Raw genomic sequence first — 144179 nt, forward strand, 5'->3', positions numbered from 1 at the left:
ACGCCTCTGACTCCACGCTCTAGTGGCGTAATCTGATTTGATTGATTGTGGGGTTAAACGCGCCGACGCAGCACAGGCAATGAGGCGGGCAGTAGTGGAGCGCTCCGGTTAATTTTGACCACCTGGGATCTTTAACGTCCGTCGAAATCTCAAGCACATGGTCGTTTATAAAGCACAGCTTTCTAGCTCTACCACCCAACGGTCCTTTCGTGGCGTGCGAGGCAACAAACTGCCAACGTGGCGTAGGTGGCGGCGGAGGGGAGGCGGGGGGGGGGGGGGGGGGGGTCGGCGGAGGGTTTTATTCCCGGAGATTACTGTAGAAGGCGCCGCGAATTTACCCAGCGTTGCCCGCGCGGAAGTGCCTGTTCGCCGGCGGTGGCGTCGGCGGTATGGCTTTGTCGTCTGCTTTAGCGACGGTTGTTTTGGGCCTGTGCGGCGAAGCTTCACGTCGTTTGCGCGCTTCCTTCGCACGGCTTGATTAACTTGTTTGACAGCTCCTCCTGGGTAACCCGGACCCGACGAAATTAAATGGTCGTACGTCAAACATACGTTAATGATTGGTTTGTAGGGCGGGAAAACAAAATCTACAAACCACATATCCGGCCGCTAGAGAAACGCTACCTTTTGCGCGCTGCATGCCACGAATGGACTCGGGTTTCTAAATTAGTGAATACTAATTCGGTTGTGTTTTAAGAGTTACTATTACAAAAGGCGAAAGTAGGAACTGGTTCTTATAAATAGCGATTATAAAAGTTACCTCAGCTTTCTCGCAATTCTCAAACTTACTAAACTAACTAGTTTCAATCGGTATAAAGGGGAATCAGTAAGCTCACATGCCGGATTGTTTCGGTGTCTGCGCTTTTGTCGCGTGGTGGTGTAACCCCAAGCTAGCACATCAGGATGGATAGGTTCCGCTGTCTCACCCTTAGAAAGACGCTCCTCTCTGTTTTATTTCTGCCGACTGACGGCCGGGCTACAGTGACGGCGTCCGCCGCTCTAGCCCGGCCGTGGCCGACGCTGCTGCTGCGTTTGGGACTACACCCCGCGAATTTCAGGTAACTCTGGTTTCACTCTTAGAGTCACGTGTGTGAATTCAAGTGACGTCACATGGGCAAAGGTTGGGGTTGTCGTTTAAAGCTTTGCTTTCCAATCCCCTTCACAGCGTGGATTGGCGCCAATTCTTTTCCTTATCGCCTCCATCAGAAAAGCGGCTGCCGCGGCCGGGAATCAAACCCGCGTCCTTGTGCTCGGTAGCGCAAGTGACGTAATCTGGTTGTTCGCTTTTGATGAATTCCAATTCTGCGACAGCCATTCTTTTTTGCGTAAACATCTGTGTTGAGGAATAACTGTCGGCTTTATTGGCATGAGCAGATATATTTTGGGGGTGGGAAGTGCCGTGCACTTCTCACTTCAACCAACTCAACTGTTCCGATAACCGAGGTGTATAGTATGTTTCCGAAACGATAGGTCAGAGCAGCCGTGGGAAAAAGTTTTTTGTTCCTGTTAGCCGTGTGATTTCCGTTAAAAATTGCGTTGAAACTTGAGGGAGAATCTCAGAGCACGAGCTACACATTCTACACCTGAAGCTGACAGAGGTGAAACGTTGCGTGCACGCAAGTATTTTCAGTTTGCGACTATTGACTTTTGACCGAATAGGAATTGTAAATAGATTATTGTTTAGTCTCCCGCGAGACCACTTAAGCCTTGCGTATGCATGCAACAGCTTGAATTGAGACACACTGGAGGGTGTGCATAGGTCCTGGATGAACTGCAGCCCTTGGAGAGATGACCTCAAAGTCCTTGGGAATGCTGATTGTCCCTCTTTCAATCTATCGGCGATATACAGACAGCAGCCCCGATGCACGGGGAGATTGATTTTCCCTGCTGAATGTTTTGGTGGAAAATTGAACGAACGAGTGTGTTTTCCATTTCGGAGCTTGTTTTCCTTTCCATATCACTAACAGACCTCTTATTGTTCACGTAGATGTAGCTTAACCAATTCAAGCACGCGTGTCATTTGAATTTTCAGGGGAGTCAAAAGGATGGTAAGTATAGGCGACGGGATCAGAGTAGAGATGCTCTGTTTGTTTCAACTTCAGCTCTGTAACGCACAAGGCGCCTGGCAACATTCGGTAACGTTTCAAGAGCCGTTGTTCTTCCGTCGATTAGGTAACTGTCTCCTACCATGCCTATACAAATTACACTATTGATTAATAAAAGAGTGACTAAGAATATCATAAAATAGCTGATGTCACTCAGCTTACTACCATAACAGAATATTTCGTTTCACACGGCAGAAAAATTAGCAGCTGCGTGTTATAGGCAACGTGCCTGACGTCTCCCCCAACGCGGAGCTGCCAAGGTTTGGTGGTAGTATGCACAATGTTGAAATGTTGATGCAAATGTATGTATTAAAAATATGCCAAGAATGCCATAGGTCAGTTGACAGATCATCGAAAAAATGTTACAGCCTTGTCACTGGAGCCGATTCTCTAATTTAAAGTGACACTTCAACGGAAAGAACGTAAATGGCACATATGTATGGTGACCTTGAAGCAGAAGGATCAATAGCGTATGATCACGCTGAAAAATTCTGAAGACCTCTCGTCTCCCTTTGCGCCAGATGATCGTCTCCCTCTGCGCAATAATCCACGGGACTCGAGTACACTTAAGGATCATGAGAAATCTTTCCTCAATTAGTTCTGGTAGTGCGCTTAGCACGCGTCAACACATTATATCCGGAAAATCTTGCCAGCTAAGGCCGGGGTGAGGGTGTCCCCTTCGCATGCCATCCAGAGGTGAGTCTTGGATGGTACACTAATATGCCGGTCGATAACTCAGTTGTGCTTCCCAAGCTATCAGCAGTACGAGGCATTGGGAAGCCAAGGACACATTTTTTGCCCGCCAGGAGCTGATGTCCCGGACGTTGTGCTCGTAGCAGGTTTTATTCGGGTATATTCGCAGATATATTCGCGTGCCTGGTTTATCTGACCTGACGAACACATGTTACTCGGTGACAGCTTGATAGGACTTCCTTGATTTCATTGAGTGGTGGGGTAGTACAAAGATCGATTATTTTGACGACGCCCACTCGACCGGGAACCCTACCAGGTTTCTCGGGCGGGTGTTAGAATCGCGAAGTGCTTGTGCGTTGTGGTCAGAAGCACTGATGTCGGAGATCGGAGGCCGAGGTGCCCCAGACATATTCGCTGTTTTTTAAGTCTTGTTCAATTGCTTGATTCACAACGAAGCAAATAATGAAAACTGTTCCCAACAATACTTCTGTGCTGCTCTTCTCTTTGGGGCGTAAATGAAAATTGGAAATTTCAAGCGGAATTTTATTTTTATCAGTAAGCCCGAGGTTCTGTACCTCCCACAGGTGGTATTGCGGAGCTCGTGGTACGTACGTGTATTAGATGCGAACCATCTCATGCTCGGGGCTGTGTCCCTCCCTCCCTCGTTGTCGTTGTCCGCCGTCCGCACTCTACTGCGCATGCGCGTCTCTTCAGCCCCGTCAGCGTTTGGGCTGACGTCAGCGCAGTCCACTATGAAAAGAAATAGTTATGCGGTGCCCGGTTTTGATCCCACGACTCTCTGGCTGCAATGGGAGTTACATGGCGCTCTTCCCACTGCGCTACAAACCGAGACGGGAGCATGTGCTACGAACGCGCCTTATGTCCTTCACTCATTCAAACTACGCCAAGAAGCTACTCATACAACGAAGGCATGCGAAGCTGAACGTCAACGGAAATGACGAACTGAAAACTAATGGGAACTTCAGTCGACCCCATGGCTGCTTCGCATACTACTCAGGGTTCCCCTACGGGAGGATGGTGTAATTTTTATTATGGCGAAAGCTTGATATTTCAATTTTTGTGGAATGTGTCAGGTACAAACAATACTTGTGAGGGACACAGAACTGAGAAAATGGGAGCGCGATACATGAGCCGGGGATCGCGAGCCAGGAAAAGGAAACACCAGCATCGAAAGAGGGTCGTAAGGGGCTCTAATAAAGGCGACCAAGCGCTCGCCCAGAAATGGAAGCAGCATGTACGGTAGGAGGGTGAGGTGAGCTGAGTGACTTATTGAAATAGAAACTGTAAAAGAAGTGGACTGGGGATAGTTTGAACTCATTTGGGACGTCACCAGCATACAACCAGTAGGGTAGATTGCCGCTGCAAGTAAAATACAAGCCGCCTGAAGAGGGTAAGGTACCGCTAGGGGCGAACAGGAGTCTTGCGGTGGTCGTGAGCGAGCGTAACGAGCCTCAACGGATGCTGCCCAAAAGCTGCTCAAGTCGCGACAAACGCATCGGCAAACTAAAAATTCTGGAGCATATCAACAGAATGTAAAACTAGGCTCTCGCCTTAACATTTTAGAGAGTTCTAAACATGCCGATCACTTTTTACTTATTTCTGCTCTGCAAAGACGTTGCAGATTCTCGCAGGAAATGCATATATACAGCGCACATGTCACAGTCCCGGGAGCCGTACAAAAATTGTGAAAAAGCGTATACGCCAGGATCGGAGTCATACACATAATCGATATGCGTTTACACGTTCGACAAACGAACGTACAAACACCAGAAATATTTAGAGTATGGTACAGGTATGAATACTGACGGGAGTTAATAATTAAGATAAGCGTACTAAATTTATGCACTTGACGTACCAGTACAGCGTACAGCGTACCCGTGCACTTGGCACCAGAGGTCGGCGGAGTCATGAGTCCGCGCACTCATACTCATTTAGACTCAAACTCACTCGTGAGTTTGAGTTTGAGTGAGCGCGAGGTTAGTGTAGCATGTTGAGTTTGAGCTTGAGTGAGTTTGAGCCCGACTGAGTTTGAGTACGCCTGAGACCGAGTGAGTTCTGAGTCCATTTTGAGTTTTGAGTACATTTTGAGTTTGAGCACATTTTGAGTTTTGAGTACATTTTAGTACTGAGTACATTTTGAGTTTTGAGTACATTTTGAGTACTGAGTACATTTGAGTTTGAGTACATTTTGAGTTTTGAGTACCTTTTGAGTTTGAGTACATTTTGAGTACTGAGTGCATTTTGAGTTTGAGTACATTTTGAATTTTGAGTACATTTCGAGTTTGAGTACATTTTGAATTTTGAGTACATTTCGAGTTTGAGTACAATTTGAGTACTGAGTACATTTTGAGTTTTAGTACATTTTGAGTTTTGAGTACATTTTGAGTACTGAGTACATTTTGAGTTTGAGTACATTTTGAGTTTTGAGTCCGAGTGAGTTCTGAGTTTTGAGTCCGAGTGAGTTCTGAGTTTTGCGGTAACTGTGAGTTTGAGTTTAAGTGAGCGCAGGTCTGCTGCTCAGCATTGAGTCTGAGTTTGAGTGAGTGGTCATCAAAAAAAAAAAATGCGAGTGAGTTAGAGTGAGCCCTGCCAAATTTGCCGAGGTATGCTTGGCACTATGAGGATCCTTGGTAAAAGACGCTTACGCTGTACACAAAAACTTCTTTGGTTATGCCTCACCGCTTTTCTTGATTAACAAAACTTTACATCTCTGTTATGCGCAGTTTGCATCCAGGAAGTTTTAAAAAGGTAGCAAACATTTGCAGTATATAGTAACGGTATTACCCAGACTGTTTGATGTTGATACTGGCAAAAATAATTAAAACATACTAGAAGCAGTCAAGGTCAAGTCGGTATTCGATTAGCTTTGAGGGGTCCTACAGTCTTGTTAGCCTTATTTTAACAACGAACGTGTATGTTAGTGCCTATAGGTTAAACTGGAGAATAATGAGTTAGAACATGAAGTTTAAACTTGGTATCTTCGGTTCTAACGCCACAATAGGCCTGCTAGTTTGAACATGTCATCCTTTACTAGCTCAGCGTATGGAAACAAGCATATCTGAGTGAGGCGAAGTGTGACGTATCAAGCTCTGTGACAAATCGGGAACGGCACCTGATTTCCTCCCCCTGCACCCTCGCAGGCAAATCCCCATGAGGTTCGTCTTGTCTTGCTTCACCGTGGTGACGTTGTTAATGGTGGTTGCTGTGGCTCTTTTCCTCCTCACACGTAAGTGGGGAAGACGTCCACGCATTGTGTTTGCGGGTATATTTTTGCGATCCGAGTCACAATGCTCTGCTAAGGCGTCGTTATGGTTCGCTCGCAGATCTACCAAGTACCATGCGAATTATTACGTTGCACTTCGACCCGGGTTTTTAAAAATATCTGCAATGGCAGTAACATTGCTTTAAGGAAATGATTCGACGGCTTTGCCGGTAATATTGGTGAAATGGGGCACCGCGACTGGCTGCAACAAAGTGCCTTTAACGCTCAGTCACTGAATCTTCTGGCTATAAACGGCATGGCGTGAAACCTTTACGCACTACTATTCGGAAACAGTTTATACACAGCCATAGTACTGTTTGGAAAAAGGTCAGTGATACTTTCTGCGATAGGACCCTGGAGCTCATAAAATGCAATATTGGGCCCCTTATGTGAGCTAGCAAGCAAGCAAGATGGAATTGCTAGCGTCTGGCGCAAAGCCTTAAGGCGTCCTTGGTTATGCACGCACGCTTATGTGGGCTATGTGTTGATGTACACGGAGCAGATACTTTCATTAAGCAGCCTATAGCTTCGAGTGTGACCAGAAACAATAGGAACGATTGCACCCATATCTCAAAATATATGCGCACCCAGTTTCCTTTCGTAGAGAATTGGGGGCTGGTGTGCGGTGAAGTATACAAACCTCTCGAATCATTTGGCTGTTCACAAGAAAATTACTAATTCCACGTTAGCGCACCTATTTCGAAGCGCGTTCAATCTTTACTTTTGCTGTTGAAGGAACAAAGGGCGGAGGGTACAAATTGCCTGGCAGTGTGGGGCACGTTATGGCTGACGTGAAAGCACAGTGTGAAGTGCGTGCTTCAATAACGGCTGTTGACAAAACATTCTAACGCACATATTCCATAACATCACATGTAATTTGTGTGAGCGTGCCCTGAGCGATTGATGAAACGGGAAATTTTCAAACTTGTAAAATGTTTGTTATTTGTCTTTACTTCCCTCTGAATTTCGGACACGTTATGGATGCTGTTCAGGAGAAGTTCACACGGCCTGCGTTAAATGTGGTCTTTGAAAAAATACTTACATGACTGCTTTGCTTTAAGGCATTACGCCGCATGTGTTACAAAAGAAGTTAATTTATTGCCTGTTGTCGAGAAAGAACTGCTGGTGCCAACAAGCTTCGACTTGCAGGGGCTGGTGGTCATGCTTATAGACTAAGTGTAATACATTTCGATAGACTTACTGAGTTGAGGAGTAACATTTCTCGCTCCTGAATACTTAGGTCCTCAATTAAGCCTCCAGCAGAGTCAGCTATGTGTTATTGGTGAAATTCGTTCTGAAGGTATTGATGCACGCACGCGCACGTGCAGAGAAATCAAGATATAATGCGGGCGCTGCTTCAGTCTTTCCCTTAGCAGCTGAAGTCTTCTACAAAGACCGGCGGGAGTTGTTGACAGCCCTAAACTCACTTTACGTTTTACCGCCTCTTTCGGCCAGTGACGTCTTACTACGTTCAATGTCACACGTTTTATACACAGTTGTGCGGGTCCTTTTCCTGAGTGAGACTAAAAACAAGAACCCCTGTGGATGGAAAATTGGTCGCACACTAAACATTCGCGGGAATTTTGAATCGATCCCTAGTGCTCCGTGGTTGCCCACTAAAAACTCAGTTGGGTCTTAAATGCCAACATATCCTATAGGCACGGGAGGTATGAGCTGTATCTTAGGGCGCGAGGGAAGAAAATAGACTACATATATTCTTGTTTTAATTGAGAATAAAATCTCTGGCCCAGGCAGTATAATTTCCGCGTTATCTTTAATAGAGCGAATATTTTTATGACGGGTTGCCAATGTCCAGAAAAGAACAAAAAAATTCCTTTTGTTGTTTTGCCGGTAGAATAAAAATTATGCTAACCCGTTGCACGTCATTCCTGCCGGTTCATTCACACGTCCATTGGTGAACAACTTCTAAATAGTATGCGAAAGGGGGTGATCAGTAATTTCAGGGGGCACTTAGAGACAACTACTTCGAGGTCCTTAGGCGTTCAGTATGGATGCCTGGTTGTTTGGGAGGAATGCAGGGATAATTTCTGCCTTCTTTCTTTACCTCACTGAAAATAGCCTCTGATTTACATTGCAGGTGTCGACAGAGATGTTGTAGCTGCAGGTGAGTAACATATGCCGTATTATAAGCCAGCAGTCGATTACTGCGGGTCAACAATTTATTAATCTTGCTGCTTTAGTGTACCTTTTGCCGTTCTTGTCATTTTCCCCGCCCTCTTTCTTAAGCACTGTTCCTCTTGTTGCCATTGTTGGTCCGAATCATTGGAAAAGCTATGATTACTCATGAAATATTACACTGTACTTTTGCTGCGACAGGAGAAGCGCATAAATTACTTTGTTGCGTCCTGCAATAGGCATCTTTCTGTAAGCCCCATTTAGCAGTCAAACTTTTAATATTCTTATGTTTTATTCATTTGTTTCTAGTAATCTTTTCTTACCTGTATTCCGACTTCAGACACTTCAATTTTAGATAGCCCACACCCGAGCAGTTTCAGCGCTACAGGCCCAATGGCCCCTCTTTGTTATTTTGAACCCGCCATGGTGGCTTAGTGGCTAAGGCGTTGTGCTGCTGAGTCCAAAGACGCTGGTTGGACTCCTTCCGTGAGGCGGCCGCTTTTCTGATGGACGCGAAAAGCAAGAAACGCCCGTGTGTGGAGATACTGGGCCACGTCAAATATCTCCAGGTGGTCAAAATTAATCCGTAGCCCTCCACTAGGGTGCGCCTCATATCCCGGGTGGAGCTTCAGCGCGTTAAACTCCACAATCAATCAATCTTTGTTATTTTGAGCCCGGATATCCGACATCTATAGTTTTAAATGTCCTTTCAGCCTATAGCGGAATTGTGCAGCTTCGGCGATGGCCGTGTTGCCGGCTCAAAGAACATAGCCTGGGCGAAGTTTTCTGCGTTCTTCTTGAAGGGTTTAGAACAGGGCCTTAGTTTTGGTTAACCAGCTTAACCCAGATACGTGACGGTGAATATCTTGCTCCTGGAGGAAATTTTTCGGACGTGCTCATGGCCCAAGGCTTTGGCTATAGCAACTATAGGATATAAAGTTATTGCTAATTTCTCTCGATCATCAGACTTGCCTGATAATGCACGCAAAAACAAGTATTCATGTTGACTGGACCTTTCATGTCGCTTCGTATGCAGTGCTGGTAGTATCAGTCCCACATCTAGGTAGCCAACGTAGTGTACTCACAGTATTACAGTAGAACCCCGCTGATACGTTTTTCACGGGACCGCGAAAAAAAAAACGTACCAACCAGGAAACCCAAGAGCCCAGAAACGGGAAAATGAAAGAAATAAGCGTGTGCAGAATTTTATTTCATTACCTGCGCTCGGAAAAATCGTGCAGCGTTGCTCGGCGTATTTTGTCACGTCCGAGCAGCACAAGGTGCTTCTCAAGCACCTGCAGTGCCATGTGGGTCTCGGCATCGTCACTTCGCGCGTGCCGGTATCCTCAATGCAGTATCTCAATCCAGTATCCTCAATAAATCCAGAAAGCGAAAGCGCTTTCCGCTTTCTTGATGCCATCCTGTGTTAAACGAGTAAAAGGAAGCACTTGGCAGACGCACGCTTCCACGGCCGGCGCGGCAGGTACACAAAGAAAAACACATGCGAGAAGTTCGCAAAAAGCACATGAGTTGCTCTGGTTGGCGATGGCGATGACGATTGACGATGACGATGCCAACAATGACGATGACAATGAGTCTAAGCCAAGAAAACAGGCAGGTGACAACCGAAAACAAGTCCCCGGCGACATTTGCGGCTAAGCCTATACTAAAGCCAAGCCAGGCCAAGCAGCGGAAAAAGCCAACATGGCCAGAGTTACTGGATATAGACAGTTGCGAAACTCCCCATAGGCCCCATGTATCGAAAGCCGGTCTTCGGTTGCCCCCCTGCGCCGGGTCAAGCACGGGGCAAGTTGACTAGCCTGTCGTCTGTCGGCAGGACGTTGAAGCAGTACTCAAGTGCTTGCGGCTGCTGCCGTAAGTCATAAAAAGAAAAGCCGCAAAAACACAAGTAAATTTTACATAATTATTGTGTTTTAATTTAAAAAGCAATCTTTATTTTACAGAAGAATTTTGAATAATAATAGTTTAGCGAAGTTCCGTTTTTATCTCCTAGGTGCCACGCGCGTCGGCTTGCCCCTCAGCTTCCACGGAGTGGGGGGGCTAGCGCCGCCCGGATTCTGAAGCGGAGTTTCGCAACTGTCTATATTGAGTAACTCTGCAACATGGCCGCTCTGCATGGCCAGCTCCGACCGCCAATTCGCAACGTAACACGCGGGAACGGTCCTACACTTGCGACGTAACGGCGGGGTTCTCAATACATTGGATTCAATGGGAGGTATTCCGGGACCGGCCAAAAACAACGTAACAGCCAGGAAAACGCAGCACCCGGGAACGTAACAGCGGGGTTCCACTGTATAATGACGAAATTTTTTCCCGTGTGTTGCGTTTTGTCTTTCGCGTTACGTAAGGACGAATATATTTCACGTATACACCCGAAACGACTGGATGGTGTTTGTTAAAAAAAAGTGACGTCATCATCGGAGTAGCACAAGTAACAAACCCGAAAATGATCCGTCGTTCTCCCAGTAACACACAGTGTTAGAGGAGTCATGCCGAAAAGAAAAGTTAAAAACCAGGAACACTTTCCGCTACGGATCTACTCCTCGTTGACCGCAATACAGTTTCTAGGTAGGGCGTTTTTTTTTATTTTGAATCTCTACTAAGAAATCGCCGCGGCTGGGCTTCATAAAAGCGCCCCGAAAAGACCAACGCGACTGAATATGCGAATTTTGGAAATGACGAGCTCCGGTATGAGATTAAAGTAAAAATATCACGCACACAATTCTTACGACGACGATAGTTGAACGCGAAGCTTTCTTGGGAGGTATTCTTTGATTGGCTGAGTTTATAGTTTCGCAGACGGTCCGAACTTTCACTCCTTGAGTTATTAGTTTTACTCGCACGCATTCGGACTTTTGCAAAGCATGGCGTTCAAGAATCATCACCGTACGCGGAGGATTGCATGATTTTTCTAATTTTGCCCGTCCATGCACCCCTCTGTGAACACAAACTCCTTCTGCCGTGATGGGAATGGCGCAATCGGATAGACGTCGGCTTCAGAACTTCAGGGACCCCGGTTTGATTCCGGCCACGGGTAGCGTTTTTTTTTTTCTTTCACTTCGGCCACAACCATCATCGTAAGAGAAATTTGGCTTTTCTACAATGCGTTTTCGACGCGAGATACGCAGTCAGTGTGCTACGAAAGCTGCGCTTTAAAAATAAACCTGCTCTGGGACTTTAGCGAAAGGCGTGTATTTGTGCTGTTGTCCCTAAGCAGGTTTGCTTTAACATCGTCATAACAAACTTGACACATTCGGTCATGCTGCTTGCTGGCTCTGGAGCATTAACGCCCAGCCCACCGGCGACAATTTCGTAGTGTGTATGCGTCAGTGTTAATTTAAAGCTGCCAATGTGTATTCAGCCGAGCATTTCGTGGTGCCCGATCATGCGAGCCTGACTGCCAAACTCTCACGCATGCTTTTAAGGCGTCGGCACCACCTTAAGGAGTACTGAGGTCCCCACTGAAGCCGAAAGCAGCACTCCGGATGTGACGTCGTCGACAATGGAAGAGTACTTCGATCCGGGCCCTACTCCCCCGCTGAAGCTCAGAGCGCCGCACAAGATGGCCGCCGGGAGTCACTCCCGTGGGCACTCGGAGTTGACAGAGGGAACAAACGTCACCCGGCCTGCGTGAACCTTTTTGGCTCGGGGAAAAAACAGCATCCGATTTTGTGTGAACCCGCTGAAAATTTTCCGCGTCCGGCTGAGATATTTATAAATTACTTTAAATTTAATAGCCCATGCACATCTGTCTGATAGCGGTGTTTCAAGCCTATTTATTTCTGTGACTCAAGGAGCCCTTCAAGGGACCCTGCACACCTTCGATAAACGCTTTCACTCTTTCCTTCGCACCTGAAAGCACTGCGAAAGCTATACTTATCGCCAGCACGAAGCGGCACTGCGTGATTTGCTCGTCGCACCAGATACGTTTTCTGTTTCTGCTTTGTTTTTTGCCCTTTTTTAATGTTGTCATCGATAAGCGTTCATTGCTGCAAGTGAAGGAAAACCAATCAATAGCCGCTTCGTCGTGGCCTTAGTGACGTAATTCGAGCCGTCTAGAAACGTCAAGACCGGGAAAGAGAGAGAAATCTTTTGAGCGAGTTTCGAAGTTATGTGTTGGGTATTGAGCAGTTATTTATGTCTGAGTTTATTTGCGACCCCTTAATCTAAGTACTGGGTTTGTTGGGTGACTGCGTTCTGCAAGCATTTAAGATTTCATAAAAACTGTTGCAGGGTCCCTTTAAGCAAAATATGCGTTTGTGATGGTGACTCCGAGATAACGTCTCCAGAGAATACCTGTTTTCTCACATGTGCTTGATGTTTACTCGTAATTTTTTGCTGTTTCGTCCCACTGGGACGTACAAATATAAATCGAAAAACAATCAAATATGACGACATGTGGTGCGGGCGTTCCTGACGCACAACTGCACTCTTCAAAGAGATTGGTCATTATCTCGCTTCTCGACTCAAATGAAAAGATGTCGTTACTGCCTTTATTAGGAGTAAAATTATCATACGAGTGTTCTCATTTTAGAAGCCTGGTGTTGTCGCTAGCTGCTACAGCCCTTTTAATCAACCGAAGGTTGTTGTCCAGTCTGGAAATGGATGGAACGCTCCCCATGGATTCAATGGAGAATTTTGTCTAGATTGTTTTTTACACTAGTACAAAATTTGGTGCATAGTAAAATTTTCGCTACATAATTGACGCAGGGGAGTACGGGGTCTGATGTGTTAAGTGCGATTTACTGGGTTAGGGTGTAGTATTCGTTCGCAACCGCATAACTAAGGACTCGTGAGCTTTTGGTAGACATGTGTTGCCCGAGGGGTAAACCCTGCCCTACAGTCTATTAATAGATTTTTTCTTCGTCGTTCAGCAGTGAGAACGCAAACTCCATCCCTTGTGGTTCTCAGCCAGGTCAGCCTTCGGGCGGCATTAAGGGCGGTGTTGTTGCCCTGTCTGTAGAGTAGACGTCGAAAGAGGCTGTTCAGTTGATGCATAGATATCTTTACGTGAAGGTGGTGCCGGCATTCCCGTTGCAAATACCTTATAATTTTATATAATTTTATCTTTTCTGTCAGAGGAGTATTCCGCTTCTGCTTGGGCAATGGTCGTCCTAGGCGAGGCAATGTCGGTTAAGTTGAAAGTTGCGGTTGTGACGACGGTCTCCATGGCTACCCTCCTGGTGGTCTACCGCCACAGCATAGACTACCGGTCCCCAATTGTCGTTGTCTTTTACGATGGCGCGCACCCTTGCATCTGTCCTTCATGCATGGTGGACTGGGTGCATATTGCATGGTATAGGTCCTACACAATCCATTTCTCAAACATCAAAAGGAGCACTCCTGTATTGTGTTGGTTACGGAGACATCATTTGTAGCCTGTCAAAAGCTCAGCGAAAGTCAACCCCAACATTTGGCGTTGATTCGAGAGATGAGCCTCGGCAACATCAGCCACTGTGGTGCGAATACCCAGTTTTGGGCGTTGTTCATTCCAGGGGCTTAGGGAAGCCCAGGGGCCTTCTTGTATGCCTTGCTGAATAAAGCGTCCTTTTGGGTGTTTTTACTCTTGCCAAAGGTAGTGTACGGGAGACTATAATAGAGCCGGGATTTAACAGGATATCTTCAAAAATAGCGCGGAAATTATATAAGAAAGAGGAGGAAAACGTGACCAGTATCACAAAAGCCTGGCCGAGCCAAAGTGTGGCTACCTCTTCATGCCCCAGCATTTTTCGGGACTTTGTTAGCATATGGGTAGCATTTTTCGGCACTTTGTTAGCATATGGGTGGCTTGATAAGCTGCAGCTGGGTCGGCTAAAATACACTGTGCTTCTCCAGCCCCCATATAAGAAGAACATGCTTAGAGCGTTGATGTGGTGGATGGCCTCGTGGTGACGCCGTCTATTAGAATCTCGATGTTTAAAGAATGTTTTCCTTCTGGTTTGTTTACCCAATATGGGATGCTTTGTTTTTTGCACCGACGGAGGCCACAGCTCTTGGTATACTCATTGCGTCTTCAGCCGCGAATTGGAAGCGCTCCTGCAATTCTCCCACAGAGCCCTTGCGGTCCACAACCCTTTGTCATCAACATACAGGACATGGCGCAGATCTGGTATGGGCCCAAGGTAACCAGGGGATCAACGACGACTATGGCGGGAGGGCAGTCAATACTTGTGGCGTACCACGTCCCCATATCGATGGGGTCAGAAACTATGTCACCCATGTTGGGAATGGCTTTCCGTCCTCTTAAGTAACCCCAGACGTGGTTATCTGCTCAGTATTCAAAGCCTGGACAGTTGAGATTGGCATGATGGTGAGATTTTCAAAGGATCTCTTGAAGTAGACAGCAAGTGTGACTTTTTCGTGTGGCTGTCAGCGCACGTCATAATTATATTTCTTTAGCTGCAACCTATTGTTTTGAAGATACGGCATAAAGCCAAGGATCTTAGATGACTGTTGTCTGGTGCTATTTAGGTACTGCAGCAACCTCGTTAAGGTGATATTCCTTGCGAGTTTTTCGACACCCATGAAGTCAGAGGTAGGGGGCGGATGTTCCGAGTGCCCGGTGCCTTGCCTGGCATTCGCATTAAACGCACTGCCGTTATACTTATTTCCCCTGGGCGAGTGCCGCACTTTCAGCAGATGCTCATGGACGCGGTGAAGTGAAGCCAAAGCCTTTTTGGTCATCTCGGCTCGTCCCGGTGTGGTGATGTGTATGACATTGCAGGATGATGATGGCAGATATTTGGCTTGCAATTTTTTTATTACGCGTGAGCGCGTCCTGAGAAATGGATGCAGGCCTGTCCCCTCGCCTCTGGTTTTGGACAAAGCTATCACGCATCTCAGCTGTCCTAGTGTCTTGGAGGTGTTGGAGGTCCTCTTTTGTCCACGTGGAGCGCGAGACACAAGTTTTCCGGACTAAGTTGTGCTGCGAATTTATCAATTCCCCAGCGTGTGCTGATATGTGGATTTTCATCTTGGTGTTATGGAGTTGCCTGCTCCATCTGCTTCTCAGCCATTTCCCTCTTTTGAGGAACAGCTAGCTCTAGCGCGGTACATCAAAAATGCACTACCGCAGAGTTCAGCATTCCATGGAGGCGACCTGTGGTCGGGAAGTCTGAACTGCTCATGGTTTTTGTTGTGATGTGTATTTAGTTCATGTTTGTGCCACAGGTTGCACACACTGTTAACGTTACCAGTTTCCACAGTCATTATTTGTAACAGCGTGGTGATAAATGATGTGTGGCAATAATAAGGGCTCCTTTTTGTGGGTACAAGGTGGCGTCTGCGTCCCTCTCTTAAGTTGGTGACTCGCCGTTGGTCGGATGTAACAGTTCCCAAAAAATTATTTTTCTCCCTGTATCCTTCCACTGGGGAAGCATCCTTGTGTCGACGCTAGGCACTTGGGTGGTGTTCTTTACTGCCGGACGCTCCAGGTCCTACCAGAAATGTTACCAAACTGCGAAATTCTGCATTGAGTTAGCCAAACGAAGTCGAATAAAAATTGAGTCCCCACCCTGCCCCTGAAAAAGTGCATCTCAGGTGAAGCTGTGGTGTGTGCACAGTTTTACTGCGTTAGAGTAGCAGTAGGAACAATACCTGTGGTCAGTGTGGCACATATAGAAATGTTCGGAGACGACTTTGGAGACATCCGTGCCCAGCCCTATATCCAAATACGATGTGTACTGCATTGAAGTAACTGTAGCGCGTGTGTCCAAAGTTGCCTCAGATGAAGCTTGTCGACAGCCAGACCAGCTTGACGCGTTCCCATTAGGAACAAAGGCACCGACGGAAACCGCTGGGGTTTCATCTCCTCCTCCAATCCATACAATGTGCTTTTCCACGGAGTTCGCAATAAATGATTTGTACTGCTATTTGTAGTGTGCTGGTGTTTGGACCGGAAGAAAACGAAACATAGCGGGAAAGGCTTCGGCCAATAAACGTTACCAAGAATGTGCTGCTGGTTGGGTACGTAACCCATTGTGCGTTTGGGTATTCGCACGAAATGTATAGGAAACTGAACGCAACCGTTGTCCATTCGCCACTGCGGGTAGGTGCTGCTAATAATGCTCATACCTAGGACGACAAATCCCGGGTGTAAGCGTAGGCCAATACACCTTCTGAGGTTGTGTCTATGGACCATGAGAGCATTAGTGGTAGGTAGCCCTTGCGTTGAGCTGAAGAACGTGCCAAGCAACATAAAATACATTGTACGTCAATACTGCGGACATGCCTGCTGATGTCTCACTCGTGAAAGCGTAACCTTAAGCTAAATCATGTGTATGCATGCGTATGCGCATTCCTACAACGGCGCGCATGCCTCTTGCGTCTTGCGCATGCGCTAGGAGTTATAAAAAAATAAAGGAAGCCCACAACTGGTGTCAGGGTATCTCTTCCTTCCTCTGTGTCTTCCGCCACCGACGTTGGCGACGAGATCGGCGGAAGAGACGTAGGAGAGGTGAGATCGTCCAACACCGAGTTAGAGCTTTCTTCAATTTTATTTAAAAAAAGTTTCCACTGATGTGCTTCACCAATACAACTCAACCAACCACTGTTCATGAATCATGCATTGATTTAACCTTAGCAAAGAATATCTCTTCGAAGTAATAAAGGGTGTGGTTGAGTGCTTTTAACTGTCCCTCGTTTCACTCTGTTGAGCCACCTGTGTGAATTCAAGCGACGTCGCAATTGCCGGCACCCTTCCTTTACTCTCTGAAGAAGTCACCCTTTTCCATGTTTTTTTGAACAAAATTCTACCGCTGGAGAATGGAGACCCAGCGCAGCCAGATGTTCGTGTAGCGCTCACTGTGCGGAAAACGGTGCATTGCGGAGGGTCGCACACACGGACAGTCCTTATGAGGTTACGGCCGGTGAGAATCCCATGGCTCTTCATTCCAGACCTTGATGTCCTGATCGCAGTCAGCACATCCGACTACGGTGCACGTTTTACCCCGTGGTTCCCACATTTTATAACTGCACACATCCCAGAGCACCATGACAGACAACGGCGGGAACCGGAACCGCCCCATGATAAAGGCCAGTCATGGCGAGTGCGGTTCCAGCATCACCTGTTGAAGGGCAGCCCAACTGGTTGCTGTAAACGGTATATAAAGACTCCCCCCGTATTATCATTTTGAGCTTGGCAACAGCGCCCCATTCGTACAACACCCACAGCAGCGACAGTTATAAATAATTTGAAGCAGTGGTAAGCAATGCTGCTCAGCTCCGGCGCGGAGTCCCAACAACGAGTCGTCCGACTTGCTGAGTATGCCACTAGGGCCGACGGGCTCGCGGCCGTTATCTGATGAGAAAAGACCCGCGGAACATCCATCTCCGCCCCCCTCCCCTCCTTACCAGTTTTCTGCACAATAAAGTTTGTTCACTCACGCACTCACTGTTGCAGGCCGCTGGGCTTGCAGCGCCACTTTAAAGACCACGGTGGGTTGGGCGTCATCTTATGCAGGAGATCGCGTACTCATCGTTGCCCCTGTTCAAAAAATTTCTTTTTTAACGTAGGGGTCCTTCTCGAGATTCCTACAGGCACAGTTACCCCGAATGAAGCCGCCTACGCCGACAAAAAGAAGGAACCTTCGCTCAGGTCCTAACTAGATCGGCTACGAAATATCTAGGTGCCCAATATTTGAAAGCGTTTCAAAATTTTCAAAACCAAAGCTGTGTGCCAGGCGCCAGGCTGTGCTGGCTCACCAGCAACAATTTAGAATTTGATAGGTTTTTTTTTTTAATTAACAAATTCGCTATACTATCACCATTGCAGGATTAGTGGGAAAACAGGGCACCCGCCCTATTATCATCATTATCACCGACATCATTATCATCACCATCATCCCTCCATTCCACGTCGACCTCGTTCTGCTGACACAGCATCCGCCCCCGTTACCACCATCCATCGTGGTTTCCAAAGACTCCAGGCAACGCCGCTTCTGCTGTATTTCCGCACTTAGACTAGCCCGACTGATGAAGCAGGCCTCCCTCTCAGCGAACGCCCCCGTACCGGAACAGGGACATGCCATTCCTGCAGCTACAGCAGCAGCATGGCCCACATTTTGCCCAGCCCACCGCGGTCCCCTGGGGAGCGATTCTGCTCTCAGGAGTGCTGCTCGCGCTGCAGACGACCATGGTCCCAGACCGGTGGAAGCAGGCCGTGAGCAGAGCCTGCGTGACCTCCGACCTCGTGATCGGCCAGCGCCAGTGGCACAACCTGTTACTCCCCGGCTTGCACAGTTCGGACCCGCTGCACACGGCCTACACCGTGGTCTCGCTCCTCGGACTGGGTTACCACCTGGAGGGGAAGATGGGCAGCGGACGCTTCGTCGGTGCCACCGTGGGACTCACGGCCGCCACTAACCTGGCATTTTCCGTTCTAACGTACTACGTTCTACCCAACCTAAAGGAGGTCGCCGGTGTGCGCGCTTATGAGATGCGCTACAAGTGCTTCCTGGGATTGACGGCTACGCTGATTGCCATGAAGGGACTCTACTGCGCCTACTACCCGGGCCACGGGTACCTGTTCCTGGTCTTTCTGGTACCGGTTCCCATGTTCATCGGAGTCGCATGCGAGGTGACGGTCCTCTACTTCGCGCTGCCGCACTTGTGGATAGTGGGCAACGTCTCGGGTGCTGTTGTCGGGATGCTCATATACTGGTACCTTAGGGGACAACATATTCCTTGACAAAACTTCACACTTGCCAGTTCAGTGGTTTATGATATTAAAGACTGCTCACAGTATGCCAGACGTGCCACCATTATGTGCCTTGTGTCTTCCATTTACCTATTTCGTTCCATAAAAACGAGGAAATGAAAAGCTTGATGTTGTCACCCGGAGTTTTGGTATATTAGATGTATTAGCTGTGACTGGGTAAAAGCGCTTTCACCCTAGAATGGGACCACCTGTGTTGAAAGCAAATTGTTCAAGTGATCTACATGCGAGTAATTTGGTGGTTCAGAGCATGCATTGTCTCGTGCTTGTGTGGATTACGTACTCGTAAAAAACACTTTGTAAACGAGTAAAGGCACCTTTAAAGGGTCAATTAGCATAGTATGACGTCTTAAATATTATCAAAATTAAGACTGCGGCCACGAAACTAGATTGCAGTTATACGTGACAGCCCGGACTGCATCGCCATTCTTGCCGTTCCCTTGCCAGTGAGCCCAACACGGCGACCAGATTGCATTGCGGAGCAGTAGAAATAGGCGACAATGACAAGCATATACTCGGAGTGGACCTTCCTCGCGGGCGTTCAAAATTTCTCCAGTGGTCTGATCACGCCACTGGGACTCAAAATTGTCACGCAAAGTCCCCCCTTCTCCCGTAAAATTGGTATTACTCCTACGCATTTGCGGATCGGGTGGAGGTGGGGGGGGGGGGGGGGGTTAAAACAGCGTGGCCCATGACGCGGCTCGACGACTCACATTCTTAGCGGGCGCTGGCCTAGTTTCGTACCACTGCGCCCAATCAGCCAAGGATGAATACATAATGACATAACCATCAAACCGTGGATCACCGTGGTGCCTCGCAGCCGCAAACGTCCACAGTGCATACCCAGCTCGCCCATGAGCAAGTGCGTATATTTGGGGCCTTTTCAGGTTTTTCCCCTTCCTTGCATGATGGTGCTCCATGACATCCCCCCCCCCCCCTGAGCCCTCACGTCATTGCAGCGAGCTTTGCGAGCGCGCCACACTTCCCCACTCCATGTGGGGCTGCCGTTTATTTAAGCCGCCTTGGTAAAACGAACTGTCACTGTCGCCACCGACGTCACACCGGCGGCCATCCCGCTTCCCTAACTCTTCTCGCTGAGTAACAGCGGGAGAGAGATAAACCTGAGGGGAAGAAATAACGCGCCGTACACGTGGTTGGTCGCAGTCAGGGATGGATTATTCATGGTTCAATGGGCTCAAATGAACCGGTCTCTCCTCGCCTGGGGGGCCCTCCCGAGGGCTGGAAAGGATGGCAGTCGACTTTGTTTGATTGAAAAAAGTTTAAGCCCTCTGCTAATTTCCCCTCAATGAAACAGAGATTATCTATTGCAATATTCGATGTTCTGGAAAAACGTTTTATCGCATAATGTGCATAATCCTAAAGTGAGCTCACAGGTTTTCAGTCTGAGGTAAAAACTTTACACTTCCCAAAAACCATGCCTCGCGTAGAGCGACAGAGCTGATCCAGCTGATGGACATAGAGACCAGCCGGACTGGGATTTGAGCAGCTATGGTCCAACAGTTTCGGAACGCGCGATGCAAAGGCGCATAGAGAGCTGTTCCTATCTGAAATGTCCTTTAAAGTGCTGAAAAAAACGGATGTAAGCTCACGCAGCGGTTTCTATGCTTGTTGAAAGTGCTTGCATGTCTACTAATCCCGCTGAATTATTTCTCCTGTGCGCAGCTGCTGTAAACATTGGGTGGCACGAACCCAGCATGTATGTGGAAATGCTAGAAACATGCAAGGTGATAACCTCGCTCGAAGAGTGCTTTCAGCCAACTGGTGCCACTGCTACTTCAAGCAAGAAATGTTTTATGCTCACTGCACCAACGGCGAAGTCACCTTGCGCGAATGGCTGCTGTACAGACCATTTAAAGCATACATATATTGATTTTCTGGTACTCCGAAATCTGCAAGAGACGACCAAATTTCGGAGCCGGATGGGTCTGGGACACGGCATATGCAGAATGAGACACACAAGGAAAGTGAGTGTTCCAGACCTTGCGCGCTTGATCTGGGCAAGCGACGTTCACTTAGAACCGTTAAGGGCACTTCTCGGAACGGCCAACTTACTGTAGAAATGCCCTTCAGTGCGTGGTTGCTGTTGCAATGTCTGCGGCAGAACGACGGCTCTCTCTCAGGGGAGCTAACGATTTTTTGGCGTCTCAAAAAATGGGAACTTCCTTGATTGTCTAGAACTGATTTCCAAGCGTGACCCTTTCCTTGCTCCTCATATAAATACTTTCTGAAAGTTGGACGTGGCAAAAAATCCTACCACTGCTCAAGAATTAGTGCAGTTTGTAGAAGCTATTGGAACTGGTCCCCAAGAAAATCCCTTGTCACACACTAAGCTTTTTCACACCCTTATTGCATAAAACAGGTGTATGAGTAGAATAAGGGTATCGGGAAGTCATTACATCCTTTTCATTAGGTTCTTACCCTCTCATTTTTAGCTTTACACTCTTTTTGCGTGCCAAAAAGGTGTGTACAGACGGAAACACCCTGGTTTTCTGTGGGGTGATGAAATGTGTAAAATAATTCAGTTGCAAAAAACGGTGAATTGGAGGCCGACCTTGTTTCTTCCGGCGTTGCTGAGTTCTATCGGCTTTTCTAGACTTTGCCGAGTTTTGTTTGGTTTGGTGATGTTCTTGCTAGGCAAGGTCAAGTGCTGAGCGGTGAGACCAAATGTTGCCGGATTTTACAAGGCTGTTCCAATGTCCCCACACCCACTGACAGCGTCTCTAAGGCAGAAACCCGCTAGGTCTACCACAGCTCCGCTTTTTTTCCAGCCTTGCATCACTATTGGAAGATACGCTATTTTTGCGTTTTAGTATCCGAAAAAGACTATCACTTTTAAAACGGTAGATTAAGAGGTGCGTACAATCATGCGCCCCTTGCGCTCCCACTCGAGGAGGCGCGAAAGCCGGCTTAACTGAAATAATAATCAATTATGCGGTGGTGCACACTTTACAGGCAGCCCAGTTTTTTTATTGTATATTTTGCTAACGCCACCGAACCAATCAAAATCTTAAACAGCTCCGCTCGTAATCACTCGAATTCATATTTTTTAAACACCTCGGTTTACAAAACATCCCCTCGCTTGTAAAAATGTCCAATTCCAGCCCTGTACACTAGTAGAAAATATCTACAAAGTTGGAGGCCTTTTACGTCCTCCTGCTTAGTTGGCGGTATTTTACTAAAAAACTTTTTAGTTTCCAACACCCTAATTTGTAGCTTTACACCCATGTGGCAAAAACAGTGTCCATTTATTGAATACCCTTCTTCGTGGGTGCTGAAAGTGCGTAGAGTAGGTGATTGAAATTTTTATTATCCACTAAACAACCAACTCACGATTAAAATGCTTTAGCAAATCCCCATGCCGCTTTTTATGTGCTCACATTAAAATGCGTAATTCAAACATTAGCACTATGATATCTGATTTTTGCAACAAAAAAGCCCGCCGATTCTAACCGAGAGCTCTCTCCTTTTGGCTATAAAAGAAAGAAGAGCAGGTGTATTATAACATAAATATGTTCTCGCTCTCACCATGCAACCCACTGGTTTTCTCGCTCAATTCATTTCTTGTACAAGTGTGACTTGCGCGTGTTGAAAATGTCTGCCTGTCATTCTTCCCGCTGAGATGATCCACATGGTCACGCGTAGCTCCGCAGGTCACACCCTTATTTTAGGGTGTTAAGCAAATTTGCACCCTTTTAAAGTGTTCAAAAGCGCACGCTTTTTTTAGTCAAATCCCTATATAAAGGTGTGCGCATATTGCAAGATTTCTGCACCCTTGTCGGCCAGAAAAGGTGTACATAGTCTACATATTGCAGGGTCAAGTACTCTCTTTCAGTTGATTCTACACCTGATTCTAGTCACAGATATTAACTAGCAGTGGTAATTCGCTACGTCGCTAACGATGACCCTGAAAAACATCTCGTGTTTTTGCCGGGAAGCTATCGCAAAGCCAACGCTTGATTTGTTAAAAATCTTGGATTTAACTTTCAAGACTGACGAGAAGGTGAGCAGTGAGCGTCTGGCGAATACTCCGGCATGCAGGCTCATTTACAATATTCAATCCACAAGCAAGTTTTATTTATTGCAATGCTCACTGTCTTAGCCTGGTCGAGGCCCTTGCTGCAGATTGTTGTGGGCAAGCCTTTGATCGTTTTGAACTATACTTCAGCGTATTGCAGTCTCCTTTGCTGCGCCTACTCATTGCTGGGCTGTACTCCGAGCTCACTTAAAACAAAACGCGAAAGCCGTAATCACAGAGCAAGTCTCAAACACGCAGTGCTCAGCGCGAGTGGATGCAACAAAGGCACTCGTGGCAGGTTCTATAGAATAATACGCTGCCTTGATGGAACTAACTATCCAAAGACTATGATGAACTAGCAGAAACGAAGCACGAAAGAAATTCTTTGCCGAAGGCAATGACAATGTGGGAAACTGCGCTGATGTGCCCAGTTTTGTGATTGAGTTTTCCTGCGGTTCAACGCCACAAGTAAGACACTTCAGGGTTCAACACGCTCACTAATACTGAAGTGAGCGTGCTTAAATCACAGTGTGATAATGAATCTGGCTTCAGTGAGAAGCTGGACGAAATAAAGAAGTTCGCGAAGGAAGCATAGTGAAATAATTCGTACGAAGTGAGCACCCCGAGAAAGCGAAAATAATCGACACGATGTTAGTCCATTGAAGGAACCGGCACGTCGGAGCCACAAGATCGTTCAGGTAAGTGCCGCTGTGAAACCTTGTTATCATGATTGAGAATCTCGTGCACGCTTTGTGCTCGCTTGAGCGCATACACCGAAGTCTGCTCGCAATTTCCTGTTATTACATTCTGGAACTACCTTTCCCCAGCGTAGACACGCCAGCAGGCAATGTGCCTCATAAAAAACTGTATTCTGATATCGCTGGCACATTTCCCGATGAGCGTAAACAGTTTGTTTCATTTACGAGCAACCAAGGCTGTTTTTGTGTGGCATACACGCTGAAACCTAATTCGTAAACAGCTGAAGCTTGGTTCCCAAAAGTTCATGGTGCTGTTTTAATTTTTGTGCTTAATGGTCGCCAACTGCACTGACCGACGATCATTGCGGAAGCTGACATTGTTCAAGAACAGCTTCGATCAGCGATGACTGACAGCCGCCACACCGATTTGTCGCTGCTGAGCATGGAGACGGAGATTCTTAGTAGGGTCAATTTTGAAGATCGCATCAACAAACTGTGCAAACAAAACGCACAACAACGCTTTTCGAAACCTAGATACCTTTCTTTCTTTTCCTAAAAGATTAAACAAACGAGAAAACATGCTCACGCATACATGCGCACAATTTCAAGGCCGAATTTCTGCGATACGCTTAACCAAATTTCTACACTGTGACGAACTAGAAAATTTTGGTTAAAATAGAAATATATTCCCCGATTTCACAGAAAAAAAGTATCTGAGATAAAAATTGTGTTTCCTCCGCTTGAAAAACTGGACATGCCTGCAAAAATGTAAATGTATTACCGGTTTACATGTGAAAGAACAGTGCATAAATAAAAACGTGTGCAAGTGCTTATTCAAGAGTGCAATTAATATTTGTGGGAAAGATCGGTACCAAGTTTATGTTTTATAGGTGCGACTTTTTCTGAAAGATTTAGCACCTTTAGCAAAGATATTTTAATAATAAACCATTGAATTTATTTTGTGTGCTCAGTCGTTATATACAATATACATAGTACCACTGCTTGTATGGAAACGGTGCCATAAGTAAGCTGAAAATTGCGTTGCCGGGTGGAATAAAAATATAGCCACACGATTGGTAGCCTCATTACTTTAAGGATGTGGGAACAGTTTCTTGGCGAGACCTCTCTGGCGTAAGCATCGGTATCAATAAATGTCCTTGGGTCCCAATTCGTGCAGCGACCTGGGTCGGTGACGCCTAAATGAAAGGAACGGCCGAAGCCGTGTTCGAGTTTGGTTTCGTCTGGTTCCAGGCTCCCCTCGGCTACGCCATCAGCCTGGTGCTCGGCAAGGGCTGCACCCTCAAGTCATAATACGTGCTTAATAAGTACCATTCTTGGTACATAGGTAATCCGTAACTTCCGCACTACTGTGCGATAAGAAATGGGGACGTGAGGTATTCGACTAAGCAGAGAAACAAGAGTGTCGGTATGTTTCATGTCCTTGTTTCTTTTATCGCGCAGTCGCAGTCCAATGAAATAGGCTGGGGTGGCTTACTGATATCATAGACAGCATGATCCTTATACAGTAAAAGCTCGTTAATATGGACCGCAAGGGGAAGTCCTCTTAGTTCGAAATAATAAAACCTTTGAACTAAGTGAAGAATAACAACGTGCTACTCTGCGACGAGGAAGCAGTAGGCATGTAGACAAATTGATGTTTAAAAATTTTAAGCTCATTGATTGCAGCTTGCCTTTTGTCGTTAACGACGACAACCAGCACATTTTGCTCAAGCGAATGTAGCGGAAGCCCTCCTCTTCACAATCTTGAAAACTTAACAAGGCTTCTTATCTGGGCATTCCTTCCGTGTGGACGGCCGCACTGGAGCTTCGTTGTCTTTCTCCTCGTTGCCACTGGCGTCGACAGGCTCTGCGCTTCTGACTTGAGACATGGTGTCCTCATTTGTAACTGCAACCTGCGCCACTGCACTCTTGTCCACATTGCATTGTCCGCAAAGAATGCGCCTTCCATAACGGGCACCAAAGAGGTTTCAGATTATTTTTACCAGGTTTTACCTTCTTTTTCTGTGCTTTTCCTAATTTCGCAGGTGGTGATGCCTCGTGTGTAGCCAGGAGGTGCGTTTCTTTGGCGGTTTGTCAGGCCACAAGCCGGTGGTGTGGTGCCGCGTAGTTCGATTTATCCGTTGCGGAACAACCTGCTCGCGTTAGATTTAACGGGATTTGTTATAGCTAGATTTCTATAGACGCTTGGCCCGACTGAATCGTACTTTTAGAATGAACTCGAAATTCCAATTAATAATGGTTCAAATGACGAGCTTTCACTTTACTTTGACAACACATTTTATGTTTTCCCGCAACAGCAGAATATGTGATACCGTTCACGCATGAGCTAGGTTTTGCAAAATATCAAGACACCATGCCAGTTTTCGATTCAGCATCACTCGATGTTTATTCTTAGCAACGAAAGGTTGACATATATATTTGGTGACCGCATCTGCATTCGTATCCCCCTCTACGTTTGTCGGATAACTAAATGGGTTAAAATGACGTGGTTGAACAGCTACTTCCGGGTCATATGTCTGCGTCATCTACACGTCTCTGATACCTTATTTGACCTGCCAATCTCAAGAAATCCGCCCATTTGAGCTCTTCTCATGGCGATTTCTGCGATGTTCCGAGAAGGTTGCGAGGACTTTTCCGCATTTTGTGCGAAAGAGCTTTTAATACTTCAGTAATTTCCGTCACGTGATACATCTTTTTTTACGTGCTGCTCACACTGCGTATGCCGTTGGTGTGCACTTCTGATGAAAGCTGCATGTTTCCTCCCGTTCCTATTTTTGTGCAAAAAAGAATTTCAAGAATAGCCAGGCACTTCGTATGAGTTGTGAAAGCGAACACTCCTAGTTTGACTAATGCGGGTAATCATGTTGTCACGCCGCTGTGCGCGCATCGCTAAGCTCGCATCGACACTTCAATGCAGTTCATCACAAACGCTTCGCAACCTCAACCGCGTAGTCTTGCTGAAAGATCTTACTAAGTGCGGTATCATTCTGACGGCAGAACCTGCACAAGGCTGCGTTGCAAAAACTGTCCGTGAGGAAATCCGCAAAGCCATTTCTATGCCATTGGCGCAGGTAGGCTCGCCGTGCAACGTCTCATACGCCAAAGGATTCCTTCGCCAGCCGGCCGCCCCACCAACAAGACCTGTTGCGCTTACTCTTCCGCACCCTCTACCGCGCCCAGCGGACTGGCGGCTCCAGCAAGCAGCTCACACCATACGATCCGTCCTCGCTCTTATTTCAGTCTCCAAGCGCAGTTCCTTCCACCAGAAGTTCGCAAGAGAGACCTCTCGCGTACTGCCGATAACCGGCCTCTCTGCCACCACTGCGTGGAGCCAGGCAACGTTTATTGCAGTGCGCCTATCGAGAAATTGGGCTGCCTGGGTTTCCACCTACCACCGTTTGTCCCCAAGGTGCAGAGCGCCCCGCCGATATTTCGGAATACCTTCGCGAGCGTCGAGTCAGCACGCCGTTTCGCCTATCGCGGTCGCCGTCCCCCCGCTTTCTATGCTTCTCCGAGCCGCCGCTCTACTGGAGACGGACCTACTAGGCAGTCTCCCACTCCGCCCCGAGAAAACTATAGGGGGTAACACTGGGAGACAAGTTCGCTAACAGTCGATGCACCTAAGGCCTCCCTGCTTCGTCGGAACTGGAGGATACGACCACCCAGAATTTCGATCTCGGGGCAAATGCAACTTTTTCCTCGAACGGTTAATTTTCCTCGATGGGCTCGAGATGACCGCATTAGTGGACATCGGGGCCGACTACTCTATAGTCATTCAGAAACTTTCTGACAGACCCAGAAAGGTTAAAGGGACCCTGCATAACTTGCCATCGACTACTAGTAATGTATTTTGGGATAAAGTCTATTGTCCCAGAAATCTCCTCCCGCAAGAATTATGAAAATCCGTTCACAATTAACGAAACTACCCGCGGTGAGAAATCGCGCATAATCGTTCCCTCTCAACTCGACCGCGGACAACCCGACGAAAGCTGCGCGCTCTCTCCCGGAAAGGGGCGCGGCTCGCGGCGTTCTCTTCGGCGGCCTTCGATATATCACATGCCGGGTAGTTTTCTCCTTTTCTCCGCAACGTGGAGGGGCCAATTTCCGGTCTGGTGCCACAAAAAAGCAGGCATGGGTGCCTGCTCGCAAGTGCGCGCTCGGGCTGGTAGGGCGTTTTTGAAGCAATAAACGTTTGTAGTCGAGTGGTCCCGTTGAAAGGGAAGTATCCAGCTCATCACTGAAGTTCCACGCGCACTCAAAACACACAAAAAAACGGCAAAACTGTGCCTACAGGTTCAGGCATAGAAGAGGTTCGTACACAGCGATGACGACGACGGAAATTGGAGAATCTAGCAGCGAAGTTGACCAGTGACAGCCGATCGGGCAGCCATGGGCTATGTGACGTCCCTTAGGCCATGCCAGGGGTTGCATAATGAGGACAACTGAAGAGAGAGCGGTTGGTTTTTCCGCGTCTTTCACACCGATTTGCGCGCTCACCGCTTCCCGTGCACGTGTAATATTTGGCTCAGGTATTCCTGGCAGTGTAATCTAAACGTCGCGCAGGTTTACTTGCACTGCTCAAAGAGTGTTGCAGGGTCCATTTAAGACTCCGTGGGACGGACCTACAATTCGTACTGCCGGTCATCACCTGATGACGCCTGTAGGGGAATGTACCGCGAGGGTACGCATTGCCGATTCATATTCCACCGATGCATTCGTCGTCCTCCCGCAGTGTGGCAGAGACCTCATATGCATGGACTTCCTGCGCGAACATGATGGAGTCATCAACATACGGGACGGCTTTGTCAGTTTCTCTATGAACGATACTGCAGCAGAAAGTACTCCAATGGACAAACACACCAACGGATTGTCGACGAGGATATTGTCCTGCAACCATGGGCCTTCGTGCTTGTGTCCGTTATGTGTGACGACCACTTTAGTGGTCGACCATCCTAACGGACACAGCACGGAAGTCTGACGACCACATATCTTGGACTGCGGGGCTGCCATCACTAGGGGCCTCGTGACACTAGCATGCGAAGAAGCAGAGGTACTCCTAATAAACTTCACGAATGAACGCCGACGAATCGCCAAAGGAGCTGCGGTTGCAATCTTCGAAGAAGTTACCAACGGTTCGGATTGCTTCATCCTGCACAGTGAAGCTTCAACTGCGCTGGAAAACCAGCTTACAATCGGGGTTAACAGCACCTTACCGCCGATGGAGCGACAGAAGCCTTCAGATCTTTAGCACACACTTTCCGACACTGCTTTTTGTCGGTGTCAGTTGTCCGCCAAACCAAGTTGGTCAAACACCGTATAATTACTGCAGAAAATGAGAGACCTGGTTATCAGAACCCTTAGCGAGTGTCTGAGAAAGAGCGGGATGCAATAACGCAGCAGACCAGACCAGATGCTGAAGGATGACGTCATCCAACCGTCTAAAAGTTCCCAGGCTTCGCCCGTCGTCATGCATGGCAAGAAAGATGGCAGCCCAAGATTCTGCGTCGATGAAAGCAAACTCAACCTATAACCGAGATAACCATGAAGGACGTGTATCCTCTGATTCTGTCAAATTAAACTCAATGAGCGAGATCATCAAAAGACCGCCTTCGTTACTCCAGGCGTGCTTTACGAATTTAAACTTCACTTTAGTTTGCGTTCGGCCCCGCAACTTTTCAGAGAATGATGGACACTGTTTTTCGGCCTTTGGAGTGGTAAACATGCTTGGTATTCTTAGGCGAAGTCGTCGTGTTTTCTAGGACCTTTCAAGAACAGTTGGACCCGATTTTTATCCGCCCTGCGCACTCCAAAACCGGAAAAATGTCGCTTCGCGTACGGAGAACTGCTGTACCTCGGTCACGTAAGGAGCAAAGCCGCGGCGTCCGCCCAGATTTCGACAAACATGATGCCGTTTACAAGTTACGCACCCCTACCAACAAAAAGAGTAATTGGCGCTTTTTAGGGCTTCGCTCTTATTATCGGAGATTTATTGCAAACTTTTCCGGCTTTGCGGCACTCCACACTGCCCTCAGGAATAATAACGGGAATTTCACCTGCGGTAACGCCCAGCAAGTGGCTTTGGACAACCTCCATCATTGCTCGCAGACACCACCTGTATTGGCCCACTTTAATGAAGACGCTGTTGCCCACATGGCTGCCACTAATGTGAGGCTCGGCGGTGTTCTCGTCCAGTGGCAAGACAGTGCCGAGTCATCGCTTAACCTGTCAGAACCCTGCCACAGGCGGAGAGTAACTACTCGGCCACGGAAAAGGAATGCCTTGTTGTTGTAGGCGCTATCGCCAAATTCCGAGCCTACCTTTATGGACGTGCTTTCACGGTCGTCCGTGACCTCCATTCCCTCTGCTTGCTGGCGAACCCTACTGGCCGTCTAGAACGATTGAGTTTAAGGCTTCGGGAATTAGACATGACCATCGTGTACAATTCCGGACAGTGCCATTCGGGTGCAGACCGCCTGCGAAGAGTTCCGGTTGGCCCTCCACCTGCTGATGACGACGACAGAAAGAACGCTGCGCTATCCGAGTTTTGGACGCGGCTACCGTGCGTACCTATGGAGGAACGCGCCGTGACTTCAATCGACGAAAGGTGCCGCCTGTCCGGCCAGCGGGACTGGCAGCCCGTGCAGGTACCCCGCACCTTACCAGTGTTGCGTCCTTCCAAATGGAGGCGCAAGTCGGCTACACCCAGGGTGGGGTACTTTATTAGGAGACACATTTTGTGCTGTTTGTGTTACCCTCTGTACTCTTTATCCTTTGACATTCCATGCCCTCCTCTCCAAAAATAAAGGAAGAATAAAAAACCCGCCCGCATCTTACCACGGGGGGAACTCTAGTAAATGCGTCGCAGAGTGGTGGGGGTATCGCGTGAATGTTTCGTAATTGGGTATGGTTTGGGAATGGTTAATTGTTATTTCGTCTTTATTATTCTTATTTATTGAATGAAGGAGAAGTGAAGGCAAGCAGTGTAAAGTTAAAGTCTGTCTTTATTGCTTGGTGCCGTCAAGTAAAGCGTCAAGTCAAGCAAAAGCCAAGCAAAGACGCCCTTGACTGAATTCCGAACGCGCGCTCCGCCGCTTATATACACACCGCCCGCGTTCGAGGGAGAGGAGTACGGGGGAGAGACGCGCATGCGCACACTTCCGTACACAAGCGCGCGAACTTTCCACGCACCCACCACGCCGTTATCACGTGTACACGCCCTGCCGCCGTTACTGTTGAGCGCGACGCAGCGCACGCGTAGCTACGACGCATGCGCGCACAGACGCGCTCCCCCCGCACCGCCGCAGCTGTTGTTGAGAGCGACGGAGCGCACACACGCGCTCCTCCCGCACCGCCACACCTGTTGTTGAGAGCGAGGAGGGTACGGGGGAGAGACGCGCACCTGCGCCTCGACACGACGGGCATGCGCAGTGAGTGTGTGGACGGCGCCGACAACATCGACGAGTGACATCGCGAGCCTAAGAAATGCTCCGCATTTAAAAAATGTGGATAACTAACTTGCTCCATCGAAGCTGTCGCTCGGCTAAAAGCCAAAAATCTTTGAAGAATAAGCACTTTGAAGATAAGTAAAGACCTTATGTACTGGAGATCTGCAGAGCGAAATATACTATTATGAAGAGACGCAGCAAAAATGAGCCAAAACGCAACAAAACTAGCAATTCCACGAGTCAGGCACAAAAGTTGCCACAAAGGAGCAGCTCCACTTCAGAAAAACTTTAAAAATAAAATAGGAACCTGTCGAGGCGTGTGGCGTACCAGTCCTCTCAGGCGTCCGGCGTACCGAACCTGGCGAGGCATGCGGCGTACCGGTCCTCGTGAGGCGTGTGGCGTACCAGTCCTGACGAGGCGTGCGGCGTACCGGACCTGACGAGGTGTGCAGCGTACCGGTCCTCTCAGGCATGTGGCGTACCGGACCTGATGAGGCGTGTGGCGTACCAGACACGTAGAATCAGGCACAGTGCTGCTGATTAGCGTACAGACATGCACAGTTATACAAGTGCTTTAGATCTACTTATGGTAGGTAGAAAAGTTGTGGTGACGAGTCTCTCACTGACGTGTTAGCAAGGGCAGTGGGAACATTGCCCGCACTGCTGTGACATACTGTTTGTCCTTGATGAACAAAGTCACCATTGAATTGAAAAAACAAAATTGGTTTCTTTACGTCTTTATTTCTGCATTTAACAGGTTACAAGCCTTGCGACAGAAATGGCTGGATTTCTGGTGGAGAGGGATGGGGGGCCGCTGTCCCGTCTTCGAGGTGGGGTGGTCCCGAGGTCGGTTCTGCAAAGCAACGGCCGCGTCCTCTCTCGCCATAAAAATATTGAAGATAAGCCCGCCAGAGCCGGCGTGCGTCCGATGGTTGGTATTGTAGCAGCACGACCGCCATCATCAACATCAGCGCCACCCGCCGCGGTGGCTCAGTGGCTAAGGCGTTGCGCTGCTGAGCACGAGGTCGCGGGTTCGATTCCCGGCCGCGGCGGCCGCTTTTCTGATGGAGGCGAAAAGCAAAAACGCCCGTGTGTACGAGATTTCGGCGCACGATAAAGATCCCCAGGTGGTCAAAATTAATCCGGAGCCCTCCACTACGGCGCGCCTCATCGCCTGCGTTGCGTCGGCGCGTTAAACCCTACAATCAATCAATCAACATCAGCGCCACAAACATAATCAGCGGTGCAGGACCCTGCAGCGCCAGTTTTGGTCACGCGCCTGAGGGAGATCGAACGTGACCAAGCAGCTGGGCAGTCGCTTATGGACGTGCCAACGCTTAAATTAATGTAGGAAGCCGAATCCACTCAACGTCTGCTTCTTACAAATTGGTGACCGGCACGTTATGCTCTTCTCACCCAGCCAGTGTCACACTGACACGGGTACGTGGGGGGATCCACCAATACCAGAGTTCAAGCCTCGCCACGTTGACTGCAGCGGCGGGAAAAATGGCTCATGCGTCAAGCATCTACCGGGCTCCTAAGTAAACCCGAGTGCGACCGCAAATCAGACCAGCATTACGAAGAGCCTGACCCGCTTTCAGCAAAGTTGTGAGTGGAGGCGTCGCCGAGCGGCAGCTACCCAGCGACGAGTCACGCTTATCACATGGCCGGTCAACGCAACCTGGTGGTTCCCCGGCGATTTTTTCGAGCCGATCGTGCTCAATTCGGGCCATCCGACTTTAGACAAACGGCCCGAATGCGTGGTAGGGTCATTGAATTTTGTTCGTGGGCATTGGTCAATGGCGTGGACGCGACGGTGCGCGAATACCGACCCTCGAACTGTAGAATTAGCAGTGTCGTCGACAACGGGGCGCCGAAAAACTCTTGTTTTGCAAACTGTACGGATGCACACCTCAGGGAAAAATTGCCCAGTGAACATGCAAAGCCAATACTGCAAAACCGGTCAGTTTTCATGATTGTGCTGTGTACCGACAATGAGCGGTTACTAATTTTTTGAGCTCAACAAACACAACCTCAGGCTCGAGCCCAGGTATTTCCGGGGCTTTTCAACAAGAAACTCTCGTCGCGTTCAGTGACGCCCGCACTCCCCCATAAAAGTGGCGTTCTCCTCCTTATTTTCTCTCCAGTCTGCGAGCTCTCGCTCACCTTCATGTAAAGTCCTCGGCGCTTTGCAGCCAGATTCGACGATGCTGCTTCTCCACAATGCTCCTCCTGCGTCGCTCGCTCAGCTAAGTGAGGGGCACCCGAAGACATCGAGGTTTTACCGGTGAGCGCGTTTTTGGCACTATTAGGACACTTTTTCCAAGAGGCCGGCTAGGCCTATCGCTCGCGTGGCAGGATAGCTGCTAGTATGGAAATGGAACAACAGCTCGTACCTGCCGCCAATGGTGATGCGGCCGTAGTGGAAGCCCGCGACTCGGACGAGGAAGAACATAAACTCTCATCGTCTTGATGCATGCATCAAGACGATGAGAGTTTGGTAGAGAGCCAGAATTTGTCCGGAAAGGGGAAGGAAGGGTCGGTGAAGAGTTGGAGGGACGTGATATCTAGAGCGCAACGACGCCGGCACCAAAGAAAGCTACGTCTAACCGATGTCCAAACCAAGCAAGCAGCCTCGCCATCGCCACCGGGGCAACAGTCGAGACCTACACTTGGCCAAGCCAGCCATCGGTTCAATCCCCTGTCAAGGGACCTTTGCATGCTAGTCCTGAGACCCCGCAGTGGGCTCAACTTGAAGCACATCTTACCCACACAGTTCACCCTGGCCCTCCTTCACGCCACCAGCACAATCTGGCGTGAAGCGAACATACACCTGCAGAACGACCAAGCTTAGAATACTGCAACGATAAGCACGCCATCTGTTCAGATTGGCGAGATATTAATCGGTGTAACTGACATCAAAATCAAGGATGAAAAACATTCTGTGGAGATTTACAGGCTCGCTCCCGAGGACTCAGTCAAGGGGGTCATTCAAAGAGTTCCGGAAGAATTCCCAATTCAAGAAATCATAGAAAACATCGAGCAGGACGGCTTGTAGTTGTACGCAGCAAGACGGATGCGGAAAAGGTCGACTACTGTGATCCTGACGTTCGCAGGGTCAGAAGTTCCCCTCTGCGTCTACCTCTATGGAACGGCGCACCGGTGCACGCTCCAGAAGAAAACAGTACCAGTGTGTGCAGTGTGTGCTACGAGGTGGGCCACCGTCACACGGCCTGCCCACGCCCAGGAACACGCGCCTGCCACGCGCGACCCAGGTTCCGACCACACCTCTGTGGAAAAGCGCCCAATGTGCGAAAGCGCTCACGTAACGGGCGCCAAAGGATGTTCGCTGCGGTTTGTCCCTCGGTACGTTATTCGCCGGAGAGAGCAGCAGCAGCGACGACAGGCGCATGGTAAACATCAGGTGAAGTCGCAACAAGGCCTGCAACAGAAAGCATCGGTGGAGCAGCAGCGACTGTCGAGGCGGGAGCGGACTTCGAGCCAAAGTCGCAGGGATCGATCGACGACTCCAAGACTAAGGGGAGGAGTAGCTCCAGCGCTGGTTCAACTCGTGGCGGTGACGACAGCAGACAGCAGTCGAGGTCCAGCTCAAGATCCAAAAGACACCAGCGAGCAGCAACCTCAAACAGGTGAGCTGGTCACACAGATCCTCCATCATACATGAGAGCCAATTTCCCCCAATATTGGAAGAGCCTCAGAAGCAATGTAAAGAGTGCTAGCAATTGAAGTCTTTGGTAGCAAAGCAAAATGAGCAGATAGCTAAACTGCACAAATCGAAAAGCTAAGTCAAATGTATAGATCCATATTAAATAAAAGCGAGACTGAGGACTGTAGCCAAAGGGCGGACACAAACGCAAGGCGAAAGGTACCGAAGTGGGACATACAGCCAGAGCAGCCGGAACACCAAAATCCACCGATGTCAGCCGCAAAGGACGAACCAGAGTGGGTGCATCCCATGCAAGAAATGAACAACACCATTGCGCAGCTGGCGAACAAGGTATCACAACTGCTGACTCAAATTACCTCAAAGGTATCTCGGATAAACAAGCTCAAGGCCACCGTTAGTCAGCTTCTACTGGCGCAAAAGATACGGAAGGGGGTACCGTGTGCCAAGAGGGGATTAGAGGGTGGTCACACAACCAGTAGCTTCATCCCAAATCAAGATGGGGCGTCGAACTAAAAAGCCAACTGAGACCACGACAATTCTTCAGTGGAATTGCCGCGGCTTTAGAGACAAGGCAGGCGAGCTACAAAACTCACTCGACAGCGCAAGCCAGACATGTTAGTCATGCAGGAGACAAACAAAAAACCCAAACTCCCGGGCTTCGTAACGTACGTCGATCAGACGGAAAGAGGGACGGCAGTGCTGGTGAGGAACACAATAGCAGCAACTCGACATCTAACAACACAGAGGGTGCGAGCATACCTTGATTGAAATCCACATCCGAGGTATACGAAGTGTACAGAACGTTTTTTACTCAATATGTACTGCAGACCTTCGAAGAAGGACCTTGACCTGGCAGGGACATTCAGGATGCCATGGACAATGCCGGCTATAGACCTTTGCTCGTACTTGGTGATTTCAATGCGGCGCATAGGACGTTGGGGTATAAATTCTGCTCAAAAACAGGGAGGCAACTAGCTAACCACATGGATCAGCACAATTTGGCTTTGCTCAATGAACCAGGTGCTCCAACACGAGTGGGTACTACCACTGCCAGAGATACCACGCCTGACCAGTCAGGATACCTGGCAGGTATCCTGGACGCTACGTGGCAAAACACAGGAGTGAACTTGGGGTCCGACCATGACGTCCTGAAGATCATAGTCAGGGGGGGCTCGCTCCCGAGGACTCAGTCAAGGGGGTCATTCAAAGAGTTCCGGAAGAATTCACAATCCAAGAAATCAAGAACTTCACCCTTCAGGGCGAAGTTCTGAAAAGCACGGATTGCGAACTGGGACAAACTTCGGACAGAACAGGAGGAGGGGGTAGAAGAGGCAACGACGGAGAGCACGCCCATATGGACTCACCGTTTTAAATTGTTTATGGATGTGACGCCAAGGCATTTGTAATCTTTGACCTCCGAAATAATACAATCTTGAATTTTATAAAAACGGCTGCTGGGTTCCTTTTTTTTCTTGTTATGCGCTAAAAAGCGGTCTTTTCCTTGTTAAATTGTATACCTCATTACTTAAACCATCCGCATATACCAGAAACAGCACCTTGTAGTCAACAATAATCATCGAAGGATAAAACCTCTTTAAAACCAACCCAATCGTCCGCGAACAACCTCAATGAAACGACAGCTGAAATAACAAGACAAATCGCTCACGTAAATTAAAAATAACAATGGTCAAAGCACGCTTCCTTGCAGAACTTCAGAGGAAACACTTCATACATGTGAAAAACAGTTAACACCAACGTACTGTTTTCTGTTCATAAGATGAACCTAACCATCGTAACACAGAGAAGGGAAGTCCTATAGATTCAAGTTTGCGGAGCAGTTTTTTATGAAATACCTTGCTAAAATCCACAAAAGTAATCTCCGCCTGACAAGCTGCATCAAGAATGCGCAATAAAGCATTTACAGTCAACAATAACTATGTATTGTCGTCGACCAGCTATTATTATGGACCACCAGCTCTTCCTCACCGGCTCGAGGCAGCGGTGGCGGGTTCTGCAAGTCGTCTCGGGAAAGATTGACACTCTAGCTGTGTCTCTAAATATCTAGAATAGCTCCGAGGGAATGCGGCGGCCGTGGTGACCTCTCCTATGGAAATTGTCTTTTCATCTTTAGTATTATCGTTGCAGTTTATTTTACATGCGCGGTAGCGCTTGACGACGCCGCTAGAGTTTTCTTTTTTTGCTAAAGCCACTGCGCGAGCCGCGAACTCGGCGGTCTCCGCGAGACACGCACTCACGAGCGCTCGGCATTTTCTTGGTATTTTTTCTGCAACGGCGAACTTTCGCCAAGTAACGACAGCTATCCGCTGTTAAAATTGCTGCTGTTCGGCCGTCAGCTCGCGTATTAACTTGCCCAAAAGATTTTTCTCTGTCGGTCTGAGAATTCTTTGCCCCCTTGAGTGACCTCACTCGGGCTATATATGGCAGCTGTTGGCCAGCTTTCTACCAGTTGCAGCAATAACCACACTCGATAGCCACCTAAAAAGGACACAGCGCGGTAAATCATCAGAAAACATCGCAGCCAGAGAACCTAGAGGGAAGAAGGAGTCAGCAGGCAAAGGAACGGGGACTATGTTTGGGAAGTTGACCCAACAGGATTCATAAAGAAAATCCCGGGCCATCTCCGCTAACGTGAAATCTGGGAAGGGCGAAGCATGCAGTGTACAAAAGTATTCTTGGTACCTTGACGTTTTTGCCAACGGAGATGAAACCGTTGGAGTAGAGGCGTACAACTTTGCTGTAAAAGTTTCTTGTCTTTGAAGCACGAAGCTATCCAGCGCGAGGCGTAAACGAGTGTGTCGGTGTTTTAGATGCGAAGCATCTCATGCTCGGGGCTGTGTCCCTCCCTCCCTTGTTGTCGTTGTCCGCCGTCCGCAATCTACTGCGCATGCGCGTCTCTTCAGCCCCGTCAGCGTTTGGGCTGACGTCAGCACAGTCCACTATAACAAGAAGTAGTTAGGCGGCGCCCGATTTCGATCACACGACTCTCGGGTCGCAACAGGAGGTACGTGGCCCTCTTCCCACTGCGCAACAAACCGAGACGGGAGCATGTGCTACGAACGCGCCTCATGTCCTTCACTCATTCAAACTACATCAAGAAGCTACTGATACAACGAAGGCACGCGAAGCTGAACGTCAACAGAAACGACGAACGGAAAACTAATGGGAACTTAAGTCGACCCCATGGCTGCTTCGCATACTACTCAGGGTTCCCTACGAAAAGATGGTGTAATTTTTGGCCTGAATTTTCCTTCCTGCACGTGTCGGCGTTGCACTGCCACTTTTGTTTCGCTTACTATCGTAGAAATCAACCCAACGAGCGTTCCTAACTAAATGAAGGCGGTCGCTGCTGGTTAATTACGTATATTTTGCCTCAAATGTACCTGCAGTTTTTTTTTTTGCGCTGAAAAACGAGGAGATGTATGATGAACGCCAGCAGTTTGCGAGTTTCGAACGCTTATACCGCGACTGCAGCCGCTACGACGGAACGCCGTGGGGCTCTACTTGGGTCCAGCGAGCGTGCTCCGGCGACAAGGCGAGCCTCTAAAGTGCTCTTACGGACTTACGGGCCGTAGAGGTGACGAAGGGGCTGCTGGAGTAGTGGTGGAGGAAAAGTAGGGAAGGGATGAATACGCAGGCGGAGTAATCATACGAATGAGAATTTAAAACAGTGGGAGGGAATGAAAAAAGGAGATGGAGCGATGGGAGTTTAAAGCAGGGGTGACCGGGAGATCGGGGCAGCAAATGTATTAGGTTAGCTAGAAATAGGGCAAGTAACTGGAATAAAACAAGCAGGTCTGTTGCCGGCAAACGACGCCCGATTCAAAGGGAGATCCAGTATTCATGATCATCAGCATGTCAAACTAGGCTCATAATACACACGGCGGGCTGCTTCTAGTTTTTCGCTGTATTTCAGAGTCCTTCGCCGTGATACCGCCTGTTGCTCACCCGCCGATCTTGCAGACACGACCCACTTTCCTATTAATGCAAGTTATATAGCCAGTTTGCCTTTATTTGACCTACTAAAAGCTAGCGTACATGACATCTGGCCAACACAAACCATGGCAGTTGGTTGGGGACCGCGTCTCGCTTGCGGCTTGAGCTATCAGAATCGCGCGGACTTCACTTGTTGCAACCTCATTTTCTTCAAACTATCTCAGATTTACGATCAGTTTTTTCAGCTCGAGTAGGCCCAAGCAAGCGTACGTATGTCAACTCTTCCACAGCGGCCGTGCGCCAACGGTGTGTACACGCCATGCAGGGGAAATCGGAAGACCTGATTGGTTTCTTCTGTTTGCCGCTCGCCGCCGATTCGCCGACGACGAACTTTTCTGATCCAGCTAGATCGTCAGCGGACGATGTTTTTTTCCGCCGCCAGACGTTGTTCGTCGTCTTTTCGTCGCATATTCGCTCTATGTATTCTTCCCTTACAGAGGTCATGAAGACAAAATACAAGTTTGTTTTATTCGAAAGATTTCGTGTTTTATATTGCCCCCACCAGTTCTCCGGATGCAAACGATGTTTTATTCACTGAGAAATTGATCATTTTAAGTTAAAATTTTGATTTTTCCGCTGCAATGACATCACAGGAACCGACCGCTCTGCAGCCGATTATGAAACCTTCTTTGCCTCTAGTGAACCTAGATGGCGCCACCATACCGCGGCAAGCCGTTTTCTGCTTTTGGTTTGCGTTTGACCGTATTTAAACATGGCTTCTTTTTTTTTTATGAAGAAAATAATCGTTTCGTGAAACATAGTGCCCTCTCGGCAAATATGGTCACGTAAGACACCGTTGCTTGCGTCAATCGGCCGGTGTCGTCTGAGGCAACCCCAAAGCCCGCAGTCCTGTGCAGCTAAACCAAGCATAGTGCGCGCAGTACCAACAGAAGTACGCATCGGTACTTCTGTGTTTACGTGTGCTTTCGTAACTTCTACTGTTTGTCCCACCATTCTTGCTGATTTAAAAAGAATGTGCGCTAAATTTAAACGCAAATAGCTCGTTCTGCAAGCTTATTGCCTAATTTGCGCTTGCTTTTTCCAGCCTCCGCCAATCGCAGAGCCGGCTGGTATGACATCATAGGTTCTTTTGCGGGAAACGAGCTTGGGTCGCATGGCCATTCCCTTTTTTCCTAATTATGTAGCTTATTTGAGCGAAGTTCGCGTTAAAAGTGGTGTCAGTATGATTCTAACGAGTCAATCTTTTGAAAGAACCAAACTTGTGTTTTGTCTTCATGGCCTCTTTAAGGTATGTGTCGCTTTCTCTACCGTCCGGCATCACATCTGTTGCGCCGGCGAAAGCTGGCAAGCCTTTCCGGTTGCCGGCCCGTGCCGTAGGTTGCTCCTTTGTCCCTACGCTTACAACAGCCCGTGTTACCACTGCCGGTCACGCGGTGCGGTACGCGTCGGTGAGCGGACCGACCACGTCTCCCTCGCTGCTGCGTGCCAATCTGGCCAGCGCGGCGCAGCGCGCGGACAACGGTGCGCCGCGCATCGGATTTTGCACTGACCGAAGAGCCCACTGGTTCTGCGCGGCGACCACGTGTACACTTGTGCGTGGTGCCTTATCTCCCCTTTCACCTGAAGGGAAGTACGTACATGTCACCCATGTGACTGGGAGGTTGGCGTAAAATAAAAGTCTTCTCTCCGTACCCTGGGCATATTCCTTTGCCGCCCCCTACTCCACCTGCCCATTAGAGGACGTGTTGAGTTGGCACGGCAGGATTTCAGTCTCGTGAGCGCAACTAGCTCGAACGCACGCTGGTTCTTCGCACCGAGTACGATTTCATGCCTCGCATAAAGCCTAGGTTATGCATTTTGAGGTAGAGAAAACAGGTGGTTAGGTATGTAGCCAGACCTTAACATGAAGGAATGGTATCTCATACCATGATCGAGCCCAAATTTATGAGAAGATATGACGGGATTGGGAATAGAAGAGGATACGCTTGTAGAAAAGCTTGTGCAAAAAATGATGCTCTTTTCTTTGGGGTATTAATACGCATAGAAGCAGTAACTGAGACTAATGTAGGTTAGTTGGGTTAAGACACTGTGCGCAAAAACGCATGGGTGAAGAAGCCACTGGTCTGCTATCTAATGTTCGAATTGGCCATCACGACAACAGAAAAGACTTCTGTTGAATATTTTTTCAGAAGTTATAACCGCTTTTCGTGTCATTCAAGCTCTTTTGTCCCACCAGCCAGAGACACCCACCCAGTCGGAGCAGGAGGAGCCTGATCCTTCAGCGGAAACGGCCGAAAGGAAAAGCTCCATGGACGAGGAACCCGGCATGGACGTGGTGGGCGCTGCTTCCCAGCAGCCGCTTTATACGGGGCCTGTTATGCGGCCTGTGTACCCCTTTCCTATACGGCCAGTCATACAGGATACGCCTTGCGCCTTGAAATATGCCTGTTATGTCTTTGACGGAGCAATATCAACATAAATGTAATTGCAGAATCAATCACAGATGAATACACACTGGGAAACTTAATTATGTTGTTATTTCAATCATTGTTTGATTCAAAATTACGCAGACCGAAGCTGCGCGATGTGTGACAGCGCTGACAATGAGCTATGTGCCACAAGTTCTTCGAGCGCGCCATAGAAGTTTTATCTGGAACGCGCGTCTTCGGTAAACGGCATCTTCCGTTGCGACAGCTGTTGCCATGTTTGTAACAGCTTGGTATTACCAGTCTGCCAGGATCAGTAAACTACCAACCATCAAATAAAAAGGGTGGTTTTCTAGTGTCTTCCTAATGTTAGTACTCTGCGCCCTGTCGCAAGCTCCGTGCTTACATCGGCTTTATTGTTTAAAGCTACGCTTTTTATATGGCAACTTGTCGCGCTTTCAGCAGCACCTTGCCTACGTACGTGGCTTGTGTAAAAAGAACACAAATTGGAAAAGAGAACGAGTCGAGGAAGTGCTACACGTATGTAGATTGAGGTGCGGTTGCGTGCGTGCGCCCGTGCGTTTGTGTGCGTGCGTGCGTGCGTGCGTGTGTGTGTGTGTGTGTGTACACGCATACACACACACACGCACGCACACGTGCACAACACACACGCACGTACACGCACACGCACACACACACACACACACACACACACACACACACACACACACACACACACACACACACACACGCACGCACGCACGCACGCACACGCAAACGCACGCGTCTGTGTGGGTAGAGGCAATGGTGTGGGTCACAATAAATGATGACAAAACATTCCCCGGGGCATTCAATTCTGCTCACGAGCATTGAAGGCGAAAGCCAGGCAATAGTTATAACAATTTAAGTGATATATGGCATTTGAATCTCTATCTCTGCTTTGATTTTGTTGTCTATTGGCGCGAATTACTTCAACCGCCTTCCTTTCTCCTTTCTCTTTATGTGACTCTCTTCACATTCGTCTCATTGTCTTACGGCGCGAATTACATCAGCCAGCCTGCTGGCATACGTCACAGCTTCCCTAGAAAATACGGATTCGGCGTGCCTGGCGTACACCTTCTCTACTCCCATGCCATCGCGTTCATGTGTGACACGTCACGCACTCTTCCACAACTTTTAGACTTCCGAATCGTAGTTTTGTTAATTTTAAGATGCGTGCACATTAGCCGCTCAATGCTCCCGATTTCTGGCTAATCCCCCACGTGGGTATGTGCCACGGAGAAAGGAACAGCAACGACGACAATGACTTTCGTTTTGCCGCTGCCAACGTGCGGAGATATACAGCATCAGCTGGTTGAGTGTTGGGCTGCTACTGTGCAGTATCGGCTTATAATCCCACCGGATCAAACGTGTTTTCTTCGTTTACTTTTTACAGCGCCGCCCATATTATTCAGCGACTTTTTCTGAGATTTGGGCACTTGGGCTATGGTCAAACTACCGACGTAACAGCCATATCGTGAGCTATGGACGTTGAAAAACAGCGTTTTACACATTTTGGTTGGCTGAGACGCGAAATGACGTTATTATTTCACGATATTACGACTATTGCGACAGCAGTCTGAACCTGGCCTTAATGCTTCCGCCTTGGTATTTTTACGTAGCCCAGGCCCCCGGGCCCCAAGCTACAGTATAAGTGGCATATGGCAGATCAGCACCATAGGCTGTAGTGGCTCCTCCAAACCTAACCACCTGGCTGCCAAGAAGCAGCGGCATTGGAGAAGAAAATACACAACTTATTCAGCCACCTGGCATCATGCCTTTTTCTTTTCGTTTTTTTTTTGTGTATTTTGACCATCATTACAACCGCATAATAAAATACAAAAATACAAAACATAGTAAAATTTTCACGTTTCCTTCCAAATATCTTCGCATTTTCTTCAGAAATCTTGATTCGTAATTCTTCAAGCGGTTATGTGCCGGCATGCATTTTACCGTTTATTCTTTGAGCATGAATATCTGAATGCGAATACGAAGTAACCATTTACGCGAGATTCCGTCATCGGCGTAACCGAGTGATGGCTCCAACAATGGCCCACGGCGCAAGAAAAATTATACTGAACGAAGAACATTTGATAGCATTGGGTGTGCGATTCTAAAACCAGGCCTGCAGAACACGAATCCTACCAAAACCAGTTGCGTCATGGTCGATCATTGGCTGCAGCTAGGTGCGTTGCGGCCTTAGACTTAACAACTTGTTAGACGCGTACGGAGGCCTACAAGTGTAATTTGAGCGTGTTAAATCGTAGAAGTACCGGAGAATGTTCGCGCTAGCAGGGTACATGTAGGGCTATCAAGAGTGAAACAGAAACAACAGAGAAGTAAAAGAAGCCGCGTTGAAAAAAAGACAATGACAGCGGTTACGTGATGACAGAACCGCACCACCGGATCCTGGTCTCCTAAAAAAGTAAACTGAGCGCGCTTATTACAAAAGTAACGTAGTACTCTTACGCTACTAGCGTATATGTCGGGCTAACGAAGATGATTGACGGTCGTAGATAGCCTGTCGGTCGTAGATAGAGAGAGAAGCCGGAAACGATACAATAGGGAAACTATCACGACGATGATGATGAGACAGAGAGAGAGAGAGAGAGAGAGAGAGAGAGAGAGAGAGAGAGAGAGAGAGAGAGAGAGAGAGAGAGAGAGAGAGAGAGAATAAATTTAATAGAACGGTGATGCTAACGGCAATAGAGGACACAGCCATACCAATTGAGCCGTTGCTGCTCCCGGTGCTGTCCCTAATGCGATAGACTTTGGATCGTCTATTTAAGCGGCATATTTAAAACTTGGTCGCCCACGGAAGCATGCTGAGAAGGCGATGCAAGGAAACCCAAGAATGAAGCAAGCCGAGGAAACAGGCAGGCGCTCGCCTGCAGGGCGAAGATTTTATGCCAAACCACGGCCTTCGCGATCGACTGCCGGCGGCGCGCCGTTAACGGCGCGCCGCCGGCAGCCGATCGCGGAGGCCGTGGCCAAACATATATCGGTCTAATGATGAAAACATTGTCGCTCCAGAAGATGACATAACCAGGGTATGGCTTGAAATACAATGTGCTGCTTTCTCGTTTCTGCATGCAAGAAGTCTCTTGCAATACGATTCTATCAGAATCCGACTTTATGGTCAATCCACATTTGGTCACAAGCGATCGGTGAACGCTAAACAAACAAGCACAATTAGTATATATTTCGCAACTTCTGATACATGGTGGTTCTTTGGATTGGGTATGCGACATTCATCAAGGAACATCAACAGCGCGCCATTTGTACGAATATGAAGGAAGCGCCGATTTTCGATGTGATACTGCCCCAAGAGAGCACGCCTGACACGGACTAGACGTCCCCTAAGGGAGCTACACACAGGAACTCTAGGGCGGCTCGACTGCAAAAACGTTTGTTGTTCTATTTTGAGTTGTTTGGAGGTCCCGACGGGGTCAGCAGGGGTGGTTCCCTTGGTCCAGGGCTCCAACGGCCTCTGCTTATTTGCGTGCCCGCTGAATAAGACTGATCGGGTCGTCACAGCAGTCGCTGGCCCGCAGTGCCTCCCATTGCTCCGCATTCCGTGTTTCTGATAAACGGATGGCCCGCGGATACGAGTGCAGCGTTTGAGGGACGGCCGGCACTCAGCCCAGTTGACATTTTTCTATTGCGAAAGTTTGCCATACTGCATAAGTAATTATATACAAATACTATCCCGCATGCCGAAAGAATGCGAACGAGGGCCATGGTGTGGACCCCGTATCCATGAGAGAAAATACCGACCGCCGTCTGAAGTAACGGCCAATCCGCGGTCTTTAGATAGGAAAAGGATACTGTCGCAGCTTGCCCTATTGGTGCAAGGCTTGAAGAACAGCAGAGCTGCCCGTCGACCTCGCTTCTCCCCACAGTGACAGCTGATCCCAAGAGAGAGGGAGCAGCCAGACCCCAGCAGTGCAAAGCCGTTCTGGAAAGAGAGAGAGAGAGAGAAACGACTTTTACTGATCCCGTTTCAGGTGACGCTCGCAGGCGTCAGACGGGGTGGAACCCTATTCACGAGTCCCATACGAGTCCATTAGCTCCTCGCCCCTGGACGCGAGCTCTTGCTGCGTCGACAGGTCGGGGCTGGACATCAAGATTTCCCATCGCTCGGGGGGGGGGAGGGGGAAGCATAGGGAAGGTAGAGGATTCTTGAGTTGAGTGCACTCCGCCAGTATGCGTGGCAGAGTGCCTTCAATCGTTTCGCAGAACGGGCAGATGAACGGCAATGTAAAGCAAATACCATTGGTGTTTTATTCAGCAGCAATCGTCATCATCCCTGTCACCGTCGTCGTCCGACAGCAAAGCCGCGTAGGGCCGATTCTCTTGTAGCGCGTCATCGCCTTAGTAGAGCTGCTGCACTTCGTCAGCTGATTCGGTGGCTGTCTCCACCTGTGGATTGTGGAGGCATGGCTTGACAGATTTGTAGTCGCATTAGGCGCTTCCGGACCCGTGGCGCGCCCGTCGCTACACGATAACCACGACGAAGGCGGGAGCTCCTCTTGTGGGTGCGCTGCTAGCCTACGCGCAAGCCTGGAAGACGGCGGGGGTTCCTCACGAGGCGGATGCTCGCGAGGGCTCGGTATTCTTTTTCTTGCTAAAGCCGCTGTGTAAAGGCCGTGCAGGGGACTCGCGCCGGTTTTCCTTTGGTATTATTTTTCTGTGAACGCCAACCGACCAAGCTCCAGGTTAGCTTTGCTGTTAGAAGGCGACGGCTAGCAAAACTCTTGAGTGTGAGACGCCCGGCCGGTCTTGTACGCCCACGAAGGTCACCCAGCTACAGAGCGGCAGTCTCCGCGCCGTCATCATGATCATCATAATCGGTGTGGGTATAACCATCAGTATCATCATCAGCATATTTTCAGCGTCATCTTCAGCATTCATCACCATCGTCATCGTATACATACCCAAGAAAACTGCCACGAGGTGTACTTATATCTGCCGCAGTAGGGCCAACTGCGGTTCCACGAGCTCCCAAGCGCGAGATTATCGCCGGCACGAATCGAACCCGCACGGCCAACACAGCACCTCTGCCTTCTCCTCACTGCGAGGCATGACGACGTCGGCGCAGTAACAGACTGCCAGGAAAAGTAGCGCAGCCCTCCTCCAGGGACAGTGTCGGTCGTGGCAGCTTTCGCCAGCACCGATTCTAAAGCTCACAGATCGAGCGATATCAGTGAATTAGAGCAGCGTGGGACACGACCACGCTGTCCGTCATCGGTGTAAGTTCCAGTGCATTCCCTAAGGACAGTAACTGATTCTCTGCCGTGGAACGGTCTTGGTAGAAGAGCATGGCGTCGACACGTCCTATATCCCCTCGTAGATGCTTTACGGTCGGCGGCTGCAGCGTCCACGTTGCCATGGTGTTCCTCTCGCTTGTAGCACTTTCCAAGGTGAGATAGCTTCGCTTTCACTATTGTGCGAGTTTTTTTGGACGCTATGATGCAGCCAGCAATGTTGCGAAGTGCTTTGAAGGGGCCATGAAGACAAAACACAAGTTTGGTTCATTCAAAAGATGTCCTCGTTAGAATCATACTGACACCACTTTTAACGTAAACTTCACTCACATGAGCTACATAATTAGGAAAGAAAGGAATGGCCATGCGACCCACTAGCTCATTTCTCCAACAGAACCCAAGATATCATACCAGACAGCTCTGCGATTGGCGGAGGGCGGCAAAAGCAAAGCCGAACGAGCTATTTGCGCTTACATTTAGGGCACATTCTTTTTAAAGCCCTAAGAATGGTGGGACAAACAGTGGAAGTTACGAAGGCACACGCAAACATAGAAGTACCGATGCGTAGCGCTGTTGGTACTGCGCGCACTATGCTTTGTTTAGCTGCACAGGACTGGGGGGTTTGGGATTGTTTCAGACGACACTGGCCGATTGACGCAAGCGACGATGTCTTACGGGACCGTATTTGTCGAGCAAGCACTATGTTTCCCGAAACTATTGTTTCAGGAAACGACGGCAGGCCTGACTTCTGTACAGTTTCTCTTTTTGCTGAATATATAGTATTATTATTAATAGGGTGCCTATCGGTGTGATGAGCGCGACCACGGACGGCGCTGTGAAGCGCGTCTCCGTAACGTTGGCTTAGGGATTCGTGCAATTGTCTTCTGCTTTACTCGGGCTATCATCCCATGCTGTTTCCTTGCGCTCGGTTGACTTTTCAGTATACAGAGCCCTTTAGATGAGCGCCTTGTCGTCGTAGCTCGCTCGCTGTACCCAAGTAGAGCAACAGGGTGTTCCGTCGAGGCGCTGTCATCGCAGCATACCCCAGAGGCTTCGAAAGCCAACCGGTTTATATAGTCATAAGCGTTCAAAACTCGTGAACCGCGAGCGCTTGTCATACGTCTCCCCGTTTTTTAGCGCAAAGAAAACTGTAGGTACATTTCAGGCAAAATATACGTAATTAACCCGCAGCGCCCTCGTTCATTTAGTTATAAACGCTCGTTGGGCTGGCTTTTACGATAGTAAGCGAAAAAAGCGGCAGCGCAAAAAAAAAAAAGGGCCCATCTCCCCGCGAGGGGGACTCGAGTAAATGCGTCGCATAGGGGGTGGGTGTATTGCGTTAACGTTTAGTGTTTGGGGAGTTGGTGGTAGTGAATGCGTTGTATCAGCAGCTTCTTGACGTAGTTTGAATGAGTCAAGGATATAAGGCGCGTTCGTAGCCTTTCATTCTGTGTCGGTTTTGTGGCGCAGTGGGAAGAGCACCATGTACCTCGCGTTCCACCCACAGGTAGTGAATGCGTTGTATCAGCAGCTTCTTGACGTAGTTTGAATGAGTCAAGGATATAAGGCGCGTTCGTAGCCTTTCATTCTGTGTCGGTTTTGTGGCGCAGTGGGAAGAGCACCATGTACCTCGCGTTCCTCCCACAGGTAGTGAATGCGTTGTATCAGCAGCGTCTTTACGTAGTTTGAATGAGTCAAGGATATAAGGCGCGTTCGTAGCCTTCCATTCTGTGTCGGCTTTGTGGCGCAGTGGTAGAGCACCATGTACCTTGCGTTCCGCCCGCAGGGTCGTGGGATCGAAACCAGGCGCCGGTAAGTATTATTTTTTTATATACTGTAGGGGGAGGGGTGCGGATCTGTTGTTGAGAGCGAGGAGGGTAGCGTGATGCGGGAGAGGAGGAGTGGGGGAGAGGGCGCGCCTGCGCGCTGAGCTGTTGAGGACGCACGGCGGACGCTACATGTGAGTTAAAGAAATGCTCTGCATTTAAAATGGCGCGTCCGTAATGGCGCAGAAAGGCCCCACGCGCAAGAAGAAAATGGCGCGTCAGAAATGCCGCAGAAAGGCTCCAGCCGCGCCAGACAAAAAACGGCGCGTTCGAAATGACGCAAAACAGCTCCAGCATACGAAATTAAAGCAATCACATAAAGAACAGAACTCCCGCTGGCACAGTTTCAGGCAGGGGGCGCGCTAGCACTGTGAAGGCGGGACATTCCAATTGGATGGTCTGGTAGGAGTCAGCGGATAACGGCGGTACAGCCCATTATGGCAAATCACTGCTCTGCACTTCCGACAGCTTTCCACTAGCTGAAGGCATAATTTAAATTACAGATTTTGATACCACTCAGGAAGAAACAGTAAAGTGTTGGGCACAGAAAAAACATTAATCTAGAAGTCAACAACAATAACAAAAAACTAACACAGCTGTTTTATTTCCTGCTGTGCGATGTGCGTGTGGGGGCCCGCTGCTTGGTTCGTAGCATTAGAGATTATTGAGTCTTCATAAGAGCACATCAAAGATACTTTACGGAATCCTACGTATTTTGAAGACTTATCGAGGACTGAACGTCACATTATGACCTAGAAAGGATGACGTACACTCAATCTTCTGACCGATGATCAAACGAAAGTTGTTCTCACTCTCCTCATGTGTAGCAAACTTGCGCGGAATACAGTTTGAAGTTAATCAGAGGTGTCAGAAGCTGGCAAAATAACTGAATTACTGGAAATACGCTTTTAATGCACGAAATCATCAAAGCTGGTGATTTCTAGCACAGGAACCGGTGCCCCTCACAAGCACTGTGTAGAAGACGACAGCGGCGCGAGTCGCAACGCTCACGTCAGGACTCAGAGGGCGCCACTCAAGCATATCACCGCCAATAGTGCTGCCGGAAGACAGTCTAGACGTAGCGTGTGTGTTTCTAGTTCACGATTCTGCTCGCTTTCGCAGAAAGACTTAAAGTAATGGTGAAAAAGCATATACGGTTCTGTATTGCTTTTTTTGCAGGAAGCTAGCGGTGTTATGCCCTGTACTGGCCCCGTGAGCCCGCAGCCACCATACATGCGACAGTGTGACACTCTGAAATTCACTAATGAGATTTGAAATGTTGAACGACGGAAAGAAAAGCCGAAAACCTTTGGGAGTGTTGCCGGTTAAGTCTGATTTCCCCACGTGCAATCCAAGGTTCGCCATTCACATTGGGACATATATATTGCGTTCAATTTAAGCGCTTACGTTCGACTGAAACAAACTGCCGTCTGTGTGTTTGAACTGAACGCACTGCACTTGAATTGTGTACATGCTTCAGGGAGACGACAGCAAGCTCGCGATCGTGAGCTTATTCACGGGGGCTTCGAATGGAGCGTTGTGCGTAAAGTACTTCCCAGCTTTCAAGGTGCTGCCGGGCGAAAAGTCGGAAGCGGTAAGCACTTCATCCGCTCGCATGAATGAACCATGTGCATTTATTCACCGCTTTGTCTTCTGAATTAGCCTTGTTGTTTTAGCCTGCCGGTATTGTTATAACATTCCCTACGGTGAGCGCTTTGTCGCTAGGCGACACCACCAGCCCCGCCCTGGCAACATCGGCAGCTGAGCACAATCGATGTCCTAGATTTGATAAACGGTTACTGCTTAAAATATTTTCGACTGCGGCAAAATGCGACTGCTACATTAAAACATATAAATTACTGCTACTAAGGTGTGACTTGACTTTAATAAACGGGCTCATGCGCAGAAACCCTTCCCTTTCCACAGAAGTGTAAGGGGTACAAAGGTGTGACTAGGCCATTTTCATTCGGTGGTGAGACAACGGACGTGCTAGGAATTTGCTGCTTTAGGCATTCAGTTCAGCGGCTTCGCAAACCGTGCGAGCTACACCGTACGCGTTTTACACCTTAATAACAACACGAACAACAAAAACGTCTCAATAACTCGCAATTTAGGGATGTAAGGCACGATAAAGGATTTAGCGTGGAAGTGCCCTTGGCGCACAATGTTTGAACTATTGCAGTATCAAAGTGCCGCCACCCACGATTCTGTCGGGCTGGTGTGGTCGATTTGTATGGCTTTGAAGAAAAGTAGATATTTATTTGTTTATAAATTTGTTTGGTTTTGTATTTATTTGTTAGTCGATTTGTTCGCTTATTTATTTATTGTTTATTTGACTGTTTGTTCATTAGCAGCACATGAGCGAGAATCCCTCCGTTGTGTAAAATAGCTCTATGAATAATCGGAAATGCACTAATAACGAAGTTGAACTGCCACAAACTGCTTTAAAAACGGGACATGCATGCACGAAAATCTTTTTCTTTGTTGTTGTTTCGCTGTGCAGACGGCCCGGCCCCTGACGAACATGGTGGCGCAGGACGGGTGCCAGCCACTGCGAGGCATCAACCTCACCGACGCCGTCGTTCTCATCAACGACAGCGGCCGCTGCTCGCTGGAGAATGTGTCGCGCAACTATTACAACGTCGGCGCTTACGGCCTACTCGTCGGTCTCAGCGACAATGTACTGGTGAGCCCACCTTAACATCAGCTATTAACATGGGAGCCGTTGTAGGCCGACCCTTTTTGTCCGTCTGCTGAAGGTCGTGCGTCACGCAGGGGGGGAAGGGAACAGGTTCCCAGAGCCGCCGGTGGCCTCGTAGAATCTGGTTCCCAGACCCACCGATAGATGGCGCAGTGGTCTCGCCGGGCGAATTCCTCTCCCTCTAGTTAGGGGAGGGAGAAGGAAGGGAGCCTTCCACCGCTGACGTCTAGATGTTGACCCCTTTGCGCGAACCGTAGTATTTTCGCGGTGATGGCGCTGCCATACATTCGAGTCGAGTACCACAGCTCCCCTCTGTTTCAGCAGAATTCACACTTGTTGGAGTTGGAGTTAGGTTTTCTATTGTGGACTGCTTTCCCGTTGCTGTTGAGACGAACCGGAGACCGAATGTTCACAATAATACAATGTTCATTGGTTCGAACTATCGGTACTCAGACAGGTATTTTTCGTAAGAATTTTGTATTTTTGTAATCATTGGTTCGCAAAGTATTTACAATATGCAGTCCTATATGTAAAAACAGGAAGAACAGCTTTTTGCGAGTTAGTGATCCCGGGGGTATTGACTGGACGAAAAGACTGTGTATACTCAGCATGATTAAGCAAGAAGTTTCTACGCTTGCTAATTTTGTATTCTGGGGTAATTTCTCGGGTAATATCAAACGACGCGGAATTGGGGAACCAGTAGTTGAGCAGCACTAGCCTCGGAGTAGTACACGTTGTTGTTTCTCGCAGGATGACGCTACCTACCGTCGAGAGTCGTCCGATCCAATTGACATTGTGGTTATGTTCTCAAGCAGAACGAGGGCCGTTGGTCTCGTGGTGAGTGAGCAAATTCACCCTGCTTGTATTTGTGCACCGCTATTTTGTTGGGAACACACCACAAGAGGTAAAGCGACTGCAGAGGAACAGGTAGAAAAAAATCAGCAGACGCCCATATAATACAGCGGAGCAGTGTATGGTTACGTTTCCCTATATTTTTTCTATCGCGGTTCGAACACTGTAGAGCGCCTTCTATGAGGAGGCGGAGAACTGTAAGGCATGTGCCGACACCTTGCGTGGCGAGAGGAAAGCTGAGAAACCATCCATATTACATAACGCTCCGTGCTAGGCGCGATTATGGATTCGTCTTCCCCAGAGAATGAGGAAGGCGTTGACGAAGTCGAACTCCGCGAACGTAAACGCAAGTGGTATCGACAGATGCGGTAAGGAAGTAACGAAGACTGATTGCCTCTCTCTTGTGTAGGCTGCACTTTAAAAAAAGGGTTGTGGCATTCACTAGCGGAACAATAAGTTACTTGTCCCAGTGTACACTAGGTACTCAGTAGCTGGAGGTGGTAAATGCTCCACTACTCAGGTTTACTAACTGAGCAGGCAGTAAGCCCCACTTCCTTTACTAGTAAATTCCTAGCGATGGCACCCGTGTGAGCTACATGCGTTTGAGCTACTAAGTGGTCATGCATAACTTAGTCATAAGCACGACCTTAATCTCTGTAGCCCCGGGTCCCCAGCAGAGCCACGGGGTGGGACGGGGTGTTCTGTAGACTACGGAACAGCAATACTCCTGCAAGGGGAGCGCTTAACAGCTACGGTTTAATACGATTTTTCAAGGATGCAAGCGAGAATAGCGCGGGATTATCCGTAACCACGGATACCAGTCGGCCATACAGACATAGATGAAATTTGCCCACGCACTCTTAATAAAGGAGGCAATAAAAGGGCAGTAAAGGCCGTATTTACTAACTCCTTACGAACCTTACTACCCCGAGGTACGGCACACACTGCAGGCTCTGCCGCTAGCAACTGCATGGTCTGGAAATCAACTGGGTGTGGGAAGTAGTATACACTGAAAACCGACACAGGTACATGACGAACTATCTTTCACCACATGAACCCTATTCTCTAACCTTCGCCTCTTACCTCAACGTCTCCCAGTGGATACCCGCTATCATTCTCTCTGCAAGTGTCCCCACAACCCTTTCCCCCTTTTCCTCCCCCTTACACTGGGAGCAAGCCCTGGACAGCTCCGACATAGAAGTGCAGTTGGCACTAACCAACGGGGCCGCCCAGGTCGCCTATATTTCGCCTTTCGTTTGGTGATCCTTGTGATTGTGCAAACCACGTATTTCACCTTCCGCAGAAGTTGCTTGCGCACCTCGAGCCAACAACTGCTCTGACGTTCACGAAAGAGTACGAGCTGGACGCGGCGATAGCGCTCATCTGGTTCATCGCTGTCTTCTGCGTCGGCGCGGGGGGATTCTGGGCAGGATCTGAGAGTCACCATCTGTAAGTTGTACTGCTCTTCTTGGCCAATTTTTAACCCATCAGAAGGACCTTGGTCGACTCACCTAGACCTTTGGTCTTCTAAGTCAGAAAGTTGAAATCAATGTAAACTGCTTTCTGGCACCTTCTTGTCCCATTGGTTCGACAAAGGCCGTTGATGCTATTGAAAACGAGTTCACCAGCCTCCGAAGTCGCACGATTGTCTAACAACTGGTTCTGGATCATCAGATGTTTCGATTCGACACAACCAAAAAAATCCCATAACTTCTGCAAGGAATAGATGACCGCAGGCAGAACTACGGTAGAGAAACTAGCTTAGCGACACCCTGAGTATGACGTACAATGAGGGGGAGGAGGAGGAGTACAGAGCATTTGAGGTGCATGTTATAATCGCTCTGCTTGTAATATGAGTGAATAGTAAAAGCAACATAACGAAATAATCGCATCATTGTGTGGAAAGGTAATACAAGGGCACCGTAAATCCCTGGATATAACCTTAGCATTCAATGTGCCGAATTTCAGACAGAGAAACACATGAACACTTTAAAGTCGTTGCTGCAAACGTGCAATGAAAATAATTATATATATTGTGTTTTCGAGCGTATATACCCCCACCAAAAATGCGAAAATTTTATTTGCAAAGTAGGCGTTCGGATAATACACGAGGTTTTCATTTAGTGCAGCTTCACGGCAATACGCGTTGCGCAGTGGAGCTCCTGCGCAGTAACACTGACCAAGCCTTCCATGGCAGCGATTGAATAAAACATACCAGGACAAGGACTGCAGCTAAAGTGACAGCTCTAGAGAGAGCACTGCCGCTGAGTGGATTGGGACTTTCGCCTTGCAGATGTATTCTACTTGCTAAATATACTCTTTTTCTGTCTGCATAGCTTGTGATGTGTTGCTCGAGCAGTACCTTTGGGGCAGTTTTTCTTATATCAAATTTGCGGACAATACGCGACGTTTTTTTTTTGTTTTTTTTCCCGGTGGGCTGAAAGTAGAGGTGCGGATTATATGCAAGGCGGGTTATACGTGCGAAAATACGGTATATTCGGGTCTTCCAAAACTTTAACTTTCAGTGTGGCGAAAGCTGCTTATGAATTTCACACAGTTATTTCCAGGCATTGTAAAACAATGGCAATGGCAGATGAAGAAATGCCGATCTAGAAATGCCGATCAGATCGGGTTCTGTAATATTTCAGAATTGTGTTTATTGTGTCTATGCATTTTTTTCTATTGTTACCTAATGTATGTCATGAGTAATATTATCTAAGAGTGTGTACACTGATTCATTGTTGTTCATATACAGGTGTGTTTTTACATCTGCATATATCTGTTAATTTCACGTCTATATTAGCATGTGTATGCTTTTTACCGTTTCCAAACAGCTGCTGTGTTTACGGGCTGCCAGGCACCCGTCAAGTGGTCACTGACCGCTTTTTCGCCTGGTGGACCCCCAACACTGTAATTTTGGAAGTAAACTTGAAACTTTAAGCTTGAAACTTGAAAGTAACCCCTGTAGAACGGACGTACATTTGGTTGTCACTGTATATAACATTCCTGGATATTTTAGGTGCATCTTTAAACTCTAGGAGGTGGGACAGCTTATCAGTGAAGGCAATGAAGCTTGCAAGTTCAGAGAAAACTATATATCAGATGCACCTCGTAACCTGGCGTGGCGTATTTTGTCGTGAAAGCACATAACTACATATGACCAACGTAGCGCCAGCGCTAGAGCAATGCAATGAGATTTTTCTGGAAGTTTATTTTATTGCGCCCCTATTTCGCAGAATTTCGTTGCATCTAAAACGTCAGATTTCCAGAAATACTACGCTCACTAAAAACATCGGCAGAAAGTCAGAGAATTGTCTACTAATGTGTTGCAGTCTCATGCGGCTTGTCTAGGGTATAAGTTCTTTGCAGCCAAACATGGCTATGAGTAGAGAAAGATGTCGGACCATTTTGCTCTTTTATTTCTTTTCGCGAATGATGCAAATATATACAATTATCGCAGTGAAGTGCCTTTACTTCGCTAATTATGTATTTTTCTGAAGAATCAAGGCGTACTGCAGAGTTAATTTATTTACGCTATTTTTGTTGATATTTTTTACGTTCTTTTGCGGACCTTTTTTTTTTTGTTCATTTTTTCGGTTTTGCGAGTAGATCTATAAGATGCATATTTTTGATTTTCTCGCATCATTTTTGTGGAAATATGATTTTCTCTATTTCTTCTGTTTTTTGTTTTTCAATATAATGTTCGGACAGTTCTCTCCATTTACGCTATTGTAACGATTATCGGTGTTGTTTTCTCCAAATCTGCGTTTTCGTGAAAATGCAGGGCGTTACGCGGCCATGGATGGGCGGTTACTCGGTAAAGAATGCTACGCAGTGAAAAGTTAAACCTAGTTCTGAAATCTGAATCTTCTGAAACAGCGGAGTTGTGGGGCTCCTGTGTCGGTTCGAACATCGAGGGGTGCTCAACCGAAAGCGGCAGCGCTGCCACCACGCAAATTTTGCGGTGCGCGGAAATGAATCGGCAGCTAGGAGAGGAACGGGCCCCTGAGAGACCACTGTGCCCTGTACCGGTGGGTGTGGGAGCCGCTGACGAGCCGGTTCCCACTCTTACCGCTGCGTGACGCACGACCGTCAGCAGACGGACAAAAAGACTGGACATACAACAGCTGCGCTGTTAAAAGACGTGTCTACAATATCCAATATTGTGTGCTTGATGCACTCGTTTTGATGTCTCGGAATACAATCACCACACTTCGTAATACTTTGTGAAATTCTCCAATAAATTCATAAACTCATAGAATAGAAGGTGGCTAATCTCATATGTCCTCCCCCCAGCTACTACTACCACGCACAGAAGAGAGAAGAGCGCCAGGCGCGTAGGCATGCACCTCCGACGAAGCTGCCAGCGAGCCCGACCGGTGCCGGTGACACCGCGCAAAAGAAGGGAGAGCAGAGCGAGCAGAGTGAAGGACCTTTCGAGCTGGAGCTTACACCTCGATCTATCATCTGTTTCGTGATCTTCATGTCCAGCATGCTCCTCGTCCTCTACGTATTCATTCGATACCTCGGTAAGTGCATGCGCATACGTGTGCTGCTTAAGGTTTAAGTTGGCAATGTACTGTCGAAGCAGGTTTGCCAGGCCCAGCGCTATCCTGTAAGGCGTCGTCAGTAAATGTGTAACTTGCTGCACAAAGCACACTCACCGAATATAGCGCAACACACGCTACCGAATTTTTACCCCCTTATATACTCCTGTAATTTTCTCGCAGTTATTCTAGGCGATATTGCCACTTGATTTTAGTGGAAGACAAAGCGCGAGATATTAGATGTGTGCTCCATATAGCTAAAACTGGTCGGTTCATGCGTTCTACATTTCCAGTGCCACAAGTTAAGCAACGTATGCTTCTCTTTTGCCTTCGCAGTGTACGTGATTATCGGCATGTTTGTGTTGGCATCGGCAATCGCCCTCATCGGTGTGCTTGAACCGGTCCTTCGCCGTCTTCCCATAGGCACGACGACGTATGTACGAGCCCATTGCCACCCCAAATGGCAAGGGGGGGGGGGGGAGGGGCTCATCGATAGCAACTGTTTTTATGCTGACCCCAACCACAAATTTGTGCCGAGTTTCTAGGAATACCCTTGATGCAGCCTTTGTAAAAAAAGCGTCAGAAAGACCACTGCGGATAAAGGCGCCTCGGGGACAACCCTATATTTGTGCGCTGCTTAAAGGAACCCTGCAATGTTTCTTTTTCAATTGTTTTTAAATAATAATTGTTTTCACAATGCAGACTACAAGCACAGTCTGCACTTAGTTTAGGGGGTCAAGAAACAACTCAGAAAAAATATTGCTCCGCGCCCGTCACCTAACGTGTAAACTTGCCCAAAAGATGTTTCTCTGTTTGCCCGTCTCAGCACTGTTTGCCGCCTTTTAGTGACGTCACTCGGGGCATACGTGGCGGCTATTGGCCTCCTTTCTAAGAGTGGCAGCAATAACTGCATTCGATAGCCACTTAAAAAACCGTCCCAGATGAAAGCTGTAACTGGTAGGCGTATCTGCTCCACGACAAAATTCCCCGGTGCGCTTTGTGCTGGCGATAACTACAGCTTTTGCAATGCTTTCAGGCACGAAGGAAAGAGCGAATAGGTTTATCGGCAGTGTTTCAGGGTTTCTTTAAAAATCCAAGATTTTTTCCTCCAGAGAAACTAAAAAGCACATTGGCTGCGTCAAATTCCAGTGCGCAAAAGTGCAATTACAATTTATGTTGCCACATTCCCTTCGTATCGAAACCTCATGAGGTTGCCAACCATTGTTCGATGACAAGTTCACAAAAGGCCTGGCCCGTTCGTCCCCAGTGGAGGGCGCGTACACTACAAACACAAGACGATGTACGAGACGCGGCAATGTACTATGGACGTGCCACGTCTTACCGCGGTTTGAGGCTCCCTGACACACCAATAGATGCACGTCGAGACGCCACGAAGACGAAACTCCCTTCTTCACTCCCCTTTTCAATGATAAAACAGTAGTTTCATGAATAAGACTGCACGCGCGACGTTTTGCGGTGTGATTAAACACCAAATCCCCTTGTTTTGATTGCATTATGCGTCGCGTTAAGTGTTAGCTCCGACAGCGCCCATTTGACGTAAGGCTGTCGCGTATCGAAACGCAAAGTTATCTTATCGTGCTTCTGGGATTCCACATCGTCTAAGGTTCCTGTCTTTTATAGACGATAGTTTTTCTTGGGCTACTTAAACCCAGAAATTTTGGTCTGTCTGTATGTCTGTCTGTCTGTCTGTCTGTCCGTCTGTCTGTCTGTGACTCGATTCAGCCACCCGGCCAAAGCAAAACAATGCCTGCGTAATAGTCTTATATAGTCACAGCTAAATCTACCCGTCTATGTCCGGTGTAATGTTCATACTTGCCAATATTGTTGAAGAAGAACAAGACATTACGCAAATATGAGACAACAAATCAATGCAGAAGTGATATTTGCAGGGTTCCTTTATAAAAATTCAAACATGCTTGACTTTTGCGAAATTAAATACTTCATCAACTGTAGAAAAAGAATTCACTCTGCCGTCGCCTGCTGTCGCCCGCGCCACTATAGCTTCTGGCGCCATTTTAAGAAAGCAACCGGCAACAGTTACGCAAGGTTCTACTAGATAGGTTCCACTAGATAGGTTCCACGTTCTGCTTGCAACGCACGTGGAGTAGGGAAACGCGGTTCTATAAACGTTGAAGTAGGGCGCCTCGATTAACGCGCGTCTTCGCCGTACGGCAGCGTTCGCATCAAGACACCCGGTTTGGAGCAGTGTAACGCGGGAAATTTAAAATGATTTAAGCAAACAATTGGCGTCTTTACCTTGGGAGGAGCGCGACGCAAGAGGAACAATATGAGAGGTGAGCGGTAAAGCGAAGGGAGGCATTTACTTCGCAAAAGTCGATAAAGACTATCGTCTTTTGACGGCATTTGCAACGAAAGGATCAGATATGCGGCCAATTTTTTTTCCTCTGCACTCTGAAGGGTTTCCCCGCAGGCGCTTCCCTGCTTCTTCGTGCCCGTGGAGGTTCGCCAGCTGCTGCTTATTGTCTTCTCCGTCGCCGTGTCCTTCTCATTCGTGGTCTTTCGCAATGAATCCTGGTCCTGGATTCTTCAGGGCGTTCTGGGCACCATCTTTTCCGTCTACATGATCAAGACTATTCGCATGCCAAGCCTCCAGGTGAACTGCGCGCTTTTTTTTTTTTTGGCCGCAAGCTATAGACCTCTGTATATAAGCCTATCAGAGGCCAGCAAACTAATGTGGCATAATGAGCCCAGTTCACAAAACTATGTACACGCGGGATATTGTAAGAACAGTTGTTACTGGCTGCCACCCGCGCAAGTGTTCCGAGAAAGAGAAATGGTGTGTCTCGCCACTCTTGTCGTGGCAGATAACCCAGCGAAGCTTTTATGGGTTCACAAGGTTGGACATATTCACGGCACAAAACGAGACTGTATTGACCGCTGCGTAGTGCAAAGAGTGCGCAGTGCATATTGTTTGCGTGCTGCCAGCCGGTGGTGTCGATGGGATTCGCGGCGGGAGCGAATGTGTCACGTTTGATGCCCCCTTCAACCCCCCTCCCCCACGTTTCCACTGCCGCTGCGCCACCCCCTCTCCCCTATCTGCGGCTCTAATGCAGCGCGGAGTGCCGACACCACACTCTCTCCATACTCTCCGGCTCCTTGGCTGTTGCTGATTCGCGCCCTCTGTGAGTGTGAGGGATTTGAATAGAAAGTGGAAAAGAAGTGGACTGGGGATATTTTGAACTCGTGTGGAAGTCCACCACCATACAACCCAGACTGGGGGAGGGGGAGAGGGGGACTGAAAGGGTATAGCTGAGAACAAAGGAGGACAAAGAAGGAAGGAAGGAAGGAAGAAAGAAAGAAAGAAAGAAAGAAAGAAAGGAAGAAAGAAAGAAAGAAAGAAAGGAAGGAAGAAAGAAAGAAAGAAAGAAAGAAAGAAAGAAAGTAGTGCAGTGCCTCCCCGGTTTTGTGTTTGCGGACGCGTTCTGTTAGCGGAAAATTCCCGGCTCGGTTATTCCCTCGGTTATACGGGGATGCTTATGTGGGCTAAAGGTAAGCAGGGGTGATTCTGAGGTTCAGGCCAGTCAGAAACTGCTGTCACCATATCTTCCGCACGAACAGCAGAGATAATCTTGGCAGTGAAACTCCGCATCTGCCGCACACTTGAAATCACGCTGCGAACTTTCTGGCTTGAATTCCTACTACCCGAGAATGGAGCCAGTTAAATCACTTATAATTGCGCTTTTTCCGTTACAGGTTATCAGCCTTCTACTGGTCCTGCTCTTCTTCTATGACATCTTTTTCGTTTTCTTAACACCCTTGATTCTACCCGTAAGTGACGTGGGACGCTGGCGCACTTAGTGTTTCAGTATTTAGACGCCACTGTACCATACGGTTTAATAGGGGCAGATGGAGACACGGTGCCCGTGCATGTGTATACATTGCCACGTTGAAAAACTGTTAAGGGGAAATTTTCCCTGCAGTTTTTATTCAGGTGATCTTCTATATTGCCGTCGAGACTCTGACTCGACAGATTCGCTGCAAAAAAAAAAAAACGTGCGCCCACGAAGATTACCCACCATCCTCGTTTCGGATAGGAACGTACGATGATGCACAAGCCAGAAAGGTGTTGTTTAGTTAGCCCCCCCCCCCCCATCAAAAAAAAGAAACAAAGGATGGCATGTAACCCACTGAGAATGACCATATTCCCCTCAGACGACGTCGTGCACTTGCCTTCCGATTGGGAACCGTGCATGTGCGCCTACAACCGTGCGTGCGGGCGTTGGTTCGTATGCGTGGCCCATCATGAGTGTATGAGGGGGGTGTCGCCTTCAGGCGTTTCCTTAGGTTAGAGTGTCTTGCACACCCTTATATCCCATTTAGGTTAGCATTGAGAGAAAATGCTTTCAAGTAACTAAACACGGCGTCTTTTTTTCTGCCTATGGGGGACGAAAACGTTACTCACCGCGTGGGGACCAGTGGCTAGCAGCTGGAGCCTAACATCTGCTTCTCTGTTCTTACATCCCTTCAGAGAATACACCCGCACAACACGACGAACAGTTTCGCCCAGTCGGCCGGGGTAAGTTACCGTTCTCGTGCTAAAATTAGCGATATCCTTGATAGGGAGTTTAATAAATCTGCCCGTGTTGGAGCACCCGCTTATTATTATAAGTCTGGTTTCCTCGCAGCCAGCGGAGGTGAAAACGAACGAGTTATTGAGATACATAGGTGTAGGTTCTAAGGATGAAAAGTATTTCATTAGAGGTGGAAACAGTGGCACGAGTGGAAGCGTCACGCTTTTATTTTTTCTTCTCTCCGCAAATTTGCGTACAGGATGGGTTCGTCATGTTGAATATAAGTGTCGCGATAACGATAACGTTCCTGGTGCTGATGGTGATAACAATGAATGCTGTACCACGCATGTACCGCGCACGCTACTTCCAAGCTTGGTGTGATATCACGCTGCTGCGCATGTTTTCTAAAGTTTTCTAGATGCAACTGAATATGGGTGCACATAAAGCCAAGCTCCTAATAATACAAAAGTTAACCGATCCAAACACAAACTAGGCTTACTGCTCACTATTCCTAAAGCAAACGTCATAATAGGAAAAGCTGTGAGAACCACAATTTTGCTACACCAATTCACTGCTTAGGGGATTTGTGTTGGGGAAGTGACTTACTTCTGGGCAATGTTTTTAATTGCCGCAGAAATTCAAATAGAAAATGTTTGAAAGACGTTCCTTCTACTCTGGTCGTTGTAAAGATGGTCTTGTTGTCGAAGGCTTCTTCAACTTCGGCTATACAATTTCGGAATTTTGTTTAAGCCATCACTCTGTTTTTTTTATTATACGAATCGAACCTACGTAATCCAATTCCAACTAAAAAAATTTAGAGGACGTTGTTTAATTTGTCTTCATTAAAGCATTGACGGTCATTCCGGTAGCTATGCTTTTCTGTGAGCGGGTATGATGTCCAATGGCGCTTTCAAATTCGCGAAAGGAGGTTCTCCCTAACTTTTGGCCACGCGCGACTCCGACCAGTGGCTCGGCCACTTTGCTGTAATGACTGGTTTAGGACGCCATGTTCAGGCGCTCAAAAGTACCATTTAATAGCGTTGTCCTTGTAGTACGTCTGCGAAAATAAGAAATTGGGTCCCAATAATTAACATCATTACCAACTTCCAAGCAACGAAAAACCGGCGAATAACGGATTTCCGATGCTTTGCTATGGCCTCGTGGTCGTCGGCCTCGTAGAAACAATTGTAGCCTACTTCGTTGCAGCGAAAAACCGGTGAAGTGGCGAAGGACGCTGTAGGCGTGGAAATAACGGTTGTTCGCCGCGTACTCTTCTGTTCGTCTGCTGGGAGGCTACGCCCACCGCACAGAGAGAAAGCAGAAAGCCATGGTTGATTTCAGCGTCAGGGTACTCTTGGTCGCTCCCGGCAACGGTTTTTGGCCGTGCGCCCGCCACCGCTGTCGTTCCCAACTCTTCGCCGTTTTTTCGCTGCATGTCGGTTGGCCCTGAGTATTCCAACCCGCATCAGATCAACGCGCAAGCTTGGGTAATACCAACAATAAGGCCTCTTGGGTTGCTTTCAGAGAGGAGACAGCGTCATTGTGGAAGTGGCCACAGGCGGTGGAACCGGCGAGAGCGTTCCCATGGTGATGCGCGTTCCCCGCTTCACCACCGCGGACATGGCCGCTTGCATGGGCGGGTACTCGCTTCTAGGCCTCGGGGATATCCTCATACCCGGTCAGTCGCGGTCGCCATCGGAATGATGACGTACTAAGCATGCTAACGCACTCCTGTAGCGGGAGGCTTGCTGACAACTGGAGTTCTCGCTTTTTTAGTAGTTCGCTGCGACAAACGTGGACGCTTTATACAGCGCTCTAGGCCGTTCCAGTGGATGTGTGAAAGAGGTACAAAGAGAGACAAAAAAAAACATGTATTTTAAAACAGTGGTTGAGATTTGGCTGCTGGCCGGTCTCTATGAAACTCGGAAAAATTAAAGGCCTCTTAACGTCGGTATCCGAGCTTGTCAGGGCCGCCTGGCCAGCTCCGAGTGCAGTGTTGCTAAAGCTCAACCGCACGGCCCGCTGCGTTGCAGGAGTCAATTGAAAATAAGAGATTCTCCCTAATCGAAAGCACAGTTCTATCGCACCACCTTTAGTGACACAATGCGCAATTATGCTTCTTATACGATCGTGTCCGTCGCTGTTGTTCAGTAGCCCCAATAAAACGTGTAGAGGAGCTAAGTAAAGCAAACTACTCTACAGCATTCACGCAGTATACCTTGGGGGTCACACGAGAAGTCATCCCCTGAGAATACACACCAGTTGTTGGAATAGAACAACCTACCGTGTTGTCTGGATGCACAACACAGTTACAAAAGCAGATACACGTTCAATTATCCCCGGCATCGACCGACACCTATGTTAGTTTTTGTGAAGTGTGCTGCTTATCCACAATGCGATGAGCGCCGATTGCAACAGCTTCGCGAGGAACCGAAAGAAATGAAGAGCGACCATCAAACTGCTATGTTTATTATTGAGAGGTAATACGGGCTTGCTCACGGAGTCTTTTGAGCAGGCATTGGGCATAATCGCTGCAGCACACTTTGAGCCATACGGCAGCCATTTATTCATCAACTAATCTCTTTACGTCGGCGGAAAGTTCTGACTCCTTTTATCAAGCGGCCGTGGTTCTGGTAACGAGCGGGTCGCACACCCAGAGTTTCGGGAATTGGCAGCGGCACGCAGGGAAACCGTTATTTGAGTCCTGAGGTACGATGGCCATTCCGTAAAAATAAGCCGCAGCCCCCTCGCAACGCGAACCGCTCTCTACCACGAAATGCGATGGGTTGTTGGCTGGTCCCCTCTGCACTTATTTATTTATTTATTTTATTTATTTATTATACCCTCAGGGCCATGGGCATTGAAGAAGGGAGTGGGTATAACAAGATGTACAAACATAAAAACAATGCATGTGCTCAACTACAAAAACAGATTATCCTGATTAGACAATGTTAGCTAATGCTCGATGAAACAGGTGATTATCGCGTATGGAAACAATATAGGCGGGAAGGTTGTTCCACTTTTGGGATGTTTTGGGAATGAAAGACTCAGCAAAATATTTTGTGCTGGATGAATCACCTCCAACTTAATCATTATGGTCAATTCGACGTGATATGTACTGAGGCTGTGAAAGCAGTTCAACATGGAGGGAAGCATGGTAATAAACTTTATGAAACAAAGTTAGGCGAAAAATGCGATGTCGTGATGCCAAATATAGGAGGTCAATACTACTTTTCATTTTCGTTACACTTGCAGTCCTGTTATAATTTGATAGAATGAAACGGGCTGAATTATACAGAACAAGTTCGGGCGCGGTAAGTAAACTGTCATGACACGGATCCCATACTGGCGTGGCGTACTCTAGTTTTGATCTGATTAGTGTTTTGGGTAGAACAAGTTTTAAAGAAGATGGGGCTGAGGAAAAGTTTCCACGCAAATAGCCTAGCATGCGGTTTGCCTTGTTAATAATGTGAACACCTAAATACGTATAAGAGGAAACGATTTAAGTGGTATGTTGTTCAGGTAATATACGGGCATACAACTAGTAGTTCTTTATACACGCATTACTTTACATTTAGTGACATTAAGTTCCATTAACCATTCTTTGCACCAGTTACTTACACTAGTTAGATCTGATTGGAGAGAGTAGGAGTCGTTGTCAGTAGTTATTTCCCGAAAAATTACGCAGTCGTTGGCAAACAAATGAACATTAGAGGATATAAGAGAAGACAGATCGTTAATGTAAATAAGAAACAAAAGAGGTCCCAGAACAGATCCCTGGAGGACCCCCAGAGGAAACCTGGCTGAGTGAAGAGTTATGATCATTGGCTGAAACAAATTGCGAGCTATTATTAAGGAAAAATTCAATCCACTTCATGATGGTGTCACGAAGTTGCAATTTGCTTAGTTTGTGCAGTAGCAGTTTGTGGCACACCTTGTCAAAGGCTTTAGAAAAGTCTAAATAAACACAGTCAGCTTTTGATGATTGGTCTAAAATGCGATGTAACGTGTTAGTAAAAGATATTAACTGTGTTTCGCATGACACTCATTTGCGGAGACCGTGCTGTGCTGATGTAAAAAACGAATATGATTCAAGGAAACTGACTAAATTTGTAAATATGATATGTTCCAGTAATTTACAGCAGGTACTAGTTAAAGAAATAGGGCGGTAATTGGCGGGTTATGTTTGAACCACCTTCCCTATTTTCTATTGTATAGGTAGCGTAGATGTGTCAAGTGATTGCTGGAATATTTTTGTTAAAATTATAGAACTAAATAAAATTGTATTCTTCAAAAACTTTGAGTCTATTAAATCGTAACCTGGAGAAGAGTGGTATTTAAATCCAGCAATTAACTTAGCCACACCTGGCGCTTCAATAAAGTTGGAGGACATTACAGGAAAATTATATGTTTGCGCACCTGAGTAGCATTAATTGTGGAAGCAACAGAAAAGTTTTTCGTGAATGCATCACTTAGCACAGCCGCACAATAACTCGAAGGAATGGAATTACCCGATGCGTCTTCTGAGTAGATACTGTTATCATGTGACGGATTTATGACTTCCCAAAATTTTCTAACGTTAGTATTAAGCATGGATGGCAAGGTTTGCGATACAAATGAAGATTTGGCAGCTTTTAGTGCAGATATGTAAGCGTTCGATGCTAATCTGTAAGCCTCGTTTTCTGGCAGAACGATAAAGGCGCTTCTTACGGTTAGACAGCCTTTTCATGTGGGCGTTGTACCACGGGGCGCGAGGATTACACGTTATAGTGCGTTTCGGTATGAATTTCGGAATGAATAACCGCACCGGAGGCGGAATATTACTACATGTGGAAAGGCGATCGTTTTATGCCCCGTATCTAACCAGGAAAGTACGCCTGAGAAGCATGAACTGTATAGTATATCATACAGTACCAAATGCTTTAGATTTTAAAGGCGCCAACGAGACAAAATACTATAGTTTGTATTATTCCAAAGATTTCATGTTATATAGTTCCCCCAGCGCTTGTCCGGCAGCAAACTGCGCTTTCTTCGCGGAGAAACTAATCAATTTCAGTTAACATTTCCATTCTCCCGCCAAATCGTGTGTTTCGTAACGTTTGCGATGACGTTTCAAGGACAGGTCTTTTAGCCTACAGCGGACGGGGAACGTCATGTTTACTGTCGGGCCTCCTATATGGCGCCACCACAATGCGCAGGACCGCTGTCTGCCCTCGCTTTGTTTTACCGGATTTGCACCTGGCTTGATTTTGTTACGGTTGAAAGTAATCGTTTCGTGAAACATTGGGTATGCTCCACAAACAGGGTCACACAACACATTGTCGCTTATGCTGATCGGCCAGTGTCGTGTGAGACAACTCCAAAGCGCCGGACAGCTGTAAAAGGGCAGCTCTAACAAACATGGTGCGCCCAGTACCAACAGCAGTACGCACTCATACTTCTATGTTTACGCGTACTTTCGTAACTTCCATTGTTTCACCCTACCATTCACACTGTTATAAAATGAATAAGCATTACGGTTAAGCGAATATAGGTCGTCCTGCAAGCTTATCAGCCATGCCTAACTTGCGTTTGCTTTTGCCGCCCTTAGCCAATCGCACGGCTGTGCATACGACGTCATATGTTCTAGTGCGGAAAATAAGCCAATGAGTCTCATGACCATTTCCTTCTTTCTTAAATATGTAGCTTATTTTAGCGAAATTAACGTTAAAATGGGTAGCAGTTTGATTCTAACGAGGTACTCTTTCGAATGAACCAAACGTGTTTTGTCTGCGCGGCGCCTTTAAGCATCACCCCCCCCCCCCCCCCCATTTTCCTGTGCCAAGCATGCTGGACGTAGTTAGAATAGATGAGACGAAGTCAGATTAAGATACCTGGAATCTAAGTGCCCTCTGGCTATAGACAATAAGCTAAGCGGGATATTTTCGTGTACGTTTCTCTGCATTCGAGGCTGCTTTGCGTTATCAATTTAATGTTTATTATGGCCATTCTATTTCGGTTCGTCTCTCCATGCTTTGTTTTTTTCCTTCCCTCTTCTGGTTTTAATTCTTTCTTGGCACTGGCCGTTGCTGCTTACTTATCTTTCTTTTTATTGTAGTTTTTTTTTCTTTCATAACACCTTTTCATCTGCCAGGCCTGTTTTTTTTTTAATAGCGGTGCTCGAAAGTCACTGACGCGAACTCAAACGTATACACTGCGAATTTCCATACGATACAGCTATTGCTAGCAGCAAACACAAACTTAGTGGTGTTCGATGATCGAAAGTGCGTTTCTGTTTGACCGTGTACAGGCTTCCTGGTCGCGTACGTGCACGGCTTCGACCTCATCTCCTCTCCGCGCCGGCTCTACTACATCACCACCATGGTCGGTAGGTGCACACCTGCTTCCAATTTCACCGTTTCTTTGCATTTACGATTGATTTTTAAAGTAATATATGTTGAATAGACTCAAATATAAAAGAGGTAGCACTACTCACAACACTGACGAGAAAATAAAAGTACCGCGAAGACTTTCTGACCAGCTCTGCGTTAGCAATGTAATGCCGGGGACGCTATTGTGAGGAATTACTTGATTTGCGAAATCGCAATACATAGATACGAGGTCTCCCTCGTCTTTAAAAAACGGCCAAGAGGATGGCTAGGAGAAGCTGGAAGCGGCGGTGAAATGACCGCGGTTCAACTAGAGTACGGAGGGGTCATGATACTACAGAAGCCAGCAAATTATATCTCAGATTTTCCTGGAACTTTAAGTAACCTAGCCTAGAAAAATGGCAACGTTACTTTGATCCACTAAAAGGGAAATGTCAAGGACAATAAGACAGCTGGACCATTAGGGCAACAGACGGACTACCCAGACATCGCACTAGAAGTAGAAGAAAACCGTCCACCCGACTGAGGGATGAAATCAGAAAATTTCCAGGCAAAGAATAGACGATGGCATCTCAAGGCGGCAATGGCTGAAGGAGAGGCCTTTCTCTCGCACTGGACACAGTCAGGATGACCATGACCACGACGACGACGACGATGACGACGACGACGATGATGATGATGATGATGATTTTGAGTCTCTGGTTTCAAGCGAAAATTTGTGCGCGTTGTCATCCTCATGATCTCCTCTACCGCTGCCCATTACCTGTACATGACCTGATAAGGGGAGCGAGTGAAGGTCGATCATTCACTCATAACAAGGATGGATGAGTAAACAAGAGAGAACAACTACACGTCATTGTCCATAGGGACAGCAGTTCTATCTTCTCTCCACTTAAGGAGCAGTGATGGTGGTTACACAAGCGCCGATCACCTGGCACCGCGTTCTATCTCCAAACCAATGTTTCATCATCATCATGGTCAGCCTGTCTACGCCCACTGCAGGGAAAAGGCCTCTCCCATAGATCTTTAATTATCCCGGTCCTGTGTTAAGTGCTGCCAATTTATCCCCGCAAGCTTCTTGATCTCATATCCCACATAACTTTCTGCCGCCCCCTGCCACGCTTGCCTTCTCTATAGATCCACTCCGTTACCCTCAATGACCAACGGTTATCTTGCCTTCGCATTACAAGCCCTGCAAATGCCCATTTCTTCTTAATTTTTCTAATATGTCTTTAACAAGCGTTTGTTCCCTGACCCACTTCCCTCTATTCTTGTCCAGTAACGTTACACCTCTCATATTCCGCTCCATTGCTCGCCGAGTTGTCCTCAATTGAAATTAAACCCTTTTAGTGAGCTTCAAAGTTTCTGCCCCGTAGGTGAGTACCGATAAGATGGAGCTGTTATACACTTTCTTTTTCAGGAACTACAGTAGGCTGCCATTCATTATTTGAGACCGCCTGCAGAATGCACTCCAACCCATTCTTATCCTTCTAATTATCTCTGCCTCATGTTTGGTATCCTGGGTCCCTACGTGGCCTAAGTAGATACATTCGCTTGCCACTTCAAACACCTCGCCACTTATCTTAAACCGCTGTGCTCTCCCGAGACTATTGAGCATTACTTTATTTTATGCATATTAATTTTCAGGCCAACGATTCTGTTTTCTTGTTCAGTGCGGTAATCATGGTTTGGGATTCCTGATTGATTGATTGTGGGGTTTTTGCACGCCGACGCTCCACAGACGATGAGGGGCGCCGTAGCGGAGAGTTCTGGATTAATTTTGACCACCTTGGGATCTTTAACGTGTGCCGAAATCTCGAACACGCATGCGTTTTTTTGCTCTTCACCTCCATAAGAAAAGCGGCCGCTGCAGCCTGGAATCGAACCCGCGTCCTTGTGCTCAGCTGCGCAATGCTTTGCAATTCGTTCCCTTTAGTTACGTATCAATGCTACGTAATCAGCAAATCTGAGGTTACTGAGGTATCCTCCCTTAACTCTTACGCCCACCTGTCCACAATCCAGTGTTCTGAATACCTCTCGTAAATATGATGTGAATAACACTGGAAGAGATAGTGTCTCCTTGTCTGACGCCCTGGTTATAGGTATTATAGTGTTCTCCTTATGGAGGGCTATGGTAGCTGCGGATCCATTGTAGATATCCTCTTGTATTCTTACGTAATGCTCGTCTACACCCTGATTCCACAATGCCTAAACGACTGCTGAGGTTTCGACCGAGTGAAATGCTTTCTAGTGACATATGAAGCCTATGTATAGGGGCTGAGTATACTACTCTGAGCAGTTTTCTATAAGCTGATTGATCGTGTGAATATGGCCTGTTGTTGAGTAGCCTTCACGAAACGCACTTGTTGATTGCGTTGTCTGAAATCTAATGTTGCGAAAATTCTGTTAACGATTACCTTGTTAAGTACCTTGCACACGACTGACAGTAAGCTGATCGGCCTGTAATTCAGGTCCTTCATGTCGCCTTTCTTATGTACTAGGATGATCGCGTTCGTTCAAGCTTCCGGTACACTCGCAGTCATTAGGCATTGGGTATACGGGTTTCCTAGTTTTTTTTTAAATAATTCGCCCGCCATCCTTCAAGAGGTCTCTGGTTATCTGATCCTCACTAGGTGCTTTGCCCCCTTGCATTTCTGTCAACGCCTTCTTTACTTCTTCTGTCGTTCTGCCTCCTCTGAACTACTACTTCCTACCAGAAGCGCCAACTACAAGGGGGCAGTGGGGCTCGTGCCCCCCCGGACGGCTTTACGGGGGGGCAGAGCTCCCTCCGGCCCCGGCTGAGGATTTGTTTTAAGGGCTTGGCTCGGCTCTGCGCCCGTCGACATCGGACTGTTGACCGTCCTGTCTGCCAACTATTGTTTACAATAAGGGTTATGATCTTGAAAGACAGTTCCGTCCTCCCGATGGGCAGGGGGAAACGCAGGGCCGTGTCGCTTTTTTTCACGGTGAGTTAGACGTGCTCAGTGTGTGGATTGTTGACAACAATGCAGCGCTGCGCTTGGCTAGGGTGTCTAGAAGGGTGGCCCTTCTAGCCACCATAGCTTGGCTTCAGCAGCAAGCCAGCAAAGCGACATTTTGTCGGGAGCATAGTTCGGTGCACTCGATCGTGAGTACACTCATTTGTACTTATTTGTACTCAAGATCACGAGTGAGCACGATGATGAGTAGTACACACCCAGATTTAAAAAGTTACAGGGGTAAGTCCACTACTCGTGAGTACAGGGGTAAGTTCACTACTCGTGAGTACAGAACTCATTGTTGCGCTCGTGAGTACATGCACTCGTGAGTACAGCAGTGCAAACAAGTTCTATCACAAACTCAAGTCTGGACGCACGTGTACGAGTTTCAGACATTTGGCGCTGTAACTCTCAAGGATGGTAAACTCAGTTAACGAAAACTGCACCTCCCGCCTTTGCCTGTCCTTGTTTGGCGCTGTTAGCGTTTTTCGGCGGTCGCTCGGTAAGGGGTCGCGGTGAAAAGAGAAAAACGAGGGGGTTAGGTCCTGGTGGGAAGCGCGGCCACAGTTGCTCTGTTTCTACGGCACCTGTTGATTGGAGCAGTTATTTTTATTTACAAATGCGCGGCCTGGGAACGCGTAGCTGCTTCGTTCCGCTTGCTTCATTCAAATTGTTTTAGGTGAAGCGGTGGAGGCTGCTCACAATGCATGCACTACGCGCACCGAAGTCGCTCTTTTCCGGTCTTAAGCAGTTTCCATGGATGCATGTCATGCTCTGGAGTTGTTTCGTGAGCGGAACCGCTCATTTAAACAGTCGCAGTTAGTTTACGTGATTCGCGTCAAATTGACAGCATGGTTTGCGTCAACCACATGGTTTTATTAGGCTCCCGTTTTGAAACTTTTTGCTCAGGTTTGGTAGGACTATGTCCTCGTGCTGTCCATTTACACGTGAGCATATAGCCCCACCGTGCAGGTTGTGGGTTGTTAATCGGACATCATAATGTCCAGTCGAACGCGTGTGACGCCTTGTTTCGCCTCGCATATCTTGTCGAACAGCTCTGGCATCTTGCTGCTGGAGGAGCGTTTTGCTTTCGAATGGCAACCCGATGCGCTGCTTCTCATTTATGCCACCGTGTAATGATGAAGCTGACGACGACGGTGAATTTCGGTGGTTGTTCTTCTCCTACTTTCATCTGCTTTTTACTGGCGGGGCGACCACTCCTTGCTAGCAACTTGTGCAGAGTTTAAGCTCGCACTGTGGAAGTCCTCGTGAAAGGGCCGTTATATATGATGAACGCCAACGCCAGACGTTGGGTATTTACCTTTAGCTCGCGTCTTGGAACGTCTCGTAAAACATGTTGCTTGCCCATAACGACGCCACCGCATTTTTTATCGATAGCTCTCAGCTTCATCAGCGCTTCTCGAACCAAGAGCTGCAGATTTCCACTGTGCAACCAACGCACAAACACGGGAATACAGTGAAGTCAGTGCAAGCTATCACGCCTCCGAGAAGCCTGTCTTCAAACTTTGTTTTCGAGGTCACAAAGCACGCCAGAGCAGTTGGGCAGTGCTGTAACGGCTGCCAAGCAGCGGCAGCAACTGGGTTCACTGCGGCCGTCGACTGCGAGCGATGCCCGCTCCAAGCCTCCAAAACACATACACTGTTGGGACTTGGCCATCCCAGCTCAGTCACTACTGTTGCGACGTTGCCCTGCCCAGTCCGCTATCGACGTGGCGCAGACCATATAGTAGCCGAGCTGACGGTTATTTGAAGCAACATTTGTATACAATATATACAAGGTAACAAGAGCGTTACATGGCTAAGACAAGCGCGATAGCACTTCTCAACTCAGGGCCTTCGATGAGATGCCGCCGTACGACCGCTGCTTCCGGGCTGGTTTTATACCCCCATGGTTCCGTTGCAGCCGCGTGCAGTTCTAATGCCTCTAGTCGGAGCTATCACTGGCCGAATTATGAATCTGGCGAATGGAGGCGAAGCGATTGCGTCAGCCGAGCCGCCACGACCGGGAAAGGGAAGGCGACTCTGCAACAGCGTCTCCAGGCGCTACTTGCTGCGTGTCCGCGGGGATTAGTTCGTCCCAGGCATGATTTGGTCCAGCCGTCGCGATGGGAAAGGGAGAGCAGACTCGGCGGCGCCTTTCCCTCTAAGTCGCAGCATGTCTGACGCGGGCGGTTTGACCTATGCGCGAATCAACCCCGCCATCGGCACGTCGCCAGGTGCAGCGAATTTGTGTCGGGCGCTTTGGCACAACACACTCACGGATACAAAAATGAGTGGTCAAAGTCAGACCCGTTTCCGGGGCTCTTAACGAAAATGAACATAGCAGCGCGTAGCGCCCCGGTTGTGTCCCATTCTCGTGTCCCTTTCTTTTTACCCCCGAACTGCCTATTAAAAAAAACAAATCGATTCGTTTTTTTTGTGCTGATCGTTCAGTCATGCAATATTTTTGAATAAATGTCACCGGTAAAACACGTATTCAAAGAAATTTGTACTGGATGCGTCAAACTGCTGAAGTTAACGGTTCATAGATTTGCGGGACGTCTTATTTGGGGACACCTGGTACTTAGCCGACGCAATGTAAAAGGCCCTCACTCCTGAAGGTGCCCCTTATGATGATGATGATGATTAGTGGTAGCCTCTTTGTTGCGGGGTGGTGACGTGTCATCTCATAGGGACCCCCCCCCCCCCCCCAACCGCTTGCTCCCCCCCTCCCTTCGCCGCTTCGAGGCGCACTCCAGGTCTGCCCCCCCCGGAAAAATAAGAAGTCTACGCCACTGCTTCCTACCGTATTATCATTGATGTTGCGGCTACTGTGCAGATCTCTATAGAACTCCTCGGCTATATAACTGTTTTATCCCCATTCAACATTACCTTTCTGAAGTGCATACATCTGATTTTTCTTCATGCCTAGGCTGCCTCCATTTTTTCGGCGTGCTTAATCCTCTCCATATTATACTTCCGTATGTCAGATGTCTTACTATTATTGATTAACTTCGACAGCAGCGCTAGTTATATTCTGTCAGCTGTCAACTGTCAACTGTTATGCTTCGCCTGTCAACTGTTCTGTGAACTGTCAACTGTCAACTGTTCTGTTTACTGTTATGCTTCGCCTTTTCCTAATTAAATCTTTCGTCTCGTGGGAAAGTTTACCAGTATACTGTCTAGCGATCTCACCTCCGACTTCTACGCACAATCCGGCATAATGCGTGTAAGATTATCGCTCCCTTCCTGTGTCGTAAACTCTGCTTTTCCTTTTAGAGCGGAATATCGTTTCTGCAGCACGATCCTTAATTCTTCAACTTTCAGTTTTGCTGTAAGCTCATTGATCAGCTTCTTTTGTACTATCTTGTGGCGGTTCCTCCTCAAATCTGGCCTAATTCGAGATCTTACCATCCTTTGGTCACTACACCTTATACCCGTGCCACACGTACACCAAAAATGACATTAAATGCTGAAGGCCTAAAGATGCCAAATCACATTAACTGGCCGGGCCCTGCTACACGCGAAACCGCAAAGGCATTAAATGTGTTAGGCATGATGGTGATCATGACCAAAAAGAGAAATTCATTCCTATTTTAGAAGTCTTTAATGTAGAGAAAAACATCTTAAAGGGTTGCAAATGTTTCTTTGTGAAAGAAAACGTTATGAGAAAGTGTTTTCTTAAAAATGGTGTGAGCCATTTCTAAAAGTGGCTTCATGAGCTGCCATCGCCTGCCAGTGGTAGCCAAATCCGAAAAATTTAGCAGGATGAGTGACGCGATGTTTTGCCTTTTGCCGCTGTTTTTGTGAACTTCGTCTTCTTCAAAACTTCGGCACCAAAGGTGCACAAAAAATTGCCTTATTATGAAGTTCAGCCACGTTTCCGCGTCAACACTCTGGTGCTGAGAGTTTCGTAGGTTTAATTTGGTGCTCATCGTGTTCGAGAGTAGGTAGATTTAAGGTGTTCGTGAAAGTAAATGAGTTGTACGGAACTCCTTAAACCAAAATGACATTAGAGCGAGTGGCATTAGATTTTTGCGTGTAGCAGCGAATTAATGGCATTAAAAGTTAAGGCATTAAGCACTTAATGTCATTTTTCCTGTACGTGTGGCACGGGTATTACCCTTCCCGGCACTTCCAAATCCTTCACGACGCCAGGGTCATAGTATGAAGTCTAATTCATTTTTATGCTCCCCTTTCTGGCTCCTCCACGTCCAATTCTGGCTCTCCCGTTTGCGGAAGAAGGTATCCTTAGATGCGTAGATTATTCCGTTTTGCGAATTCTACAAATAAGTCCCCTCTGTTATTCCGGCAACCCACACCGTAATTCACAACTACCTTCTTGCCTACTTTAGCATCGAAGTCTGCCATGACTGCGGTATACTGCGTCTTTACTTTAGCCTTTCCGATAACACATCTTTATACAAGCGTTCAACTAGCCGCTCGTCATGGCTCGATGAGGCGCGTATACCTGTACCCCTTGAATCTGTTCCTCTTAATACCCTAGTTACAAGACCGGGTGCCCTTTCGTTAATGGTATGGTCTTCGTGCGCTGGTACGGTGGCGCCAGTGATGTGCTGTGTTCAGCGCCATCTTACGTACAGCGAGGGCCTAACTTCTGAATTACGCGAGCTGGCGACGTCCCGAAGCATGGCATTCAGCGGTGCACCATTAGCAGCAAGAGAAAGAAGAGATGGGCGCAATGCTGTTGCAGTGCGATACAAAAAGCCAAAAGGTAATTTAATAAACATAAAACGATTCGCAAGGGCGGCAGGAAAGCGATTCATTACAATAAAAGCAGTTGTATACAAGCGCGGAGTGTGTCCGCGCTCCGTAGGCACACGGTCATTTTGCAACAGCTTCTGCTGAACACCAGCGGCGCCGCCCAAATGAAAGATAAAAGAAGGCGTAAACCCGCGAACCCACTTACGAAAAGAAGGAGATGACTGCAGGAATGTGCGTGTGTGCGCGCAACGCCTCCTGGAAGCGATAATATGTGTGTGAAAGAAGGTGCATTCGCTCCACCAATAGAAAACCTTTTAGTGGGTCGCTCGCCACCGAAGAGCATGAAATAACGGCATAACGTCCCAACGCCGCCGCTACATTTTAGTTACCTTAGTGGGTTTAATTTATTGAGCTTTAAATGCCACTCAGGGCATTTGGCATAACCGAGCAGTTCGTGGACAGCTTATTGTGAGAAGAAGACCGGCGACGCGACGTCACGGTGCTTTTAAAAGCGAATGTCTCCCGTGTAAACTCCCCTGTCCCTTGTCCATGCCAGGAAGTGATTTGATGTCCGTTGGGTGTGTGGAATTGCGGCGAAATTGTCGTGTGTGTAGTGCGACACCCAAGATATGCATCTTAGGACATAGGACGGGTCCAATGTTTGGCAGTGTAAAGGCTTCACCTGTTTTCGTAACCTCAATAAGCCCTATTACATCCCATTTAATGCCTCTAATTCTTTGAACAACACCTCTAGACTGGCCTCGCTAGATAAACGACAAGTGTTAAACGTTGCCAGGGTCAGATTCCAATGGCGGCCTATGCGGATTCAGTGATTCTTTGCACCCTCTGCTGCGTCACAGGTCTGACCCCCGCTGTGGTCAGTTGCTTCGCAGCCGCTGGGAACTGAGGGCTGAGGAATAATTGGTGCAGTCATGGGATGTTGTGGACATTACTACAGCAGGGTGGCCAATCCGGCTCGGTTGCGGGAGTGTGTTGCCGGCAATGGACGCCGGGATCAGGCCACACCCCAAGCCTCCTTCTGCAATCCCATGAATACGCCGATTTTTTTGTTTATCTTGTGCGAATTGCGTGGCACCGGGATTCGAACTATGGTCCTTCTGCATGCGAGGTTGATGCACTACCTGTTCGCCACCGCTGCACCCAACCAATGTTTATGATAAAAAATATGAATCCTCGAGTTCTGCTGTGTTGTTCTATGCAGGCTACGCCATTGGGCTGCTGCTAACGTTCCTCAGCCTCTACCTGATGAAAATGGCGCAGCCAGCCCTGCTTTACCTTGTGCCCTGCACGCTACTCCCTGTCGTAGCAATTGCCTGGAAGCGGGGCGAGCTCTTCGACATGTGGCACGGCCTCAAGGCAAGTTTCTTGCGAACATTGTCGTGAGAATTTATAAACAGGTAGAAAATTGCTTCTATGAAAACTGCTTCATCCTGGACCAGGAGGGATTCTTGTTTAACTGTCAAATTTCTAAAACGATGTTTAGCTTCGTTTTGGAGCGGTATGGCTCCATATTATGTGGACGTCAAATTTTCCTTCGCAGAGTGTTACTCCACTTTGGGGGTTTCCACTAAATCTGGTCGACTAACGTAGCAATGCGATCACTTTAGACGAACTGGGTTAGTTACTACTCTCTGCTGGCAACCGTGTCATCGACGACTGACGAATATTCATGCGAACACAAAAGTCAGAGTATTGCCGTGGTATTGCTAAGATATTCGGAGCCAATGTACAACTTGACCACTTTGAGTTCTCCCACACAACCTGTTCCCGGAAAAGAAAGCACACTGCTTATAATTTTCATATAATCAACTTTGTGGTGCATATGCAGTAATTAGATGCAAATCTACCTCAACTTAAGTACCAGTTGTAAAGTTAGGCCTCTTTAGAGATCCCTAGAATTTACATAAAATTGCGCTGATGTTTCTGGTACATTTGTTCACAAGCAAAGGTTGGGTTTTATTTTTCAAGTAAAGGTGCAAAGAATAACTACCGTTTCATCAATGTCGTAATGTACCGACCAGGTCTTCCTACCTCCTTATAGTTGAAGACAGCTTGCTGACGACGCCACCCACGCATGTGCCTATAGCTGTACAATTATGAATAAATGAAACGCGAACACGGAAATGTGAACCAGAACACACAAACAGCGCGATTTCTTTACACGCAAGCCAAAATGACGCGTGACTTAGTTATGAAACGAAAATTCGGAGCTGCGGCTATACAAATAGCGCGCCATTATTGGACTTTAACGAACAGTATTTTAGAAGCGACTGCATCTCATTCACTCGCCTTGTCCCTCCATACGGCGTTGTTGTTGTCCGTCCACACCCCTCCCCCATTCTCCTTGCCGCGCAAGCTCCGCTCTCCGCCGCTCACCACCTGTCCTCTCCGATAGCGAACACTCTCTCGCGAGGGGCATTCGATTGGATTCGATTGGATTAGCTTGGCTTGGCTTGGCTTGGTTCGGATTGGATTGGATTTGGATTGGATTGGATTAAAGTGGATTGTGTTGCGTCATAGCCGCGCCATGTTGCGTCATAGCCGCGGCAGGGGGTTCACGGCACGTTTCACGCTATGGCAGAATCAACCTAACCGAAACAACAACGGAAGCCCCTATGCGTCGCATCTACACAGGGGTTCCCGCGAGGGGAGGTTGGAGAATTTTTCAATTTTGCCTGTTCTGGGTCATATTTTACTGTTCTCGTTTTATTTTTCCATGACTGTACATACGTACGCAGCTCGAGGTAACTACCGAATCTGAGCGGGACCACCTTAGAAATACCGGCCAAATTATTAGTCCTTAGAAGTCTGCAAAACTCACTCTCGTAATCCACGGCTCATGATTGTTGAGCAGCAACGAGGTAAGGCCTGGACAAAGTATACGTTTGCATGAGGCAGGCCGTGTAGCGCAGATAGGATTACATCCCATTGAGCCACGTCTGCCAACTTCTGAAGATGTTTGTTGGCACAGAGGAAATATGTGGACATTGTTTTGCCTCGTGGATTTTATGCATCGGCAGGTGATAAACTCCCTGCCATGGTTCACATAATAACCTGCAGATTTCGGCGGAGAGTGTCGGGAAATCTATAGGTGGTGAGTAGGGCTGAAGAGAGTGAGCGAGAGTCTTGGACTGGTGAGTTTTAATATTAAACCTGAGATGGGCTTTTTTATTTTCGAAATCCTTAAACTAGCGATGTGTCATCACTCCATGGGCAGTGTGCTTTACAGCGACTTGAGTATCGAGTAAATTCACCGAGAAGTTCACGCTATTTATCATTGGCTGTGTTATACCTCTCTTTACTCGTGTGCTGTATTGTACGTTCACCTCAGATGTGACCTCTGATTATACGTTCTGTCATCTTGAACGAAATCAAATTTTTCGTTTACAGTCAATATGTACGCTTTACGGAAAAATTGGGTGTGCTAATACATACCCCAAAGATAGAATCTAAAAAAAGAACAGGCACGGAGACAGAGCTACAATGATCAGCGCAGTCCTTTTCGTCCCGTTTCCGTCCCTGTCTTTTATTTGTCTTTCGCACTACACTATCTTTTTGTGTGACCGCGTTTGTAAAATGACAGTGCTTGTAGGCAGCTAAAAAGAACCCCCCAACTACCATTGAATACGAGGCTAAGGAAAACTAGTGTGCGGCTGCGCAGGGTTTCCTATGATGCACTGCTTTATTTTGGCTCCCCTAGCATATGGAAGTCGCGCCAAAGCTGAAATAAAGGCCTGTATTAGTTGTACGCCGGATTCTGCTGAGACATTGTCTTGGAGACCAGCCAGGCGTGTTTTGACATTCTCGCACTTCATTGTGGATCTTGTGGAGGACGCGGGATCGAATACTATCAGCAAAACAAAGGGAGAGGCTTTTCAGGAACTTATGGATTTTTAGGAAGTCAAGAACACAGCATGAGGACTTCCTATGTATGTCTGTACCAGCTGCGTTCCCTACCCCGGCGTTAAGTCAGCCAGGGATCAGTTATTCACGTACCAGTATATCACTACGCGTTACCGCTTATCTCGCCGTCGATACCCTTCGGCCCACCCTGAGATAACCAACCATCAGGAGCGTTATGGCGACTCCTGCAAACGAACTCATTGGCTTGCCGAGCACTTCGACATCGCATTTGCCCGTCGCAGTTCCCCTCGCCTAATTGTCCCCACTGTGGGGATCTATCCACGCTGATACAGTCTATGTAGGCTGCCCTTAAGATCCCTTTCCCTCCATAGATCCCTCCATATATGTTAAAGAAGAGCAGTAGCAGGGGGCGCTGGGAAGCTCGGTCCCAGAGTTCCGCACACTTCCGATCACCCGCGCTGCCAGCGTCGTTACCACCCTCAAAGCGACGGTCACACCGCTCCAATAAACCTTCTTAGGCTCAATGAAGTGATCTCTCGCTCTCAGGAATGGCCCTGTCAGCCGCGACATGACATTCGTTTGTTACTGAGCCCGCTACGTCAAATCCGTCGAATCATCTGTGCCAAGCAGGACGGCTTTCAGGTCCACTGTTCCGGTGGTCCTAGTGAAGTGATGAAGTAAAACAGCGGGGAAGTCCAGCTGCAGTATTGTGTTTTTCAGATGCGATATAGTGTTTCTCAGTATAAAGTGCGAAGTGGTTGAAAAAGCTAGTAACCCAATAAATAGTCAGGAGCTTGCTATGCGACAATGTTAAATACACGCGTGTAAATGCAAGATGTTGCTAGCCACAGCACATGCGAGTCCACAGAGTCACAACGTAGTAGCAGCCAGGAAGAGAGAGAAATAACTTTTTTTTACATAAAGAGTTAGGGCGCGGTGGGCACGACCCGGAGGGTCGCGACGACTTCAGCCGCTCGAGTCACAAGCTCCTTCTGGAGCTGGAGGTCCGAGCGGCCCAACGCCTCCATCCACTAGTCGGGAGAAATAATTGGAGGGAATGGGTCCTCTGCACAAGCCCACATTTGGTGCTGAACCGTGGCCTTTCCACCGCAGCTGCATGGGGCAGAGTAAGGACGGGTAGAGGGAGGGGTGGACATGATGAAGGATGGCTCTGCAGGGTAGAGATTCTGTTTGAGTAGACGCCAGAGGCGTTCCTCCTCCAGAGTGAGGGATGAGTGAGCGGGGGGAAGCTTGCGGCGGGAGAGGCGGTAATGCTGTGTGACCTCTCTGAATGTGAGGAGACTGACCCTGGTCGATCTGGCTCCATGGAGCACCAGTTTCGTCACGCTTCTCGTGGCTACAGGGATGCCTCTTTTTGGGATGATTTTGGTACGGCTCCGGATAAAAATTAAATACCACGAAGTCCATCCACACAGGCGGGCTTCCCAAACCGTGTGTACTCAAAGCAGGCAGGGCTGAACAGTAGAATAATCAGTGACGTTTGCCAGTGGTGTTGCGGCCACAATGGTGTTCTTGTCCTTAGTGATGCCATGTGATTTATTTCAGCCGGAAACACCAAATGTGTCAGAAGAGGAGGAGGAATCCGGGCCACTTCCTGGCAGGAAGGCCTCCACTGACCAAAGAAGGACTTCCACCGACCAAAGAAGGGCCTCCACAGACAGTAGAAAGGCCTCCACGGACGCAGGGAAACCCAAAGCTCGGGACTCCGCCGAACACTCTTTGCCGCAGTCAACACTTGGGACACCTTAGCCTGCAGTCAGCACTAGCCCCAAAAGCTTTCCTACGTCTCACCCTTTCCAATCCTCGAAAGCGGGCCCTGCGTCGCCGTAGCCGTTTCCTTTTATTTCTGTATTGCCCGCGTATCTGTTTTTTTTTTTTTCGTTTTACGAATCTCCTAGGCAGACGATAATGTCCTGAATCGTCTCATGCTCCCACCTCTCACGCACTTCCCTCTTTCTCTCGCCCCTCCTTTGACGAATGTCCTGAAGGTCAGCCGAATTCAAATAAATTTAATTCGCTTTTGCACGGCTCACGCCTCACCTGTTGTGACCATTTTTTTCTGTTGTGCCTCAGGGTTTTGGTTTAGCGTTTTCTCTTATCTCTCTGTGACACATTTTATACCGTTTTTTTACCTGAATTTTTAAAAACCCAAATATACGTAAAATAGAAAAATGTTAAAAGTATGAAAGTGAACTTACGAAATCAATAATGTGGACCTCATACATCATCCCCCAACCCGCCCCCCCACAAAAAAAAATGAAGAGAAGAAAAGGCCCTAACAAAACGATGGAAGCTCTAAACAATATTATTACACTCTCTATTGCACTCTTTAACAAACGCGTGTTAAGGACATATTGTAGAAATAAAAAGAAGAAAAGGGCATGGGCAAGGAATGTAATGAGAAGGCAAGATAGCCGTTGGTCATTTAGGGTAACAGAGTGGATCCCTAGAGAAGGCAAGCGTGGCAGGGGGCTGCAAAAAGTTAGGTGGGCAGATGAGATCAAGAAGTTGGCGGGGATAAGTTGGTCGCAGTTAGCACAGGACCGGGATAATTAGAGATCTATGCGAGAGGCCTTTGACCCGCAGTGGGTGTACACAGGATCATTACGATGATGATGACTCTCAAGTCCATGGTGGGGGTGCGCAATTCGTGAAATGATTATACGGCTACTGGAAGCCTTTATTATAAGCAGTATCACGTATGTCACTCCATACCTCTACCTAAAAAAAGCTGTACAAGGTAAAATTGACAGCATAGTACGCAAAGCCTATAAACGGGCCGCGGGAATTCCAATCACGGCATTTACCGAACATTTCTCGGATGTGGGTATCCACAATACCCTAATGGAACCTGTACAAGCGAAGCGAACAGCGCAATATCAGTGATTATCTAGCAGTCACACGGGACGCCTTCTACTCCACAGAATACGTATTCCGTACGCCAGCCAATATGCAACTTCGCACCCCCCCCCCTGAGCTTCAAAAGGCCATCTACGTCTCCCCCTACCCAGGAACATGCACCCGGTGCACTATGTCGAGCGTCTGTCCTGCACCAGCGTACTAGAGATGACCCTCACGTATGTTATGTTGACGCCGCTGACTACCACCTTATGCACGCCATGGCCGTCGTGACAATAGATGCTAAAGACAACTCTCTGGCACCAGACTCTATTTACACTAATCACGCTGAAAAAGAAGAAGAGGCCGCTATCGGGCTTGCTGTCGCCGCCACAACGGCTAAAACCATCGTGAGCGACTCCAAAACAGCTGTCCAAAACTACGAAATTAGCAGGATCTCTAAGAAAGCCCTATGCACCTTACGCTCCGCCCAGGCCGCTCGTATGTGCAACGTGCAAATAATCTGGACACCGGCCCATGCATCTCTCGCATGCAACGACCAGGAACATGAGGCGGCCCAAGGTTTCCGCTCCCGGGACTGCCCTGACGACGCTGCTGGCTCGGACCAAGGAACTAGGGACAGCCTGGTGACCTACCGGGGCATCGCTTAACACTATCGCATGGAGCGCCAGAAATATCCCACAGCGCATCCCACGATCAACAGACTTCAGTCTGTAGCCTAGCGTCAGCTACAGGCGAATGCATTCCCCAATCTTGCAGTGTTCACCCACATTTGTCCCGACCTTTACAACGATGAATAGAAGTGGTGTGCCCATCGAGCCGCACCCACTCATGATTTGGGCTTGCGATGCTCCGCCACGAACTCTACGTGAATGCTTACGAATCACCAGTGCGGAGCAGTGGGAGACCTTTTTGTTTAGCTCCGACCCTGAAATACAGATCAAGGTCGTCCAACTGGCCGAAGATGCCACTCGCACCCAAGGGCGGCGGCCGCCATCTGAAGGGAGGAATCCAGGAAGACTCCCACTTCCCCGTCCTCCTTTCACCTAATTTTGGGAAAAAATGTTTATTATCATGATCACCTCTATTACAGCGTGCACGTACAATAAAGCGGGTTCGATTGCCGGCCGCAGTGGTGGCCGCTTTCTGATGGAGGCGAAAAGTAAAAACCCCAGGGTATTCGAGATTTCGAAGTACTGTTAAGATTCCCAGGTGGCCAAAATTAATCCGGAGCCCTCCCCTACGATGCGCCTCATCGCTTCTGCAGAGTAGGCGCGATAAACATCATAATCAATCAATCGTACATTGGTCATTCCACACCAAACGTCCGAGGTGTGGCGCTCCACCCTCTCAGATATTCTTGAAAAAATTTGTACTTGATTACCTCGTTCCCTAAAAGCCCTGCTTGTAATTTGGCACGTTATTGATTGATTGATTGATTGATTGATTGATTGATTGATTGATTGATTGATTGATTGATTGATTGATTGATTGATTGATTGTCTTCTTGTTCGGCGGTGGCGTCATACTTTTATCATCACCCGCATCAACACCTTTTTTCTTCATCGTCCTCTTCAGCCTCATCATCATCGTTGTCATCATCTTCATACCTAAGGAAACTGCCACGCAATGTGCCTAAATCTGCCGCAGTAGCGCCAACGGTTGTGTCTCGAGATCACAAACACAAGATTATCGCCAGCTCCAGTCGAACCTGCACTGCCAACGCCGCGGTTCTGCCTTCTCCTCACTGCCCGGCACAGCGACGTCGGCGCCGTAACAGACCGGCAGGAAAAGAAGCGTGGTCTTCCTCCAGACCCAGGGTCAGTCGTGGCAGCCTCCACCAGCACCGATTCGCAAGCCTCGCAGAGCAAACGATATCAATGAATTAGGGAAGTGTGGAACACGTTCACAGGTGTAAGTTCCAGTGAACTCCCGAAGGCGGTAACAAGGTTCCCATCCGCGTAACGGTTTTGGAACAGGAGCATGGCGTCGCCACGTCCTCTACGCTCTCGTGGATGCTTTCCTGTCGGCGGCTGCAGCGTCCGCATTTTCCTGGTGTTCCTCTCGCTTGTAGCGCTTTCCAAGGTAGGTCGTTTCGCTTTCCCTCCTGCAGCAGTTTTTTTTTTGGACGTGACGACGCAGACAGCGGATGATGTGCACTACGTTGATTCGTACAGTCCGGTTGATTGCGGCCGTTGGTGAAAGCTTTCTTTTGGGGGGTTGGAAGTCTTCTCTCTTTTTTTATTTTTTTCATCTAGGTATTTGCTGCGGATATCATTTCGTATTACAATTGTGCAACCTCTGGAGCGCCTTCCAACGGCATTCCGCCTGAACGCTTATGCCATGGCATTCGTATTCTTTAGGCTGAGCTAGCGTATGTCATATTGTGTGGCTTAGGCACAGTGGAGGGGCGTTAACGTCTGGTCTCGATAATGCAAAGGGCCTGCCCTTTTGCATGTTGCAACTGGGTTTTTTTTTATTCCTTAAGTTACGCTAGGTTACGTTAGGTCAGGAAGCGAACTGATGCGCGAACTGATGCCACACGCGGTGGTATACGCGCAAGGAAGCGCAGCTGGACGGCGCTTAATGTGGTTCTTACAGCGCGGCAGGACAGGCAGTCTAGACGTAGCGTGTAATGTGTGTGCTCTATTTTGCACGAATGCCAATTATTTTCTTAATATTTGTGTTTTTAACTCACCATTTCACTGGCTTGCGCTGAAATACGATAAAGTAACGGTGACATTGCACATCCGTCGGTGTTGTTTTTTACCAATTAGGCTAGAGGTGCTGGGCCCTGTACTGTTCCCGTGAGCCCACAGCCACCGCAAATGCGTCAGTGACACGCTCTGAAATTCAGGGATGAGATTTGAAATCTTGAACGACGGAAAAAAAATGGTGAAATATGTTATAGTGTTGTGAAGTCTGACTTCCCTGGGAGCAATCCAAGGTTCGACATTTATTATTGAGTCATAAGGAAGCGAATTGGGCGAGTTGGAGTGCGTTCATGATGGTCAGCGCAGACGAAAACCAGACAAGAAGAGTAAGGACGACAAAAGCGCTGTCTAGCAACTGAACGTTTATTAGAAAAAAACACGTGTGATATAAGCAAAAATGTGGGATTAAAACAACAAACGGCTCAAAAAAAAAAAAAAACTTGTCACGCAACCACTTAAACACCCGACTTGTCTAGGAAGACAACCTCCACATCTGTAAGCGAAATTGACGGTGGCTTACGCACGTGCCTCCGCTCTTTATAATCTTATAAGCTTCGGCTATTTTCCGCGTGCGCCGGCTTCTGTTTCTCATCATCACGACTGTCCGATTAAACTGCGGAGCACAGCCGCACTCTTTACAGTGGCGGGACAAGTGCGAGGACTGCACACCCTTCAGTGACGTGGCATGTTCTCTTAAGCGGACGTTTAGACATCGTCCCGTCAGGCCGATATACTTGTCACCACAGGGAAGCAGCGGAATAGGGTACACGACTCCATGAATGCAGTTGGTGAAACGTTTTTCGGGCTTTATGGTGCACTACCACCACTAGCTGCTCCTTGCCGCTTCTCTTCAACCCTGCACTCCTCCCGCTCCCGGCCCTGCTTCAAGGCATTGAAGGCATATATCACACTCTATACGCCGACGATGTCACTGAGTGGACGCCGAGGGCAGGGTCGGACAGTTGGATGGAGGAGACCCTACAGAGAGCGGCAGAGACCGTGCACGAGTTCGCTAAATGGTGCTGCCTCAGTTGCTCGCCACAGAAGTCGCAGTTGCTTGTCATCAAGCCAAGAAGAAAGAAAGGGAACAAGATAACTTCCGCATCACCATCGACGGGACGAACATAACGCCAACCACGCAAGCACGTATCCTGGGTGTCATCTTCCAGAACAACGGCAAGGCGGGGGTGTCTATCGCCAAAATCAAGGTTTCTACGGAACAAATTTCGGACATGACCAAAAGAGTCACGAACAGAAGACGAGGATTGAAGGAGGACGATGCATTGACGCTTGTCGAGGCCTTCGTGACGTCACGCATCGTTTACCCTGCGCCGTACCTCAATCTACTCAAGAAAGACAGAGACCAGTTGAACGTCATAATACGCAAGGCAACCAAGATGGCGCTGGGCATGCCGAAGCATTCGTCGAACGATAAGTTTCTCGGCATCGCGAAGCACAACGTCGTTGAAGAGTTAATAGAAGCTCATTTGTCTAATCAAAGAGTTAGGTTCACTCAAACGTCGGTCGGACGTCGTGTTCTTGCCAAGTTGGGCTGGCAAGAGGCAGACCGGAAGGAAACTGGGCCGTTACCCAGGTTATGGGCGCATAAAATCAATAGTAAGCCCCTGCCTCGAAACGCGAGGCCGGGGCGTAACGACGGCCGCAGAGCATCTCGAATAGCGGCTTTGGCGGCGACTCTGGGTGAAATAGAATTGTCACTCTCTTCACAAACGCTTCGTTACCCAAGTTTTCCTCGAAAGCCACGCTGGCAGTTACGATGCGGGATGTGCTCGTAACCCGCGCCTCCATCAAGACTTCTTTCCCGGAGGTGGCAGAACAGGCCGCAATAGAGCTAGCGCTCGCGCAGTCCAACGTAAGAAGAATTGTCACCGACTCCCAAAAGGCGTATAACAGCTATAGAAAAGGGTGGGTGTCTCTTGCGGCACTACGTATTCTCAACAGTAAATGCGACGTATCTGAAAGGAAAGTTGAATTGATATGGACGCCGGCTCACTCTGGGCTGGAGGGCAACGAACTTGCCCACCAGTTCGCCCTAGAGGTGGAACACCGGGTAGAGGAAGGTGAGCCACAGTCCATAATTAGTTATAAGGAAATTACGAACCACTACAGGACGGAGGGGCGACGTTACCCCGATCCTCACAAATCACTTAGCAGAGAACAGCAAGCGATTTACAGGCAGATGCAAGCAGGATCCTTCCCGCACCCTTACCTTCAAAACAAGATGTACCCTGAAAGGTACGAAAAAGAATGAAATGTCTGCAAGAGTCCGTTAGCCACGCTCCAACACGTCATGGGAGTATTCGATTTCTTCCAGCCAATCCCCCCAGCTCTTACCTTTTCCACTACTTCACCCCATCTATCATCATCCCTTACCGAGCGATGGGAGACCTTGTTAACCAGCCCCGCCCTGGAAGAGCAGCTCGTCCCGACGTCCAGGGGCCAGGCGACTAGAGAAGCATATGGGTCCAGTGAAGAGGGAACCACTTCCATCGACGGCGTCTAAGAAGACGTCGCAATATAGCTCGGTCCAATAAAATTGTTCCCCTCTCTCTCTCTCTCTCTCTCTCTCTCTCTCTCTCTCTCTCTCTCTCTCTCTCTCTCTCTCTCTCTCTCACTGGAACCTTCTATCAATACCGGCACACACGCTCACCAGCTTCTTGCCTGTCAACGTTGGCGACGTGATCCTGCAAGGGGTCAAAATGGTGTACACAGATTGCAGCACACAAATCATTGTTAACAAGTCCCTCACAGAACCCATCCAAGTCAGATCGTCTGTGAAGCAAGGTTGCCCCCTTGCCCCGCTGCTTTTCGCTTTATACCTCGAGCCGTTTTGCGTGCGAGTAATCAAGAACGAAAATGTACGAGGCTTTAAACTACTGGCGGCTGAAGTGAAATTGCTTGCGTACGCGGATGACGTGGCTGTGTTTTGTGATGACAGGGCAAGTTTGTTGGAAGTCGTAAGGGTAGCGACCGCATACTGTGACCAAACAGGGTCTGAAATCAACTTGCGCAAATGTCAGGGCTTCTGGCATGGCGCTTGGGACTGTACGCCCGAAAGATTTGCGAACATCGAGTGGTCTGTGGTGCTGGGGAAATACCTGGGAGTCCCGCTGAACCATTATCGTGAGAGCAAGCAATACTGGCTCGATGAAACAGAAAAGATAAAAGAAAAGGCCGCAGCTTGGCAGGGGCGAGATCTTTCGATGTTCGCAAGGGCCGCCGTATGTAATGTGTTCCTCATTGCCAAAGTCTGGTATGTGTTAACTTTTTTATGTATGCCCAGAATGTGCCTGCAAAAGGTGAACCGTGTGTTTGCCGTATTTATTTGGAACTCGAGTTGGGAGAGAGTTAGCCGTACTAACTTGTTTCGCCGTGTGAAAGACGGAGGGCTCGGTCTCTCCCATTTGTTTCTACGGCAATTAGTGTCTCGTTTTTGTTTTGTCAGAGACCAAAGTAACGACTTTCTGAAAACCGTTATACAAGTGAGATTAATGAATTTCATTCCGAATTTTATAGTGTCTTCTGTTGGTGGCCCCCGACAAGGGCTTAATGGATACCTCAAGGAAGTGACAATGGCATTCCAAATGCTACAAAGCCGATTTTCGTTTGAATATTTATCCGCAATTACAAAGAAAAAATTGTACAGAGACTTAGTCGACACAATGCTACCGGTACCCCTTTACAGAACCGTGTATTCTGAAGCACCAGGGCAGGACGTTCTTAAGCGGGTTAAGAGAATGCCAGTAAGATCCACTGTTAAGACCTTCTTCTTTAAACTCCACACTAATACATTACCGGTAAATGCATGGTTGCAAGAAAAAGGCTTTTTCGTTCCTTGGACAATTAACTGTTCTGTTTGTAAAAAACCAGAAACCATTGAACACGTTTTTTTGGATTGTTTGGACCCAATATTCTTTTGGGACGTGCTGCAAAGAACACTAAAAAAAGAACTACCGTTAACGCCACACGGAATAAGGTATATGCCCGTCGTAAACGACGGAGGAATTCCTTATGACATGTTCATGCTGTTAGGTCTTCACAGCCTATGGAAGACTAGGGTGGGTGTACGCCATGCTGATCTAAATGCCCGGCCGGTGCGCGAGAACTTCATTGAAAGTATGGTGCAAATGACAGAGCTATATAGTATACAGAGCCATCCGCCTGACTGGGTGGCGTTGCTGAATGACCTTGCTTCTTTGAAAAGATTTTAGTGTGACAATCGTCAGCCGGGTTTCAGCTGGCGACTTTTAACCAGTGTATGTGCCTTTTGTTTGTGTATGTCTAAACAGGCATTTAATAAAAAAAAAACAGCTTCTTGCCTGCACGAAAAACGACATTAACGCATGCGGTGCCAAACAGAATGCAGATGCGGAATAACAGCGATTTTCCTTCGCCTACCTCGGAGCGTTGCCGCTGCATCCTGGTCAGAGATTTGTTCTTGCTTCCGACGACTCAGCAGTCGTTGGGACCCGGAAGCAAGAGCCAAGCGCGGGAAACCTGCCGCTTTCAATCTGGCAATTTGGCGCGAAAAACTTTCGTGCACGCCATGAGCACAGGACTTGTTCACCGCTAAGTGGTTGCGTGACGTAAGTTTTTTTGCCGTTTGTTGTTTTTTTAATCCCACTTTTTTTCTTATATAACTCGTGTTTTTTTTTTAAATAAAAGTTCGGTTGCTAGACAGCGCTTGTGTCATCCTTGCTCTTCTTGTCCGGTTTTCGTCTGCACTGACCATCATGATTGAGTCATAGATATTGAACGCTTGGCTGAAACATATACTACCGTTTGAACTAACCGCACCACACTTGCACTGTCTACATGTTTCAGGGAAACGACAGCAAGGACGCGATCATGCACTTGTTCACGGGGGACGCGAATCAAGCGGTGTGCGTCAAGTACATCCCTGCCTTCAAGGTGCTGCCGGGCGAAAAGTCGGAAGCGGTAAGCACTGCATCAGTCAGCTCGCATGAATGGACCATCTTTGTGCAGTTTTCGTCGCTTTGTCTTCTAAATTAGCCTTGTTGTTTTAGGCTGCCGGTTTTGTTGGAACATGCTCTGCGTTGAGTGCTTTGTCGCAAGGCGACACCACCAGCCCCGCCCTGGCAACATCGGCAGCTGTGCACGGTGTTCTGGGTGTGATTTTCGGCTACTGCTGCAGTTTTTACGACAGCATCAAAATGCGACTGCTACATTAAAACAAACTACTGCTACTAAAGTGTGACTACGCCATTTTCAGTTTTATCGAGGGACAAGCGACGCGCTACGAATTAGTACGGCGTGATTCGTAAACCCAGAGGACAACTTCAACACCTTAACAACAACACAAACACTAGCAATATGTAAATACACTTAAACCAGGATGTAACTAACCTCTATGTAACGAATTCCTGGATTTAACGAAGTTTTTCAATTTCCCATTGCCACTCCCATTGAAGCCCATGGGTTTGCGACCTGTATGCAACGAAGGCGTTGCGATGGTTAACCTTGATGTAACGAATTCGCTACGTTCGTTGGTCATTGTTTTTTGCTGTTTTTGTGAAGAATAAATAGGCTAGAGAAATGCACTAATTTAGCGAATTTCGCCCGCACCGCAAACTACTGTGCGTATGCACATGTGAGTGCAGTGTCGGTTAGGTGCTGGCCTGCTTGTCGGCGTGTAATTGTGCGTCGCCGCTACTACCCGTAGTGTCGGTTCTGCTACCAGAAAACGACATTGTTTTTGTTTTGTCAAGACAAACTCGAAATTTTAAATGCCGTCTCCGCCGGCGAGAAAGAGGAACGTCACTGCCCGGTAAAGTATCCCAGCTGGCAACCTCTCAACAATTTTGAGTGCGGAAAAGAGCCTCAAGTTCAGAAAAAGGCGCCCTTTCAGCGTACGTTTGGTCCTTGACACGTGTTAATGCACCGAAAAGCGTCGAAAGGCAGACAGGATACGCTAGGTTTGTGTGCGCATACGGTGGTACGTGACCTCGTTCCTTTGGAGTGCCGTGTAGTGATCAAGCTCGTGGGAAAGCAGCTGCAAGCGCGAATTGCGCAGTATTTCAGTGTGAAATAAATCCTTGAATGGTGAGCTCACCGTAATTTATGTCTATAGCGGTTTGGTTACGTTTCTGCTTCACTCACGCAAGCCTTAACTCGAAGCCTGCATGTAACGAAAACCTGGATATAACGAAAAATGGCGAATTCTTGGCAACTTCGTTGAATCCAGTTTGAAGAGTAGCGAGTTTCAGTAGATCGTTTACTGCGTTTGCGTATGTGCAAAGCTAAATTTTTTTTACGTTGCAACCCTAGCCACCCACCGCGGTGGCTCATTGGCTAAGGCGTTGCGCTGCTGAGCACGAGGTCGCGGGTTCGATTCCCGGCCGCGGCGGACGCTTTTCTGATGGAGGCGAAAAGCAACGACGCCCGTGTGTACGAGATTTTGGCGCACGTTAAAGATCCCCAGGTGGTCAAAATTAATCCGGAGCACTCCAATACGGCGCGCCTCATTGCCTGTGTGGCGTCGGCGTGTTAAACCCTACAATCAATCAACCCTAGGAGAGTTATAGTAGAGCGCTTCGCAATTTTTCAGTCGCGATCGGCTAGTACCGCTTACCGAACCACGTGTTGAGTGTATTGCGATGCCACTCGCCTTTCGGCGACCTTCCAGACGTCTGCCTAGAGTATGCATGGCATGAAACAAATACAAATATGATTTTATCTAAGTACGCACCCTGGTGGAAGCATCGAATCCCCGTGGCACCTGTTTAGCGCCATTGCACAAAACGCCTTGAACCGAAAAAGCCGGTTTGACGCATAGTTTTTATTGAACTTCAAGACAATCCCGAAATAATTTTTCAACAAACACATGCGCTTTGAGGCCGTGGCGCGAAATTAACGAGCGGTCGATTGCCTCCAGCCCGTCGAAAGGTATACACTAGCTTCCTACTCACCTCACTCTGGCGAAGCCCAGTAGGCTTTTATTGCATGCACTGTAGTACATACCCTGCGCTGAGTTTAATCGTCGCTTGGGAAAAATAATTCCCAACATGGTAGATACAGTACACCTTCTGACTCACGTCGCATTTCATCGCGAAACGGACATGGACATGGACATGGACACGCACGCACACGCACGCGCGCGCATGCACAAACGCACAGACACGCGAGCATACACGCATACGTGCACTCACATACAAACACGCACGCATGCGCACGCAGTCACGCACACACACGAGCACAAACGCACACGCGTGCCCACGCGCGCACGCACGTGCATATGAGAGCAACACATTCGCACATACACGCATACGCCAGCACACATGCGCGCAAGCACGCTCACATGCACGCGCGCACGCACGCACACACGAGCGCACGCACGCTCACGCACACACAAAACACAAGTTAGCCTGAATGGGAGTTTTTTGGCTGACATACGTCTTTTAAACTCCTCACGGCAGGCGGCCTGCTCCCGCGTGTGGTAGTATGATGGTGGAAAATTTCACTGCCAGTTTACAGCGGGGGCAGCCAGTTGTCGTAAATAGGCTAATTTGCCACGATTGTACCTCCCCACAAAACGCAGCACCTAGCTGCGAATACTACGTTTGCCCTCATGGGAGTATTAAAAACTCCCACGCCTCCTCCTTCTCCTCCTTATTCACCCCTTCCTCATAGAGGAAAAAGCCTTCCTCCTCTACGCCTCCTGACAAAATGGCTACCAGTTGGTGTCGTGTGTCGTGTGAGCTCTAGCGTCCCCGAAAATTTGTTGTCGGTGTGAACTTGCGGCCGCACGAGTGGATGTGAAGTGCTTTCTGCGGGTGGACAGTGCTTCCCATGCTCTCGAATATCTTTCTCGAGCCACGTACAACTCAACTTCGCATCGGGTGTGTACAGTGTGCGTGGCTAAAAGCCCTCTCGGCTTGAGCACCAGAGTTAAGTGACTTGCTGTTCCACCCCGAAAACCGCGCGCGAGGTGAGTGCCGAATTTACGACGGGCCGGAGGAGGCAACCGATCTTCAGTCGATCGCAGTTCAGACTTGCAACGCATGTCGTGACGTTGTGTTCGTTCGAAACGCCTCTCTGGGTTGTTTTGAAGTTGAATAAAATGTATGCGTCAAACCCGGGCATTCGGTTCAAGGCGTTCTGTGCGATTGCACGAAAAAAGTTCCGCGGGACTTCAACGGTGTCTTTATGGAACGTACTCAGGTAAGAGAATATTCATGCCGTGCTGTGGCCGTGTTGCATGCAATACCAACGTGAACGCGTTTGTTTACAATTGTTTGGATAGTCGTAAAATCTCCAAGCACTCCGGCACTCCGCTCGCAGATCAGCCGGCGAGTCATTTCGCAAAACATTAGACAGATGGCGCCAGAGTTACTTGATGTAAGAGTTGCGAAACTTCCCATAGGCCCCATGCATCAAAAAGTGGCCCCGCGATTGGTCCACTGTATTGGATCTTGTTTTACAGTGGCGCCATCTGTTGGTGACAAAAACTGTACACCGTGGTTCGCCGCTCGACGAGCTGGCCGAAAAATGGTGTTTGGGTGCTTACGTAATTTTTTTGTGCTGAAGAAGCCCGAGGTGTTCAATCACACAAGTGTTTCATATGCATTCGAACCAAGAGAAGAAAAAAATTGCGTATGGGATGCGTTGCCGCCTGCGCAGTGTCGTCTGCTGCGCGTCATCTGCGGTCTTCCGGCGGCAAAAAAAAGTTAAAACCTCGCTTCGAAGCCTTGACGGAAGCTCGAAGGGATTATTTAGAGCCACTTGATCAGCTACGTGATTAGTTTTGGCGTACAGTATGATGTAGGCCGAGCGATAACTGCAAATTCAGAACTTCATGTAGGACCTATGTCGCGCCGGAGTGTTCGCACAAGCGCCAACCCGTCGAGGCAGTTACGCAGACGCAGAAACATTCTCCGCAAAAAAACGCAGTTAGGAAAGCAATTCATAACTTAAGGAAGTACAAAAATAATAAATTATGCACATTTAAAACAAAATTTAAGGTTAAATTGTCAGTTTGAAAATTTAGTTTGTTTTTTTTGGATAGTGCGTGCGGTGGCCACAGTGGCGCCACCATACGCACGATCCAAAGGAGGGGGGTTCCAGGGGCGGGCCGTTTTTTGAGGCGGAGTTTCGCAACTGCCTACATCGAAGAGCTCTGGATGGCGCCGTATGCATTAGCGTGCCGCTACGCAAAACTGATGAGACGCTCTACTAAAACTTCGCTCGGGGTGTTTACGTAGCGGGACGCAAAAAATTAGCATTTAGCGTACGCAAAGGCAACGAACGCTGTACTAAAACTACGCAAGCCGGCCAGCGACCGCACGCCATTTTTCTGATGTAGCGTCCGTTCGTCTTACGTCCGCTAAACGGCGCATACGCAAACGACGCAAAGAAATAGCGTTCGCTGACTGCATACGGCTACGTACGCTATGCTAAAACTGTCTAATCACTCGGAGCTCCAGCATCTAGGAAGTGGAAAATGTTTAGAGTTGTGGGTGCTCTTGGCACGTATTGTTCTAATTACTGCAGTATCAGCATCAATTACTACAGTATCAGCCCTCGTTTGTCAATTTCTATGGCGTTGAAGAATAGTACAAATTTGTTGGTCGGTCGGTCGGTAGCACTTAAGCGAGCCTCCCTTCGTTATGTACTGTAGCTGTATGAATCGTTGGAGACGCAATAACAACGTTGAACTCCCACAAATTGCTTTAATAACGGGTCATGTATGTACAAGCAGCTCTTCTTATTGCTGTTGTTTCGTTGTGCAGACTCCGCGGCCCCTGGCAAACATGGTGGCGCAGGACGGGTGCCAGCCACTGCGAGGCATCAACCTCACCAACTCCGTCGTGCTCATCAACGACAGCGGCCGCTGCTCGCTGGAGAAAGTGTCGCGCAACTATTACAACGTCGGCGCTTACGGCCTACTCGTCGGCCTCAGCGACGATGTACTGGTGAGCGCACCTTAACATCAGGTATTAACAGCGGAGTTGTTGTAGGCCGAGACTTTTCGTCCGTTTGCTGAAGGTCATGCGTAACGCACGTGTAGGAGCATGTTCCAAGACCCGCCGGTGACCTCGCAGAATCTGGTTCTCAGACCCACCGATAGATGGCGCAGTGATCTCGCAGGGCGGGTTCCTCTCCTTCTTGATAGGGGAAGGAGAGGGAAGGGAGCCAGCATCCCACCACTGATGTCTAGCTGTTGATCCCTTTGGGAGAACCGCAGAATTTTCGCGGCGATGGCGCTGTCGTTTTCGGGCGTGCGCCCGTTGAGGTTCGAGCCGATCACTACAGAACCGCAGTTCAACTGCTTCTGCAGATTTCACACTGGCTGGAATTGGGTTTAGTTTTCGCGGGATGCTTTCCGGTTGCCCTCGAGACAAACCTGAGACTGAATATTCACAGTAATCCAATGTTCATTGTTTCTGATTATTGTCACTCAGCCAGGTAGATATTTTATTTGTAATCATCAGCTTGCAAATTATTTATATTCAGCAATATGTAAAAAAGCGGCAGAACACTTCTTGGGGGGGGCAATTGATTGTGGGTTATTGACGAGGAGAAAAAGTGTGTCCGCAGCGAAATTCGGCCCAAAGTTGCTACGTTTTTAATTATTTATTCGGGAGTAATGCCGAGGGTAATACAAAATGACGCGGAATTGGAGTACGATCAGCTTATCAGCCCTATCCACGGAGTAAATGAAGCTTTTCTTTTTTTTTTGCAGGATGACGCTACTTACCATCGTGAGTCCTCTGATCCTATTGACATAGTGGTTATGTTCTCAAGCAGAACGAAAGCGATTGGACTAGTCGTGAGTGAAAAAAATCACCCTGCTTTTATTTGTGCACCGTTATAGTGTCGGGAGCACGACACAAGAGCTGAAACGAGTAGACGCAGACGAGTAGCAACAATCAACACCAACGCCGAGAAATTTTTCTACAGCGGAGCGGCACATGGTTAGGTTTAACTAGACTGTGTGTGGGTGATAAACCCTCTAGCACCCGCAATTAAAAGTCAGAGGAAACCGTTAAGGCATGGGCTGACACCTGGCGCAGCATCAGAGAAACTAAGAAATTACCCAGTATACAGCATTGTGCCGCCCTCTATAAGGGGAGAGAGAGAGAGAGAGAGAGAGAGAGAGAGAGAGAGAGAGAGAGAGAGAGAAACCTTGTTGTTATCAGATGGCTTAAAGGGACACTGAAGTGATATGTAAACATTGCGGGATTACTAGCGCAAATTGTAGCCCGGAGTCCCCAGGCCATGTTTCGACCACTCTGGGCGCGTTTACGCGATTTTATTTAGTAGAAAAATTAATTCGAAAATGCTGTCCTCCTCTCTTTACGCTCGCCCATTTTCTGTGGCGTTTTCGTGTGACGTCAGGAGGTGCCGAGCTCGCAATTGGCTGCGCTACTGCACGGCTCCCCGGCGTTCAGACAGAGTCAGTCGGCCCAGCGTTTCGTCTGCCGGCCGCCGACGGGTCGTCGCAATTCGTTCGCTCAGTTGAAACGAAGCCAGGACACGTTTGCGAATGGAAGAATGTGCCTTTCTTTACTTGGTTAGTTTGTACACTGTATCTAGCTCCAAGTCAAGGTCGCTTCACACAAGCGCTGCACAAGCGCACATGCGACGCTTCGCTGACTGGTACGCCAGTAGGAAAATATAAGGCCTCTTGAAGGTGGGAGAAGAGTCAGCGAAGTCAATATAGGTACTAAGGAAATAAAATCAACTGATATTTTTACCGTACAGCGTAAAACTAGGGTGCGGGAAGCACTTTTTTGCGCTGGGCGAACAAGCACAGTGGTCAGCAGCACGACTACGCATCTGCGAACGCTTTTCCGTCTACGAAATGCAATTGCTAGACGTGAGCTATTGTGGAAACTCGGGGTACGCTTACTGCACGAGCGCAATACAACAAATAGTCACCTAAGCTGCTTGAAATGCCAAAACTAAATAAAAGTGTAAACGTGTTGTACAATATATACCTTATATTACCAAGGTCGGCTGAGCCGGTCTCGTGGCCTCGTAGTCTGGGGCGCTAGGTATGTTGTTGCATACCTAGCGCCCAGAGCTTGGAGCTTGAGCTCAGAGCTTGAGCTCAGAGGCGACATCTTGTCGGATGAAAGTCCGCTGGCTGCCATTGTCAAAAATTCCATGGACGTAGCAGCAATGCGACGAATAATCCACGCCCGGAACGTCTGTAGTAGGACGGCGCTGGAGAGTCGTGGGATGGCTGATTTGCGCGTGTTGACGTGCATCGCTGCATGTCGCGTTTCTGCAGCCGATTCCGATGAGAAACTCAAGGATAGGCTTAATGAAGAATGTGATAAAAATTATGAAGTCGCTAATTTTAATCGAGCGATAAGCTCGTTAGTTTTCAGTAACTTTCATTAATACCAAGCGTCGCTGACCCAAACTTATAGATGGTATTCGTTGAAAAGTTTAGCGGCCAATTTCTTCGCTTGGCAACACTGGAAACGGCCACAGACATGGCCGATGCGCCACGGACACGGACCAGTACCGCCATCCCGCGGAGCCCGACGTGTGACGGCGCACCGTGGCCTCCGCGATTTGCTGCCGGCGGCGCGGCTGGCGGCGCGGCGCCGCCGGCAGCAAATCGCGGAGGCCACGGGCGCACTCACACGGTTGCATGAAGTAGAAGAGGGGTGCCTGATCTAGGGGCCGTGCGCACAACGTCGCCTAGCAACAGACGCTTGGCCACAGATATGGCGGCGCACTCGCATGGTTGCCTGCATGCATTCCACGCCATTGAATATCGGCCATAAATGAGATAAGATTCCCGAACCTCGCGGTTGTGGTGGGTTTTCAAAGCGGTTTCTAAAATTGTTGCTGTAAGATTTTCAAAATGCATGACCAGGACCATTCACATGTCTTGACAGGGGCAAATAAGGACAACTTTTTGCATGAGAGTGGTGATTATTGAATCGTATTCGGAAGGGCGTTTCAGTTTGGCCGATATATTGCTGCCTACAAACAGTGCACTCTAGAAGGTATACGACGTTAGCAGAGTCACAGTTGAAGTTACCCTTTATAATTACGTAGTAGTCTGAAGCCGTGCTGGTGGCACGATGTGGGGTGGTCATGTGTGGGCATACTTTACATCGGGGTTTATTGCAGGGCATGCAGCCAGTAGTTTCCGGTCGGCTGAGTAAGAAAGTCGCCTAAATTCTTATTACGCCGGTACACAACGGGTGGTGGTTCGGGGAATATGCGTTTTAAGCGTTCATTTTGAATTAGAATATTGTGATGTTTTCTTAGTACGGTTGACACTCTTGGAGTAGAGGCTGAGTGGGTTTGAACTAAGTTGGTTTGCGGGTTAACGTTCGGGGCTATTTTCTTGCGGATTGCATTACGGTCTAATTGGTTGGCTCGCACAATAGCGTCGTCGATAACTTGTACCAGGCATTATATATATATATATATATATATATATATATATATATATATATATATATATATATATATATATATATATATATATATATGCTCATCCTATATTTTATATTTCGATTGGTGATTATTGTAAAGGTACAAACCATGTAACCTCCCACAGAAGTTGATCGCGCACCTGGAGCCAACAACTGCTGTAACGTTCACGAAAGAGTTCGAGCTGGACGCGGCTATGGCGCTCCTCTGGTGTATCGCTGTCTTCTGCGTCGGCGCTGGGGGATACTGGGCAGGATCTGTTAGTCACGACGTGTAAGTTGTCCTGCTCTTCTCGGCCACTGTTTTGACCCGTCAGAGGGACCTCTGCCAACTTACCTAGTCCTTTGGTCGTCTAAATCAGAAAGTTGAATTCAATGTACACGGCTTCCTGGCACCTTATACAGTTGACGCTGTTGAACGCTATTGAAGACCGTTGTTGCTATTAAAAAATAATTCATACGTCACAGAAGTCGCATGATTGTCTAAGCTCTGGTTCTGAAGCATCAGATTTTTCGTTTGGATACAACTGAAAAATTGACATAATTTCTGCAAAAAAAATTACTGTAGGCAGAAGTATGGTGAGATATTATGGAGTTTTAGTACAGCGTTTGTTGCCTTTGCGTACGCTAAACGCTACATTTTCGCGTCGTTCTACGTAAACATTACGAGGGCAGTTTTATTAGAGCATCTCATCAGTTTTGCGTGACGACACGCTGATGTTTACGGCGCCACATCTGTCGAATGTTTTGCAAAAGGACTCTCCGGCTGATTTGCCAGCGGAGTGCCAAGTGATTGGATATTTTACGACTATCCAAACAAGTGCAAACAAATGCTCCCCATTACTACTGAATGCAACACGTCCATAACATATTAATATTATCTTACCTGAGTAGTTCCTTAAAGAAAGCATTCAAGCACCGTGGCACTTCTTTCATGCAATCTCACAGAACGCCCTGAACCGGATGGCCGGTATTTGACGCATACATTTATTTCAACTTCAAAACAATCCAGAGATGCCTTTCGAACGAACACAACGTCACGACATGCGTTGCACGTCTGAACCGCTATTGACAGGTGATCGGTTGCCTCTTCCTGCCCGTCGTAAATTCGGCACTCACCACTCTCAATTTCCGGGGACGAACAGCGAGTCAATTATCTCTGGTGCCCAGGCCGAGAAGGCGTTTAGCCACGCACACTAAGCATACCCGATGTGAGCACTATCGCACTGTCCACCAGCAGACGAACAACGTAGCCTGTCATCTCGATGCGGACGCGTCCACTACACACCCACAGTTTCGGTCGCTGGCCAGCTACAAAGCTTCGTTTGGACACTCAGCGACTTCACGACAATACAAAGGTACGCAAAGGCAACGTGCTAACCACGCGACATTTTAAAAAAACACAGGAGCAAAGAACCTGTCAATCGGAAGCTGTCTACATAAGAGTGGAACCGTGGCGGGTTGTCGCTCTTGCCGCCATGTTGAAAACGGCAGCGGCCTCGCGTAAGCAAGCTATTTTGTTATAATAGCGTCCGCTCGTCTTCCGTCGGCTAATCGCATGCAGAAGCGACTTAGCGTACGTCATGCGCAGTGCGAACGACGCAAAGAAATAGCGTTCGCTAACCCTTTGCGTACGGCTACTCGCGTCATTCGGAAAGTCTGTATTACCTAGGCGACACCCAGAGCCTTACTTAAGGGGGCGGGGGAGGCGCAGTTAAGTGATCATCCAAGGCACATTTTATGGTCACTGTACATGTAATATGAGAAAAAAATAAAAGCAACATTACAAAGTATCTGTATCCATGTAGGGAAAGGTATTACGAGTGCACCATAACACCCTAAATATTCACTGAAAAATATCATGTGCTGAATATAAAGGTGAATTACACGAACGCATTGAATCAGGCACAACGAAAGCCACTCATAAATATGAATATATAATATTGCATGTGGACAAAAATTAGATTCCTTGGGTATTTTTCTGAACATTTCAATATTCAATGAGGCCAAATCTGCTTTTAAATCTCGCACATTTATTTTCAGGCATAGTAAAACAATGGCAATGGCAGGTAAACTAATGCCGATATGGAACGTAACCCTTGTACAACGGAGGTACGTTTGGTTCTCACTGTTATGTAATATTCCCGGCACTTTCATATGCATGTTTAAACTACAGGAGGCGCGAGAGGTGTTCAGTGAAGGCAGTATAGTTCGCTTGTCCTCACTTAAAAGAGCGCAGGTTCATGCAAAATGATATATAAGATGCATCTTGTAACCTGCCGTGGCCTTTAAGAAAGCACAAAACTAAATATGACGAACGTAGCACCAGCCTGACAGAAATTCAACGAGATTTTTTTGTGCGTTTTTCATTTTATTGCGCCTCTATTTCGCAAAATTTTATAGCCGCGAAATATTCCGAAAACGTCAGATTTGGTTGGACTCGAGAGATATTACGCTCACTGATAAAAAATTAAACAAAGTTTCATTCGCTGTGAAATCTCCTGCAACGGCGGAGCTATGGTTCTTTTCTGTCGACTCGAACGTAAACGGGCGCTCGCCTGAGGACGGCAGCGCCATCTCCGCGAAAATTATGCGCTTCGCGGAAATTAATCGGCAGCAAAGCGTCAGCGGCAGAAGGCTGCCTTCGCGCTCTTTCCCGCTAGAGGAGGAAGAGGGAACCGCTCCTGAGAGACCACTGTGCCCTCTATCGGTGGGAGTGGGAACCGCTGGAGAGGCGGTTCCCAAACCCCCTCCTCCATAGTGGCCACCGGCGGGTCTGTAAACTCACTCCTATACCGCTGCGTGACGCACGACCTTCAGAAGACCGACAAAAAGCCTCGATTTACAACAGCTCCGCTGTTAAAAGCTGCTGACAATATACAATATTGTGTGCCTGGTTTATTCGTGTCGGTGTGTCTGAATACATCCATCACACATTATATTTTGTGGTCCTACAAACTCATAGGAAAGGACATGGTTAATTCTATATGTCCTCTCCCAGCTACAAGTATTACTCACAGATGTGGAGCGAAGAGCGCCGGGCGCGTAAGCGTCCACAACCTCCGGCCGAGCTGCCAGCGCGGCCGACCGGGGCCGCCGCTGGTGAAGGCGTTCCTGTGGCTGGTGCCGGTGCCGCTGCTGGTGACACTGCGCAAACGAAGGGAGAGAAGAGCGATCAGGGTGGCGAACCTTTGGAACTGGAGATTACACCTAAATCTATCATCTGTTTCGTGATCTTCATGTCCAGCATGCTACTCGTCTTCTACGTACTCATTCGATACCTCGGTAAGCACATATGCATACGTGTGCTGCTTAATGTTTAAGTTGGCAATATACCCACGAAGCTGGTTTGCCAGGCCCAGAGCTATTGCTTAAGGCCTCGTCAGTAAATGTGTAACTTGCTGCACAAAGCAAACTCACTGAATTCCGCGTAACGCACGCTACCGAATTTTTAGTTATTCTTGGCGAATATTGCCGCTTGATTTTAGTTGAAGACTAAGTGCGGGACATTATGTGTGTGCCCCAATGGCTGAAACTGGTTCAGCTTATGTGTTCTATATTTCCAGTGCCTCCAATTAAGCAAAGGATGTTTCTCTTTTGCTTTCGCAGTATACATCATTATCGGCATGTTTGTGTTGGCATCGGCAGTCGCCCTCATCGGTGTGCTTGAACCGGTCGTTCGCCGCCTTCCCATAGGCACGACAACGTATGTACGAGCCCGTTGCCACTCCAAATAACAAAAGGGGGGGGGGGGGGGTTCATCGATAGCAGCTGTTGTTATGCTGGCCACAACCACAAATTTGTGCCGAGTTTCTACGAATGCCCTTGATGGACGTCAGAAAGATCGTGGAGGATAAATGAGCCCGTGTAACAACGCTATATTCGCGTGCTGCTTAAGGGACCCTGAAACGTCTTTTTCTTCATTTTTTTTTTAACACAGAAGCGTTTTATTCCGAGATACACAGATTTCACTGAAGTCATACCCGTCACGGAAATGACGCCAGTACAACGAAGCGGCCTGAAAAGTGTGCACACCTGCACACAGAATCTTCTTGCGTGGAAGCAACCTTTAGTTCTTAAGAGTATGATATACTTGCGGTTGTTCGTTTTCGGGTTTTATATTTTAACACTAAAATGTTTTATGCCGGGATACAGCCAGATTTCACTGACGTCATATCCGTCACAGAAATGACGCCAGTTCACCTTTGCTGAAGTGACCCCCAGCAGGACGTCGCTCGCCAAGCACACCCACAAGACAGCCGCCGACCCGCAAATTATGCTCAGCTGCAGACTTCGCTGCACATTTTCACTTTCGTATTTACCGATTCGTATGACAGACGAATCAACATATTTTTTTTTTAATCTGAATCGCTTTCAGAACGTAGCCAACAAGCACATTCTGCATTTAGATTAGGGGTCATAAAGAAACTCAGACAAAAATTCAGGGAAGCATGCACTCACGTAACACTGGAATGGCGAAGCTGTTGTCGGCAAACATTGCCCGACACATAGTTAAGTTTTAGTGTCATTGTTTACTTGCATAGTTGCGGTGCTGGTAATCGACGCCATTATGCATCGATGAGGTCGGCGTCTTCGCGGCGAGTGGTGGATGCAAAGTCATCCTCAGCATTGTAGACCTATTTTATTTGACAAACTGCAGGCGAATGATTTGGCCCAAGCAGGAGTGGGTACGAGCATAAAACGCACGGCGCAATTCACAAAAACAAGGTTACACATTGATAAGAATGAATGAATGTTTGTCCCCAAAATTTAGCAAGATAAATGCTTTTCTAATTCAGTCACTAAATTTGAACACAGGAATAGTTGTGCAGGAAGGTAATTCCAATTTTGGATTGTTTGACGAAAGAGATTGTTCCTGTAGCTATTTGTTTGTTGGTAGACTGCAGCCAATGAATGCTGGTGATTGTGACGAGTTTTCGTAGTTGCGATAGGTTTTACATATTTAGATAGCTTCGATTTAATTTTTCCTGAGAGGCAATTATGTAAGAAGGCAATGCGATTTCCTGAGAGGCAGTTATGTAAGAAGGCAAGGCAAAGGTCTGAATGCGATTGGCACACATTAAAGGAGTACGGACACCAATTATTGGCGTTTATATTATTTCACAGTTCGCTTCCTTTACTCAACATGAAATATGAGCGGTCTGCGACGCGAAGAACACACTTTAATTGGGTCTCATTTATCGCGCCGACGGAGCAGCGCGCGGAGCGGCGCTCAGCAAATGGACATCAGCGTGACATCATCCCGTGAAAGCAAAAAGAAGTGACGCGACCCCGCTCGTCAAAAACTCGTGACGTCACTTCATGCGCTCGGCCCCGCGTGCGGCGAGCGGGCGGAGACGCATTCACAAACGGGTGCACGTAGCCAGAGCTACTGGCATACCCGCTGCCCAGAAAGGCACTATTTGCAAAAATAAAGTTCCACACACGGGAAAGGGAGCGATAATATAGCCCGGAATCGCAATAGAAGTCGCCGTCAGGACTTTTATTGAAAGCGGTCATCGAATTTCCGCCGCAATGGTAGGCCTAGCACTTTCAAACAGCTCAGCCGTTCAGCTCCGGCAGCGGCGAGGTCGAAACAACGCCCCCACCGGCCTTCCCAGTGTTTTGACATCCGCGCAAAGCGGTGAGGTCATGCCGGGATTCTGTCATGTGCGCATTTCGAGAAGAAAGCGCGGGAATTTGAAGCAAACGATTTTCAGGCTGTTCAATGTAATTCATTATCGCGCGCTGAAGTATTTAAAGTGCTGTTTCGGGTTCGCTAGGCCATTAAGCATCGATAAAAGCAATAAAAGTGGAACATGAAAATTTCGTGTCAGTACTCCTTTAACTGAGTAGGAAGGTCCTCCCTTTTGTATTTCCCAAATATAAATCTCATGGCTTCTGCGGTTGACTCATTCTAGTTGCATTTTATCTTTTTTCGTATGTGTGCCCCATATTACTACCGCATACTCTAATTTGCACCTTACAAAAGTGTTATGAGCTAAAAATCTTAGTACCGGCTGGAGCGCTCCCAAGTTTTCTTCTGAAAAAATGTAGCTTAGCCTTTGCGAACGCACAGGTTTGGGAGATATGGACTCACCATTTTAAATTGTTTGTGGATGTGACGCCAAGGCATTTGTAATCTTTGACCTCCGAAATAATACAATCTTAAATTTTATAAAAACGTCTGCTGTGTACCTTTTTTTTTCTTGATATGCGTGAAAGTGCAGTCTTTTCCATGTTCAATTCCATACCTCATTACTCAAACCATCCGCGTAATACCAGAAACAGCACCTGCACCTTGCAGTCAACAATGATCGTCTGGGGATAAAACCTCCTTAAAAACAACCCAATCGTTCGCGAACCACCTCAATGAAACGTCAGCTGGAATAACAAGACAAATCACTCACGTAAATTAAAAATAACAATGGTCAAAGCACGCTTCCTTGCGGAACTCCAGAGGAAACACCTCAGACATTTGAAAAACAATTAACACCAACGTAATGTTTTCTGTTCATAAGACGAACCTGTAACCATCGTAACGCAGAGAAGGGAAGTCCTATAGATTCAAGTTTGCGGAGCAGTTTTTCATGAAATACCTAGCCAAAAGCCTTGCTAAAATCCACAAAAGTAATGTCCGCCTGACAAGATGCATCAAGAATGCGCAATAAATTATTTTACACTCAACCATAATTATGTATTGTTGTCGACCAGCTATGGACCACCAGCTCTTCCTCACCGACTCCAGGCAATGGTACCGGGTTCTGCAAGTCGTCTCGGGAAGGATTGGCACTCTAGCCGTGTTTTTAAATATCTAGAATGGCTCCGAGGAATGCGGCGGCCGTGGTGACCTCTCCCACGCAAATTGCTTTTAATCTTTAGTATTATCGTTGCAGTTTATTTTACATGCGCGGTAGCGCTTGACGATACCGCTGGAGTTTTTTTTTTTTTTTGTTCCTTTTTTTTTTCTAAAGTCACTGCGCGGGCTGCGAAATCGGCGGTCGCCGCGACGCACGCACTCACGAGCGCTCGGCATTTTCTTGGTATTTTTTCTGCAATGGCGAACTTTCGCCAAGTAACGACAGCTATCCGCTGTTAAAATTGCTGCTGTTCGGCCGTCAGCTCGCGTATAAACTTGCCTAAAAGATTTTTCTCTGTCGGTCTGAGAATTCTTTGCCCCCTTGAGTGACCTCACTCGGGCTATATATGGCGGCTGTTGGCCAGCTTTCTACCAGTTGCAGCAATAACCGCACTCGATAGCCACCTAAAAAGGAGACAGCGCGGTAAATCATCAGAAAACATCGCAGACAGAGAACCTAGAGGGAAGGAGGAGTCAGCAGGCAAAGGAACAGGGACTATGTTTGCGAAGTTGACACAACAAGATTCATCAAGAAAATCCCGGGCCATCTCCACTAACGTGAAACCTGGGAAGGGCGAAGCATGCAGTGTACAAATGTATTCTTGGTACTTTGGCGTTTTTGCCAACGGAGATGAAACCGTTGCAGTAGAGGCGTACAACTTTGCTGTAAAAGTTTCTTGTCTTTGAAGCACGAAGCGATCTAACGCGAGGCGTAAACGAGTGTCTCGGTGTTCTTTAGTAACCATTACGTTCTAGCGCGGGGCGTAAACGAGTTCTCCAGTGTTTTAATACCGTGACTACAGAAGACGACGATTACGACGACAGGAGACGCTAACATCCCCAGCCCCCTAAGGGGATTCGCTCCTAAAACCTTCCCAAAAGATAGCAGAATTTCGAAGGCGTATGTGCTCCACGACAAAATTCCCCGGTGCCGCTTTGCGCTGGCGGTAACTACATCTTTCGCAGTGCTTTCAGGTCTGAGTGTAGCGACATCACCATCGTCATCATCAGCGCCACTATCGTCATCCGCATCTTTTCACCATGATCATCATCAGTGGTGCTTGCCCGGTGGCGTCATGGAGGAAAGAAAAGTTTAGGAGGGAGCATCACGTGACTATCGTGAAGCCTAGTCATAAAAAATAAAAAGGAAATACTGATGGGAGATGCCCTACCTCACGTGATAGGCAAGCGGTAGTTCTTTGCGCCCCACTCGGCCGCCCGCCTGCCCGCGCTATGGTGCGTCGTTCCGTTTGGTTGCCGGGCCGTCCGGGTATTCGGGTTTCGGCGACGAGTCCCCGTCCAGGCGTTGCGCGCGGAGCTGCCTGCAACCCTAAACGCGCAGCGGGCTGATCGTGCAGGCAAAGTGTTCGGACGGGAGAGACAGAAAACATCTTTATTTATTGAGCTCTGGGATCCGTCGAAGTACGCCGCAGTCGAAGTGTCGTGCTCCGCCGGAGTGCAAAAGTGGAGATGTCAGAGTACGACATCCGTGCCTCATATTTTATTTTACAAAACACACCTCACTTCCTTGGTTCTGGTCATTTTATCTTTTCACATCCCAGGCGTAATTTAGCGTTCGTTACCCATATACCTATCGCACGGATTGAGCAGTACTCGGACAACCAGCCCGCGTTCTGCCTGCGACGTGAGGCGGAAAATGATTTGTTCTTCCAGCGCCCGCACCCAACATCAGTGGTTCTCCACCTCTTGTTTTCTAATGCACTGAAGGAGACAGCAACGCAAAACAGACGTCGTCACGACAATTGTGGCACGTACAACGTGCCACCATGCCGGAGCGGCCGATACGGCGAATGTATGCAAATGCGCACGCGAGCGAAACGAACGAAAGCTTTTCGCACCACCTCTCAGCTGATGTGGCACTCGTTACAGCGCTATGATGTAAAGGGAAGGTGGTGCGATAACTCCCAGTAAAATTCGAAACGCAATCGTCAAAGCACACCTGGCAAACACCACGCACCCGTAGGCCGCTCCGTGCTTGTGAATGTTTACAGCGGCGCGTTCGAGCGAATCCGGTCGTGGTTCCAGCGGTAAGCGTCAAATTCGGCTCGCAGCTCGTGAAGGTGCTCCCTGAGCATGATATCTACGTATAGTGTCGCTTTGAACAGCGACAGTACTTCAACGATACGAGGGTGGGAGCGCAACGCTGGCGAAAAATCTCGTACGACGCCTTCGGCAACGCCACTCGCCTCCACCTCCACCGGCAGCCAGCCGGAGCCACTAAATGCTACCGCGGGCCTGAGAGTGGTGCATTTTCCATAATGCATTGCGCGGGAGGAGCCCGAGGAGAGGAGAATGCGGCGTTAGAGGAGGTTGGCTTGCCAAAGCTGTGCCGCCTGACGTCATGCTCCCTCCTAATATTTTTCTTCCTCCATGGGTAGCGTCAGCAGTGCCAGGCGCCACCAGATGGAACACGACTCAGCAGCTGGGCGGCCGCTCAATCTGTCAGGGCCTACGCGACCTGAATAAATGTGGGAAGCCGCAACCGCTTCACGCCTGCTTCCTACAAAGTGGTGACCCGGACGTTCCCTACATTTGGTGCCCCGGACGCTCCCTACATGTGGTGACCCGGGAGTTCCGCGCCTGTGACCAGGTCAGCGGCACACCAACATGGCGACATAAGGGGACCCACCCATACCGGAGTTCGAGCCACGCACCCTCCGAGGTTGGTTTATCAAGCTTGAGGCTAGGTTCTCGCTGAACTACGTCACCATACAGCCGTTCAAGCACTCCATCCTTTGGTAAACGCTTCCGCTCGAGCTCCGCTGCGTTCTCGCCCTACCACCGCCCAGGGAAACCCCTACGATGACCTTCGCGCTGTCGTGCTCGCGCGCTACTGCCTCACGGACGACCTGTTTCTGCCTGCAGCAGAAGTGGTACACTCACGCTTCGCAGCCACCCATTGTACCTACTGCGCCATCGCCCTCGTCCGCGGCCACAAGTGTCGTCCTCCTAAACGCCATCTGCAGCACGGCAGCCGAACCTACACCGACGACACTTGCAGCGGACGACGTCCCGGAAACCCACCAGTCACCGCCCGGCTCGACCGCTTCTACTACCCCAGGCGAGGGCTCAGGTGAGCGCCTTTGCTCCGTGACCGTGCAATCTCGCCGAACCTCGTCGCCAGCTACGCCAGCGTTGCACGTGAAGTCCACCACGACGTTGACGCAATGCCCTGTTGCACTGCATTCGGTGCCTGACTCGGGTGCCATGTATACATCGTGCCCCCCTTCGCGGAGACCAACACAGCCACGACTTCTGCTCCCCATCAAACGCCCCGAGAGCGGCCCGTCACCCATGCCCTGCAGGGTGACGAGAGAAAGCCCGACCAACCGGCGGCAGCCGTCCAGCATTGCAACTCACCGATGTCACCGCCACTGGGGCCCGCTTCTGCAACTCGGCGCCGACGTCGCCATCGACATCGTACGCCCACGTCAACAGAGGGAGTTTCATCGCTGGCACTCCTACGGCGTACAACCACGAGCCACCGGTGGTGTCTTGCGTTGCAGCAACATGCCGCACGCTGGTCAAAACTAGTGCTAGCTGTTCGCGCTCTCAGGCTTTCCAGGACTTTAGCATCGCGCCGGAGCTTCAGTGACCCTAGGCGTCGTACCGTAGTTACACTTCGAGCCTGCGCAACGAGGACGCACCCGAACCCGTGGTCAAAGCGTCATCGTCAAAGGTGTGGGCCGACTCATGCCGCTGTCCAAGTGCCCTTGTGCCCGCGTCACCAGCATCGCCATCTCGTCGACCTCGTGGCCGCGGCTCGCGCCTACTTTACTTCAAGACTTCTAACCCACACGGAACCTCGTCCTCGGCTCCACTTCCAGCCAAGGCCCCCCTAGGCCTATCTACTCACCGGACGCTCTCACCAGACTGACCAGGACTGCTCACTGTCTCAACTCGAATGCGGACACATCTGTAAATTGGCTGTACTGTACATACCTGTACATAGTTTTAGTTTCCCGCCACACATGTTCATCTGTCATCTTAACGAGCTACGCGAAGGGGGGGGGGGGGAGCCCTGTAGCGACATCATTGCCATCGTCATCATCAGTGCCACTATCATCATCCGCATCTTTTCACCATGATCATCATCAGCGTTGCTTGCCCGGTGGCGTCAGCAGTGCCAGGCGCCACCAGATGGAACACGACTCAGCAGCTGGGCGGCCGCTCGTTCTGTCCGGGCCTACGCGACCTGAATAAATGTGGGAAGCTTCATCAGCATCACCAACCGAGTCTGCTCACTACAAGAGAACGCGTTTATCGGCAGCGTTGCAGGGTCGCTTTAAAAATTAGCCCGGCATTTTTTGACCCGAGAAACTGAGAAGCTCATTGGCTGTGCCGAATTTCTGCGCGCAAAAGTGGAAGTACTATTTCGGTTACCACGTTCACTCCGGATCCAACCTTCATGAGGTTGCCAACCATGGTTGAATGACAAGTTCACAAAAGGTGTGGCGCATTCGTATCCAGTAAAGGGTGCATATAATACACTGGGCGCCATACAAGACGCGGCAATGTTCTAGAGGTAAACGTGCCACGTGTTACCGCGGTTTGAGGCTCACTGACACACCAATAGATGCGCATCAAGGCACCACGAAGACTGAAATAACTTCTTCACTCCTCTTTTTCAGGGGAAAAGCACTAGCCTCATTAATCACTGCACGCGCGAGGTTTTGCGCTGTAATTTAACACAGAATCTTGTGTAAACCCTGTTCTCTTAAGTGTTAAGTGCCGCATTAAGTGTTAGCTCCGACAGCGCCTATGTCATTTTCAATAACATGCAGCCGTGTATCGAAATAAAAAGTTCTCTTTTTGTGCTTGTGGGATGCCCCACTGTTCCTGTCTTTATTTTCTCTGCACTCTGAAGGGTCTCCCCGCAGATGCTTCCCTGCTTCTTGGTGCCCATGGAGGTTCGCCAGCTCCTGCTCATTGTCTTCTCCGTCGCCGTATCCTTCTCATTCGTGGTCGTTCGCAAAGAATCCTGGTCCTGGATTCTTCAGGACGTTCTGGCCATCATCTTCTCCGTCTACATGGTCAAGATGATCCGCATGCCAAGCTTGAAGGTGAACTACACGCTGTTACTTTGAAATATACCGCTGCTAAAGGGACCCTGCAACACTCTCTTGAACTTTCTTTAGTGCGCAGCACTTTGGCGGCCGCTACTCTGGTTTGACGTGGGCATCGACGTCGTAACCGAGAAAACGAAGATAGAAAGAAAACGGCGAAGGAAAGTGTGGCGAAAGTGTGAGGGGGAGGCAGTGAGACATGCTTGGCGGTGGTGACGCGATGCGAGATACCATAGCAGCGCTTGCCGTCGTGCACTCGACGTTGATGTGCGTTCATTTCCTGAGACGCAGTACGCGGTCCCTTCCTGAGACGCAGTTAGCGCCGCCGACGCAGCGGCTTACTATCGCTGCCGTCGGAAAGACCAACGAGTGAGTGCTGTATCTGCGCACTGCAGCACTCAGGAGTGAGTGCTCAACGAGTGAGGCAACCGGTGGAGGCAGTTCGCGTCCTCCCCGTTGCGTGGCTCATCCGTACCACGTGACATTCGCGCTGGAGATTCAAACGTGATTTACAACATGCTCGGCAGCGGCGACTTGCTGCAAGATACAGCAGAGTAGCGCGAGCCGCCTTGCGTTTCCTGATCACGCGATCACTTCCTCAGACGCAGCAGCTGTGTAGAGTTAATCTCCACCCGTTTTTTTTTCTATATCCGTAATAATTTCAAAATGTAGTCAACTGACACACTGATTGCTTAGAATAAGGGGACACAAATTACTTCAGTCAAAAGTCGCACTCTATCCCCATCAGATTACTTAAGAACTTGCTGAAAAAAATTTTCTCTCTACTGGTCCTGGCGTTCTGCCCGAGCACTTGAGCACTTGGCCATCGCCTGCGCTTGTGCTCGACCCCTTGGTCCAACAGCTGCAGCAGGAACGTGCAGTTGGGAGGGGAGAACTCCAGACGAACATTTGTGAGGCGAACGTTAACAAGGTATGCTGAACAGTTGTCCATGATAATGAGGATCTTTCTGCCCGCTCTCCTCATCTCATCGTCCACCTTGAGCAGCCATTCAGAAAGCAGCTCTCGCGTCATCCACGCGCGTGAATTGGCTCGGTTATTGCACGGCAACGAGACCAAATTCTTCATGCAGCGAGGCTTCTAGTATTTTCCCATGACCAAGGGCCTGAGATTTTAATGCCCGTAGCATTGCAGCACAGCAGTACAGAAACTCGGACTTTCGACTTCTCGTCGCCTTTGCAGCTGCTTCCCTTAAAATACATGGTCTTGTCAGGAAGCGAGACCCCCAAGCGCAGGCGATGCCGATAGAGCTGACGCGCATTTAGTATGTTGATGGTGATAGTTGTACATGGCCACCATTAGTCGTCATTCATACCAACACGAGTAATTTCGTACACTCGGAATTCGTTATTTTGAAATGTTTTATACGGTAAAATTTAATACGTTATTCTGAAATAATCGGTGTTCTGAAATTCGTAGTAGTGAAATATTTTTACACAGAAATTAATGGGGATTGCGTAGGGGATTTTCAAATGTTCGTTAGTCTGAAAAAATCGTAAATCGGAGGTTCGCAATAACGGTATTTGACTGTAGCATCACGATGGAACGAACCAGGCGGCAGGAGCTGAGACCTGTAACCTCGGCGTCTTGAATTGAGACGAACGACTGGAACAAGTACTGCGATGTTGCATTTTTTGCGCTAACACGGCTTACCACTAACGCGAGACGATGCTTTCGAGGCCAACGAGGGTAAAGAATCATAGAGGAAGAAAAAATTACGCCCACCTCCCCTCGCGGGAACCCTGGTGTGATGCGACGCTGAAGGGGGTTCCATTGGCGTCGCATCAAGCAATCGTCGGGTACGGCAAGAGAGCAAGCGCAAGCGCAAGCGCGGACGACCGCCGACTGAGAGACCGGCCGGAGCGCGGCACTCCGCTTCTATGCGCAGCGCGCCCGAAGGAGAGGAGACCGCGGAGAGAGAGAGAGTACTGCACATGCGCACAGTGCGCAGCCGCGCGCAGCGCGACCGCAGATGTTGGGAGAGAGTGTTCGCTATCGGAGAGAGGACAGGAGGTGAGCGGAGGAGAAACGCAGCTGCGCGGACGCGGACGACGGACGCACGCAGGACAGGGCCGCCGGCAAGAGATGCTCCTCTCAGCGTCGCATCTAAAAAACAAAAAGTAAACGGCCGGAAACGTTAAAAGCTGATTCTCATGCCAATGGATTTTACAAGAAGTTCTGTTTTTGTCTCCGTTTACATAGTGTCGCGGAAATTTTAATTCCGATTACCGAGTTTTTTACGCTATCTCAAGACAAAACCAAGTAACTTATTCTACTGTTCCGTTTAACCGGCAATTCCTTTAAGCGATTTCCGTTTATCGAGATTCTACTGTAATCGTATACCGCGCCCCTCCCCCTTTTTGTGGTATTAGCATGCCCAGGGCAACGCCTTGCAAAAGCTGCTCACAGAGGGTTAGCACCCGAGGGCTACGTCCAACTCTCGATTCGAATTAAGCAGCCCAGCCTATGATGTTGACCCACGGTGCATGTGCTCTCTGAATAAAAGCCCATCCGAGGCCTGAAAACACTCTAATCTGGCATCTGGGGCCTAATTCACGAAGCTGTCTGTACGTCGGATATCGTAAGTACAGCTGTAATTAGCTGCCGCCCGCGAATGGAAAGTTTTCCGCGAAAAAGAAATGGTGGGCCAAACCAGTGATATCGCGGCGTTTAACCCACTGAAACTTTTGCGGCTTCATTGGGTTGCAAGTATTCGCGGAACAGAACGCGATTGAGTCAACAGTGGTTTAGTCCAAAGATTGCGCAGAACTACTCCCTCTTGCCGGCCGGCGGTGTCCGCGTGACAGGGGGCGTGAGGGGCTGTGTCGCGTTCGAAGCCACGGTGCCTATCCCCTCGTCAGCATTTTCACGCTGTGCCTTTTTCCTTCCCCTACTCGGCTCTCATGCAGTGCGGATCGCCGACACCGCACTCCCTCCGTCCCCTCCCGATCTTTGGATTCTGCAGCACTGCGCTCTTTCTTCCCATAGAGATGCTTACAACATACACTAGAGAGGAATCTGGCGCTATCGTCTATGCGGCTCATATGAGGGCCGTCTGCATGGACCACCGTTATACCGTACGCTCGCCTTGCTTTCGTCATTGGCTAGGATTGAAACGTTTACTGGCCGTAAATACAAACGCAGTGCCACAAAAACGCCAAGAGTAGCGTTTTGTTGTAGGTAGGAAATAAAGCAGGCTGTTTTAAATCTAAAGAAAACTGAAGTCAAGTGTATTCCTGTTAATGACAGTCTGTCAGAACGGTTGCCTGGGCATATCAATGCATATATAAGCAAACCCCCCCCTCCCCCCCCCCCAAAAAAAAAAACGCTTAAGAATCCAAATGACATGTCAAGCCCAAGCCAGTAGTTGTGGTCTTCCCAGAACCCCCCCGGTCGACATGGATTCCCAGGCACAGTTTCCTCTCTAGTATACTTACTAAGACAGTCTGTCTCTTCCTACTCGGCTTCATGTTCGCAAGCGCGTTTTGTTTGTTGTCAATGCCTGGCTCTGTTATTCCCTCCAACCACCTTCTGTGAGCGCATGCGGGGATTCATACGGGGTCTGGAGCTAAACATCCTCGCTGTAGATGAGATGATACGAAGGCGACGGCCAGTCAGAAACTGCTGTCACGATATGTTACGTGACATAGCTTGGATAATCTGGGCTCCCAACCTGTGCTCTTGCCTCACACTTGAAACTTTCTAGCTTGAATTTTTACAATCCGATAATTCAGCCTGTATAATTGTTTAGGTGCTTTTAATCGTGTTTTTTTTAAAATTACAGGTTATCACCCTTCTATTGGTACTGCTCTTCATCTATGATATATTCTTCGTTTTCCTGACGCCCTTGATTTTGCCCGTAAGTAAAGCGGGACGTTGACGCCTTTGGTTTCCACAGTGATGTTCCCTACTGGGGCGAAAAATGCCCATTTCTGTGCTCACAAATTCCATATTCTTAGCATATTTTCCCTGCAGGTTCATCAAGAATTCCCTGCCAAATTATCCGCGTTCTCAGCTGACAGATATCTGAGTGAATTCCTGTACGATTTTCGGCGTTAGCCAGACACACCTAGGTCTACTTTACGTAGCCTTTTGGACGCAGATGCCATTCATACAATGCGAGTTCCAATGTGAAGTAAATTCCTCCACATCTGCCGCTCAGCATCTTTTGACTATGCATTTCACGTTTTGTGCCAAACAGCGTGCTTACTTTTCATGCCAAAGATTTAACTAAAAACTGCCGGTATAAAAAATAACAAAACATTGTTAGGTAATCAGATAATTTTAGCTCAGCGCTGGTACTTTGGCGCCATCTCTTATTGGCTGCGAGCACGCGGACTAACGCGCACCCCAAAAGCTTTTTTTGTATATTGCGCAGCCCTTCAGCCGCCGCCGCTTCACACTTTACTAACTCTTCCTCATGGACTGTTCTTTCCTCTATGCTCACTATGCTCACTATATTGGAAGCGGTCATGGATGCTTGTGGCTTGCGGGGACACGACTTCTGATATTCGAATATAAATTCGACAAAGTGTTAAGGAAACGTCTTAAAAGAAAACAAAGTTATAAATCATCCGAGGTCTGGTTACTGACATTATTTTTTTCTTTTTTACTGCACGACTCCTAAAATTCCCTCCATTTATTTTAAAGATTCCCTCTTTCCCTTTTGAACAAAATTACAGACGAAAATTCCCCGAAAAGGAAAAAATTCCCCTCACGGAACATCACTGGAAACCTCCGTGTGTTTCAATGCCACTGTAGAATGTGCTGCAAAATGGGCATATAAAGGCACCATGCCCGTGCATGTGTATGTATTGGCACGTTACAGTGCTAAGGGGACAATTGTTAAGGGGAAATTGACCAAGTAATTTTATTCTGGAGAGCTTCTAGCTTGCCGTCAAGACTCTGACACGACAGATGCATTGCAAAAAAGTGTGCACCCACGAAGATAACGAACCAATGTCGTTGCGCCTAGGAACTTCCGATGATGCCAAAGTCAGTGGGTTGTGCGCAATTTAAGCCCAAAAACAGAAAAAGAAAGGATAGCGCGTATTGGTTGATTGTGGGGTTTGAGTTGCCAATGCTCTACACGCGATGAGGGGCGCCGTAGTGGAGGGCTCCGGATTAATTTGGACCTTCTGGAAACTTTAACATGAAAGGATAGCGCGTAACCCACTCAAGGTGATCACAGTCCTCTCAGGCGACGTCATTCGCTTGGACTCCGATGCGGGCCTATCCGTGTGTGTATGGGCGGGTGTGTTCGCATGTGATCGTGCGTGCATGCGTGCGTACGTGCGTGTGTGTGCATGTAGCGCGGAGGGGTAGTTTTCAGATGTTTGCTTGAGTGGGTGCGTCTTGCAATGCTTATATCGTATTTCAGTTGGCTTTGCTAGAAAACCGCTTTAAGGTTACTCACCACGACAGCTTTTGACGACCTGTGAGGAAACAAAACATTACTCGCCGTATGGGGGTGAGTGTCTAGCAGCTTGAGTCTAACATTTTCTTCTCAATTCCTACATACCTTCAGCCGTCGCACGTTCACAACACGACCAACAGTTTCGCCCAGTCGTCAGGGGTAAGTTGCCGTTCTCTTGCAAAAATTAGCAACATGCTTGTTAGAGATTGTATCGGTGCACCCGCTTCCTATTATATATCAAGCTTTGTTGCGGCAGGCGGAGATGCAAACGTAAGAACTACAAAGACATAAGCATAGGTTCCATGGATGACAAGTATTTCATTATAGGTATAAACGGTGGCAGGACTGGAAGCTTAACGCTCTTATTTTTCATTCTCTCCACACATTGGTGTAAAGGATGTGTTCGTCATGTGGAATATAACTGTCGCGATAACGATAATGTTCGTGGTGCCGATGGTAATAACAATGAATACTGTACCACGCATAATACTTCCAAGCTTGATGTGATGTGTATGCTACTGCGCATATTTCACTGGGCGGCCCAACGCTTTCTTTGATTGATTGGGGGATTAAAGGGACACTGAAGTGAATACGTCAAGCCTCCGTTTTTGCTTGCACTTCATAGACTGGCTCAAAAGAACACACTTTTCGTCGTTTATCCGGGCAATAAGGCGGTATTTGTTTTATAAAGACTTACAGAAGAAAACCTACGATGCGCGATTTGCGGCGGCTGCACCAACTAACGGCAGTGACGTCAGGTAAAGGTGCTACGTGATTGGACGATGTCCAAGATTAGCATTCAAAAAAGTTTCGGTTTCGGATCTGTGAAACAACATGGTTGATATCCGACGTTATCTTTGAATGGGCATTCTCGGTATCTCAATAATCGCTATACCGCGCTTCTGTCATGTTGTCGGCTGTAAAATGCCTCAGATGAGCCTACCACGACGGCTTGGAGTCGTAGCAATCACTAGCCGAGGCCTACGCAGTGGATGAGCGCCCTCCGCGTCACGGAAGACGCTCAAATGCCATTCGCTTTTCCCCCATCTTTTCAGCTTGCCTAACTCATGCCTGTATCATAAAAAGCGTGTCCGTACCAGGCCAAGGGTGTGCTGATTCTGGCCTGTGCCCACTGCCCGCAAGCAATCGGTGCTGGCAACAGCACGCCAACGAGAACTCGCTAGCTTGCCAGTATCAGTCTACGCGCGTTCTGCGAACTCGCTCGTGGGGAAGTGAACGCTACTGCACAAAATTGATGAATTCGGTATAGAAGACATCGGCCGAGAACAAAGAAATCAACTTACAAAAAAAAAGGATGCACTCTCTGATATTCGAACTCGTGACTTGCAAAATAACATACCTAACGCCCCAGACCACTCGGCCACGAGCCAGCACTGCTGATATTGGAAATAAAAATATATAATGTAAGCCAGTTTACATTTTTATTAATTTTTAGTATTTCAAAAACCTTAGATGACTATTTCTTGTATAATGCTCGTGCAGTAAGCGTCCCCCAAATTTACACAATATCTCACGTCTAGCAATTGCATTTTTTAGACGGCAATGGGATCGCAGATGTGCGGTCGTGCTGCTGACCGCTGTGCTTGTTCACACAGCGCAAAAAAAGTGCTTCCTGAACCGTAGTTTTACGCTGTACTGTAAAAGTATCGGTTAATTTCATGACTCTTCTCCCGCCTTCAGTTGGGTTAAGATCTTCGCGTAACATTCAGCGAAGCGTCACATGTGCGCTTGTGCAGAGCTTGTGTGGAGAAACCTAAAGAATTGGAGCTTGATTCAGTATACAAACTAACAAACTAAAGAAACGCACATTCTTCTATTCACAAACGTGTCGTGGCTTAGTTTCAACTAAGCGAACGAACTGCGACGAACCGTCGGAGGCCAGCGGACTAAACGCTGGGCCGACTGACTGTCGGAAGGTCGGCGAGCCGTGCTGTAGTGCAGTCAAGCCAAGCCAATTTTTTGACGTCATACAAAACGCCACCGAAAATGGGCGTGGATGCAGAGAGGAGGACAGCATTCTCGAATGAATAAAGTCGCGTAAACGCAGCGATAGCGGTCGAAACATGGCCGACAGACTCCAGACTACAATTTGCGCTCGTAACCCCACAATGTTTACGAATCATTTCAGTGTCCCTTTAACGCACCGACGCAACGCAGGCGATGAGGCGCGCCTTAGTGGAGGTCTCCGGATTAGTTTTGACCACCTGGGGATCTTTAACGTGCGCCAAAATCTCGTACGCACGGGCGTTTTTGCTGTTCGCCTCCATCAGAAAAGCGGCTGCGGCGGTCGGAAATCGAACCCGCGTCCTTGTGCTCAGTGGCACAACGCCGTAGCCACTGAGCCACCGCGGCGGGTCCAACGCTTTCTACATGCAACCGAATATGGGTATGCATGAAGCCAAGGTCCAAATAATACAAAAATTAAACGATACAAAACCTAAAATAGGCTTACTGCAATTACTATTCCTAAAGTAAACTTTAATTTAGGAAAGGCTCTGAAAAACAACATTTGGCTACACCAGTTTTTTGCTTTTAAAGAATTTGTTTTGCGGAAGTGACGTATTTTTGGGTAATGTTTCTATTCTGGGCAGAAATTCAAAGAGGCAATGTCTGAAAGTCTTTGCTTCCGCGCTCCGGTGGTTGGATACATGGTCTTATTTTAGAAGGTTTCTGCAACTTGGAGTACAACTTCGGCAATTTATTTAAGCCGTCACTCTATTTCCTTATTATACAACTGAAACCTACGAAAATCAACTGCAACTAAAATAATTTTAGTGGCCTTGTTTTATTTGCCCTAATCGAAGCATTTACAGTGATTCCGAATGCTATAATTTCCTGTGAGCGAGTATGTTGTCCAATGGCGCTTTCCAATTCGCGAAAGGAGGTTCTCCCTAACTTTTGGCCACGCGCGACTCCGACCAGTGGCTCGGCCGCTTTGCTGCAATGACTGGTTTAGGGCACCGTGTTCACGCACTCAAAAGTACTCTTAAAAAGAGCGGTCTCCTTGTATATGTCTACGACAATAAGAAATTGGGTCCCAACAATTAACATCATTACCAACCACCATGCGACGAAAAACCGGCGAAGAACGCATGGACGATGCTTTGCTTTGGCCTAGTGGTAATTGGCACCGTAGAAACAGTTGTAGCCTGCTTCCTTGCAGTGAAAAGCCGGGGAAGAAGTGGCGAACGACGCTGTAGGCGGGGAAATAACGGTTGTTCGCCGGGTACGATTCTGTTCGTCTGCTGAGAGGCTACGCCCACAGCAGAGAGAGAAAGCAGAAAGCCGTGTTTGGTTTCAGCCTCAGGGTACTCTTGGTCGCTCCCGGCAGCGGTTTTTTGCCGCGCGGCCGCCACCGCGGTCGTTACCAATTCTTCGCCGTTTTTTCGCTGCATGCCGGTTGGCCCTGAGTATTCCAACCCACATCAGATCAACGCGCGAACTTGGGTAATACCAACAATAAGGCCTCTTGGGTTGCTTTCAGAAAGGAGACAGCGTCATGGTGGAAGTGGCCACAGGCGGTGGAACCGACGAGACCGTCCCCATGGTGATGCGCGTTCCCCGCTTCACCACCATGGACATGGCCCCTTGCATAGGCGGATACGCGATGCTCGGCCTCGGGGACATCCTCATACCCGGTGAGTCGCCGTCGGAGTGATGAGGCACAAAGTAGGTTGAGTACGGCTATACGCCTCGAGGTTCTCCGCCTCGCTTCTCCGCCGCATATACAGGATCAGCACTGGGTGGCTGATATGACTCATGCAATGTTTTGGTTCACTTGCGCTTCTTCTTGCCTTTCTGCACCCTAAACAACTTGTTATGGTGACGTCTGTAAGCAAGTAGTACGTTTAGGGCACTTCAGAAAACAGCTGTGGCTTGGTAGAGTGTTCGAACACCAACAAAAGCTACCCGGGGACGGGGTTCGGTGAACTTCCTGGCCGCTCGTATACAGGCGTCGGCGACGGCAGCAGCATATCACTTCAGTCACCTCCGAAAATGTCAGCACAAGTGAATTTTGTTGTCGCCTCACTTAGACGTATACTTGCACAGTGAAAGGCTCGTTTTGTCTTGCAGCGCTTGCAATGACTGCATGCAGCCTCCTTTCAAATATATATACGTCGTAGAAAAATCTGTCTCGGGGATGTGATTACCCTAATACCGAACAACCATTTCTGCCGCTTACGGAAATACAAGCCACGCCAAAGTGTGGAATATAGGGCAAGGCTGTGTGCATGCTCACGCCTTATAGCAACAACCAAGAAAATTTAATAAAACCACGGAATCATAAATGGTCTCCAAGTCAGGAAGAAGCAGAATAGCTCGTACAGGAATGAAAAAATCCAGTGCAGCTTCGAAAACGCTAAGGACGTTCGTCTAAGCTTAAGCCAGGTAGGACTCATCAGACCCAACCAGATGCGAAATGCACTTACTTCGCAGGGATTGGGGGTGGGGGAGTGGAAGGGGACGCTTAAATGTCGTTGTGTCCAATTGCAAAATGAACTCAAGTAACAACCATTTTAGTAATCACGTGAACAAGCTGCGCGTTCGCTTTTCTTTTGATTTTCGACTTCAACGAACAGATCACTCGGCGGACGCGTTTTTGAAGTACCGGGTAGGCAGTTCGCAGAGGATAAAAGGTGTCGTTCAAATTCCCACAATATCTCATTCCTTAGACGGAAAAGCGTTCACAGATGTGTGGTCGTGCTGCTGACCCCTGTGCTAGTTATCCAGCGCAAGAAAGTGCTTCCCGAATCATGGTTCTATGGTGCATGATAAAAGTTTCGGTTGATCTTAATTAACTTTGCTGTCTCTCCTACAGCCCTCGATTGGCCTTAGGTTTTTCTACAAGCGTACCAGTCGGCGAAGCGTCGCATATGCGCTTGTGTGGAGCGACTTGGACTTAGAGCTTGATACAGTATACAAGCTAACAAACTAAAGGAACATACTTCCAGGCACAAATGTGCCTTGGCTTAGTTTCAACTGAGCGAACGGATTACGACGACCCGCCGGCGTACTAAACGCTGGGCCGACTGATTCTGCGGCACGGTCGGCTAGCAGCGCAGATCAAGCCAAGCCATCTCGATTGAGCGGCATACGAAACGTCATAGGAAATGGCTAGGGGGATGCAGAGAGGAGGACAGCATTTTCCAATTGATTTTTCCTCTGAATAAAGTCGCGTAAACGCAGCGAGAGTGGTCGAAACACGGCCTATAGACTCCAGACTACAATTTGCTCTAGCCATCCCGCAAAGTTTACAAATCACTTCAGTGTCCCTTTAATCGTCGAGGCAACGACCGCAAATCAAATCGTCCATGTACTCCTGACGCCATTTTTGTTCTTTTCACGTGGTCGGCGCGACGTCGGAATGCCGGCCTCGCAGATGCCGCTCGGCAAACTTTCATGCCGCGAGCGGGGGAAAACATTAGTGAACGGCGGCTGCGACGGCTGTCACATTGGAACTGCTTCTTGTGCGGTTGCGTGTTTAGTATGGTGCCGCGCCTATAAAGAGTCATTCGAGTCCTAAAAAATACGACGACCATTCCGTACAGTTTAGCAGCAGCCCCCACGCGACTTGGACCGCTGTCTACCAGAAAACGCGCTGGGCTGGTCCTCTTTGTACCAAACTGCACCAGTGGCAGGAAGATTACTACACGTGGCAAGGCACATTGTTTCAAGCCCCTTATTTAACCAGGAAAGTGCGCCTGAGAAGCGTACACTGTAGGCTCCCTGCACCGGGCACAGGCCGCTGCGAGCGCAGCAATTTTCCTTATAAAGCTGCCTGTAGCACACGCTCGGGCATCGGTAAAGGAGTGGCAATTTCTCGACCAGTTATCACCCATGTACACGTCGCTCATCAAAACCCGATGTTCGGAAACATAAATGAAATGCTTGTGAAGTTTAAACGCTTACAGCCAGATGCATATATCGTTTCCAATATACTCGTCGATACAGGCAGCTGCCGCAGACCTTCCTAAGGACAATTAGCCACTTTGTATTGTACAGGCACTTTTTCAGTTCGAAAGTTCCTTGCTTATTTACTTACTTCGCTCCTTTTTCTCTTGTTTCAACCTCATTACATATTTTGTATTTCTTGTGCCCATTATATTTCTGGTCGTCTCTTTATGTTTTATTTTGTCCTTCCCTCCTTTCTTTTTTCTTCCTTCTTGGCATTGGCCGTTGCCGCTAACTTACCTTTTCCTCGTTTTCTTTTTTTTTTCCTGACCCATTTTCATCTGTCATTGACCACTATTCATCGTGTTTTCCCGTCACCCATGTTTTTTTTTTAATTGGCGGCACCCGGGAGCCTCTGACGAGCACTCGAACGTAGACTGCAAATTTCCTCGCGATACAACTACAGCTCACAACAAACACTAACTTTGTGGTGTTCCATGGTTAAAAGTGGCTTTCTCTTGACTGTCTGCAGGCTTCCTGGTCGCGTACGTGCACAGCTTCGACCTGATCTCGTCTCAGCGCCACCTGTACTACATCACCACCGTGGTCGGTAGGGGCACGCACACCTGCTTCCAATTTCACCGCTGATTTGCATTGACAGTTGATTTTTTATAGAATATGTCGAATACACTTAGAGGCAAAAAGGTATCACGCACAACATGGACGATATAATAAAATCCCGCAAAGATTTTATGCCGAATTGCAGGCTGGCAACGTCACGCTGGAAACAGTAGTGTGAGGAATAAGTTATAACCTAGTTGGTGAAGTAAAAATATATAAAAAATTCTACAGAAATGGAGAATTATCTACTAATGCGTAGCATCCTTATGCTACTTGTCTTGAGTGTAAGTTTTTACAGTCAAATTATGCGGTTTTTCTAAATCCCTTCCGAGCGATTATCTCCATTTAAATTGTTATAAACAATTCGAAGTGGAACATCCGCAAAAGCTGCATTATTTTGTAAATGCAGGGCATTATCCGGTTTTGCCATTTTCCGTAACTGCTTAATGTGTTTTGTGTTTTTCCGTTTTCAAAATTTCGTCCGACCAATTATCTTCACTTCCCCTGTTGTAACGATTACATTTGTAACTTTCGGGAAATCTTCATTATTGTGGAAATGCAGGGCGTTACACGTTCGCCATTTTCCATAGGTCTTTTATATTTTTCTTTTTTTTTGCGTTTAAGAATGTCTTTCTACCAACTATCTCAGTTACGCCATTGTAACGATTATAGGTGAAACTTCCGCAAAATGTGCACGTGGCAATCCAGGTCGTTATACGTACGGTTTGCCATTTTCCGAATTTTTTCATATTTTTGTTATTTATTATTTTTCAAAATTTCGTCCGACCAATTACCTCCATTTATGTGCTATTATAACGATTACAGGTGAAACTTTCACGAAATCTGCATTATTGTGAAAATGCAGGACGTTACACGTTTCGCCATTTTCCGTAACTTTTTTGTATTTTCCTTACTTTTTAGTTTTTCAAAATTAGTGCGGCCAGTTATCTCCATTTGCGCTACTAAAGAGATTACAGGCGGAACTTCTGCTATATGCGCTTTTTTGTGGAAATGCAGGACGTTACATGGTCCTGGCTGTGGGTGTACTCGGCAAAGAATGCTATGCATTAGTACGAGGTGTCCCTGGTCTTTATGAACGCTTGAAATGATGATTAGGGGAATCTAGAAGCAATGGTGAAATAATCGCGGGTCTACCAGTAGATGGAGGGAACATGACGCTACAAAAGCTCGTACATTTTTTTCGCAGATGGCCTCAGAACTTTAAAAAATGGCAGCGTAATGTTGATGCGAAAAAGGGACATGTCAGGGACATTAGACCGGTGGACCATTATGGCAACAGAGCGGCCACCAAGAGACAACACTAGAAGCAGAAGAAAACCGTTTACCTGATGGAGGAATGAGATCAGAAAATTTGCAACCGAAGAATGGACTAAGGTATTGCAAGAGAGCTCGAGAAACATGGAAGAGGCCTTTAGTGGACACAGTCCTGATGACTCTGAATGTGATTATTATTATACTTAATGCATAGCATTCTTTGCGAAGTACCCCCTCCCCCCGTCAGAACCGTGTAACGCCGTGCATTTTCACAAATATAGCTATCGCGGAAGTTTCACCTTTAACCGCTGTAATAGCGTAAATGGAGATAACTGCAAGGTCGGGCGAAATTTCGAAGAAACTTAAAGGGCCCCTGAGATGGGGTTTTTGGGGGGTCGATGGTATCGGAGCGCAACGGCTATTTCTTGAACTAATCGTGACGTAATCGTGCGCTCTTGATTTAATCAATTTTTTACGAGCGTAAAAACATCAGAAAACACACAAAAAAAAACAACTTTTGTGTGTGTTTGTGTGAGTTTAACAGCGTGAATAGATATCATTTGTCGAACAAAATTTTGACAAACTAAAATAAGAAAGATATTGTTACAAGGCATGGTTATGTTGCTGGCGAGCTGCAGGATCCATGATACAAGGTGGGCAATTTACGCGACTAACTGCGATCATCATCATTTGACCCTGTCATTATCATCACGTCTCTCTCTGGCACTCAGCCTTGTTCGTCTTGCCCGCTGCTTGCATCTCGCTGTACCAAGCCTCCAAATATAGTCTTTTCGCCGTAACATTTTGGTGGGAGGTGCGGAATAACGCTTTACGCACAACGGAGCTTCGCAGCGGACGCCACCTTGCTCAACCACCAACGATCATGGCCAACAATGGGGCCACCGGCTCAACCACCCCACTTATCGTGGTCTCTCAACAACCCCGTGACACTTGTAAGTTCACCGGTGCCGACGACTGCACTCAAAGGGATAGCCGATGACGCTTTCCACTTGCTCATCTGCAAAGACTGTGCTACGGTCGAGGCTATCATCACCGAGTGCCGCCGGTTCGAGCAGGCGAAGAGCCGCCGAATTACGTCGCAGTTCACCCGGCTCCCAAACACTGCCGCCACGTCATCTTGCGAAGACATTCCACCACAGACCCGTTCACCTCCAATTTCATCTGGCGTGACCGCTGCCACGGCTCCACATGACGGTTTGACAAGAATAGTACGTAGAGAGCTCGAGACCATGGCCCCCGCCGCTCTTCCCCAATACGTTGCTGAAGACAGCAGCCTCCCGTCCCATTATTTCAAGCTGTCGTGCGCGAAGAACTGGCTAAGCTAGGCGTTCAATCCGTTTGCGCCATTATCCGCGCTAACTTCCCATCTAGCCCCTTTCCGCCTACCAGTGATGGCCGAGCGCCCTATACTCGTACTTTCAACTACCCTATCAGAAACCCTGCCTATTGGAGAACGCCTGACGACCGACCCATATGCTTCCACTGTCATCGTGTTGGCCACGTGGCGCGATACTGCCAGAGTCGTCGATTTATGCCTCCCCGACCCCGATTTCCTGCCTATAACAACCCGGAAGAAGGCCCTGCTCGCTTCTCTCCCCGTCCTCAGACGCCCTCCCGAGACGACGACGCCCGACCACGCCGCAACAATCGCTCGCCGTCACCGCCGCCAGTCCCGTTCGCCGCAGCCCCGCCGCTTCCTGTCGCCGACCCCGTATGACCGCTCCTCTCCGGAAAACTAGGCAGGGCAGCTCCCGGAGGTGACGCTGCATCTTTGACCCGGACACCAAATCCTCTGCTAACTTTGCCCACCAGACGAAATTTACTAGAAGTTACTGTCGATGCTATTCCAGTAAGTGCTGTCACTGACACCGGCGCCCATATTTCAGTTATGAGCTCAGACCTCCGCCGCCGGTTGCGTAAAGTTCTCACTCCGGCGGTGCCCAGTGTCGTACAGGTCGCCGATGGAGGGACGTCTGCCGTCGCCGGAATGTGTGCTGCCCGAATTCGCATTGGGGGCCACGACACTGTCGTTCTATTTGCCTTATTGGACCGATGCCCTCATGACCTTATACTAGACCATGATTTCCTGTCGGAGCATTCAGCTCTTATCGATTGCTCCACCGGTGTCCTCCGCCTTCACTTGCCTTCTCCCAATTTGTCCCCTGAAGAACCCGTCCAGATGCCTGCAGATGTGCTCAACGCCGAAGAACCTTTATGCCGTATTGTCTCCACGCATGATGTTCGCTTACGGCCACAAGCAGCAACCTACATTCCCTTGTTGTCAAGCCCTCCGGTTCCTAACGGTGACTACGTGCTTTCGCCTGTTCTGGAAGTGTTGCTATCGCGTGAAGTGACCATACCACACACTGTTGTGACAGTTGTGGACAGCAGCAATCACCTACCAATCCTCAACTTTGGATCATCCCTTCAACTTTTACCGAAGGGTATATCTCTGGCTACACTACGGTCGATAGGCTACCACCAAGTTTTAGCTTTGTGCGCGAACCCACCACAAAATTCCGATACCCAAACCACTTCAATTCCTTCTGTCGAGGATTTCGCCAACATGATCGCCTCTGATCTTCCCGCCGACCAAGCTGCCGCTGTACGCCATCTTTTGAGCACCTACCGAGACATTTTCGACTTCGATAGTCGTCCTTTGGGTCAGACTACTGCTGTGCGACATCGTATCAACACCGGTGATGCCAGCCCTGTCCACAGCCGTCCATACCGTGTGTCCCATGCTGAACGACTGGTCATTCAGCAGGAAGTCGAAAGCATGCTCCACAAGGACATCATCGAATCTTCGTCGAGCCCCTGGGCTTCACCAGTCGTTTTAGTCAAAAAGAAAGATGGCAGCTGGCGGTTCTGCGTAGACTACCGACGCCTTAACCAGATCACCAAGAAGGACGTTTATCCATTGTCGCGCATTGATGACGCACTGGACTGCCTGCATGGCGCGAAATATTTTCATCTATAGACCTCAGGTCTGGATATTGGCAAATTTCTGTTGACGAATCCGACCGCGAAAAAACAGCGTTTGTTACACCAGAATGCCCTTACCAATTTAAGGTAATGCCGTTTGGCCTGTGCAACGCCCCTGCTACCTTTAAGAGGATGATGGACTCGCTACTCCATGGGTTCAAGTGGTCGACGTGCCTATGCTATCTCGATGATGTGATTAGTTTTTCCCCTACATTCGATACCCACCTCAAGAGGCTTTCGGCTATCTTGGAAGTGATGATGATGATGGTTAGAGTTTTTTGGCGCAAGGCCAGCTGGGGCAAAGAGCGCCAAACAAAAGTATCTAAAATAAAATAGTGGCTACTAAAGCCAAAACAACAATAAAATCAATTAACGGCAATGGTGATGGCTGGTGTATAGGGCCATATTTGATTATGCGTGATAGGAAATGAGGTTTAAAAAATTCACATCTGACAGGTACTCAAACACACGTTTAACGGAAAACATGGCATCGTCACCCAGAAACAGAGATGGATGTAGGGGAATATGTTGTCTGTAGAGTTCTCTGAAGTGCTTGTGTCGTGTTGTGTGAAGTGCCCTGCATGTGATTAGTATGTGCACTACGGATAGGGCCTCTCCGCACCTGCTGCACTGGGGTCTAGAAGATCCCGTCAGCAGATACGAGTGCGTCGCATGGGTGTGCCCTATCCGCAGCCTACCCAAGGCGACTTCCGTGTGTCTGTTGTGTGAGTCAGCTGTGTACCGTCCCAAGTGTGGCTTTATTACATGCAGTTTGTTGTCTGTCTGTTCGTCTCTGTGTGTTTGCCATGTTCTGTGCAGGTGTTGTCTTATGTGTGGCTTGAGGTCTGTGTAGGGTATCATTGTAATGTCTACAGTGGTCCTGAGTGCAGCAGCAGCGGCCCTCTCGTCTGCCAACTCGTTCCCAGCGATCCCAGCGTGTCCTGGGACCCAGCAGAGGAGCAGCTGATGCTTCTGTGCATACACAGAAATGATAGTGTTAAATACAAGATTAACTATGTGGTTTTTGGGGGTGTATGCGATGAACAACACTCAAGGAATCTGTGTAAATGATAGACTTCGGAATTTGATTTTCAAGTATGTGTCGTACAATCAGTAAAATTCCATATGCTTCTGCTGAAAAAATTGTTGTGTGGACACTCATGGTTCTGGCTGCACTGAAATTCGGACCATGAGCAGCGCAGGAGACCATAGTCGAGGTTTTAGACGCGTCACTGTAAAATTCTGCAAGTGGGTATTTAAACTGCAGAGACAGAAAGTGCTGCAGTATTGCAGCTCGCGGTACCCGATTTTTGTCCAGTTTCATAAAAGAAAGATCGGAGGACACAGGACGGACTTTTCAAGGAGGTAAAATGTCCCAAAGGGATGATCTGTACACATCTAAAAACGAAGCGCTAAGATCCGAGGCTCGCTCTCTCACTCGAAGTGAAAAGGGCAGAGGAACGGATGGGCGATTTACAAAAAGCACAGATGTGGATGTGTCGTTAAAGACAGGATAAAAAGGATGGTTATTCAGCGATGAAATTTTAAAAGCATAAAGCAAGTCCATGTATGTCCGTTGGTTCTCAAGGCTCCACTTATTACACTCGGCATACAGACTCTCGACAGGGCTAGTGCGAAAAGCCCCCGACGCAAGCCGCAGCCCCAAGTGTAGCACTGGGTCAAGCATTCGCAACGCTGTTTTAGGCGCCGACCCATATACCACACTGCCATAGTCTAAACGAGGCCCAACCAAAGCAGTATAGAGCTGTAATAGGAGTTCTTTGTCGGAACCATACGATTGATGGGAGAGAACCTTAAGTATATTCATTGTTTTCAGACATTTATGTTTAATTTTCTTGATGTGTGGAATGAATGTGAGTTTCTGGTCAAAGACAACACCTAAGAACTTGTGCTCCTTGTTCACAGGAAGCGACACGCCATTCAGAGTAATGTCTGGGTCCGGATGGACCCCGCGCTTCCTGGAGAACACAACGCAGGAGCTTTTTGCAGGATTCAATTTAAACCCATTCCTGTCTGCCCAGCCCGCAAGCTTCTTGACACCAAGCTGGACTTGACGTTCGCATATTGACATATTACATGATTTAAAAGATATTTGCACGTCGTCTACATACATAGAATAAGAGATTGTTGGTATCAGTGCCTTTCCGAGAGAGTTCATCTTTACGATAAAGAGAGTGCAACTCAACACGCCACCTTGCGGCACGCCATTTTCTTGGACGTGAACCTTTGAAAGTGCACAACCAACTCTTACTCTGAACGTTCTCTACGACAAATAACTAACAAGTGTGTTCAACATATTACCCGAAACACCGAATGACCTGAGGTCACTAAGGATCCCATAACGCCAAGCGGTGTCGTAGGCCGTCTCGAGGTCGAAAAAGACAGTTAAGCAGTACTGCTTATGCACGAAGGCATCCTTGATGTATGAGTCAAGTGCAACCAGTTGATCGTTCGTCGATCGCCCCACCCTAAAGCCTGCCTGGCAGCTCTCGAGAAGACCATTGTACTCGAGGAAGTACACGAGCCTGCGATTGATCATCTTCTCGAAGAGCTTGCACAGGCAGCTCGTCAGGGCTATTGGACGGTAACTTGAGGGGGACGACGGGTCCTTTCCCTCCTTCAAGAAAGCCACTACAATGGCCTCTCTCCAAGAGTGTGGAATGTGCCCCGAAAGCCATATCTTATTATATAGATGTAGAAGTGCTTCAAGTGTGTCTGCGTGTAGGTGTTGTATCATTGTGTATGTAATGTTGTCTGGGCCTGGAGCTGAGGGTTTACACGTGCTCAGAGCAGCCCTCAGCTCATGTAGTGAAAACAGGGAGTTGTAAGAAGTCTATGATTTGTTGTTGTCGTGTAGGGACTTCTTTTCACAAGAGGCTTTATACTTCAGGGAAGTGTTCGTGTAGTGTGCTGAACTGGACACGTGTTGGAAGTGTTGTGCGAGTGTGTCAGCCTGGTCTTCCAGCGTGTCCCCTGTTGTACTGACCAGGGGCAGGCTGTGTGTCTGTTGTCCTTTGAGTTTGCGTATACGTGTCCATAACTTGCATGTGTCTGTGTACGAGTTTATAGATGTTATGAATGAGCGCCAACTATCTCTTTTTGCCTCACGGCGCACACGTTTTCCTAACGCCTTGGCCCGTTTGAACAAGAGGAGGTTTCCCTACGTAGGCTACCGACGGAGGATACCCCACGCCTTGTTCTGGGCCTCTCGCGCCCGCCTACAGTCCTCATTCCAGCACGGCCTCCGCTGGTTGCGCGGGGCACCAGAGGCGTGGGGAGTGGACCTTTCGGCGGCGCCGCGGATGTGCGCCGTGAGGAGTTGTGCGGCTTCATCTACGTGTAGGTGTCCTATGGATGTGTGGTGTAGTTTGGATGTCTCTGTAAATGTATTCCAGTTAGCTCTTGCTTCGTTGAACCTGTTGTGGGAAGATGGACTGCATGGGCATTTACCTATATACGTAAGTGAGGTGGGGAAGTGGTCACTGCCATATTGGTCAGTTCCCACACCCCACTCGAGAAGAGGAAAGAGAACTGCGGCGCCAATAGCCAAGTCAAGATATGAGTATGTGTTGTGTCCTATGTTATGGTATGTAGGCTGTTTATTGTTGAAAAGGCATTCTCATGAAGATGTAAGGAATTTCTCTATCAGGCGACCTCGGGCGTCCATGCGAGAAGAGCCCCAAAGAGAGTTGTGGGCATCAAGGTCGCCTGTAAGGATATACGGTTCGGGCAGCTGGTCAACCAGCGCCTCGAAGTCACAGCTCGAAAGTGAAACATCAGGAGGAATGTATATGGAGCATACCGTTATCAACCTATTAAATATTATTGTTCGAATTGCTACAGCCTCAAGGACAGTGTTCAGAGTGACAGGGTGGCAGGATAAGGATTTCCGTGCAATTATGGCCACACCGCCAGAAGAGTGGGTGCAGCCATCCCTGTCCTTTCTGTATATCAAGTAACTGTTCAAGAAATTTGTGTTTTTAGAATTCAAATGTGTTTCCTGAACACACATTACACTTGGCTGATAAGCATGCAGTATTTCGTATACATCGTCAAGATTATTCAGAAGGCCTCTGCAGTTCCATTGTATTATGTTTTCTCTTCCCATTATGATGTGTTCGGAGCTGCTGGAGTGTGACTATTTATGTAGGGTCTTTCGGGGCTTGGACTCTTGGAAGGGGTTTTCTGGCCTTCTCTACTGACCTGGACATCGCCGCCCGTTCCTTCCGCTGCGATGAAAGCCGGAAGGGCTCGACGTCCATGTCGTCATCTGAAGGCAGAAGGGTGCCCAGCGGACTGGGCCCCCTTGACGTGGTACCCTTTCGGGTGTTCTTCGCCTGCGCTGCCAGTGCCGAATGCGTGGGGAGCACCACAGATGGTGCAGGCAGTGAGGCGGGGGAGGGGGTCGCTGCGACTGCCTCCGTCTCCATCTCCGTGCGCTTGCGTGTGCTTTGGGCCGGTGGAGAGGAAGCAGTGGATGCAGCGGCATCCCCAACAGACGTTGCCACCACAGCCGCTGCTGGGTGAGCGAGCGGTGTGGAGGCGGATTGGGCTGCCATAGGCAACCCAGGGGGGGGGGGTGGGGGCGGGACCAAGTCCGACTCGCGGTACTGGGTCCCCGCCGAAACCCCGTGCCTCTGGGAAGGTGATGTTTTCGTTGACTTTCAAGGCAATGATCTGTTTCTCTTGTTTGAACTTTTCACAGCTCCTAGAATAGGCAGCGTGTGGTCCCTGGCAGTTGGCACAGGTGAAGTTCTCGGATTTACAATTGTCAGTTTGATGATCATGTGCTGCACATTTTGCGCACGTCAATTTACCACGACAAGACGTTGTGCCGTGCCCAAACTGCTGACACTTGAAACAGCGGCGTGGGTTTGGCACGTAGGGTCGGATTGGACATCTCAAGAAACCTGCGTTGACCTACTCAGGAAGGTTAGAGCGGTCAAGTGTCAAGATTATGTGCTTGGTTGGAATTATTTCATCATTTCGGCGTATGGTGATTCGCCTCACTGCTGTCACGCCCTGATCTCGGAGGCCCTCGAGCAGATCTGCTTCAGTCTCATTCATTAGATCCCGATCGGAGAGCACGCCCTGGCAGCTATTGAGGCTGCGATGGGGCGTGATCTTGATGTCAACATCTACCATGCGCGTTTGCTTGAGGAGGTTAGAGGATTGTTGTTTGTTTTCTACTTCTATCAGAACTTCTCCCGTTGTGCGTTTCTTAGCCTTGTACGACTTTCCGATAAGGCTTTCAAGAAACTTGGAGATTAGAAACACAGACTGGGAAGTGATGGGCTTTGTCTTGTCAACAGATTCCATGATCAAAAACCGCGAGAAATTATCAGGCTTTGGGGGAGAGATCGATTGCAAAGGAGGAAAGAAACTTCGGGGCGGCCCCTTTTCGTGGGCCGATCACGTCTGGGGGGGGGGTTGGAAAATGACATATGATACATTGGAAAGCAGGGAGGCGGGGGTACTTTCTCATTTGACCTTACCCTGGTAGTCAAAGAGGTCCTGGAGCTCCCTGCCTGGTAGACAGGCAGGGAGCCCATCGGCCGGAGCTTGACCAAGGCTCCGACGGCCACCGTTCACGGCTTCTAACCCTCCACCTTTCATCTTCTAGCCACGGTAGGTGACAGCTTAAGTATGGGGGGCTCGGGGTACGCGGTGTCGCCACTCACCGTCACCAAGATTACTCAAGGTGCCCCGTGCGGGGTATCTTGGAAGTGTTCCGACGTGCAGGCCTTCAGTTAAACTCAAAAAAATGTCACTTTGGTCGCCGCCAAATTAAGCTTCTTGGACACGTTGTCGACGCCAACGGCGTTCAACCCGACCCCGATAAAGTTCGCGCTGTGCAGAACTTCCCAAAACCACAGTCGTCAAAAGATGTCCGGAGTTTCGTAGCCTCTGTTCCTACTTTCGTCGCTTCATTGCGAATTTCGCCGACATTGCCCGTCCTCTGACAGACCTTCTTAAAAAGAATGTCACCTACGCATGGGGCCCCAAACAGGATGAAGCCTTCACTACAGTTATCGCTCTCCTTACGTCGCCACCCGTTGTGGGCCACTTCGATCCATCGGCACCAACCGAAGTCCGCACCGACACAAGCCGCGTCATCGCCTACGCCAGCCGTCTCCTGTCTCCAGCCGAGCGCAATTACTCCATCATGGAACGGGAGTGTCTTGCGCTTGTCTGAGCCGTCGCCAAAGTCCGCCCATACCTTTACGGTAGGCCATTTAGTGTTATTACAGACCACCACGCTCTCTGCTGGCTTTCGTCTTTGAAAGACCCCACGGGCAGGCTTGGTCGATGGGCTCTCCGCCTTCAAGAGTATACTTTCTCTGTGCTCTACAAATCTGGTCGACTACACCAGGACGCCGACAGCCTGTCATGGAATCCTGTGGACCGTCCAGACCTCAGCGGAGCAAGTTCTGATGTCTCCCTTTTTGCCATCTCCGACCTCCTGAACATTGCTGAAGAACAGCGGCGGGATGCATCATTACGCCTAATCTTTGAAGGTCTCGAATGCGCAACACCTGACCCTTCTCTACGTGCCTATGCAATTCGTGATGGCATCCTCTTCATCGCAACTTCCGCGCCGATGGTCCCGAATTGCTCCTTGTTATACCTGAGCACTTGCGTGCGGCCATCTTGCACCAGCTTCACGACGTCCCCACGGCTAGCCATCTCGGAATAACCCGCACGTACGACCGTGTGCGACGTCGCTTCTTTTGGCCCGGCCTATACAAATCCGTGCGACGATACGTCACCGCCTGCGACCTCTGCCAACGGCGGAAAACACCGACCACGCTCCCCACCGGTCAGCTTCAACCGATCGAAATTCCCCTTGAGCCATTTTTCCGTGTAGGTTTGGACTTACTGGGCCCTTTTCCTCTATCCAAGTACGGAAACAAGTGGTAGGCCGTCGCGACGGACTATGCAACACGTTTTGCCATCACCCGTGCCCTGCCTACGTGTTGCGCGACCGATGTTGCCGATTTTCTCCTTGCCAACGTTGCTCACCGAGCGTGGTGAGCTCACCTCTACGATCGTGGTTGCTCACCCATCGTTGCCAACGTTGCCAATTGCTCACCGATCGTGGCCGATACTTTTTATCCAAAGTTGTCGATGACCTTCTGCGCTCATGCTCCACTCAGCACAAGTTTTCCACATCATCCGCAAATAAACGTATACTCACCGAACGCCTCAACCGGACCCTTACGGACATGCTGTCTGTCTACGTCTCAGCTGACCATCGCGATTGAGACATCGCCCTTCCCTACATTACATTCGCCTACAATTCTTCACGTCACGACACCATGGAATTTTCCCCTTTCTACCTTCTTTACGGCCGTGAGCCTGCTTTGCCCCTGGACACCTTACTGCCCCCTTCTGCTCCCTTGTCCACCGAATACGCTCACGATGCGATCACTTGAGCTACGTTTGCAAGGCAGATCGCCCGCGACCGTATTCACGCATCACAAGCCTCTCAGAAGAACAGATATGACCAGCGCCACCGGCCAGTACACTTCCCTCCGGGATCACTGGTCCTTCTCTGGACACCATCCCGTCGCGTGGGACTTTCAGAAAAACTGCTCGCGCCTTATGCCGGTCCTTACCGGTTCTCCGCTCGGTTACAGACGTAACATATGAGATCACCCCCGTCCTTCCTTCACCTTCCGAGAGAACCCCGCCTACTAACATTGTGCATGTGTCCCGCCTCAAGCCATACTGTGCGCCTTCGTCGACTACAAGTTAGCGTCGAGACGACGCTTTTCCAGCGGGGAGTCATGTTACAAGGCATGGTTATGTTGCTGGCGAGCAGGACCCATGATACAAGGTGGGCAATCTACGCGACTAACTGCGATCATCATCATTTGACCCTGTCATTATCATCACGTCTCTCTCTGGCACTCAGCCTTGTTCGTCTTGCCCGCTGCTTGCATCTCGCTGTACCAAGCTTCCAAATATAGTCTCTTCCCGGGCCCGTAACAATATTAATAAAGTATGGAAATGGCAAACCGTGTAACACCCTGCATTTACACAATAAAGCAGATCTCGCGGGAGTTCCACCTGTAATCGTTATAATGTCGCAAATGGGGATTATTCATCTAACGAATTTTTGAAAAACTCAAAAAAAAGAAAAATATTTAAAAATTACGAAAACAACAAAACAAATAACGCATGACATTTTCGCGATAATGCAGATTTCGAGAAGTTTCACCTGTAATCGTAACAATAGCGTAAATTGAGATAATTGATTGAGAGAAATTTTGGAAAACTAAATAATAAGAAAAATATAAAAACATTGCGGAAAATGGTGAACCGTGTAACGCCCTGCATTTCCACAATAATGTAGATTTCGCGAAAGTTCCAACTGTAATCGTTATAATCGCATAAATGGAGATAGTTGGTCGGACAGGATTTGAAAAACCAAAAACTTTGGTTGTAAAACACTCGACTCAAGACAAGCGGCATAAGAATGCTGCGCGTTTGTTGATAATGCTCTGAATTTCTGTAGAATTATTTATTGTTATTATTATTATCATCATCATCAATATTTTGAGTTCCTTGTTCCAAGCAAAAATATCCGGCTATCTCCACTAACGTGAAACCTGGTGAGGGGTGAAGTATGTAGCGTATTAGTGAATTCTTGGCGTCTAGGCATTTTTGCCAACGGAGATTAACGGGTTTTTTTGCGTTTTTTCTAATGGAGATGAAACCGTTTTGGGGTAGAGGTGTATGTGTAATGTAAAATGTAAAAGTCTCGTGTCTTTAAAGCGCGGAGCGTTCCGCTGGAAAACAAGTGTCCCGGTGTGTTCCTTTAGTATACGTTACGTACTAGCGCGAGGCGTAATTAGTACTGTGACTACATGAAACTACGACGACGACAGGAGACGCCAACAGCCTGAGCCCCTAAAACATGTTCATACATCGAGCTCGCACCTTCCAATGCACCGTCATCCTCATTATCACCTATACCGCTGCTGTAGAGGTAGATGTCGTGAGGAGGAGCAATAAGTTGTATTCTTCACGCGTTATGTAGTCATGGATGAGCAAACAGTAGGACTGCGCGCCATTGTGTCTGGGAGAAGGGTTCATTTTCCCTCTCTTTGTAATGAACAGTGATGGTTAGATATATGCCCATCACCTGCCACAGCATTCTATGTTCTAACCCGCGCCTCTGATAGAGAATATGAATCAGTTCAATTCAATTCACTTTTATTCAGCAAAAAGTAATAAAGAAATACGCATAACACTGCGCGGACCCACAGCCAAAGGCTAGTCTCAAGTCCGACGAAGTAAATACATAGAGGTCTCATTTTTAACACACTGATAACATCATGCTGAATATTAAAATATTAGTAATATATAAATTAGGATAGTGCAGCATTATTACATGGTACACATGAATGGGAATACGTATGGAACAATACTAACAAGTTCACAAATTCAAAACATGTTGCTTAGGCATTAGCGCAACTTATATGTCAAATTGTAGAGAAACAGACAACACAATTCAAACAAACCTTAGTCTTGATCTAACAAATGCTTTTCGGGGTTCGAGAAAAATGGGCAGACTGCTTGACAAAGTACGGTGAGAGATGACGAGACACATCAAAGGGCCGATTGTACCTCAAAACGTTGTGCACACAGATAGATATTTTGAAACACAACAAGCGTTCAAAAGGCAGAACATTCATTTTTCGGAAGAGGGGCCTGCATGATTCCTGGTAATCTGAATGATTTATAATTTTCAGCGATCGTTTCTGAAGTGGCCTTATGGAATCCAAAAATGTTTTGTACGTTCTTCCCCAAGATTCAATACAATCAGGAATATGGCTCCGAATAAAGGCGAAGTACAACATACGCAGTATATTTTGGTCAAAATAATCTCGAGTCCGTAGCAGGGTGTGGCAACCTGAAGCGAATTGCTGACAGATGACATGAGTGTGATCCTGCCAGCGTAAATGATTGTCAAGAGTAACTCCGAGATATTTAAATGATACAGCTTGTTCTAGGTTTTGGTTATTTATATACAGATTAATACAATTGACAGCAACAGCTATTTGTCGCGAGTAGAAGGTGATGAACTTGGTTTTCCTGGCATTAATAGTCAACCTATTAGTTATCCACTTAAACACTAAGTACAATTCTTTGTTCACTATGGTTTCAAGTTATACAGGTGTGGTCAACATGCATTAGTAATTCATCACAGTGAAGCACTGATGGTAAATCATTGACGTATAATGGGAATATCAAGGGCCCGAGAATTGATCCCTGCGGTTCCCCTGCTTTGACATACTGTGAAGATGAAACGTTGTTCATTATTACTATCTGTTGGCGTTCACTTAGGTAGTCTAGTTGAAGGTGAGATGCACTGTTACGGAAGCCATATTGCGAACGTTTTTTAATTATAATATTGTGATTGACTGTATCAAATGCTTTGATAAATCCAGGAATATGACGCACACAAGCTTACGATTATTTAGCACCGTAATAACTGCGCTAGAGCCAGGACTGCGGTTGAAGTGAAGCGGTGTTGACGAACGCCGTGTTGTTGTGGGCAGAGTACAATGTATTTATTTATAAACTTGTTGTTCTGGTTGGCAAGAACTTTTTCAGAAATGTTGTTAATTATACTAAGAATTGAAATTGGCCTGTAGTTTAGAGGGTCCAAAGGGTCCCCTTCTTTATATACTGGCACAACCTTCGCAATCTTCAATGACGATGGGTATATAGAAGATTTAACGGAGTTATTGAACAAGTGGCATAATATGGGACCCAGAATGTGGACTAATTACATCTATGCCAACAGATTTGTTAGACGCCACATATGAAATGACGTGTTCTATTTTTTACATCTATGTCGAACATTGCAAAGGAATTTGGTAGGCAAGTTGCCAAACTAAGTTCATCTGATGCAGGTGGAAGTTTCTGTGCTAGTGATATGCTCACAGAAGCGCAAGTGTAATTAAAGGTACCAACCGTATTGGTGCCAACAATATCTGGAAGTACACGAGGTGTGGGTGGTTTGCCTGCGACTTGACGATATCGCAGTGAAAAATGGACACGCAGGTTGTACCTTCTTTGTTGGTGACAGGCATTGGCATGAACGCAAGTTCAACACGGGTGACCAATATACATCTTTACACAATCTTGTCGAGATCCTCCTCACACGCCACGTGAACCGCTTGTGAATTTTCAGTTTTCCTGAGCAGAATGTTTCCTTCAGATACCCAAGTAAATTTACAATTTTTTTTCTCGCTTGGCTTGAATTGCCTTGCCGAGCAAAATCTTGTTCTCCGGACAAAGGTGCTCATTCACGAAGACTGGCTCACTGGTATCCAAACCAAGGGCTCGTGCGTTGAACCTATGCTGCTTAGCAGACTGCAAGAATTTGTAGTGCTTGCATTTGGATACAAATTTGATGATCACATTAGGGGGACCAGGCTTACGCGTAGGCACACGTTAGAGTTCTGTCGTGTTGCTCTGTGCAGGGTACAGCATCGGGCTGCTGCTAACATTCCTCAGCCTGTACCTAATGAAGACGGCGCAGCCAGCCCTGCTTTACCTCGTGCCCTGCACGCTACTCCCTGTCGTAGCGGTTGCCTGGAAGCGGGGCGAGCTCTTCGACATGTGGCACGGCCTCAAGGCAAGTTGCTTGCGAACATTGCTGTGCAAATTTCTATACAAACTGGTAGAACATTGCTTCTATGAAAACTGCTTCATCCTGGACCAGGAGGGATTCTTCAACTGTCCAATTTCTAAAACGCTGTTTAACTTTCCTTTGTAGCCGTATGGCTCCATTTTATGTGGATGTCAAATTTTCCTTCGCAGAGTGTTATACTCCACTTTGGGGGTTTCCCCTAAATATGGTCGACTAATGTAAGAATACGATTAATTTCAACAAACTGAGTTGGTTACTGCTCTCTGCTGGCAACCGTATCATACGAGCGACGAATTTTCCGTGCGAACATGTAAGTTATAGTATTGCAGTGGTGCTGCTAAGAAATTCGAAGCGAATGTACAACTCGGACATGTTTAGCTGTTGTACACAACTGTTTCCGAAAAAGAAACCAGACGGCCTATAATAATAATAATAATAATAATAATAATAATAATAAAATTATTGTAGTTTTATTATATGTTTATTGTACTTTTTATATAATAAACTTTGTAGTGCCACATGGAGTAACTACACTCAAGTCTAGCTAAAGTACAGTATAGTCCCAATTTGTTGATCTCGGCTGCTTTATTGCAGGGATATATAGATCTGAAAAAAAATTCATGAAATTCCGCTGATGTAAAGCAATGGCTTTGCTAGATTGATTGATTGTAGGATTTAACGCGCCGACGCAACGCAGGCGATGAGATGCGCCGTAGTGGAGGGCTGCGGATTATTTTGATCACCTGGGGAACTTTAACGTGCGCCGAAATCTCGTACACATGGGCGTTTTTGCTTTTTGCCCCCATCAGAAAAGAATGGCTTAACTAAAATTGCGGGGTACAGTACATTTGTTCCCCAGGAAAAGTCTTGCTCTTATTTCTCACGTCAAGGCACAAAGAAGGACTACCGTTTCACCGATGTCTTTCCCCGATCAGGACTTCTTGCCTCGCGGCAGTTTGAAGACAGCTTGCCGACAACGGCGGCTGCGCACGTGGCTATATATATATAGTTGCACGTGCGTATTCAGTTTGAGGTAACCACCGAATTTTAACGTGATCCGGTCGCAAATACCAGCCAAATTATCAGTCCTTGGAAGTCTGCAAACCGGACACTGTCCAATTTGACGGCCCACACTTGATGTGCATGCACATGAGAATGTCTGGACAAAGTAGATGGTTTTGCGTGCAGCTATAGGTTAGCCTCCCGCTGAACCGCGTCAACCGCCTTATGGATATATCGGGTCGCACAGAGGGAAAATGTGGATATTGTTTTACCTCATGAACCTTTTGGAAGTTTTCAGTGCAGAGAGGTGATAGACTCCTGCACACACAGGTGGACGATGTGGCAGGGTGTAGAAGTTGTGAGTAAGGCTGACATGAATGAGTGAGATTCTAGGAGTGGTGATGTTCAATATTAGCCCTGAGATGGGTTTTTTATATGCTTCGGAATCCTTTTACTAGTGCAGTGTCTTCACTGAATGGCAGTGTGCTTTAGTGTGCCTTCAGTATCGAGTAACTTCACCAGAAAGTTCCCTCTAGAGGTCATTTTCCACGTTATACGTTTCAGTACTGTGAGCTGCGTCATGCGTTCATTTCATGAATCACCTCTAAAATGGCATGTTAGCTTAGTGATTCCCATTTATACCGATTTGAACTAGTTATTTTAGTAAGTTTGAGAATTGCAAGAAAGCAGAGGGAACTTTTATAATCGCTACTTATCAGATCCAGTTGCTCCTTTCGCATTTTGTAATACCTCTTAAATTCCAACCGAATTGGTATTCACCAATTTAGAAAACGGAGGCCCATTCGTGGCAAGCAGTGCGCGAAAGGAAGCGTTCCTCTAGATGCCTATGTGGTCTCTACATTTTGTTTTCCCGCCCTGCAAACCAATCCTTAACGTATCTTTGCCGTACGCCCACTTCATTCCATCGATTCCAGGTCACCCAGCAGGTGCAGTAGGAAAAGTTAATGACGCCGTGCAAAGAAAGCTCGCAATGGCTCGAAGCAGCGCCAAAACAGGCCCGAAATAACTGTCCCCAAAGCAGATGGCAAAGCAGGGATTTATACACACCCCCCTAACACACCACCAACGGCCCCCAGAAGGACTTCGACACCCTCCCAAAAAAAGATGCCACAAGCACAACCACCCTGCCTAAGAATTTATACAACCCCCCCCCCCTTCAAAAATCCCACCGACACCTCCCAAAATTTAAATTCTGCATAAACCCCTGGGCAAAGCCGTCCCGCCAACCGGCCCGCCAGTGCGAGCAGTCACCTGCGTACGGGGGAACGGTGGGTAATAGCGCCCTATTGCCCCGCCATCTACACTGTGCTCCGTGAGTGAAAAGTGCCCTCTCTATAGACCCTTTGCAAAATGGCCAAATCGTTGGCGGAAAAGCAGCAAACCACTCTGGCAACACTGTGCACCCGCTGCGCCGCCATTAGAAAGGAAGCGAAAAGGCTGCGAGCACAGAGTTTCTATGGAGTAGCTACCGTCCACCGTCCACGTAATTGCATACGCGTCGTGGGGCAACAGACTCGTGAAGCCGTGGGCGAAAACGTGCAACCGCAACGGCGTTGCTACAACCTGCTTCCTTTCTAATGGCGTCGTCGAGAGTCGGCTGATTCGGCAGTGTCGGCGGCTGTGGGCACTGTGTGCTTACGCCGACGAGACGTCGCCAGCGCGTCAATGTGACCGTACGCATTCTGCTACCTCATATTTATCATATAAAACATTACCCAAGTACAAAAAATGAAATAAACGCATGCGCTGTCCGGGGTTGTAGCTTGTGAATTGCAAAAGTCAGTGGTGGTACCCACTCAACCTTTACAACATCGTATAGCCTATTTATGTTTCTTTAGTTTCAGCACTCCCAGCAGCTTAGATGACCATTTCTTGAATAACGCTTCCGCAGTACGCGTCGCCCTTGACCACCAACTATCCTGTTTCTAGCGACGAACAGCGATCGCAAACGTGTGGTCGTGCTGCTGCCCGCTGTGCTAGCTACCCCAGCGCAAAAAAATGCTTCCAACCCCTTGGTTTTCCGCTTTACAATAAAAGTTAGGTTGATTTTAATTCCTTAGTACCCATAATAACTTCGCTAGCTGACTTCTCTCCTGCCTTTAATTGGCCTTAGATTTTCTACTACTAGCGTACATACAGGTCAGCGAAGCTTCGCATGTGCGCTTGTGTGGAGATACTTCAACTTCACAGACTTTTCTAAGCTTGGTACAGACTACAAACGAACGAACTAAAGGCACATTCTTCCACGTACAAATGGGGTCATGACTTAGTTTCAACTGAGTACCTGCCGCGGTGGCTCAGAGGCTAAGCGTGTGTGCTGCTGAGCACGAAGTCGTGGGTTTGATTCCTGGCCGCGGCGGCCGCTTTTCTAAGAAAGGCGAACAGCAAAAACACCCGTGTGTACGAGATTTCGGCGAACGTTAAAGATCCCCAGGTGGCCAAAATTAATCCAGAGCCCTCCACTACGGTGCGCCTCATCACTGCGTTGCGTCGGCGCGTTAAACCCTACCATTTTCAACTGAGCTCGAACTAATTGCGACGACCAGCCAGTGGCCGGCCGGCCGTGCAGAAGCGCAGTCAAGCGAAGCCATCTTGATTGAGCATCATATGAAACGTCCTACAAAATCGACAAGGAAGATGTGGAGAGAAGGACAGCACTTTCGAATTTGATTTTTCCACTGAATAAAGTCAGCGTAAATGCGCCAAGAGTGGTCGAAACATTGCCTAGGGAGTCCAATCCCACAATGTTTACAGATCACTTCAGCGTCTCTTTAAGGCTCTATAAAGTGATTTCTGTCGTTCTCTGTATGTCTGTGTGTCTCTTTCTCCCTCCCTCCCTCTTTCTCTCTCAGGAATTGCCCTGTCAGCCGCGACATCATTATTCTTTATTACTGAGCCTAGTGCGTTAGGTAATTTCTGTGCTGCGTAAAATCTGCCGAATCATCTGTTTCAAGTAGGACGGCTTTCCGGTCCACCGTTCCGACGGACCTAGTGAAGTGAACAAGTGAAACATCAAGGTAATCCAGCTGCAGTATTGGATTAATCAGATGCGATATAGTGTTTATCAGCATAAAGTGCGAAGTAGTTAAAAAAGCTAGTATAACGCAAGTAAATGCTAGTTATAACGAAAGTCAGGAGCTTGCTGTGCGGCTATGTTAAATATGCGGCGATAGACATAAGGTAGCCAGAGTACATTTGGCGAGTCCACTGATCTACTACGTGGCAAGGAAGCCAGAAAAAAACATGCATTAGTTCGTCATGTGTCTTGTGGCTGCACTGCTTCCTCTTTCTCGGGTGAATTTGGTGCAGTTCCGGATAAAAGTTAAACAGCGCCAAGCCCATACACACAGAAAGTCTTTGCGAATTGCGTGTACTCGATACAAGCAGGCCGAAACAAGACAATAATGAAGGACATTTGCCAGTGATGCTTCGGAAACAATGGTGTTCTTGTCCTTAGCGATGCCATGTGATTTATTGCAGCCGGAAACGCCAAATGTATCAGAAGTGGAGGAAAAACCCGAGCCACCTCGGCGCACGGCCGAGAGGAAGGCCTCCATTGACCACAGAAGAGCCAGGAGCTTTATGCTGTCTCCCCCTACCCGGTCCTCGAGAGTGGGCCTCGTGTCGCCGTAGGGGCTTCCGATTTTTTTCTGAATGTAACTAGACATAGCATGCACGTCGCCCAAGAACAGCCGTGTGTCTGATTCTTACTTTCTGCAAATTTCGCCGAAAGACGATAGTATTCTGCATCGGAGGTGCCCAAAACCCTCTGCTCTTTTCTCTTCGCGTCCCTTGGGCTCTTTCCTCCTGCTCTTCGCTCGCTCCTCCCATGATGAATGCACCGCAGGTTTGCGGAATATAACTTATTTCTTTATTATTATAATTTATATAATATATATATATAATATTAAATTATAAGAATATAATTTATTTCTTTTTTGCATTGCTTACCCGCCATCTGCTGGGACCTTTTTTTTCTCTTGTGCCTCCAGTTCGGTTTAGTGTTTGCTTTTGTCTGGCTCTTTTCGACACCATTTAACGCGAAGAACCCAAATGTGCGGAAAATAGGAAAACTTTTAAAATATAAAAGTCAACTTACGACATCGGAAATATGGACACCACCCCAAATAAACCAAGGCAGGAATAAAAAAAGCCCGGAAAGAACGGCAGAAACATGAATAAAAAATCGTGAAAAGAGCCTATCCTGTACCCGGGAATTTGAAGAAAAAATACAAATAACACCTTATCCCTTCAATATCGTAAATGGAAATAAATGGACGAACAGAAAACCAAGAAATACAAAAACAAAAAGCTATTAAAGTGAACTAACGAAATTTAAAATATAAACATGATACTTTGACCATAAAAGCGAAAACAAATAAAATAGCTCTGAAAATGACGACGGATACACAAAAACTAACCATCCATGTGACACCCTGCGTTTGTAAAAAATGCCTTATTGTCGGACTTGACACAGTTAATCGTTATAATACATACATGGAAATATTTGGTCGAACGAACTTTTAAAAAATAAGTATTCCATTTTCACAATAATAAAAGTGAAGTAATGAAATAAAAAAGTATGCACATTACGCAATGCGAACAAGAACGCGGAGACAAAGGTGAAGTCCGAAAGAGAACGACGGAACCACGAATAAAAATATTGCAAAAACAGGCCCACCTAGCACTATACCGGAGTCCCTCAATGCATTAAAGGACTCTGACGAAACCTTGCATCTGCGCAAAAAATTCAGTGTTGGCATGGTTTAGCCAGTTATTTTTTATGACAGCGTAAACGTACGTACATCAAAGAAAAAAAAATAAAGGGAGGCATAAAACCACAAACTATCCCGACACATTTTGCTACTCATAGCCGAATCTGGTTATAACTGCCTACCAATGCGTAGCATTCTGATGTCGCCTGTGTAGAGTGCAAGTTCTTTCCTGCCAAATATGTCTGAGTAGCGAAAGACGTTAGATTGTATTCTTCTTTTCAAGTTGTTTTTATTTATTTTTGACAAACAGGCAAATACCATTATAGCGGCGGAGTGGCTTTACTTTACTAATTTTGGTTTATTTGAAAAGCAAGAGATACTGCAGAGTAGGCCCATTTACGCTATTTTTATTTAATTCCAACGTTCTTTTGTGGACTTTTGTTTATTCAGTTTTGGGGGGATGTATAAGGTGCATAGTTTCGATTTTGTCAGATAAGTTTTGTGAAAATTTTATTGTTCTGTTTCTTATTTCATTGTT

At 48.0% G+C, this 144179-nt stretch overlaps 3 protein-coding genes across 3 annotated transcripts; all 3 read left to right on the forward strand.

The window, feature by feature from the left end:
• The first annotated feature begins 5961 nt into the window (after positions 1 to 5961).
• On the forward strand, positions 5962 to 12115 carry LOC144180464 (uncharacterized). The gene is made up of 3 exons (XM_077708807.1): positions 5962 to 6042; positions 8177 to 8203; positions 11661 to 12115. Exons 1-3 carry the CDS (start codon positions 5967 to 5969, stop codon positions 11867 to 11869), a joined length of 312 nt encoding a protein of 103 aa, XP_077564933.1. The 5' UTR covers positions 5962 to 5966; the 3' UTR covers positions 11870 to 12115.
• A 6141-nt stretch (positions 12116 to 18256) lies between these two features.
• On the forward strand, positions 18257 to 18922 carry LOC144179889 (rhomboid-related protein 4-like). Its single transcript, XM_077708313.1, has one exon. The coding sequence runs from the start codon at positions 18257 to 18259 to the stop codon at positions 18920 to 18922; it is 666 nt and encodes a 221-aa protein (XP_077564439.1).
• A 5961-nt stretch (positions 18923 to 24883) lies between these two features.
• LOC144179890 (signal peptide peptidase-like 2B) lies at positions 24884 to 62727 on the forward strand. Its single transcript, XM_077708314.1, has 13 exons — positions 24884 to 24968; positions 25729 to 25756; positions 31558 to 31618; positions 41049 to 41147; positions 49851 to 49964; positions 50874 to 51056; positions 53097 to 53156; positions 53227 to 53372; positions 56220 to 56452; positions 56807 to 56871; positions 58923 to 59105; positions 60981 to 61028; positions 62548 to 62727. The coding sequence occupies exons 1-13, from the start codon at positions 24884 to 24886 to the stop codon at positions 62725 to 62727; spliced, it is 1485 nt and encodes a 494-aa protein (XP_077564440.1).
• The last annotated feature ends 81452 nt before the right edge of the window (positions 62728 to 144179 follow it).

The sequence above is a fragment of the Haemaphysalis longicornis genome, unplaced genomic scaffold, assembly GCF_048455015.1.
Source record: "Haemaphysalis longicornis isolate Haplotype H1 unplaced genomic scaffold, Haemaphysalis longicornis Haplotype H1 scaffold_4, whole genome shotgun sequence".
Classification (NCBI taxonomy): domain Eukaryota; kingdom Metazoa; phylum Arthropoda; class Arachnida; order Ixodida; family Ixodidae; genus Haemaphysalis; species Haemaphysalis longicornis.

Excerpts from the sequence above, each read along its gene's own strand:
- LOC144180464 (XM_077708807.1), top strand. The coding sequence starts at position 5,967 with ATGAGGTTCGTCTTGTCTTGCTTCACCGTGGTGACGTTGTTAATGGTG. Across the intron at positions 6,043-8,176 it reads GGCTCTTTTCCTCCTCACAC|GTGTCGACAGAGATGTTGTA; the intron begins GTAAGTGGGGAA and ends TTTACATTGCAG. Across the intron at positions 8,204-11,660 it reads CAGAGATGTTGTAGCTGCAG|GCGTCGGCACCACCTTAAGG; the intron begins GTGAGTAACATA and ends CATGCTTTTAAG.
- LOC144179889 (XM_077708313.1), top strand. The coding sequence starts at position 18,257 with ATGCCATTCCTGCAGCTACAGCAGCAGCATGGCCCACATTTTGCCCAG.
- LOC144179890 (XM_077708314.1), top strand. The coding sequence starts at position 24,884 with ATGAAAGGAACGGCCGAAGCCGTGTTCGAGTTTGGTTTCGTCTGGTTC. Across the intron at positions 24,969-25,728 it reads CGCCATCAGCCTGGTGCTCG|GTGGTGATGCCTCGTGTGTA; the intron begins GCAAGGGCTGCA and ends CTAATTTCGCAG. Across the intron at positions 59,106-60,980 it reads TTCGCATGCCAAGCCTCCAG|AGAATACACCCGCACAACAC; the intron begins GTGAACTGCGCG and ends ACATCCCTTCAG.